General features: G+C 39.3%; 1 protein-coding gene and 1 pseudogene across 1 annotated transcript; both read left to right on the top strand.

The window, feature by feature from the left end:
* Window positions 1-33,513: 33,513 nt before the first annotated feature.
* On the top strand, window positions 33,514-103,942 carry C6H1orf87 (chromosome 6 C1orf87 homolog). Its single transcript, XM_038333501.1, is given in 13 exon segments — window positions 33,514-33,620; window positions 50,666-50,711; window positions 50,713-50,822; window positions 50,824-50,899; window positions 64,281-64,421; window positions 65,012-65,275; window positions 70,113-70,234; window positions 73,527-73,692; window positions 80,734-80,831; window positions 91,062-91,126; window positions 95,851-95,924; window positions 99,398-99,605; window positions 103,782-103,942. Coding segments are annotated over 13 exon segments (1,638 nt in total).
* LOC119816312 lies at window positions 41,548-42,119 on the top strand (annotated as a pseudogene).
* Window positions 103,943-126,371: the final 22,429 nt, after the last annotated feature.

Below are 126,371 nucleotides of genomic sequence, written 5' to 3' on the forward strand. Positions count from 1 at the left end.
GGTAGAAGCAGTGGGGTCAGAAGTTCAGGGTCACAGGTAGCTACATGGTGATTTAGGCCCAGTTTGGGTTACAGGAGGCCCTGTCTCAAATTAGTTAGCTAACTAATAAATAATAAATAATAAATAAATAAAAAATAATAAAAGTTTATTTCTTGACAGTAATTCACTATGTTAACAGAGTAACACATAAATCTATTTATTATCTAAAAAATGTTTCCTAAAATTCCCAACATTTAACTCTGATATGTTTAATTAGGTATAGAAGGAATATCCTCAACTAGGTGAAAAGTATCTATAAACACACCCTGGTTGGCAGCACTTAGTGAATGAGAAAAGATCAATTTTTTCTCCTATTATGAGACAACTGTCAATGGCATTTGTTTCGCCATCTCTGTTGTAAAGAAGAGATGTTTCACTAGCTCTTTCTTCTGGAGGTTGTACCAAGGACACAAGGAGACTTTGGGGTCCGACACAGTGGTGGTGATGGTTTCGTTCCAGATATGTCTATATATCAAAGCTTGCCTAGTATACACCTTAAAATGGTGTTATGTCTAACATTTGCCAACAACACACATTTGCTCCACTTGATGGTAAGCACTCTATGACCAACAGTCTGATATTCTTTATGCTGGAATTAACCTGAAAGTTGATGAGTAGAGACAGGTCTGGTGTTTCGGTGATGTCTGAACGTCCTCTACCACTGAACAGACCAATTACAAAAGGAAAAGTTTCCAGACAGTGCTTAACCAGCAACAGATGAACTACAGGCTCTCACCTCTCACCCAGAAACAAGAGAGAAAAGAACAAAAGATAAAACGTTTAGGATCCCACAGGCTTAAAAGTAACTTCGGAATAAACCAGGATTTCTGTTTTTGTATACAATGACAATACTTGCTAATTTTCAGTCCTTGCTCTGTCAAATGGAAATGATTCCTCCTACATAGTACTATGAATGTTTTCTAACTTAAGTGTATAGATTTATGAGTGTGCCACATTCAATAATTAGTGTGTAAATTCTTCTCTTTTCCTAAGTGTCTCTATTTTACATTTTTCTTCTCGGGAGGCAGAGGCAGGCGGATCTCTGTGAGTTCGAGACCAGCCTGGTCTACAAGAGCTAGTTCCAGGACAGGCTCCAAAGCCGCAGAGAAACCCTGTCTCGAAAAACCAAAAAAAAAAAAAAAAAAAAAAAAAAAAAAAAAAAAAAAAAAAAAAAAAAAACCTTTGAAAATATTTATGCAACCAGTCACCAAGCATTAACCAAGTGCCATGAAGTGAATTTCACAGAAGAATCCAACGTGACTTCTATGTCAAGATGGGACTGTCAATAAACAAATACTACGGAGCCATCTCACCACCCAAGATGGCTCTAGGAAGAACAAACCATTGCTTAACTGGCTCAAGAAAAACTTTTTAGTAAAGGAGCAAAAATCGGGTATTTAATATGGGTAAAAGCTAAGCAAGGTTATGTAGATTTGATTGCACAAGGTGGTATTTGCAATGGCAAAACCCAAAAGCTATCAGTACATACACAGCAGAATTAGTCTGCTTTGGTTATATAATTAAACACCCGAGTCAAGCTAACTTTATAAAGGACTTCATTCAGGTTACAGTCCTAGAAGTCCCTCATTGCAGACAATAAAAGTACATCCAGGAAGAAATTATATCTTCTAGCCTGAAGCCAGATAGATGCTGGGGAAGGGAATCTTGAAGCCCTTATAATAATTTTTCAAAAGCTTACTGCAGACTCAAATGCTCAACCAGAAAACCTGAAACCTTTGGAATAATGTATTTTTGAAATGAGCATAAGAAGTTATATATTGTATAGATCAAGGCGCATTCTTCTCCTGAGCTATGTAAGTGAATTTGACTTAGAGTCACAGGCAGCAAACTCCAATTCCATTGCCTTCTCATACATTTCTTTTCTTAAAACTGTAAGCACTATACTGGCTTGATTTCACATGCTTCTTGGATGGAGATACACCCATGATATCTGAATGTACTATATTCTGTTTTTTTAAGATATTTCATTCCAATATGCTGATCCTTAGAGTAGGAACATGCCAGTGCCAGTTACCCTAACCCAGACATCAACTGCATTTAAATGGGATGCTCAATGCACAGAGCCAGTTTTGTTAAATTTTGGTGGGAAAATGGCACACACTGGCGACTAGGAAAAGGAATCCAGGACTTGCAATGGCATAACTTTCTTCAAAGAACTTAATAAGAAGGAACTAAAAACTAAGTGAACTCTTATACACTTGAAGCTATACTAATGTGTTACTCAAAGTCAGTAATCATTATTATTGTTTTCATTAAAGAGATAAAGAAACTGAGGTTTGGGCTAGCAGTTAGTACAGATTCATGACTAGTCGCGATACTGAAAACCAGTGACTGGTGAGGGCTCAACATTAAAGAGGAAACCCCATCATTCCCTCTAAAAACCAGAGGACATTGCAAAAGACAGGACTAAAAGAATAAAATGCCTCAGAGACAAGACGAGGGCTTCAAAAACCAGGGGTTCTGTGTGTTGGTGAGTTGGTTTGGCCTAGGCACCTATAAACTCACAGCATCTGCTGTTAACTATACAAGACCTAAACAAGCCTGAGCCAGTAAATATTCAGTCTTTGATGGGGGAGGGGCTAAGGAGGCCTTGCCCAGCCCACAGGGGTGAACAACAGTCAAGAGAGTCAGGAGCTACTAGAGACAAGGGAGTCATTGCCTGTTTTGATGCCACCACTGAGGAGTCACTCGTGCTTAACACCTGTATGTTATTCATACATAGCTTTTCACCTGTATGTTATTGGGTTTGTTTGTTTTTTTTTCTTTTTTACTCTTTTACCGCTTTGAGGCTTGTCACCCAGCTTTCAAATAAATCACATGGCGAGTTATTATTACTTATGAATGCCAGGCCTTACGCAATGTTACATGGGATCCACACTCCCTGTGTGTTTTGCATCTTACATAATGTTTTTCTTTGATATTTTACTGTCTCTTTAAAGATTTTATTATTTCTAAAACTCTTTTTTCTATGACTGTCTATGTCCATATTTTTTATTTCTTAAGCCTACATACATTGTAAAACCCACTGAAACATAGAGTTTCGTCTTTTTTTCTTTCTGAGCCTCTTTTACTGCATATTGCTAGTCTTTTTGACCTTGTGAGAAAACTTTAAACTGCTAGACTACAGCTGGGTCCTCTAAGCTGCTCTAGCAGCAGGCTCCACCCACTTCTCAGGTTGTGAAAGCCAAGCCTAAAGCTCATGGCCATGTCTGAGGTGTGTGACAGGTACTACATTCAGCTCCCCAGTAATGGAATGCTGGTGCCCTGCACTGTGACAGATAACTTTTACTTAGTTTTTTATTTCTATTTAGCATGAAACAAAAAAAAAGCTGTTTAAGTGTTCTGTTATAAAACAGCACTTTGTAAAGGAACCACATTCTCTTTGGCTTTTTGTTTTGGTTTGGTTTTGGTTTTCAGCTTTCTCAGGTACTAGGGATAGTCAAGAGCCTTACATTGAGTACCAAACTGTTGGGCTTTATTTTTTATTATTTTTTATTCTTTTTCTCTTTGGGACCATGCCACCCAGCTCACACACACACACACACACACACACACACACACACACACACACACACAAATCACAATCACATAAAGACCTATTATTACTTGGGAAAGCCCAGCCTTAGCTTGACTGTTTCTAGACAGCTTTTCTTAATTTAAATTATACCATCTACCTTTTGCCTCTAGGCTTTGATCTTTTTTATTTCTGTATACCTTTCCTCTTACTCCATGGCTTGCTGTGTTGCTGAGTAGTTGGCCCCTGATGTTCTCTTCTCCTCCTATTCTCACTCATTCATCTTCTCTTCCTAGATTTCTCCTCCTTTTTATTCTATTTGTCTTCCAGCCCCACATATCCTTTCTCCTGCCTCACTATTGGCTGTTCAGCTCTTCATTAAACCAATCAGGTGTTTTATTTTTTTTATTTTTTTGTTGTTTGCTTACTCAGTTTATTTTTGTAAGATTTATTTTAATTGTGTGTGTGAGAGAGAGTTGTGAGTGTGTCCTATGTGTGTGCAGGTGTCTGTGGTGGCTAGAACAGGGTGGTGGATCTCCTGGCACCGGAGTTACAACTGCTTGATACGGGTTTGGGAACTGAATAGAGTCCTCTTCAAGAAAAGTGTGAGATTACAGCTATTAGCCCATTTCTTCAGCTGCTTCCTTGTCTTTAGTGGTAGTAAAAATAAGGCAAGAGTCTTGTGTATACCTCACTAGCATACTACAACTGAGGCATACACCTCACTTCTTGACTATTTTTTCTTCAATTACTGTAGGTAACATATATTGAAGAATGAAAGTACTACAAATTATAATCTCCAGTTTTACAAATTAGGATTTATTTTAAGTACTACCTGATGGAGATGTTAGTGTAGATCTAACTCAAATAATCCTTCCATTTGTTGGTTAGGCTTTTTTAGTATGAGGAATTCAATACTATTGTCCACTTAATTAGTATGGGTGTCACATGCTAGAAAGTAGCTTGAACTTCGATGACATGTTCATGGCCTGGAGTCCTAGCACTTTGAGTAAAGAGAGTTTTCCATATAGTTCACATTCCAGTGTCTGAATCACTTGTATTCAATCAGGTGTTTTAGACAGACAAAGTAACACAGCTTCACAGAGTTCTTAAACAAATGCAACATAAAGAGCGCAACACATCTTTGTATCATTAAAGAAAATGTTCCACAGCATAAACAAATGTAACATATCTTTAAATTATATTCTACTGCACCTATATACATAGAAGTGCCCCTGGTTATATTCAGCAGGTCTCAAGGAAAGAATAGGAGCAAAAATATACGGAAGTGAGATGGGGCCTTACTGGGTTGAAAACAGGTAGAAATTGGTGTGAAAGAAAGATAAGAGAGAATAGAGGAAAGAGACTGGACTGAATGGATCACATACATGTATAAAGTTGTCAAGGAATACATTTAAAGAATGAAAGATTGCCACAAAACCATGAGCCTTCTGAAAGTCATAATAATATTACCTGGATATCACATGACAATGCATCATATGTGGTTCAAATTTCTTCCTCACATTGACCAGTGTAGAGAGGTCAGGATGCATGTTAAAAATCACATGGGGGCACAGAGCCTTAGGTACTTTGTCCAATTTCTTGCTGAAACAAATTTAGGATGAAGGAGAAAGAAAAAATAATGGTATCTCCTGATCTGGCAATAACATTGGAGCAGGGCTCCACTGTGCAGCTTTTCTGTCCTAAGTACCATGATATAATACCAGCAGTATTCAGCTGGCAGGTGGGTTACTTCACAGTATTGAGTTCAGCTTTACTGTGCCTGGTACCTTGGCTAGGAGAGCTAGAAACTGGGCTCAGCTGGAATTTTTGACCAGAGCATCTCTGCACAGCCTTTCCAGAACAATGAACTAGTTAGCTCCTAACCTGTATTCCTGGGAACAAGATACAAACTGTACAATATCTACAACCTGGAAAAAAAATCAAAAATCATATTCTTGATGTGGAAGTCCCCTCTGTATGTTGTGAATACCATTGGTTAATTTAAAAAAAAAACTGTCTTGGCCTGTTGATAGGGCAGAGTAGAACTAGGTGGGGAAAACTATACTGAATGCTGGCAGAAAGGAGGTGGAGTTAGAGATGGAGCCGCTGCAGGAGACAGACATGCTGGAACCTTGCTGGTAGGCCACAAGCCTCATGGTAAAATATAAAATACTGAAAATGAATTAATACTACATGTAAGAGTTAGCTAGCAATACACTTACGTGAATGGCCAAGCGGTAATTTAAATAATATAGTTTCTGTGTGATTATTTCGGGAGTCTGGGCAGCTGGGAAACAAGCAAGCAGCCTCCCTACAACATATTCTATTGGTCATACAAACTCACACAAGAGAAAGCATAATCTTCACCCTGAAACCTCAGAGACTCACAATAAATGTTACAACTCTGATTTAAAACCAGGACTTTGACCCCAAATTCTTTTCCCTGGATAGGTCCTCTGAAGAGTCACACACATTTGTATGTCTGCAGAGCATTGAGGGTACCCAAGAAAGAGGTTGTTGGCAAACTCTAGCAAATCTTAAATCATACATTCAAAGGCAGACCACATAATGATGGCCCATTCTGTTGAACTACCATGGAAAGCTAGTCATCCGTATTTGTAGATAAACTTTCCCAGTTTTCAGTTATTGGTAAATGTTTCAAATTTTAATATATAATTTATTACCTCTAAATTCTAGACTTTATCACAGAATTTGAACTTTTCTGTTTCATCTTTATATCTAGAGAGAAAAGCAGGGCAGCTGTTTGCTACAGTGAGAACAAGAAGTGAAGTCAGTATAGTCTGTTAGTTCAAGTTGGGAGGCAGGCTCAGATTCCAATAGTAATTTTGTCCCTGTGCCTGCTACTAAGTTACTTGACACCTCTGAGTCTGTGTCCTCACCCACAGAGTAGGGATCATTATAATCATCCTGATAAGATAGGCTATAGGGACGAAATTGTACAAGGAACATAAGGAGTCTCAAAATGCATGGAACATGACAGGTGTTCAGTTAACCAGACTTGTCATTTTGGATTAGCCACTCCTACCAAAGTTGAATTTGTAGCAATAGCACAACTTAAAGCAGAAAAGGCCCAAGTCCTATTTAGATTCCACCTCTGGTTCTCAAATTTCATCTTTTCAGAGTCTCAGTTACCTCATCTGCAAAATAGGAATGAAACTTTCCGTCGCAACCTCAATGCTTGTGGGAATCAATCAACTTTATGCATAGAAGAGCTTCAATAATTTCTGCCAATATGTAAGGCACAAGCTATCATGGGCTGCTGGACATTCTATTTAACCATCAATATCTGACCAGAAAAGCAAATAGCACATCCACATGAAAGCTAGTCTATCAATCAGCAAACAGAGTGACTGAAAGTCAGAGTCTCTCGCAAAGCTGTTTCAAGCTGTGACTGCAGAGCACAGTTTATGTAAGCAGAGTCCTGGTCTGTGTCATGACAGAAGGACCAGCACTGTAACTACTGACTAGGGCAAGCCATTGCTTAGATGAGCCTGGGATTCCCATATAATTTCTTTGAAGCTTTCTTGAATTCCTCTTGAATAACACATAATCTAATATCCTTTTTAAAGATTATTGGGACGAACAATTGAATGACTTTGTGTGAGTTATCTGACACACTCCTTGAGTGATTGTTTGTTGAACATAGTGCTGTGTCATGTGAAAGCAAAGGCACTGAAGATGTTCTTCAAACTCAGGGACAGGCCAGGGATGAATGATGATGCTTGCCTACCATTCACAAAGTCCTGGTCCTGGCTATGCTCCATGGTAAGACAAAAACTTCCAGAAATACCAGAGAGAAGATGAAATAAGGAAGCTTAGAAGTGAAAGATCTCAGCTAAACAGAAATCTTGAAATCAGCATGGAATATACAAAACCCTATCTCAACAAGGAGAAACCACAGATGGACACACACACACAAAATTAATAAAAACAATGCTGCTTTACTACTGTGTATGTTTTGTATAGTTATGCAAGAACTAGAAATCAGAAAGATGCATACATACTCTCTATCTACTTATATCTGTGTGAGGGCAGGAGGAGAACCTCATGTGACTCTACAAGGCTCTCCACTTGCTTCCAAACAGAGGATTTTATAAAGGAAAGCCAGGAGAAACACTGAAATCTAATCAAACAGAGAAAGATACAAAGCACAGCAAGACACTGGATCAGAAACCAAGACGAAGAGGCCCATCACATACAGTAAGAGGCAACCAATGGGCATCCAAAGACAATGAAGCCCATGTTGAGTCAGTCATCACCCTTCATGTCTTGTCTTGTGTCTACTCTATTGAGAACATATATCACAGAGCTAAGCAGGACCACTGAATACAGAGAGAAGCAGGCATATAGGAGCTTGTAACAAGAAAGAGATGATACACTGTGGAATGAATGGGGGAGAAGACATTATAGAGTCCAGAGAAAGCATCACCAAATGTGGATCAGTCATTGCAATGTGTGTGGTTTTATGTTCATCCAGTGGCTTGCCCTAACGCAGACTTAAATAGAATATTTAGCTTTCTTGCAAACTAGAGATCATTTTCTTATTTATTCAATCTACAGAAAGGTTAATTATGCTTATGACTGTGGTTGGGAAACAATTCTTAGAAAACGCTTTGGTAACAACAGGTTGGCAGTATATGGAAACCATCTGCTTCCCACAAATGTTAAGGTAAACTTTCAAACTTGTGGGGTTGGCAGTTACAGACTGTAGAGTACTTTCGTGGAGTGAAAATACATGCTGTGTTGATGTCAACTTTCTGAATCTTCTTGACATCCAGCCTAAAAGATGAACCATGTTATAAGAAGAGTGGTCTCTGGGAATATCAAAATTGTGCACATATTAAGGCTAACAGAACAAGAACATCACACAAGGGAATACAGTATTTATACTGAATGTCTTCTAAGTAAATTAAGCTGCTCTGGTTTGCTCTTGCCCTGACCTACTAATGGGAACAGGATCATAGAGGGAGGATTTGTTTCTTATAAAAATATTCAGTTTATTCTACAAAGGAACATAAAATGCTGCTCCCCTGACCCCATGGTGTGAGTTGCTCTCAAGGGCTGAGATTGCCTTGGTACCAGCTGCTTCATCATAGACCTGTCCTCTCCTCCCTGGACTGCAAGGATCCTTATCTCCCTACCTCCTCTCTGAAGGGCAGAGAGAAATGGAAATGGCTAATGTTCTCCAAGCTTAGCAAATGCTGCAAGGGAAGCTAATCAATCACTTATACGCTTCTCAAAGAGACAAATTCTGTGAAAATCACCCAGCTGAAACTGAGAAGGAGCATTTTAAGTAGAGAGAAATTCAGAATTATGAATGGCAGTAAAGAGTGGACACAAATCATATTTGCTAATGGAAGTGAAAAATCTAATTAGTCCCTTGTGTTTCCAGCTTGCATAGCAACACCTTATTATGCTTAGACTCTGGGCCGCTTATGGCTATTACATATTGAGAAATGGTCACTAAGATACCTGTGCCACATCCAGTTCAGATTCAGCGACAGACCTGATTGGGGCCCTGAGTAATGAAGAGAAGACAGACATACGGACACACAGACTAAATGCTTTGACGGAGAAACCACAGCACCCCCGAAGCTTGGCATGTTTATTATGTGAGTTATTGCATGTGGATGAATAAGGAGGCAGGGTTTAGAGTACACAGATAAACAAGGGAGCAGGGTTTAGGGTATACACTGGATTGAGGGGAGAGATTTGGTTAGCCTTGGTAAGAGCAGTCTCTGCAGGAGAGCAGTCTTCATGCTGTAACTCTCTGAGGGAAGAAAGCTATGGTGGACATCCTCTGCACACAGTATCAACATCCACACACGTACCAGAAGGAAATGCTTTGCCATTTCATCTGGGCCTGAGGCAAGCGTCCTTGACATGGCCAAGCCAATGTTGCAGCAGACACTCACTCTGAGCTTCCTACACACAAGTTATGTAACTTGTATGAGCTACATACAAGTTAAAGTTTTAGGTACTCCTAGATCTATGTGTGACTAAGCTTTTCCTCTCAGCATCCTCATCTTATCTGAGCACTCTTGATGCTTCTAGTGAAGCCTCAACATGTAGGAAAACAACCATGATGTTCACATTATATGGATGAAGGTCATGTAGGGACAGCTATAAATAATGACTCATAGAGGAAATTTTGCTCAAGTCAGAACACAGGATCGGATTTGTTTGAATACGGATGCAGAGCATGATTCTATTTTTAGTTGTAAGCCTGCCCTTTAAGAGCTATACCTGACCTTGTGCTGGGCATTTAATATCTTAAATATTAGAGTTTTTATCACGGAAAACTCAACATGTAATTGTATTATGTTTCTTTATAGGAGAGAGAGTTATCAACCTAGGCATTTACCTGTTATTCCTTCCTTGTTAATCAAGTAAAATTTGCTATCCATTCTCACCATGACTGCGTGATCAGATAAAAGATCTTTTTCTCCAGTATAAGAGATAATTGACCAATATGTGAACCAAATATTTCCTCTGGCAGAATCTAGTTTGGGGATGGGTATGTGACTAATTTCTGGACAAAGGTCAGTGTATGGTGAACCTTTGGAGAAAAGAGACCTCTGGAAAAGGGAATTGTTCACTCTGATCTAGAGCTCTGTAAAGACAAACCTCACTTCCATTCATCAGGCTTGTGCCACCCAAATGCAGCACCTAGGTCTGCCGCAGCTATACAAGCATCATAGGAACAAAGCTCAGAACATCCCAGAGGAGTCAAGCTAGTTCATTGATTGGTCAGTTATACAAGAACCAGCTTCTCTTTGATGACAGAATTATGATATATAAGCCACTGTTTTACCTTTAAAATTCAGTAGTCAAAGTAATTTTGTGTGTTATAACCCAAGGTCAAATAAGTAATAACCCCAGAGACACCATTCTTGGTACAGAATAAAGTAGTGGCAAATAGAACTATGTCAAAGGGGAGCCCTGCTTCAAATTATCTAAGTCCTAGACTATGCCATAGTAACCAGTCCTCTACTTACCCTTTCAATTATGGGATAAACCCATTCTGCAGAAGATGATATCACTTAAAAATGCCGTAAGTTATCATACATAATACCTAACAAATGATGTTCCATAGCAAGTAAATCAAAACTAAGAGCCAGATTTTATAGTCATCACATAAGAAATCTACAGAACTATGATTAATGCAAACAAGAAAGAATGTGATCTGAATAATTTAACAGGTAAAAATCAAATGAAATTTCTACAACTCAAAATGTACTAATCTATATTAAAAATTTGAAATCTGGCATTATATAACTATTGTCTCAACACTGGGGCTGTTTTTGCAGGGGGCTTACTGTCAGTTCAAGGCCAATCAAGGCTAACAGTGGTTTCTAGACAAAACTCAGAAACAAAAAAAAATAGTAATTTGATGTGGAATAATAAAAATCTAGGAATAAGGTCAATAGAAAGTACTCAAACTAATTTTTAAAAGGCACTATTTGCAGCTGATTCTGGTACATTGTAATCTTCTCATATTTTCAATGGGTTTTTTGTTGCAGAATATTCCTTTACGTTGTATGAAGATGTATCACTGTGATTGGTTTAATAGAGAACTGAATGGTCAATAGCTAGGAAGAGATTAGCTTGGACTTCTGGGAAAAGACAAAACTTGGAGAAAAAGAAAGGCAGAGTTGCCAACCAGACACAGAGGAAGCCGGCCATGCAGAAAGAGAGGTAAAAGCCAGAAAGAATGTAATAGCACATAGATGAATAGAAGTGGGTTAATTCAAGTTATAAAAGCTAGTTAGAAACAAGCCTAAGCTAAAACTAAGCATTCATAATTAATAATAAATCTCTGTGTCATGAATTTAGGGTGGGCAGTCAAAAAAACTGGCTATAGAGTTACATTAGTATATTCAAGAAACTTCTAATCCTGATTATTAAATATTCTCTTTAAAATTATTTATTTTGTATCCTGTTGCTTTCTCCCCAGTGCTTTACTATTGGTGCCAAAGAATCTAACACATCCATATTATATTTCACAAAACATCACTGATTTTATTTTGCATGACAATATTCATTTAATTTTATCTACTTAAGTACCTTCGTCCACTACCTTCAATTTTACTATGTATTTTTCTCTTTTTTTTTCTAACAGGGAAAATTTATTTGGCTCAGTTAAAAATGGCAGTGGCATTTTATGGGTTGGTGTTCTCTGCTTTTTATGTGTTCTGGATTTCTGTCTCCATTTGCAGCAGAAAGAACTTCCCACACTTGTCTGGTATGTGTACATTTATAGGATGGAGTTAGAGATTGTGCTGTTTAGGAAGTGCCAGGTGTAGGTTTTCCTCTAGTTTTGGTACACTCACCATCCAAGGGCAGTTGACTAAATCTATAGTAACCGGTATGAATACCCTTTTACTGAGTAGGCCTTAAAAGTCCAAGAGGCAAGAGTGATTGTAAGAGACAGAGGCCCAGGGCATCTGCATCAAAACCTATATAATACAGAAGTTGCACTTGTGAAATCTTAAAACTGCGATTGCCTGAATCACACTTGCATCTGTACTTTTCTTCCTTTGAAACTCTAGTTTAATGAGTCATTGGGCATAAAGGATAGATCAGGATAATTCTTATCTCTCTTGCCTTTGGTGTTTTGTTGACTTCATTCTTCTCTTCTATAAACCAACTTCTTAAGACCTAGTATCCTTGTCAACAATCCTCCAGACCCAGCAGTCCCTCCTTTCTTGGTTCATATATATCCCACTGAATCTAATGGCCAGATGTTCATCATGGAGCCACCCCAGAGTCATTGAACAGGACTAGGATGAGAGGATTATCGTACCTGCTCAGGCCTGAACAAATTCTTCCCCATGGTCACATGATGGTACACAATCTTTATAGCCCTATCAGAAGTTATGATATGTGTTCTGGGGAGGGGCAATTCTTAAGAGTAGAGGGTTTAGATAAAAGTATGCTGGCGATCTGAAATTTGACCTTGGAATTCAGAACGTTTAGTGTCCTTATAGTTAAGATTCATGGATTTCTACAGACACTTCACTTGAGTCTAGCTGTGTCATTTGGTCTAAATATTCCTACATTCCATGCTTCATTCTCTTCATCTATTAAATAAGTCACTAAAAAATGGCTGTTGTAATCAAGTGGATGGAAACAGATGCTTATAAATATTATGTACTTAGTAGAAATTATCAATTATACTAGCCTTGAGATCATAGGCACAAAAAGGTTGCAGCTTGGCTTTGGTCACAGCTTTGAACTTGCCAAAGTAGGACTGTAACAAGTACAAGAGATTGGAGCCCTACCGACATCCTTTCAACTCTGGTAGCTCTGCATGTGAGTTGTCAAGGATGACACTGGGTCCTCAGAGAGATAAAAGCTTTCTTTTATCTGTGCTTAGGGACAATCTTATGATAAACATAATATCTTATGCTGCATGGTGCTTTTATTTTTCAAAGTGTTTCCCATCAATTACATCATTTGACTCTTAATATCCCTATGAGTCAGGAAAGGCATCATCACCACGAGTTGTTGTTCTTGTTATTGATTTTTTAAAATGTTCTGCTTGTTATGAGCAAATATAGTCATCTCCATTTTTAAACTGCTTCAAATATATTTTTCAGTGAATTCTGGTGCCTGGATTTCTCTGACAAGAGTGGTTTTGTCCAAATTGGAAATGACAAACTTCCTCGACAAATGCACAGCAAGATGGCTAGGCAGAAAGCCACTCAAGAGCGAGAGAGCTGGAAAATCCTTTTTTTCATGTAAACAAATAAATTACAAAATCTTCCTATCCTAATTCTAAGCTTTTGCAGCAGTTAAAGTCATAACGATAAAGGGCTCTGTGAACTAACTCTCTGCACAAGTTAGCATCTGTTCACATGGATCCCACACAGCTGCCAAATGAATACGCCTGCCATTGTAAACAGGACCAATGGAGGCCTGGGCCTCATGATATGTATCTTGGAACCTGTGGCAGTGCTCCAGCTGCGTGTAAACAAGGTCTTACCTCCTTTTCTCATTATGCAGAATAGATTCTGTGAGATTGGAAGGAAAGGATTTTGGTAGAGTTTCAAGTCCCAGGTTCTACCACTCAGCTGTGCCACCATCTCAACCTAGAAGGTTCCGTTCCGTCTCTGAGCCCCATTAGCTCTGCAGAGTTGAGAGACAGTGAATTCTAAGGAGAATACAGATGGGTGTGAACTTTACCCAAGTACACAGCTAATTTTATTCTGAAAGGAAAATAAGCAATTATGTGTATATATACCCTAAGGATGAAAATACATAGCTAATATACATTAATATAGTATATGCTTACATATAAGGAAGATATTTCTTAAAATAAAAACAAATGTATAATAATATGATAGGAGTCAAACATTATATACTGTGTCTTATTTAGATTTCTTGAATAAATCTCCCCTATTTAAAGTGAGAGCCACTCTCTAAAGGGAAGAGATAGGACCATTTTCTCATGTCACATAGGTTACTTAAGGGTCCGTGTATATAACACCCAGTAGCACAGCAGGCATCGTCTCTGTCTGAAGCATAATGAAAAGTAAAGGACTGCTCCTTCCTTGGGAAAGTACCTAGACAAGGCATTTGTGAAAACACACAAGAGGCTCTACCAAAGCTAGACTCAATGAACTTTTGCCAGGATGAGAAGGCAGAAGGCAGCAGATCTATTGAAGGTGAAAGAGACAAGCCTGGGCCTAATCCAGGCAACTGATTGCAAGAGATAAATTCCTCAACTGCTAATAGAACATAAGTAGCCTTCACATGTTGACAGTACTAATAGGACATAAGTAGTCGTCATATGTTGAAGGTACTAATAGAAGATAAGGGGGATGGAGAGATGGCTCAATGGTTGGAAGCACTGACTGCTCTTCCAGAGGACCCGGGTTCAATTCCCAGCACCCACTTGGCAGCTCACACTTGTCTGTAATTCCAGTTCCAGGGAATCTGATACCCTCACACCAATTCACATAAAATAAAGTTTTTTTGTTTTGTTTTGTGTTTTTAAAAAAGAACAGTATATGCTTTAAAAAAGAAGAAGAAGAAAAAGATAAGTGGTGGGCCAGGTGGTGGTGGTGCACGCCTTTAATCCCAGCACTGGAGGCAGAGGCAGGTGGATCTCTGTGAGTTCAAGGCCAGCCTGGTCTGTAGGGCAAGTTCCAGGACAGGCTCCAAAGCTATACAAAGAAACCCTGTCTCGAAACACCCCCGTAAAAAAAAAAAAAAAAAAAAAAAAAAAAAAAAAAAAAAAAAAAAAAAAAAAAGGAAGGAAGAAAGAAAGGAAAGAAGAAAGAAAAGAGAAGAGAAAAAAAGAAAAGAAAAGAAAAGAAAAGAAAAGAAAAGAAAAGAAAAGAAAAGAAAAGAAAAAGGAGACTCCATGTGTTGAAAATACTAACATAAGTAGCCCCATGGTCTGGAGGTACTAATATAACTAACTAATCAGCCTACGTGTTGACAGCAGAGCTTTCCCAGTAGTACCCTCCTTTTCTAAGATGATCACTATACACAGGCACAAAATCAAAGTAGAGAAGGCTCAGCTTCAGAGACAAACACTACTGAATGAGGCCAAATGAATGGACTCCACAACCTAATATGTGGGAAATCTGACTTTACCATCTGGCAGCCCATTAAACAGTGGTGTTTCTTGGCATGCCACTGAATATCCAGACCTCAGTTTCCCTACTGGTGTGTTGGGCCAGTCATAAACCAATTCTATCTTTCTTCCTTCTTTCCTTTCTAATTGGCATAGTAACATGGGTTTTATGATGATCTACTCATGGAAGCACACTATGTCCTTTGTTCAGATCTCTCTCTAATCTCCCCCCTTCCACGAGTTCCTGTACATTTCCCCAGTGGTTTCTTTTCTGTCTCATGTCAGTTTTTGAAATGTAGATTCTGCATATGAGAGAAATGTGATGTCTGCCTTTCTGAGTCAAGCTCATTTCATTTAACATGATGACCACCAGTTTGATCCATTTCCGTGGAAATAAGGTGATTTCATTCTTCTTTATGGCTGACTGAAACTCCATTGTGGACACATACCACATTTTCCCCATCTTCTTTCGGACCAAGAATACATGATTAAGGTTTTGTCGAGGGTTTGCTTTGCTGACACTTTCTGCCATGTGCTTCTAAGTGTTTATCATCAAGGCTGATTTTATCATCAGGCAATAACTATTTATGAAAGAAAATCCCTTGCATAATGATACCCTGTGGAAATAGAAATTGGAGCTTACTGACAAAAATCAAGTAGCAAAACGATTTCGCTCTTGGTTTACTCCAGCCTGGGCTGTGCTTTGCATGTGAAGTGAGCTCAGCTTCGCATGCAGCAGATTCTTCTTGTTTGGGTCGTGTTTCTAATCGAGGCACATATATTTTCCCTCGATTGCAGGAAAACAAATTGGCAGCAGCATATTGCTTTGATATTTCAACCATTTGCTCGATTTCCATCCCTCCAAAATATCTTAAACGGAAGCATGAAGCATGAGCAAGGCAAACCAGAGAGCTCAGTATTTATGAGCCTATTAGAGAATTATAAAGATTTGATCAGAAAATATGCCAATTGATACACGATAATGTTTTACAACCACAGTCGTCTTGGTCTATAAAATGTATTACAATTCTGAAGGGATTTCTACTGTCTGCAGACATTTCTGTTTTACTGCCACCAAGTGGTCTAGATTAGAACTGGCAATCTTGTAGCTGGTGTTTCCAGGAGAGAAAATAAGGGTGGTTTTAGTTTTAATGATAAGATGCAAATAGGCAATGTTGAGAAGAAACTCCCTTTCCTGCCAGGCTCATTCTCTCAACTTCACCCAAAAACCTCCCTCGCCCCCGCCACGAAACATAGGCACATACATGCAAATACATATGGATGCACACACATAAAAAGGACATAGTCCCAGATGAATATATTAGGTTGTCATATGAATGATCACCTATAACATCAAGTTGGCATTCTGTCTGTCTATTCAGTTTCTCTGGATTTCAGTTTGGGTAAAGGGTATTTGAATATTTTATGTTTGTTTTTGTCTGTCCTTTTTTGTTTGTCTGTTTGTTTTGTTTTCATTTTTGAGACAGCCTTATCTTGTTGTAGCCCAGGCTGGCTCCATAGTCTACATCCTCTTGCCTCAGTTTACCAATCTGTAAAGGATGCATACTGAAACTATAATAGCCCTCTTTGCTCTGATAACTCTTGTCCACCCACTCCTTAGATGGCATGTCCAATATTTTAACATCACAGCATAGTTAGGAGTAAAACTATATTCATAAAATATCTACATATTAAAGGTATAGCCCAAAGAACTCAAAATCTGGCTATGCAGATGAAAAGAATTAAGAAGTTAAGCTGATATAAGGCCACCAGGCAGATTCTGATCCAAGATGACTGGCGATCTCTAAGAAGGAAATGTTTGAACTAAGACACACCAGAACCATGAGCACAAAATGAAGAGGAGGTTATCTGTGCAATAGAGAGACCCAAAGAGAAATAAAATTTGCCCATGCCTTAAACTTGGGATTCCAGCTTCCAGAACTGTAACAAAAATCTTTGTTTAAACCACATAGTTTGAGGGGCATTGTTATGGCAGCCCTGTTAATATAAACATATTATATTATATGCAGTGTTTATTTAGAATTAAGTAACTTTTGTCTTTTTTGTTTGTTTGTTTGTTTGGTTGGTTGGTTGGTTGGTTGGTTTTAGGTTTTTTGAGACAGGGTTTTTCTGTAGCATTGGAGCCTGTCCTGGAAATAACTCTAACAGACCAGGCTGGCCTTGAACTCACCACGATTCACCTGCCTCTGTTTCCCTAGTCCTGGGATTAAAGGCATGTGCCACCACCTCCCAGCTGACTAATATCTTACTGAAGAGTTTGTGACAAGAAATTGTCTGAATTTCCAGTGCAAAGAAACAAAACCTGAAAGAAATTCAAAACTAAAGCTTCAATCTATGTGTTTATATTCGTCCTTGGATAAGAATGTTTATATTTATATATAATATATCACTTATTCAGTTAGATGTAGACATGCATAAATATACTAGCATATCCATATGCAGCACATATACAAACAGACATAAGAGTGAAGCCAAGTCAAATTAAAATTCAGCCTCCATCACGCAGAAGCAGGGTGGCACAGGTAAGATACTAACTTTCTTAAAAGAACATGACTTTATAAAAAAATAATCAGTCGTGATGGTACAGTGCAGCAATACATAAAACATTAAAGGGTAACCCTTTTTGTCGTCACTTGTTGCTCAGACCATGGAGAGGAAGCTCTCCTCATCTCCTATCCTTTTCCACCCCCTGTGTAGCCATAAGCCCTCACGTGGAAGGGCAGTGAATGCTAATCAGGAAATGCGGTCCGATGAGTAATACTGACTATCCAAGCGACACAAGCTATAACCACAATGGAGATAGACCTACCTTGGGCATGTCTGTGAGAGAGTTTCTAGTTTAGGTTATGTGGGGTAAGATGGCCAATCTTAAACGTAGGCTAGAGATACGAACTGAATAATAAACAAAAATAACAGAGGCCAGCATTCCTTTCTCTCTTTTCTGATGGCTGTGGCCATGCCATCGCGTCTGTCATACTCAAGAATGTCCTCAACTGAGAGTCAAAACCAAACCTTGCTCCTTGCATTATGTCAGGCATTTTGTCTCAGCAACACAAAAAGTGGTCTGTACCTCTGGCAAATATCAGGCCCTATCTGGATGAGGGGACAATGGCAATATCTCAAAGGAAACTTCCCCTTTCTGTATTACATTCTGCAGATGCTTGCATCTCTGAGCCAAGAAGCTCTTGGCTAAGCACACATACACGCATCTCAATGTCTGCTCTAAAGACGTGACCATCCCCCAGGAAAGACCTGTGTGTTAGGGAGACCAGAAGGATGCCAGATCTATTTTTATCAGAATTCCATTCTTAATATTTGCTGAACAGGGACCAAGACATCAGTGGCGTTGCAGACCAAAGTTTGATCTCTACAAAAACTACCTTGGCAGAGGCTTACTGGGTTAACAAGAAGTCTGGGTTGTTAAGTGGGGCTCCTGTCTGGAAGATGCCAAGGGCACTAAGCACCAACAAAAAAGAGATACCCAGTCACACGTGCTGAGCTCACAAAATAGAAAAGACCCATCCAGAAGCTGCATGGGTCTCCATAGACGCAATGGCCTTCATCCAACACAGCAATGCTGAGGGCCTTTTGATCAGTAATTGAAGTACTACAACAAATGGTTCACACTCCTGCAAGCTAGTTCATAGGAGCTAGGGATTCTAAATGGCCTGTAGTGCTCTGGACAGTCCATCCCAATGAAGAATGCCAGTGCTGTCTCAACTAAAATAGTCTTACCCAGACACCAGAGACAAACGGGCGCTTTATTTCCTTCTCTACCCATACTTTCTGAGGGGTGTCATATGGTACCTCAATTAGAATTGATAATCTGACAACAAAGACATTTCCTCTAACAAATCCCAAGCATCCCACTGGATACTCCTCCCATTTTCACCAACACATCACTGCTGTACCTTTGTGTATTTTCTTTTCCTCTCATGGGAGTATCAAGGAAACCACATGAGAATAGTACTGACTTGCCAGTCTCAGATGAGGAGGATCCAAAGGAGGATATTGGTTATCTGCCAAGAATGTTGTCCAGAGTGCTCAAAATACCAAACCCTTGGGAGATGACTACATTATTCCCTTCCTTAGAAACCTTACAGTATAGAAGCCACACTGGGCCTCATGCCAATGTAGAAGGGCATGCCATCCCTTCCCTTTTGCATGACATGTAATCACCTACTGTCTAGACAAGTATTGCATGTATTATTTTATTTCACAGTCCCCCACATATTTTGTATAATCGTACCTGAGCAATGTGTAGATTGGGGTGTCTTAAATCTAGATTTTAGATAAACACTAATTTTTATTCTACCTCAAATTTAGTCCTACTCACATAAAACTACTCTGTTCTTATCCTGCAGCAACTCGTCTCCATCCCTGGAGAGGAAAGTAATCCTCTCCTCAACCGCCCAACCGTTGCACCCATTTAAATTAGCAGATATATGTTAATACCAGGTTACAGCCATACTGGAATATCTCCTTCCACTTCTATATTTCCTTTACACATGTTGACAACTGACAGATAAATAGATTACATATATAGATCGACTGGTTAAATAGATGAAAAAGAGAGAGGGAGGCAGCCAAGCGTAGGGCATGAGAATAGTTTAGTTACATGGGAGTCTATTTCAGCTCAAATATGAACACCCTATCTTCTAAACATGCACTTGATGGTCAGTCTGCTTTACCTGCCTATTCTCTGCACATATACCTCTCTCCAAACAACTAATCTAATATTCTTATACCCTACCAGCACTGGGCTATGAGTGCGTGCACTCCTCTCTGAAAAATACAATAGGATTTTCCTCCCCTAACAAAAATCAAACTTAGACAGATTCTACTCCAGCATATTACCAATGTTTCCAGAAATAATCAGACAGAACTGATTTGGGGTGAATGAACAGCAAGGTAAAACTGAGTTTTCCTATGAACTTTTAAGATTCCCTCCCATTTATTATTCTATACTTATAAGTAATTGGGAATGCATAAATGCATAGCGTAGTATTGTAATAATAATATTATATATAGCCGGGCGGTGGTGGCGCACGCCTTTAATCCCAGCACTCAGGAGGCAGAGGCAGGCGGATCTCTGTGAGTTCGAGGCCAGCCTGGTCTACAAGAGCTAGGTCCAGGACAGGCTCTAAAAAAGCTACAGAGAAACCCTGTCTCGAAAAACCAAAAAAAAAAAAAGAAAAATAATATTATATATATAATAATTCTAATATATACATACAATATTTTATATAACAATTATACTCTAATTATTATAGTATTTTATTATTTTAATATTCATATGTATAATATGTCTTCTTATAATATATGTAAGCATTATGGGAAGGACATGCCCTATAGAAAATGACAATATGACATAATCTAGCAACAAAATTTTTCCTGAATCCTATAATAAGAAGTTTCAAATAATAATTATGATCCTTAAGGATCTTCACTCATGCGACCCACTGTCAGTCTTGGCAGTATGTTTCTGACCTGTACTATTGCTTTCTTTTACATAAACTTTTCTTGCTATTTTTGCAAATGTGTGTAAGTCCTTATGTTAATCATTTGAATAAGAGACCACAAACTTTGAAACTCAGCTCAATCACTGAGGGGATGGGAGAGAAGGGAGGGAGGGAGCGAGGGGGAAAGAAAGGGGGAAGCATATGAGCAAGAAAGTCAAATGTAAGATACGTGGCATGCACTAGATTCTCAAATTTAGTTAAGATGTTGTACAGCAGTGCCATTGACAAATAAAGAAACTGAGACATAAAGTCACAAGACAATTAGTTCATAGAATTAGATTCCTAGCTCATCTTTTCTGACTCCAGAGCCCAGGAAGATTTGATTAAAGCATGTAAACTCTACATTTTATCACATAAAAAATGAAAGCATTTTGAGGTAATATAACAAAATATCAAACATCAGAGGCTATGCGCATATAAACATGTGTCACATTATACACACATGCTTCATTCTGGGAGCACTGTGTTCCCCCTCATCATGGTGTAATTCAATATCTGAATGCTTATAGCTAAGGTAAGAAGCCTACAGCTGAATCCAAAGGAGGTTATCAGCTGTGTGTCAGCAAAGCCCACATCACATGCAACGCACACCACTTTCCACCCTCTAGAAATAATAACAGGCAGAGTACAGAACTGAGTGGGTATCTTTCTTTCAATATGTGCTGTAGGTAGATAAGCAGTAACATTTCCTTTATTTAAAAGTGATAAATGCAACAGATGGAAAAATTGCAATTAACGGTCTCTTAGAAATCTTCATGTCTCCATTCTGTTTGCAATTACATACTTGTTCTGAACCATGGTGAGTTTTATGTAAGTGGACTACAGTAGACCAAGGGGCTCATCTTTACACACTTAGCTCTTTCCGTCACATGGAAACCTACTTTCCAGACCCTCTCTTTTGCTGTTAGAGAGGTCTGACTCACTCTAACCACTGGGATGAAAGCAGAAATTGCATGAAATTCTTATGAAACAAACCATTTTCTTTAAGTTGGGTAGCTCTCCAACACATTTTTCTCTGTCTACAGACATCAAGGAAATGAGAAACTTGGACCAAATATTTCAACAACACTTCGAGGAAAACTGTCCTAGAGATATGTCTACATACTATGTAAATGCAAACATGGCTTCCATTTACTTCTTTTTCTATTATATTCAGTGTGTGTGTGTGTGTGTGTGTGTGTGTGTGTGTGTGTGTGTGTGTGTGATTCAGGGGACAACCTCTGGAAGTCAGTTCCCTCCTTGTTCTATATAGACCTGAGGGACTGAATTAAGGTTATCCAGCTGAGTAGCAAGGGCCAGTATGTGCTGAGCCATCTTGCCGGCCTGACTTTTACTTCTATAAGCACTGAGATGTAGGTAATATATGTTAGTGTATGCAATTTGTTTTTTTCCTAACTAACACTATAGAGAAATGATTTCATTCACATATGAAATATGCACAACTCTCTTCCCTAATGAAAACAAATGCATTCTAATCTGATACTCAAGATCGTCAACACCCTTTCCAATTGTCTCCCACATTTTTCAGATGAAAGTAGAGCGTTCCTTGATCATATCACAATTTATGGCTTTGTTATTCCCTTTGTTTGTATATTTTGTCTCCTCTTTATCTGTCAGTTATTACCTTTTAAAGGCAGTCTTTACATTAACTCAATAAAATCCTCCTTTGTATCATTATTTTGAAACAATTTTCTTGTCTATCAAATTTATTTATTTGTTTCTTGTAACTACCTCTTGCTTTATATTCTGTGGAATCATTTTTTATTTCTCTTGCTCCAGAAATGGAAACTGCAGTTTGATTCATCACTGTATCCTCAATGACTCACTATAATGCCTACCTAATATTATATTCACTATGTATTTGATAGATACTTCTCCACCAATAATTTTCATCATAAATATCAATTGATGCCACTTAGAAGTGCTATCAAGAAACATTCCTTCTCTGGACCATTTTCAGTTTCTCCCACAGAAGGTTATACTTATGGATGAGCTGTAGGAATATTAGGTCTTGAAAAGTCTTGAATATCCACACAGGTTCTTCCATAAGACCCTGAAGCAGTATTAGGAAATAGATTAATCTTCCCTGTTTTTCTTCAAGTGTTAATGAATGAAGTATGACACTGAGACTCCTAGCAGTAAGAAGCTGGGACTGACAACACAAGAACTATCACAGATGTTATAAGGTACACCCAGAACTATGATGTGCTCTGTTCATATGTCATAGGTTTACTTGATCTTCAATGATGAGTAATATGTTGGTGAGTATACAAAACACGCAGCAGAGTGTCTTTACTTGGTAAATATTTTACAGTAACATACCTTCTAAAATAAGAATGATGCAGTAACTGTCATTAGCCACTATTGTTAGGTTCCAATATTAACTACAAATGCCCCAGGACATGGCAGAGCCACATTTGTGTCTAAAGCTTTCAGTATCAGAGTCTGAGCTCTTATTGGTTCTAACATCTAGCTAGCCACTCTGAGGATCCAACACTACCAGACGCTTCTCCATAGCCTCCAATTTAAGACGACCACATTGTAGGAGGGATGATTCAACATATGAAGTGAAGGGGTATATTCAGTCTAAAGTACTAACTCTGAAAAGCAAGTACCTCTCCTAACACTTCAGAGCAGAGGACACTTTCTTGGGATTTTTTGTTCACCTTTTTTCTGACTCTTTTATTGCACTCTATAGTTTATAAACATAATGCTCTGAGGAGGAGGTATAGCTATCCACTTTAACAAACAATACTCAGAGTCATGGCTGTACCGTTTATTGTTGGCAAGACCTTGGGCAAGTTATCCAACCTCCTGCCAGGTTAATCTAAGTCAAGCTTTTAAACCTTAGAACCCTTGGCTAAAGGCTCGAGAAACAGTATTATTTATGATCCCATATTGTATATCTTCTGTTAATACAAGAGTTGGGCAGTTTTGACATTCTCCAAGCTTTGCTGGCCATACTGATTTTTGCTCTAATGGGACAAACTGAGAAGTTTTTGGTTTGGAGTCCTTTAAAGGAAAATGATGTAAACTCATGAACTAAGTTGGGTGATCTTCTGTCCTATTGTCTGAGAGATGAAAAACACCAAGGAATATCAGAGACAAGAATAGGTACAGCTCATTCACAGAGAAGAGCTGATCTGAACCAGAAAAGGGAAATTCTCCTCTAAGTCCCTGACTTGTACTCTAGGAGAACTCTCCATTGGCTAGAGTTGGTGTCAGTGGTCTGTTCACTACAATAGTGAGACATTTTGGTTAATCCATTCTGAGAACAGCTTCCTTGCCATCATAATGTTATTGGGAGCCTACCAGAGAAGTGGTGTGGGAGGTCTTTCTGTCTGTGTGTTGCTTTTATTGGTGAATGGATAAAGAACTGCCTTGGACCCATAGCAAGGCAGAACTTAGGTAGGCAAGGAAAGCTGGACTGAATGCTGGGAGAAAGAAGGGCAGAGTCAGAGAGAAGCTATGAAGCCACCAGAGTCAGAAGTGCCAAAACTTTGTTGGTAAGCCACTGCCATATGGCGATACACAGATGAATGAGTTAGCCAATAAGAAGCTAGAGCTAATGGGCTAAGCAGTGTTTTAAATAATATAGTTTCTGTGTGATTACTTGGGGCCAAGAAGCCGGGAACTATAAGCTCTCCCCTCCTTCCTACTACAGAGAAGACTACTCAGACACTGTGTATAGTCAATTGAAAGTGATATTAGTACTATTGCCTGGTATTACACTCACATATTTGGGACCCCCAGTACAGCCCCAAGCATTTAGAGTAAGAGCTTTTTTTAAAGGCAAAAACTACATTCTGCTGTCTCTCTAGGCAGCTGCAGGCTAGTGGGGGGTGTGGTGTGGTGTTCAAGCAAGCAATTTAACAGAAGCTAAGATAAGCAGTTAGTTGAAGGTGGGAGGAGTTTCTGAACAAGCAGACAGTTTAATAGAAATCAAGGTAAGTTAGCTGGAGCATCTTGACCTCACATTCCTAGAATAAAGTTGAGTAATTTTTCCATGGGATTCTCTGTCAAGAATACTAAATTCTAGTGAAATCTAAAGTAGCCTCAACAAGAATGCAAAAGGGAGAAACTTCTGCATTGTCTTATCCTGTCACAATAACAGGGAATATCATACAATACTGAAATTTAATGAGGTAATACATAAAAATATATTTTTATATTAAATATAATATACTTGTCCAGTAACTTACAGAAAGTAAACCTTGAATAAAGGCTCTATTTGGATACTTTGATTCTTTTTTTTTACATATGTTTATTTGTCAACATTATATTATATTACAAATCATATATCATGACCACTTTTTCATGAATCTAATATACATTTGTGGTCCTATGTTATGTGTCCATACTCTACATAGGATGAGTGAAATGAATAGGACACAGAATTTATCATTGATAAAAGCAACTGAATACTAAGGGTAGAAATAATTGTGCAGAAGGAAATAGAGAAAACAAGGAGGTACAAGGGGGGAACTAACCAAAACAAAGGGAATATAAAAAAGTCACTTGGAGACCTATTTTGCCAACAAATGTAAAGTGTACTTTGTATAACTAGGTGTAGTGGTGTGTTTGGAGGCCTTGATGGTGAGATGTTGCAGTTTAGCATGGCCTGGCAGCTCCTTCCAATTCCCTTCCAAGTGAGATATCCTGCTCTCTACCTGCTTTTATCTATAGAATGTCTCCAGGCCCAGAGGACTGACCTTATCTGAAAGCCACCTCTAAACCTGGATGCCTGATTTATCTCTGAGTGTGATCCTTGGCACTGTTTCCTTCTAGAAGTTTCCCCCCTGCTGCACGTATGGTAAGTAAATCTTGTGCTAGGAGCTTTGCTACAAAATGCTACTGCCACTAACCCAGCCTTATAATAGGAGCCACTTAATGCAAATTAGGTCCCCTCTTCCCCTCCCCCGCCCCGCTCTCCTATCCTTCATTTTTCTTATGCACCAGAATAAAGTTGAGCTGATTCACCAAAGCCATCTTCCAGAGGCTGTCTCCATCATATCCACAATTGTCTAAACCTTGTGCCCCATTTCTGCTCCCTCTACCCTCACAGACCAGCAGTCACGATCCTGAGGAAGGAGGAGCACAATGGTGTATGCCTTGAATCCAAGCAGTCATACCTGAAAGGCAGAGGCAGGTAAATCTCTGTGAGTTCAAGCCTGGTCAGCACATTGAGTTCTGGGCTAGGCAGGGCTCAACAGTGAGAACCTGTCTCTAATAATACTACTTTAATATTAAATAATTATTAGTATTCTATACTAATTATAAGTAATAACCATTAAATAATACTAATACTAGTTAGTATAAAAACTAGTAATTAGTAAAAAAATTATTAAATAATTACCAATTAATATTAATAAATATTAAATAAATAATTATTAGTATTCTATACTAATTATAAGTAATAACTATTAAATAATACTAATACTAGTTAGTATAAAATTAGTAATTAGTAATAAAATTATTAAATAATTACCAATTAATATTAATAAATATTAAATGATTACCATTTTAATGAATAGTAATTTCTAATTCAAAATAGTTTGAAGAGAGATAGACTTAATAGCTGAAGATAACTAAAGGGACAAGAGAAAAAAATGAAAATTTGTGAATCTGCACAATGGATTGTTGGGAAGTCTGAGACAGGAGTGAATGGGATAAGAATCAGTGGAAGGGAAGAGTGATCACAGTGTAGTCACGTGCTTGGATGAAACTGTCAAGGAAAACATTTAATAAAAATATTGTTTAAAAAATCAAAAGGGGCAGAGCCGGATGAATTACTAAAGAAGTGATTACAGAGTAGCTTCATTAAAAAGCGCTAGTTTACTGAAGAGTGGGTCAGTTGATAAGAGACACCCTAGCATAGCTTCCCCAGTGGAATCAAATCCGAGCTAATCTTGCAAGTCAGAAGCTGAGTCCTGAGGAAGCTTTGCTGTTTCTCAGGCAAACAAAGGGTCTGCAAAGGTTTGAAGGAATCCCTGGTGCCATGTGACTGGATATGCAAACAACTGGCTAGGAAGAGAAATACTAGACATAAAGGCTTAGGGGCCAAACAGGAAAGCCTTACTAAAGAACATTAAGGAGACAAATGTAATGGCAGCAACCTTGTGCACATACTAAATATTTTAAAATACCTTTTAAGATATTTTATCATCATATTAATGTATGTGATTATTATTATCTAAGAACAAACCAGATCACAAAAAAGTAAGGTAGCTGTGTGAAGTAGTACCAGTGCCATGCTAAGCACTAACTTGGCTCCTGGGCTTGTTAAAGATTGGCCTCTGTGTTCCTGAATTTGCCAATAGATGTACTAACCTAACCTTCAGTATCTCCCACTGTGACACTGTATAGACATAGGATAGTAACCGAGTAAAAGACAAAGTTACACCGAGATGAGAGTCTAAGCCACTATCAACTCGCGTCCTTGTAAAAAGGAGAAATGTGAATGCATATTCATACCACAAAAGGATACATCAGGACCGTCAAGTTTATCTGCAAGTCAAGAAATAAATGTCCAGGTGACCAGCAAGCTGTCTGTGACTATCAAAAAGGCCCTTTACACTCTGAAGGAGTCACCCCTGCCAAACTGCAGGCTGCCAGAGTTCAGGATGGACATATATCTTTCACTGAAGTTACTCATTTTGTGTCACTTTGGTACTACACAGCCAAAGTGTGTCCATCTCGTCTGTATGCTACAGCCTCCTTTCCGAACAGTGAAAGCTCTAAGAAGAGGAGAAGAGATAGCTGTTCTCTGTTCTCTTTTAGAAGCAGCCTGTGCTCCTTTGCCTGGCCAGCTGAATACTCCATTAGGTTCCTGGAGGAAAGAGAAAGAGAGAGAGGGAAGGTTGCAGGGCAAAAGGAGAAAAAAGAAAGGGACAGGGATGGAGGGAGGGAAGGAGGAAAGGAAGGAACGAAACAGGAAAGAATGAAATCCACATATTTTTTGTAAAACGGCTTAGCATTGATGTCTTCTCTGTGGGTCAGGGACTTCACTACAAAATGCCTCATTTTTATAGAGCTCGGATTAAACCTCTCAAAGAGCAGTTTTTATTACTTCCTGTTTATACACGCATTCCTCTTTGACTTATATGGACCAAAGCGAAGCACGGGACTGGATTCTTGTCTCTGCACCTTTGTTTGGTGGTAAATGGAAAGTCCTGACATTTGGAGAGGGGACCTTCTTTGATTCTCTTATTACAGCAATTCATCTTTCTTTGGGGGAAAGGAGAGAGCTGACATTGAATGGAGACATTTCTGTAGAATCTTTCTCTGGTGACTCATAATCTAAAGCTGCTGAATCCAGGGAAGGAAGCTTTAACCATAGCATTTAATCTTATGGAGACATTTACTGCAGAGCCTCTTGTTTTGGCTTGTTTAATATAAACCACAGGAGAGGTGTTTCTTGGTTCTATCATTTCATAAAACAGAGTGAGAGATGAAAGTCCCCAGTCCTGCTTCAGAATCACTGTATATTCTGCAATACTGCAAGAGATCTCAGCCTTGAAATACCATCAACAGGAACACTAACACTAACGACTGTAATGACAACTAAAATCCACAGAGGAACTGTGACGGAAGAGCTAATGATTCCTGCAGTCAGGCATACCTGGACTGTCTTTACAGGTCTGACTTCTTAGTTACATTCCCACAAGCAAGGTGTCTTTGCTAAGCTCAGCTTCCTCTCTATAAAAACTAGAGAATTAATGGTCTTTAGAATGTTGTTATTACTAATACCATGGAGTGTTGATGGTAAAGCTCTTAGCACATGATAAATATCCACACTGTTATTTGCATTATTACAAACAAATGCATAGTCTATTGAATGCCTGGAACTTATTTGGGGATATTTTCAAGTGCCGTGTATGCAACCCTGAAGCAGTTATTATTGTTTGTCTCCACTTTACAGACAAAATAATTAAATGGCATGCGCATGCTTATTGGTTCAGAAGTTGCAAAGCAAAACTTGGGTCTGAAAAACATACCAAGTTTCATCTTCCTGCCAGTGTTATTAGTTAAAGTTGGCCATTGTAAAACCTATAAAGTCAAAGGACATAATTCACAGTTCCTTCAAGTTTCACACCAGAGTTTACAGTGATACTGGAAATGTCATCTTAGTTAGGGTTTCTATCATTATGAAGAGACACCATGACCATGGCAACTCCTACAAAGAAAAACATTTAATTGGATGCCTTACAGTTTCAGAGATTTAGGCCATTATCACATGACAAGAAGCATGACAGCACGCAGGCAGACATGGTAATGGAGAAGGAGCTGAGATTTCTACTTCTTGATCCACAGGCAGCAAGAAATGAAATGTCTAGCCTGATCATATGAGACCTCAAAGCCCGCCCCCACAGTGACACACTTCCTCCAACAAGGTCACACCTACTTCAACAAGGCCACAACTCCTGATAATGCCACTTCCTATTGACCAAGCATTTGGACACAAGAGTCTATGTGGGCCACACCTATGCAAATCACCATACCATGCAGTTGATTAGCTGTGCCCCACATCTGAACTTTAAAGGGAATCTGCATTCTCAAGAGAATCAACGGAGATTTTAGGCATAACTATTAACAAAGGTCCATCTCAAAATATCTTCAGCAAATGGGACATTGCTCACACCTGTTTCTGACATCCCTAAATCCCGTTTCATGCCCAGCTGGACCCAGGCTCTGTGCTGACCTCTCATTTCCACGTGTTTCATTTTCAGCTCTGCTTCCCTCTGTTGACCAGCTTTCCTGACAGAGTATTTGAATACAAACATGCACCAAAAGTCTCAGCATCCATCCCCACTGCCTGATAGTCCCACCAGATGCCAGGCCTCCTTGGTTTCTAAAGTCTGTTGGTCAATAAATAGTCCGATCAGTTTTAAGAAGATGTACTGTTGAAGGAACAATTTAAATGACAGCTTCACAAAGATTATTTGGAATAGAAAATAGCCTCTCCAAGAAAGGGTTAGATGGAAAAGTTATCTAGGAGAATGGATATTTATACTGAGCAACTCAATCCAGAGAGTGCTCTATTCATTAGAGGTTTAATCGAGCAGAAATTGCTGAGTTTAAGCCTGGAGTGAGATGGGAATATGCAGGCTATGGGCCTCTAGGGCTGCTGAGATCTTTGAGACATGAATAGAGGAGAGGTCCTGTTAGAGCTAGGCCTTGGGAAGGCTGAGCAGAAACGTGAAATAGAGGACTGCACATGGGAGAGGGAGTTGCCTTTCTATTTTGCTCCCATGGCACTCTATATCATGAAATGTGCCTGTGCCTCCCAACCGCCAGAGAATAAGACCCTGAAATAAGCACATCTTTCTCTGCCTGCAACTGGCAGCAGAGGCCTCAGTAGAACCATAAGCATAGTCGACTAGGGGCTGAAGGCAGGTCCTTGAATGTTGGACCTGATGCAATATCATTTGGAGTCAACTTAAAGTGTCATTACCTACATTTACAGTCTTTAAACACAGGACAGAGAACTTAGAAATCTGAGTTGGATGAAAAAGTTATTTAGGTGGAGGGATACATTGGGTTACACTGAGTAAGTCAAACTCCGCTGGGTGTGTTATCCACTTGATCAGATGTTCTCAACCTGTGGGGTCAAACAACCCTTTCATGAGGATCATATATAAGATATCCTACATATTAAATATTTAGATTATGATTCATAACAGCAGCAAAATTACAGTTATGAAGTAGCAGTGACATAGTTTTATGGTTGGGGGACACCAGAACATCGAGGAACTATATTAATTAAAGGAGTCTCAAAATTGGGAAGGTTGAGAACCACTGCTTTAGAGGTTTGTTCAAACAGAAATTGCAGGGTTTAAGCTGGAATGGACCAATCTAGCTTGAGAACAAACTATGCAAGTCATGGGCTTCTAGACCTGAAGAGATGTTTGAGACATGATCAGAGAGGCCCTGTGATAGCTGAGTTCCTTTGCTTGCCTCTGCAGGGTCTTGGTGAGTTCACAATACCCAAACTTCAGTTACTTATTCTTTAAAATAAAAGTAAAATGTTCAGTTGCCAATTGTCAATAATGCAATATCTGGCTCAAATAAGGGATCTTGCATGTAGATGATATTCAAGGTTATTATTAAAATTTAGTTTATTTATTTTGTGACAGGATCTCATGTGTCCAGACTTAACCAGAACCAAGGGCCAAGAATGACTTTGGACTTCTGGCCCTCCTCTTCTTGGCTTATAGGCACTCACTATCACATCTTGTTTATGTAGTGTTGGGAAAAGAACCCAGGTCTTCATGCTGGGGATTAAACACAGACCCTCATGCAGGCTAGGCAAGTACTCTATCAGCTGAGTTACATCTCCAAGTGTTCTAAATGTATTTAATGTTAACAAATGTTTGTTCGTCCTTTTCATCTCTGTACAGCAGGAAACAATCCTGGAGCAAAGAAAAGGTTTACCCAAAGCCATGCTATCTGAAGCACGGGTTAATCTACAAATCCAACTTTATGCAAGTTTCAGAAAACAGAAACCTAAGCGGAAGGGCGGGGCAGCATTAGTTCAGAGGTGAGCAGGACAGACTTCTGGAAAGACTCCAGACCCTTTCAGCACAGACTTCAAAATATCCAGCTTCCTCCTGTCAGCAACCACAGCCTGGGACAACTGCTCCCTCCCCAACCGCTCCCTCCCCAACCCTCTGGATGACTGTGGCTCCTGGTGAAGAGAAATCTGCTTCCTGCCCAGCAACAGCCTCTGTGCGTCCTTAGCAACCGGAGAGCAAGGCCCCTGCTGAGAACCAGGTCCTGTGATTGGCTGGATTCTGAAGCTCCTTGCCAACATTCTGTGTTGCTTTTCAGACAGAAGCACTCGCACCTCTGAACTTCCTGGGTAGGAAGCTCCACGTTGGCGGTAAGAATGCCTGCCCCTCTTGTCCCTTCTGGGGATGGTCTCAAGGCTGATGTCCCACTGTGGGGCAAATAGGAAACCTGATATTCTCAAATCCCAGTTCTTTCTACACCCACAGCTTCAGAAAGCCTGAGGAGGGCTGAATGGCTCTCTTCTGGGCTTTAGTGCTGTACACATTAAGTAAACTGTACTCTAGGGAAGGACCCTGTCATAGTTATTAGAGCAGAACACTGGAGAGACCTCTACCCTCTCCTTCCCCCTCCAATCTGGAAAACATTTGTGAGAAAGCATTTGGGTCTCGGATTTCTCAATCATCGAAGCCAGTGTTTAAATTAGAGCAAGTTCTAGATGCCTCTTGAATTCTCTGGAAAGAAGTGATCAGCCGGGTTCACCTGTCACCAATCTGGCTTAAACATCCTGGGTTTATCTTCAAGCAGGTTTTTTTAATCTTTCTTTTTCTTTTAAATTTTTAATTTATTTTACATACTATCACAGTTCCCCTCCCTTCTTTCCTCCAGTTCCCTCCCCCCACCTCCTTTCTACCCCATCCCCACCCACCCCTCAGAAAGGGTTAGGATTCCCCATGGGGAGTCAACAAAGCCTGGAATCTCAAGTTGAGGCAGAACCAAGCTCCTCCCTCCTGTGTCAAGGTTGAGCCAGGCATTCCACCACCATAGGGAGTGGGTTCCAAAAAGTCAGCTACAGAGTCTGGCTGTTGTGGGTACAGATGGGAGCTAAGGACTCCTCTTTAAAGTAAAATGCTTCTTCAATCACTTTGTCTTCTGGATTCACCAAAAGTCTCTGAGCATAACAGGAATCACAGATGGCGAACAGGAGTATTCTAGCTGATCTTTGATTGGCGTGTTCTACTAAAGCCCAGCTTTCAACTCTGGCCTCAGGACAATCCCATACCAGGCCCTGTAGTGCAGAAAGATTGTAGTCATCTAAGGACTCAGTATGTGTACTTTGTAGTCCTTCTGGAACTGACAGCTCTAGCTACACCTACCTATTCCTCAGTGGTAAAGCAAGAAGGGTGGTGGTCATTAATAGAACCTCACAGCCTGACTGGGGGGACTACTTGCCCTATCAGCCTGAGCTCACTTCCTGGGAAACATGGTAGAAGAAAACTGATTGCATAAGGTTCTTTTCTGAATCAATCTCTCTCTCTCTCTCTCTCTCTCTCTCTCTCTCTCTCTCTCTCTCCCACACACACACACACACACACACACACACACACACACACAAACACACAGGCATACACCATGAATATAATTTTAAAAATGTAAAAAATGTAAAAGGTAATTTTATCAGGAGTAGTAAATGAGTTATAGGGGTGACAACCTTTTACCCAATCTTCATAGGCCCTGGTTATTTTGAGAATTAACAGGAAAGAAGCATATGCATTATGTAAAATAAGCTTACACATTTGCATTAAGTAATACAAGCTTTACATAGCACAGAAGCTGCCACCCCATCCCCAGTAAGGAAGTGAAACTTCTCGAGAAAGTGTTTGGAATAAATTGCTTACAGGTAGGGAATGGTCTAAATAGAGCAACTGAATTATCTGGGGAGGTTTGAAGAGAGTTGTTTTAACAAGGTTTCTCAGTCCAGCCTTCATCCTGACTTCTCAAAGGACAATGATGCTGCATCCTTCACATCAAAATTTCAACTTATGCATTTAGGGAACATCATGGATTGAATGATCTTTCTGTTGCACCTGACGTTTTCAAATATCTTTAACATGGTCACTGGAGTGGAGTAGTCTATATAATCCCTTCACAGGAAAAACACCAGTAGGTCCGATGTTATTGTTAATGAGGAATCCGTAACTATCTGGTGGGAAATAAAGAGGAAGAACCTATTTATTTTTCAGCCCTAAGGATCTGGCAAGATTGCGAAAAAGGCCATGTCTTCAGCTTCAAAGATCCGCCATAGATCAGAGCCAATGCCGGAGATCATGGTGAAAATCATTGGAAGTAAATATTTTCGATACCTTGTGGAAAAGCCAAAGACGTAAGTTTCCTCTCTGAAAAATGACTGTGTTTCTTGGATAATAATGAAATTGCTTTTTTTTTACTTAGAAATTTTAAAAGTGCCATCTGTGCAAAATTAAGTCATTAAGATGTAAAAGTAGAAATAAAACAGTGTTGATAACTCCATGAGCAATTTTTCTGATATCTTCATCTTTATAATTCCCCAATTCTCTTTAATTACTTGGGCTGATTTTCCAAATAGATGGGAAATATGAGCATTATGACACTTATAAATATTAATGGAATATTGCTGCTTCTCCTAGTCAAGTTTGTAATCTACTACATGCAGTAATTTTGTGTTGGGAGGGAGACAGGGAGGCAGACTATTAGTCAATTTGTTGCGAATTACAGGAGTGGGATTAATAATGAATCACAACCTGTAAGGTTTTCACTTACTCTTCTTGTATTTGTTCCTTCTCTAAGCAAACTTTTCAGAGCATTGCCGACATGTTTTTCTTCCCTTCCCTTACTGATCACTCATTTGAGGAGGGGCATTCAAACACCTCTAAAGTTAATTAGGTATTGGGCACAGAAGCGCATGGCAACCTCTTTCTTCTTGAGTTTTAGTGGTTTGCAAAAGAAAAGAATGCCAATTATACCTATTGTCTTTAGGCAAGTCGGTAGCTAGTTGCCTTTCCCTCCAAAGATGATTTCTTTCGTTCTTTCCACTATTGCATTATTGAATATAGCTACATGAATATTATGCATTAAACTCAAAAGACAATCACCAAAAGCATACTTAAAAATGAACAGCTAAAGTCCAACTCAAGAGAAACTGAGTCAGAATCTTTGAATGCAGATCACAGGACCTGTGTTGCCAAAATGAATTAGCAACATCCTACGCTTTTGCTTCACCAGTAGCTTTGTCACCCCAGAACAATTCCAACACGAATGCTGTCAGGAGAAAGGACTAGGAAGTGAGCATGTCAAAATGGGGTCCATGATTTTGAGATCTCTGCAGAGCAGAGAGACAAAAGTTTAATCCTAATTCCATTCCTTCTTGGTCTGTTGTGTTGACATTGCAAAAGCATGGTGCAAGGTCTTGCATTCTATTCTATAGCTATAAAGCTGGAATTTAAGGACACTTGTCTAGTAGGTCGTTGAGGGTATTGAGAAAAGTATATGCGCATTTTGCAGGGTCCAGGATATCTTATATACCTAATAAATGGTTCCGCTGTTGTTATTGAAGTGTATCTTTCCAAGGATGCAAAGTGTTTAATGAAAACCAAATACCTTTCTTTGAAATTCTTGCCATTGGTTTTATATTCAATGGCCAAGAAGTAGATCATTTTCTGTTTTATAGATAAAAAAAAAATTGTGATGAGATAAATGACCATTTTTGAGACCTTTTACCAATCCCCTGCTACTATGAGAAAATCAGAGAGAGTTAGTCACTGAGCACACATCCACCAGGAAGACAACGTCACTGCACTTCTAGTCTTCTCATCTTCCTAAGGTTGATTAACCTCATTTTAGCCAAAGACTCTTCTTTTAAAGATGTCAAGTATAACTTGTTTCTAAAAGGAAAGTGAGGAGGAACCCTTGATTAACTTAAATAATAAAGGAGTAAAGGGTACATTAAGTAAATTGTGAAGTAGAAACCATTGTTCTTGTCCCTGAAATATTAGAGGTGGTATTGTTCTATATTGAGGTGGGTTTTCTGCGAACTTAATTCTGTTGTTGCTGGACTGCCCCAAGATGATTAACATGCTTTGCTGGAATAATCTTCTGCAGTTCAAAAATAAACAGTTGTCAAAAGCCTGCTTATTGGTGAACTAAAGGAGACCAACAGCCATTATGTCCCCCAATTCCAAAATGTCTTAACCCAAGGTCACAACCTGAAAAGAGTATAAATTTGAGTTGAACTAATTAGTAAAAATCTGCATAAGAAGCTTAACAGAAATAGGAGGTGTCATCAAAACGAAAATCTGAATTTAATAAAAATCACAAAAGAATAATGAGAAGAAGTAGAAGCACATTTAGCTGAGATTTCCTATAGGGACACTGTTGAGAATGAAATATGAAGTCAAACTTGAAGACCAAGTTATTACTCTGTCAAAGTGCAAGAAATCACAGAATTTACTTTTTCACAAGTAGTGGATGCTGGAGGTCCAACACCTGCATCCCGCTGAGTTCCCTCTAGAGGTGCCAGAAAAGACTTTTCAGTATCCTCTCTGCACCCTTGCTTATCATCTGGCTCTCAGTACTATGTAGCTTTTCCACATCTGCACTTGTAATTCCCTATTTCCAAGGATGCCAATCAACTGGGTTATGAGCCCATTATATGTGTGTGTGTGTGTGTGTGTGTGTGTGTGTGTGTGTGTGTACACTCATTAGATCTGCAATAAACAGATTTTCAAATGAAGCCATATTCTGAGGTACAAGACTTGGGACTTAAAACACAGTAATCTTTGTAGCAACACAATTCGCCCATATCAACCAGCCACCTCTGCCACAAGTAAAATAACTGAGGGCACTGAGAGCAGCTAGTATAATTAAGATTGCAATAGATGTCCCCACTCCTCTTTCCTATAAATTCAAACTGTACTGATGTTATTAGGTACAAAATACTCAAGACCTACTTACTATAATTACTTTTCACTACGAAGATCAAACTAAGACCTTTGAAGAATGCGGCACATTTCCTGTGGTTTGTACTATCATCATTTTCTTTCGAGACTCCATCCAAACCTTCAGAATCAATGCTTTGCCTCTGACCTTCTTTTCCCCTAGTGGACTGTAGGAAGCCTTGCTCTCAAGGTATCCTGCATGGATTACTGCACCCATCTCACTTGGGAATTTGAACAGATCCCAAGCTCCCTCTGCAGGTGTACTAAGTCAGAATTGCATTTTAGATGGATTCCCAAGTGACTCCTACACGTTCTGGTGTGAGAATCCCCATTTTACACTGTGGCCATCAGGGTTTTTCTAAAATTCAAACCCACTGCACCTGGTAGCACCCACAACACCCCCAAAGATCATAATGTGTTGAAACTTCCTATATTTCTGTCTCATTTAACTATGAAATCCTATGTGTAAAACTGTATCCTTATCAGAAAATACAAAGTCCTGTACATGTTGAAAGCTGACTAAATGAATTAGAGCAATGCAGTTACCAAGAAAGATAAAGATTTGAAAGACAATGTTTAGTAACTTTAAAGGATTTCAGGCCTGAGATTCCAAGCTTTCAAATAGCATGCAGATGTTACTACTCAGGATTCCTGGATAGTCTTTGATAGCCCATTGGAAGGAACATATGCCTCTATCTAATTTCCAAAAACAGTAGATAAGGATGGGGAATGAAATTCAGAGGCTTGTGAACAATTCCTGGACAAATTAAGGCCAAACAGCCAAATATATATCATTATGAGAACAAAACATAAAGAGATGATCTCCAAGGATCAGCGCATGCTGACAAAAAGCAGATTCAACTGTGTAGTTCATCCCCTTACTGATGAGAATGTGCAGCCCACATGACGGGGATGAAACGATTTGCTATTGTCAGTTCTGATGCATCATCTTTCTCACAGTGGCCTGACACAAGGCGTACTACCGAGGCAAGTGATAGCCTGCTATTCATATGCTGTTGCTAACAGCACAATTCCACAAACCAGACAAATCAGAGAAAATCAGGTTAGTTTGGGCCCATTGTTCTGGAGGTCCAGGGATGAGGACTGTGTCTGAAGATGGCCTTTCCCTTGGCAGAGTCTTAAAATGGTGCAGACACACGAGGCAGTAAAAAAGAGTGTGTGCATGTTTATCTCATCTGTTTTCTCTCATTCTTTGTACATCCCAGGATTCTATCACAGGGTCCTGGTCTAGATTTTTATTTAGTCTAAATCATCTCAGAGAGTTCCCACTTGAAAAAGAATGGCTTGTTTAAATTTTCACCCTCTTAGTATCTCTCAATGGGGATTAAATTCCATCATGAGTTTTGGAGGGCACAGACCACATTAAAACTATAGTGCACATCAAAATAGCTGTTCTTAGGTGATGAAGTGGTTAACAACTTCACCTCCGGAAGTGGGGAGGTTTGTGTGTGACACTTTCTAACATACAATCAAGGAAAACACATAGGTACTCATTGTAGTAAAGAGGCAAGTGGCAAATTCCTGAGGAGCCTTGGCAGGAAAATATGCTAACGACCTTACCAACATGGTACATGCAAAGTCTACCCTTGGTGAGAGTTCACAGTCATGATTAGAAGGGCTAAATGCTTAGGTGTTAGCCTGTGTTTGTGGTGAGCATGCACTGAGACACACAGAGAGATGTCAATGCCCTCTGTACTCAGTACTCAGTGGAGGACTGTGCTAGATTCTAGATACAAGAAACCCCATCATGGTAAAGATAAAGGCCGCAGAGAGTTTTACAAAAGGCCTTTATGGCAGAGCTGTAGTAAGTAAAATATGGCTGGAGTAGAACATTAAGGGAAAATGGGTATTGAATTTAAGAATACAAGTCAAATGTGCATATTCTAAGAAACCTCTTTCAGTAAATAAAGTTGACCTCTAATTTCTTCCAGTGTCAAAGGCAAGTGACAAATCCCTTTGGTCTGTAGATAGGGTTACCAGCAGAGCAGTATTAGACTCCAGAAAAGCAGCCTGGAAAGTTTAATGGGAAGGATGGTAAACACTTGTAACAGTTTACCTCAGTATTATAGGTTCAGGTTTTCTCTGGTGTTTCTCACAGGCATCTCTTAGAGCACATAATTGTCACATTTAATCCTCTGAAGTCATTCACAATAATAAATTTTGCATGATTTTTCTCAAACTTGTTGGAGTGCCAACAGATTTAGCAATCAATGTGCTGCGTGAGATGCCATCGCCATCCTTTCCAGAGCTCTGAGTGAGCACCACCTGATGACTGCGCCTTGGGGATTTAGCAAGACACATAAAGTGCTAGTGGCAAGAGACACAGAGCCAGCAGTGACTACTCAGATGAGAACAGCACAAAAGGACTGCAAGGATACAAAGAGTATTCGCAGAAGGCCTCTCTGAGCAGGGACATTTGTCCAAGTCTTGGTGGAAACACACAGGCAGTGGCATACATGAGAAGGGTCCCAGGTTAGCTGGTAGTAAGAGGGCTGGAACTGACTGGCCAGAGTTCCAACAGTCACCATCCTATTAGATTCTCATTTAGTGAAAAGACATTTGCATCTTTTTTATTCCTCTGTTTCAGAAGAAGAGGTTGCAACTTTCCACAGGTCAAAGTTCAGATATCAGTCAACTGGCCTTCCTAGCAACTTCCACAAACATAGTACCACTAAGCTGTCTGCACAGAGCACAACAACAACAACAACAATAGGAAAACAACAAAATGTCTGAGATCAGAAAGGCCAGCAGCCTCGGATCTGGGGCTGTGTGACCCATGGTGTGACCTCTGTTTTATGTAGGATGAGAGACCACTGGAAAACTGAGAACAGTGGATAACATATCATGTTTACCCTTTCCAAAACATGGTGCTGGCCGAGTGGTGGATGAACAGAGAGTAACAGGGGAGAGAGAAACAATTTAGGGCCCTGTAATGATAATCTTGGGAAAGTGAAATTATAGCTTCTCAATAAACCCTGAATAAACTTCATTATGTAAATTATTGACATCAGTGAATGATATATGGATGGGTTGAAATATTAGAGGACTGGGAATAAAACTCAGTGGTGGAGAAGTTACGTAGTATATACCACACTCAGGGTTCAATTTCCAATACCGGGAAAGAGGGAAACATCAAGAGAGGAAGAGAATATGAAGGAAAATAAAGATCACACTATAACCCTCTACGATGTACTATTGGGGGCTGGGCACTCAGTGATTATGGCTCAGTGATTATGAGCATTTGCTGTTTCTGCAAAGGAGACAGGTTCCCATACAACAGTTCACAACTGTCTGTAACTCCATGGAATGGCACCCTCTGCTGACCTCCAAAGGCAGCAAGCACACAGGTGGTACACATATGTACATGCATGTCAAATATTCATACACACAGACTTAAAGTAAACAGATCTTTAAAAACAACTGAACACCAGGGCAAATACTGTCATGTCCATTCTCACACATTCAAATCGGTGAATACGCTAAAATCATTCTTTCTTGTGCCTTTTATACTCCCTTGAGCTACTTCTTTCTCTCCTGCAGAGGTTATAGCAGTTAACTTCTGCTTGCTATGACAAAACACATGACCAGAAACAACTAAAAGAAAGAAGGGCTGACGTTGACTCTGGTAGAAGGGCTGACGTTGACTCTGGTAGAAGGGCTGAGGTTGACTCTGGTAGAAGGGCTGACGTTGACTCTGGTAGAAGGGCTGAGGTTGACTCTGGTAGAAGGGCTGACGTTGACTCTGGTAGAAGGGCTGAGGTTGACTCTGGTAGAAGGGCTGAGGTTGACTCTGGTAGAAGGGCTGACGTTGACTCTGGTAGAAGGGCTGACGTTGACTCTGGTAGAAGGGTTGACTTTGGCTCTGGTGGAAGGTTTGCATTAGGAACAATGGGCAGCTTCTCACACTGCATCCACAGTTGGCACACAGAGCAGCAAGTGCTGGCACCTAGCTTGCTTTCTCTTTTCTCATCCCATAACTCCAGTCCAGGCAGTAATAGTGGGTCCCTCCTCAGCTCATCTAATCTTGAAACTCTCAGAGGCATACTCAGCAGCTGGCTCCTAGGCATTTCTAGATCCTACCAAGTTGCCGGTAGGAGCTCTCACCATGTTTTTTTTTGTTTTGTTTTGTTTTTTTGGCTTTTTTTGTTTTTTTTTTTTGATTCCTTGTGTTTGGTTTTGTTTTTATTTGAGTCATTATGAGAAGTGCAAAGATACATAAGCTACTGCTGTTGTGAACGCGGGCACACAGCATAAGGCACGGGCATAAAGCTTCAGTTTATGGCATCCTGTAGAACGCCAAGGAAAATGTTTACCTCCTGATCCCAGACATTGAGTGTATATGCTAAAAGTTTTCATTTTATCATTTATAATTACGTTTTTCAAAAAAGGAAGAGAGGAAGGAAGGAAGCAAGCAAGAAAACTTCAAATCAGACACCAAGCACTATTTGAGATGCCTGTGGTCCCCACCCTTCACAAAATAAGCCTCTTAACATACAGGGCTCCTTCAAGCTCATAAGGAAAATATGAGCAGTCCAGCTCCAAAGCTCAACAACAGACCAGACAGGCAATTCACAAAAGAAGAAATGAACAACCAGTATGATCTGGAAAATTCAGCCTGCAATGTATTATAAGAAATTCATATAGCAAAGAGATATTATTTTCACAAATAAAATTAAAAGCATTTTTAAAATTAAAACTATTCAGAGTTGACAGGCTTGGAGAAAGAATGTGTGTGTGTGTGTGTGTGTGTGTGTGTGTGTGTTTTACAAGTACTCCCTCGTCAAGCCTTTAAATGTCTATATACCTCCATATAAATAACCAAAGCCTGGGGTCAGACCCTGTCCTAGTTAGGGTTCTTATTTCTCTGATAAAACCATAAACAACTGGGAAAGCAAAGAATTTATTTCAGCATGCAGTTCTCAGGTCACACTCCGTCACCAAGAGAAATCCAGGCAGGAACTCAAACAGGGCAGGAACCTGGAGGTAGGAGCTGATGTGGAAGCCATGAAGGGTACTGCTTACTGGCTTGCTTTCCATGACTTGCTTAGTCTGCTTTCTTAGAGAAACAAGGACAACCGACCTAGGGTTGGCACTGCCAGCAGAGAGCTTAGCTCTCCCACATCCATCATCAATAAAAAATAAAAATGCAGCACGGTCAATCTAGTGGTGAGGCATTTTTTAAATTGTGGTTCCCTCTTCCAAATGACTCTAACTTGTATCAAGATGACCAGGACAGATCCTCATCACTAGAAAATAATAGTATATGTTATTAATAATACTATAATACTATATGCCTTTCCCAGGCATATTCAGAAGATGGCAGAGGGGCAGGGTTTAGTACTAGCTGGCCAAGACTATCTTTTGGCCTTCCTGACATCCCTTGTGCCAAGACAGGTGCTGTTGAGCTGGACAATGATGGTTATGCTCTGTGAGGACATCAACATTTCTGGAAATTTCTACAGAAATAAGTTAAAGTAGCTGGCCTTTCTCTGAAAGGAGATGCACACCATCCCTTCTCCAGGCCCCCACCACTTCTGAGCCTGGTGTCACATTTTTTGGTGCACTGTGAGAGACAAGCTGCCTCACAGGACCAAGTGAGGACAGACTGCCTTGAACACCTCAGTGGGATCTCTCGACCCTATGACAAGAAGAGAGTGTGACTGAAGCCAACTAAAAAGTTACTTACCTGGGGCATCAAGCTCATGAGGTCGGGTGGAAGCACCAGGTGGTTACAATCATTGCGGAGGAGAATCAGAAGGAAAAGGCCAAGATTCACTATTGGAAGAAGGAACAAGTCATGAGGTTACAGAAGCAGGAAGAAAAATAACGTAGAGAAGAAAATCAACAAGTTCACCAAGTTTCTCATAACCACTGGACTTCTGGAATGAGCCCAATAAAGACGGTGCCTCAAAAAACAAAAGAGCAAAAACCAAAAATCTATATCACTCTGGCATAAGTACTTTATGCTTCAATCATGTAGAAATAGTGCTGAACAAAATGGTTCAATTCATAGCCTTCCATAAATTTTAAGGCTGAACTCTAGTAGGGAACAGATTTGCATATTAACCCTCCACAATCAGAAAGCTTTAGTTATGATGAGACTGATTACAGAGATAAAGAATCAGACTAAGGAAACTGTGATGTGCAGCTCGGGATGGTGGGTCAGCATCTGCAAGGTCAGTACCAGCCTTAAATCCGAGAAGAACACAAGAAGAAAAGCCCTGAAATTTAATGGAACATTCTGTAGGCCAGGCCAGCCATAATGGAGGAAGTGGTGTTTAATACAGAAGCATAGGAAGACTGAGCCACCTTACAGGGAAAAACCTATAAACCTCTAAAGCTTCCAAGCAGAAGCAGATGGTGTAAGAACTGCTGACAGAGTCCACTTGGAAAGTTTCTTAGGCAAGAGAATAGCACAAATCTAAGAACCAAAGGAATGTATTTCACAAAACAGAGTATATAGATTAAGGAAATATTTGTGACAAAATAAATTTTAACAGTACATGATGGGTTAAACTCTTGTGTATTAATACAATGAGAACTATTAAATATTTAAAATACTACAGAATCAAAAGTATCAGTGTATAAGTTTGCCCATAGTATATTTTCAACCAGAAATGTGAATATGAGGTCCATAGGTTACAAAACACTATCACTTTTCTCGAGTCAGATGATTCATTTTTTGTGGAATATTTCTTTCTCTCTTATTTTCTCTCCTAACAAGGACTTATGTGAAATTCTTTCATGAGGTGTAGATGAAGGCTACTTCTTCATTTCCCGGCTGCCCAGACTTGAAATCATCGCACAGGATCTGTCTTAATTGCAACACTGCTTGGCCAATCACTTAAGCGTATTGCTAGCTAGCTCTTACATATTTTTTTTTAAAAATTGTTGGTTTTTTTTTGACCTACGTATTTTTATCCACTGCCCTGCCATTCCATCCCCTTTCTTTCTACCGTCTCCCATGGTCCCCACGCTCCCAATTTACTCAGGAAATCTATTTTTTTCCTTCATCCCATGTACATTAGCTCCAAGTATGTCTCTCTTAGGGTCATATTTGTTGTCTAGGATCACTGGAATTGTGAATTGTAGGCTGCTTTTATTTTGTATTTTTTTATTTTTATGCTTTATGTATAAAAGCCACTTATGAGTGAGTACATATGCTATGTCTTTTCTGGATAATAGAAATGAGATAATTACAGAATACCAAATAGACTGGATAAAAATCCGACAGTCAGTAACCTTTAAGTTACATGCCCACTGGGGCGTGGCCTCTTATGCTATTTATGCCAATGTAAAGCGTGCATCCAGGCTCTCTTTTCCAGCTTGAGGGATTCATTTGCTGTTCTCCGTTCACTCAGAGGATATTGATTTGTGAGTCTACCACTAAATAAATAACCATTATTCTCAATTCTGAGCTAGTGTGATTCTTTAAGCATCTTCTTTAGGTTGGGAAGGTTTCTTCTATTATTTTTGTTGAATATATTTTCTGTGCTTTTGAGGTTGAACTTCTCTTTCTTCTATCCTATTCTTGTTAGGTTGGTTGCTTTTCATGGTTTCCCATATTTATTGGATTATTTTGTGTTAAGCTTTTGTTAGATTTAATGTTTTTTTCTTTGACCAATGAGTATTTCCGCTATGTATCTTAAGTATTGATGTTCTCTCTTTGCATCTTTTGTATTCGCTGCATGCTTACATTTGTGGGTTCCTGATAGTTTTCTCATAATTTCTGTTTTCATATAATTCCCTCAGTTTGTGTTTCTTTATTGTCTCTATTTTGGTTTTCAAGTCTTGAATCATTTCTTTCCACCATTTGATTGCTTTTTCTTAGTTTTCTTTAAGGGATTTGCTGATTTCTTCCATTTTGTTGTCTTTTTCTTCATTTCTTGAGGAAATTTTTCATTTCCTCTTTAAGAACCTAAACATTCTTTTAAAGTTATTTTAGGTCATTTTCTTCTGCTTCATCTATATTTGGTTGTTCAAGTCTTGATGATTGTGGGCCCACTAGTTTTTGTTGGTGCCCTGTTGCTCTTTGTGGTATTGTGTTGCTCACCTTGTCTACCCATCTTTTCCTCTGACTGGTGTAGTTGGGGCTGTGTCTCTGGTGATCAGTATTCCAGGTGCCAGGGATCCAAGCTCAGATGGTTGCTCCTCATGGTGCAGTCAGGGCCATGGTTCCAGTCACCCCAGAGGTCACTAGGTGTTCCCAGACGTCACCTCAGAGCTCCCAGGGTTTCTCTGCTCTGCAATCCTGGGAGTCCATTTTCTCTGCTCCCAGGAGGTTGCCTTGCTTGGGGATTGTTCCTGCTGGAGGTCACCTGGCTTGAGCCAGATCCCCATTGAGATCCCTGATTGGGCCAGTCCCACAGAGGTCTCTGGCTCAGGCCTGCTCCCTCAGCTGTTTGCTCCCTTGGAGGTTGCTCCTGTGGAGGTTGCTGCCATCAGGCCTGGCTCCTGTTGATATTGCAGGCTCAGGCCTGCTCTGGCAGAGGTAGCTGTCTCAGCTCTGATATCTTAAATTATCTCATTTATTATTTTATATTGGACCATGAGGCTCATGGTTTACAGTATCAGCCTGCAGGTGTCTTTCTCCTCTGGTGGCATACATAACATCTCTCTGACTCTGCCTACTTTCTCTCAGCAATTCAGTTTAGTTTTTCTGCATAGCTCCATTCTCCCCTGATGTAGGCCCAAGCAGCTTCTTTTATTCATTAACCAATAAAACAGCAGCACAAACACAGAAGGACTTACACTACATCGAAAAGGCTAATTTATCCTTTGAACCTCCTCTATGGATCCATATTTTTTTAATTATTTAGATTTTTGTTTATATTTAAAAATGTCCCATCTCCTTCCCTCCTCCTCCCCCAGCCCTCAGCTCCTCCTCCCCCTTTCCCGCCCCTCTTCTCCCCCTTCCCTCCCCTTTCCCTCCACCCCCATACCTCCCCCCCCCTCCCTCTCAAGGCCAAGGAGCCATCAGGGTTCCCCACTCTATGCTAAGTCCAAGGTCCTCCCAACTCCCCCCAGGTCCAGGAAGGTGATCGACCAAGCTGAGAAGGCTCCCACAGAGCCCGTCCATGCAGAAGCTCAAAGTTTAATGTGTACTTCCCTCTACTTAATGAGTTCTTCAAGATAAACAGTCTGAATACAAGGCTAGATTTGATACATGTTTTATACTATCAGATTAAGGAATTAATTATATACACCCAACAATACAAACAGAGACAAGGCCCATGATGCAAGCAATCTATTACTACCAAATTGTATACTAATGAAGAGATATTCAGGAGAGCTGGACATTGAGATAGCACTAGCACCCATTACAATTTAAAAGTAAATCACAGCAAAGAGCAATTGCTGATTGGGTTAGTAACTAATTTTATACCCTCTGTGATCATACTAATTAAGAAAATCTGCGGTATTCTCCAAAATACTATAGTATAAATGTGTTGAAACACACGAACTTTGTTATTTCATTAATACCATAACTTAGTTCAATGTTATAAGAGTTGAACTACTTTGGGGATTGTAGCATCTCTGTCTCTGAAAAGTACAAACACAGGCTGAATGACCACTTTTGGTGATCTACAAAAACACAGATTAAAAGATAGAATAGACTTCACTCTAAGTTAGTTTTTTACTAAAATTTGTATCACATTTTAAGAACAAGAGATTTAAAACCCCAATTTAATTATTAATAGTTGAAAATTACAGATGTGAAATTGAGGCCTGCAAGCTTTCTGAGCCATATGGGCCTGAGTTAATGTCTCCTACTGATTAGAAAGGTAGCATTGTACAATTTTGCTTAATCTCTTTGATCATCTATTTTTACCATGGCAGTATATCTGCTTCGCAGACTATGAATTCAGCAATGAAGGTATGTGTGTGACTTTATGTGTGGTAATATATACATTATGGCATCACTAGTGATAGAGAAGGGATTTGATTTGGGCATGAGTACAGGAGTAAAATTAACATAACTTTAACAAATTTCTGGAAATTGAATCATTTGTTGCATTCTCGTAGCTTAAGAAAGGAAAGAAAAGTTTTAAACCCTCACAGATTTTTACAATAACATTTTTAACATACCTGGTATCACAGACTTATCCTCAGTTATGAATGGAGTTTGGAGATATCTCAGGTGTATTCCCTCCCTATTGCTATTTTACATTAATATCCTTCTAAAACAATGATGATGACCAGGACCTAGTTGTGCTGATGATATCCATATTCTTTAAATAAGAACATTTTACTAAAATTAAATTAGATCACAAGTCCCTCTACCATTACTGTCCAAACTGCCTACTCCAGAGGATAGTTGGCACATTGTTGGAAATTGGAGGCCATTGATTGGCTGTCAAGGCTGGCAGACTTTTAGGATGCATCTGGTGGCCTTTTGCTGAGCCCCTGGGTCCTTTATTTGAGATCTTATGTATCCAAAGGAAATGTGTGATCTGGTGGGTGGAGCTGCATGGGAGACCCAGCCAGGAACCTTCCAACTCAAAGGAAGCTGCTACCCACCCGGCAGTGTTTCTCTCTAACCCCAGAAATCTGTCTTTAGCAGTGGGTATCCCTAAAGGTCAGGTTTGTAGTCTTCAGTGTGGGAGCAGGAACAGTTGGACAGCTTCCCCTCCTTGACTTATCCTTCAGTAACACTGTAATTGTCCCTCATTGCTCTAGTATGGGATACCACTGAGCTCTTCACGGCACCCTAAGGACCAGAAGCTGAGGTCAGAAGTGCATGTGGGGAGACTAATTGCTGGCCTTCCAAGATACTGCTGGCAGTGTGCTTTTTTCTTTCTTTTAAAAAACAGCAACTTCTATTTTCAGTAAAGTAGGTAGCTAACGCACGGCCTAGCAGAAGAACTGTGAGTTTGTGAAAAACACACAACAAGAAATGTGTGTTGAGGAATTGTTTGTGCTAAGCAGAGACACATGTCGTTTCTCCAGCTGGAGAGTCTACTTCGTGATCATTTTTAAAGTGCTATGTTATTTTTTTTTAAAGACAGTTTTTACTTGAAACCAAACCTAACAGGTTATTTTTGGTTTCACATCTAGTGTAGTTGTTCTAAAAGTCAGACAATAGATTACAGAATTTCTTGGGCATTTCTGTCTTGAATCTGCCAAGAGAAGGATTTTATAGGTTGTGTAAAGCAAAGATGATTGTAAGTTCTTTGCCTTCATCTAGGCTTGTTATGTCTGCTCTACAGCCTTCAAAGTTCTGCACTTCCTGCTTTGGCTGTCTGCTCCTTTATTTTTCAGATCCTTACAAACATCCCAAATATCCATGGTTCTCTCTATGGCTCCACTGCCTGCAGGATGTAAGCTGGGCATTCCAGTAGATAGTTTAATCCGAATAAACCATTGAACATCCATGTGGTCATTTAAAGTCTCTGAACCTTAATTTCATCGTCTGAAAATGAGGAGAATCTGTTTTCTATGGAATTAATTTGAGAGCAGATAAACTAAGATACAGGAAGAGCTACAGGGTCACCATCATGGAAGTAAACAATCAGTAATATAATTATTTTACTTGTTGCCACAGATCATAGTTGTGCCTCTTTCCTCTGAACACCAAATAGCACTAATTCTTTGTAATGCTCATTAGACATGCATACATCCAGTAGATATATTTGTAAGTTTTACACCGAATTCCCTAGGCATTTCAGAGAACTACAGCTGCACCGACATAAAAGCACATGTTCTCTGTCTGCCATTTACTGGATTTTCACAAGTATCCTTCTGTCACGCAGCAAATTTCCTAGTCAAGAAAGGGGAAGATACCAGTATCCCAAAAGTCCCACACACTCCCTCTGTACTCTATATTAACTCCCACAGGCAGCCATTAGCCTGACATCTAGAATCAAGTCTAGATCAGTTCTAAACTAGAAGAGTCCAAACTTAATAGTATATTATTTTTAATGACAATTTAAATACTATGACTAACGAAACCCATGTATTTTTTTTTCTCACTATAAGAACTATTTGTCAAATCTGCACTCTCTCTTTCTAGCCTTCCACCTCTCACCATTATCTTTGGGCTTTCCAAGTCTGGCAAAGGCCTAGTCTTTGGTGAACCCCACTGCTTTCTCCACATCTCCATGAGGGATACAGAGGACCTGGAGGAGAGAGCATCCATACTCCCAACCTGATGTTTCCAAAGTCCATGTTCTCCATCTTAACTGGCTGACTACTTGTCCTCATTTCCCATCCAGCTACCGGGTCTCTTTTCCACTCTTCAAACCAGATAATTCAAATCATTTCTCCTCATTTCAGCCTTCCTATTACATACTTTTCAGCGAGACCTGACAAGCCTTGTTATCAGGGAAAAAAAACCCAAGCTGTTAGTAGCTATCTATCAACCTTTTGGCACCAAACAAAAACTTGACTGCACATGTCCCCTGATTGCATCTTCCCTGGTTTCCTTTCTGCTCTGGGCCCCTCCGTCACAACGTCATACTTTATCAGATTCACTGCTCTTCTCTAGTGACACCTTCTCCTTCTCCTTAGTATTGCAGCGTGTGAAAATCTTTGCCATCTTTAAATACAACGGCGGAAATAAGTTGTCTGAAAGGCCAGATATGTGCCTGTCGCCTCCACCCTCCCCTCATGTAGACTTCTTCACACCGTTCTTTGTACTCTCTGTCTGTGCTTCCTCATTGCTGTCTTCCCTTCACCCACTCAACTCTAGAGTCCACTTCCACTAGCTCATTTAACCCCACCCCCTATACCCTTTGCTAAGATTCCTGACAGTGTCCATATGGCTAAGCTAGAGTCACTTTGCAGAATGTAGTAGCATTTGAAGATGTTGTCTGAGTCCCTTTCTGGAAACATACTCTCTGTTTTGCTGCTGAATTTATGCCTCTGGGTTTTCCCCTGACTCCCTGGGAATTTCTTTGCACTCATCTTTTAGGAATCTTCTCCATTCTTTGACATAAATGCCAATCTCAGTTCTCTCTAAATTCTTTTTCATTTCATGCACCATTACAAAAAGATAGCTGCAAAATCTACACGGTTATTCAAAGAACTGACCATAGCTTAACTTGGAACAGATCATTAAACACTAAAGCATGTTTTGTGCAGACATAAGTCATATTTTTAAAGCAATCTTCTTCACTTTTACTAAACAACTACAGTTTATAGAATGCTTTCTTGACACCAAGCATAACTACTTTGAAAATAATCATTTCTGATGATAGCAAGTTTTCTCATATAGAAAACATAAAAACAACATAGCATGACAGACTGTGACTTCATACAGCTGACGACAGCCCGGTTTCTTACCCAGAGATACTGGCTAACTTCTGGCAGACTTTTTAGACTTGTTGTCCTTTCATATGTGTACAATACATTTTTATAGATGAAATGGTATTTCCATTCCTTTATAATGGACATTTGGTAATTAAAATTATTCACAACTTTTTCTAATGGTTTCATGTATTCAGTAATAAATAGAAGTATTCATTATATCCACTATATTACTAAATAAGATTTTAAGGTCTTTTGTATTTTTTCATTAGTATATATATATATATATATATATATATATATATTAGACTGTGTCTGTGTATTAGAAAGTTTTAGCTCTTTAACCTTGGATGCTCTACAAGACTCTACTTTAAGACCTGTATCTGTTTCTGAGTCATTGGCATATTATTTATTTTTTAACTTTTAATTATTACAATTATTTACATATTTGTGTCTGTGGTGGGCAGACATGTACTATAATAGAGACAAAAGGACAACTTGAGAGAATCAGTTTTCTTCTACCAATCTGGGCCCTGGGAGATTGAACTTAGGTTATCAGAGGTCAACCATTTTGCCAGTTCTCCAATTTATTGTAAAGAAATTTTCTACATTTAAGTGATAATCTTGCTATTTTATTCACCAAACCCTACTTATTAAACAAGGCTGTATTTTTGTTAAGTTTGCTATGTATAAATAATTCCTTTAGTTTTTACTCTTTTTTTCTAATTAACATTACAATGAGCTGAAGAATTATCGAGAGAAAAATAAGTCTTTGGGTAAAACTGAGGAGAGAAAGAGCCGGCCTGGGCCCTGGCAAAAGATTCTGATTTTCTTCCATTTTTAGGTTGCAAAGGCTATAGAAACACCTATTTTGGTTTATAGAGAGCAATGTATAATGGTTACTGTTCAATTTTGACTCTGTTCATTTCTACAGTAAGTGTTCTGGAGCAGAATAAACAGATTATTTAGAAGTTGAGTAGATAGAAAAAAATAGTCTGAGAAGACAGAGAATAGCATGGTTTCTCTCTGGTGCGCGATGTTAAATAGACAGCCACGCTAACCACCACATCCCACAGGCTGCTACTGCTGTTCACGCTTCCAGACTAACACCTTCTGTTTTCTCATGCCAGCGTGTGCATGATGAGGTGTTCCTTATGACTGACAAGGTGCAAACTCTCTTCACCAGCAATCAAAATGAAAAATTGAAGACAGAACCTCAAACCACACTCCAGAAAATCCCGGGCTGATTATGCAAGGCAGGTGAGCAGAGACCTGCCAGGACCCTCCGACCCTTCTGATCAGAAAATCATTTCTAACCCTGCTGAGAAGGAAGACAGCAAGCACTCAGCAGCAGTCAGAAACCAGAGAACAACCAAAATTCTTAACAAAAGTACCCAGTAAACAGATCCTCGATGGCAGGGTGAGTAACAAGAAAGAGCCAAGCTCTTCTTGGCAATTCATTAGGAAGATACAGAGAAAAACAAATGCACACAAACATATATAAATAGAGATTAGTACATTTTTATAGAATAGAAATTATAAATGATACTTTTCAATTTAAAATAAATTTCAAGGGGATGTTAATATTACATCTGTCTATACTGAACTGAGTTGGTCAACCTAACTTGTCTGTGAAAAAACTCAACTGATACTGATAATTCAATACAGTAAATAAGTGTCACCAGCCATGTGTCTTGGCTTGCTTTTCATTGCCGTGGAAAAATGCCATCATCAACATCAACTTAGGGAGGAGAGAGGGCTTGCTTTACCTTATAGTTTATAACCCTTCATGAAGAGAAGTCAGGGCTAGAGCTGAAGATGAGAACCTGGGGTCTGGAACCAAAGCAATGGCTGCTGAGGAGTGGTGCTTACTGGCTTTCTCTCTGTGGCTTGCTCAGTCTGCTTTCTTATCTAACCCAGGATCACCTGACCAAGGGTAGCACCATCCAAACTAGGCAGGGCACTCCTACATCAGTCATTAATCAACAAAATGCCTCACAGACTTGCCTACAGGCCAGTCTGAAAGAAGAATCTTCTCAATTGAAGTTCCCTCTTCCTGGATGACTCTAAAGTATGTGAAGTTGGCTAGAATGTAACCAGTACACCATGTAAGGTTCCAGTCTGTTGGAATAGGAAAGTCTGTCTGCTTTCACATTACAAGAATAGATTAGTAATTTTCAAAATCCCACACAGCCATGTTTAATTATAAAAAAATTCCCCAAACTGTCTTGATGGAAGTACGTATCGCTGGACTCTGTTACTAGCCATCCAAACAATCCATAAAATCTGTCTTGAGAAGGATAAATCTAAATGATTAGTAATTTGAAATTTAAAGCCAAATATAGCACCAATTGAAAACTGGATCCAAATCAAGACAAAACTAATGATTCATTGATAACAAAATGCCATTTCCAAAAATTACTGAAATTTCAATTAAATGGATACATAGAGTGGGCGTTTTGCAATGCTGCCAAGCATTAAGTGACAGCCAGATATTTTAGTAGAATACTGATTAAAGTCTGCATAAAACTCAAACAGAAATATTTTTAGCTTATAATTTTAATAGGCCTTTAAAAACCACTGGGATGCTAGCTAGTTTTCCTCCATGTGAGGAAATGAATGCCTATGGATTCCAATCCTCTGTGCATAAGAACCAGACAAAAGACTGTACATTTGGAGTGCTTGTCAGCCCACCACTGGATTTCAGAATGCATTCCGAAGGTTCCAGCTGAGCACCAAAGTCCATTTATGAAAGCAACTTGGCCAGGAAGGTAGTATAACTGAGGCTGAAACCCAGACCTTCTGACCTCCATTCAGTATATTCCATTGACTTTTCCAAGATGTGGCCTCGAAGTTATGGTCTGCGTAGGGCAGGGAAGAATGAGTTAGCAAAACTAAAATAATACTGTAAGAACATCTGAAAGTCTATGAGTTTTCCTCTAATTTTGATTCTTGATGGAGGAGTGTCTATGTGTTAATTTTATTGCTTAATAAAGAAACTGCCTCGGCCCTTTAATAGGACAGAAAATTAGGTAAGCGGAGTAAACAGAACAGAATGTTGGGTAGAAGGCAGTGAGGCAGACGCTTCAGGAGTCGCCATAGGCAGTCACCATGCTTCTCCTCTCCAAGACAGACGCAGGTTAAGATCTTCCTGGTAAGCCAACCCTCGTGGTGCTACACAGATTACTAAATATGGGTTAAAGCAAGATATGAGAATTAAGCAATAAGAGGCTGAAACTAATGGGCCATGAAGTGTTTAAAAGAATACAGTTTCCGTGTAATTATTTTGGGTAAATCTAGCCAGGTGGCGGGACGCAGCCCGGCCGCTCCATCTACAGATTCTAGTATTGATTGATTTATTTTGTCACTCCCCAAAATGACTTTGGTAATAAGACTATGGTTTTAAAAAAAGACACTTTATTATAAACAGGTACTTTCAGGTATATCTTTTATGTGCTTTTTGTGTGTTGTGTTACCTCCTGCAGGTGCCACTGTTGTTTCTATTACTATAATAGATGACAACCTGAGACCCCGAAGTTGAAGCGACTCAAAAGTGGACAAATAATACGCCTGATCCACTTTAGCCACTGCTTTCTGCCTCCCCCCTGCTCTTCCTATTCTTCCTGGTTCCTGCCCCTCCATCCTCAGCTCCTCTTCTCTTCGGCTCTATATCCTCTTGCTCCTTCTCTTCTCCTCCATCTCTTTTTGTGGACCAGTTCCAATGTATCTCAAGCTGTTTTTAAACTCTATATGTAGCTAAGGACTAATTTCAACACTTTAGACTCCTATCCTTCCCTCTTAAGTGCTCAGATTGTGGGCATGTGCCACCATGCCTGGTTTCTTTGGTGCTGAGGGTGGAAATCAGACATTGTGCATGCTAGATATAAACACTATACTAATTGAGCTATACCCTCAGCCTTCTATTTTATTTAAATTTTAATTGATTTTTCTAATCATGAAGTATTACATAATTGCTAGAAAGCAACATAATACAAATAATTAGAAAATAAAACCTAAAATAGAAAAGTAGTCGCTTTCATTTTCTTTTTCTTTAATGGTTCCACATTATTTATTAAGTTAGGTATATACATTGAGACAGCCACCATAGTGTGGGCGCATGTCTTTGCTTATGTCACATTAAGAAAATAACTTTGGGGGCTGTATTTCAACTACAATAACACCATTCTGGAAGAAAAAAAAAGATACCTTCAAATCAATGCTGCATATGCAAGAAAGGGCTCACAACTAGTTTGCAAGATTCCCTGTTTGTTGACCCCTTGATTCAAGGAGTATTCTCACCCCAAGAACAAGAAGAGCAGCAAGAGTCCCAGGGTTTTTATGCGACACTTCATAGACAGAACATATCTGATGTACCAAAGAACCAAACATCCCTCTGGATGGCGAGGGCCAACCACAGCTGGCTCCAGGTCCCCCCACAACTCAGCAGCACTGAGATTCCAGCAACATTCACACTTAGCAGCCCAGCACTGGCAGAGCTGGCACCTCGGGGAAATTACAGTAATGCACCTGAATGACAGTGACACAAGTGACAAGAAAAAAAAAGTGGTTGACGACTTTCAACAGCTGCTGACCACCATCAGGTTCCATTCTGAGCCTGACTTCCCATCTCAGAAACACACAAAGTGCAAGGATATTGTCACACAAATACATATGTCGCAGGATCCAACATCCATGATGGGACATGCAAGTGACAACGTTTTCCAAATACCTTTTCCCCATAATAAAATAATCTTAATTAAAACCTAATTTTAAGGAAGTGTCAGAGTCATAGTTGTATGCTATCAAAATTCAAAGGCTTTCTTCAAGAATCATGCATGTCAGTCCTGACTTACTGATGGAAACTTCAGTTCAATGACTTCAGAGTCAGAAGAACTGTTGCCACTTCTGTCACTCTAAGCGTCCCTGGGTGAGAGCTGGCAACCTTTCTGCAGGTAGTACAAAACCTCCTGACAGAGGTCAGAAGGAGGCCAAAGTAGGGTGAGGAGGATTTTATAGGCCTGGATAGGAAATCATTGTGGTATTGAACCCCAGTGAGTGATCTAACTCTACAGTCTCCATCTCTTGCCTTCAACATCTTGAATAACAAACTTCCATTGCCCTTTCAAGCACTTTTTTTCAAGACTGGATTCACCTCAGACTGGTGATGGTGCCTGTCTTCCAAGTAGTCTGTTTTTCCATAGAGTTTCCTCATGACTGAGTTCTTGGTCTGGAACAGGGCTTTCCTCTTGCCCAGCAACATATACAAGGTAGAAGATGAAAGCCAGTTCTGGTGGCTTTCATTTTCCTCTATCCTCTATATGTTGACACAGAGTGAGAATCATTTGTATATACTCTTTGCTCTCCTGTTCAATTAATTTCACATCAAAGATTCTTCCATTAGCACGAAAAAAGTGTGTCTTGTTCCATAACTGTAAGAGCTTTTTCCTCACATTTAAAGCTAGCAGCCATGATTTGCTGTATGTCAAATCTTTACATATATTAACGAACTTCTATCCCAAATCACCCAGGGATGCCAGAAACACTTACTTCTTTAGTTCCTGGAGAAGGGCACTGACAGATGAGGTCAGTTGCCTTGGCAGTATCATAAGGCTGAGAAGTGTCAACCGGATGATGCAAGCTCAGATTCTAGGCCCTGTTGTTCCCAGACTGAGTCTACTCCTTTGCTTGAACACAAACAAAGCCCTCATAGCAACAAGCTAATTCTAAATTTTGATGTTCATCCCATGCGTTCAGCTCCTCTCTGACATGGAGTATTGCATTTATCACTACCACCTGGAAGAAGCTTGCTATATCAGGCACGTCAGCTCATGAACTTCTGCGATTCAGATTCTTTACTGGTTCTGTGATACCAAAGGGAAATGACTTCCTCTCTCCACTTAGAATTCATAATGGGTTTGTCAGAGGCTCAGTGTGGGACACCAGTTACCAAATACAGCAAGGCCTCCTGGGAGGTGTGGGGACTGACTAATTGGTTCTGTCTGCCAGGCAGGCATGTAATGCTGGCTTGCCAGATGGCAACCACAGTTGCCTGGTACAGAAACCCTCATTACCACCTTGACTAAGTGGTAAATGGAATCCTGCTGTAGTTATAGAAGCACACCAATCAAAACAACTTCTAGATCTTTATCACTCACACACAGATAAAAATAAGCCTGGGATGGAGCCCACAATCTGGACAGATTAATTTGCTCCAAAAGAGAAGTTACTGATAAAGACCGATACTGCAGGAAGGAGGGCAAACAAACAGAAAATAGCAGATGATGGTCAAAGGGTAGCCTTAATAAGAGGTAAGGCTTAACATGTTATAAGAACATAACACTTTATATGCTTAGGAATAGTAAGACACCTAGAAATCAACAGGACAAATCTTAACCTCACATATGAATGAGACTCAGAGATCTTAAAGGTCTTCTAAGTTGAGAATTGGATTATTATGGAACTAATCTTTTTCTTCCTACAGATAAACCTTTGAAAATGTTTCAAGCACACACACGAGAGAGAGAGAGAGAGAGAGAGAGAGAGAGAGAGAGAGAGAGAGAGAGAGATTCTCAGAAACATCACTTCTGATTTCACTACTAAAAATTTGTTTAAAGAATGTGTGACTAACATAAAAGGCAGTAACATGATTTTAAAATATGAATTAGAGTGCTTATAGCATCTGGCAGTATGAAAATAAAAGCGTGAGCGCTTTCATTTTAATAGCTACCACAGCCAGTTTGTAACAGTGCTCTTCAAAGCCCCGTTGCAAAGTTGGCATTCAGTTATACAGTAGAACTCTATAATTTCACCTTCATTGTAGAGGTGAATAGACAGATAAAAGGGGGCATCCGCTTCCATGTGTATTTGTAGCTCAATTCTTCATGTTCAAAGCAGAGTGCCCAATCTTGTTCATCTTCCTCTGACCTGATTTCAAATGGGCTCTGCTGCACTCCTTCAGTTGCACTGGCAAGAATCTAGACACGCTTTTGTCTTCTCACTCCAAAATCTGATGTCCAGTCCCTGAGTTCCTTACATTATTCCTTTTCAGTGTCTCTTTCCTTCGTTTTTTCTGTTAAGAATCTAGTTAGAGACCCATCCTGTCTTACTATACAGATTTTAAAGATCATCACACCACTGGATGTTTTAGGTTGCAAACTCCCCCTTTGTACTGGCCAGCTATGACAACAAATGTTGCCGTGTAACACCTAATGTGTGTGTGGTTTATGACAATTACCATGTGCACTCACATCTCTAGGTGTGAACTAAGTCAAACTTAATTGATCCCAGTTGGAATTGGCTGGGCTGTCTCCAAAGTATAAACTTGTTTCAGGCCTTTTTTTCTCTCTTATATTTTGTCTTTATTGGGGTTTTTTGTGCTATGTATTTTTCTTACTGTAATATGTATAATGTATAATATATATGAAATATATATATTCTTAAAACTATACACACCCATATATATACATATATATATATATATATACATTTATGCACAGATAACATCAACTAACTTTTAAAAAGAGGTCCTGTGTTTGAAAGAGCAAGGAGAGATACATGAGTGGGTTTGGAAGGAGGAAAGGGAAAGTGGAAATGATATAGTTACATTATAATCTCAAAAAATAAAAGTACTAAAAATGGTTATATATATATGATAGGAATATTAATAAAATAGTGTGTGTGTGTGTATGTGTGTGTGTGCTTGCCACAACTTTTAGTAAGAACTTCAAAACCTATCATCTTTAGCTTCTTCTCCAAACATTAAAATTCATTGGTAATCGCTATCTCTCAGATATAAAACTCAAACTTCTTCTACCAATTCTCTCCATTTTCTTTTGCTAAAATAAATTTTACCCCATAAACAAAATTCTCTTATCCTTCCATAATTTGCTTATGCTGTTCATTTTTTTAAAAATAATTTATATTTTGGGAACTTCATACATGATATACTTCATTCTGAGCCAATCTCACTCTCCTTCCATCTTTCTCCATGTCTCCACCCTCTCAAGTTCATGATCTCATTCCTAATTACACACTCTCCTTCACAATAGTCTCAAAAACATTAAGAATAGCCCTAGCCAAGGAGAGTGCTACAAAATACCAAAGAGATTTAATGAACTTTAAATCTTTAAAGAAAGAGATTGAAGAAGACACTCAGAAATAAAAATACCCACCATGGGATGGGTTGGTAGAATTGGTGTTATAAGAGTGATCATTCTATCAAAGCAATTTATAATATCAATGCACTTTCAATCAATATTCCCATAACATTCTTCACAGAAATAGAAAAATCATCCCAAAATTCATCTAGAGCTACAAAATACCTGGAACAGTCAAAGAAATTTGAAGTAAAAAGAGCAATTCTGAAGGTACCAGAAGTCCAGATTTCAGGATATATTAAAAGCTGTAGGAATAAAAACAGCAGGGTAGTAACACAGGAAAAAGATAGGTAGACAAGTGAGGAAAATAAAAGACAAACATAAGTGCACATAAATACAACCATTTGATATCTGACACAGATGTCAAAAATGCACACTGAGAAAAGAGAGCATCGTCAATAAATAGAACTTAAAAAATTGAACATCCATAAGAATGGAATTAGACCCATATAGAGCAATATTTAAGATTTGTTTGACTTTCCACATTTCTAATAACCCCAAGAAAACTTAAGTGTGTGTGAAATTCTTAAGCATAATTTTTAACAATTCTTACAGGCAAATGTAATAAAACTAGCATTGACTGAAGTTATTGCAGACTGTTTTGCCATCTAAAAGCAGGATTTTGTGATTGCCCTTGGATAAAGCACAGACCCTGGCAAGTCCTAAAGGAAATTCATGACCTCCCTTTGGTCTCCCTCTGCAGCTTTATCTTTTGCCTGTTCCAAAAGTTAAATGAGACTGTGAACAGATCTCTCCTGCTTGCTAGTACACTGTGTATTCCTTTAGCATGTTCTATATTCACTTCCATTTTTCTGTCATCTTTCTGCCCTTTCCATTCCTACCCAGTTGTTAGCCTATAAAATCTAACTTCTTTTTCAAGAGTAGACTTAGGTGCCATTGCCTTTTGACCTGGTCTCCTAAGTCCTTGTTAGGTGGCTCTATGAGCTTTCCTAATAGGACTTTTTCTGCCCTCTGTTATTACTGGTGTGGTTCTTTACTGTGCATCTCACTCTTTGAAAGTTATGAGAGAAGCAACTGGTTCTGCTCTGTTCATTCTAGGGCCTATCACAGTGCCTGACAGAGACTAAGGAAACATATATATGTATGTATGTATGTATGTATGTATGTATGTATATATATATATATGTGTGTGTGTGTGTATGTATATATGTGTTTAAGTACATGCATACATCTGTGTGTGTTCTGTACACCTCTGCTTTATAGCTGTGAAAAGCAGCTGATACCATCTACCCATAGCATTGATATAAGAGTAAAATTGATTGATGTAAGTCCCCAATCTGGTACCTTGTTCAGAATATGTCACAGACAAATGACTCTCCTTTATGTGAATACTCTGTAATTGATATTCTTGTACACTCTGAAGATACTCTTGATTTTTGTCTTAAAATAATTCATAATTACAAAGCACCTGTAGGTTGCTGTCATAATTATGTTTATTTGCTACCACTGTCAGTTGACTGAAAACAATAAGTTGCCACAGTTCCTTTGATAATATCTCCAATTGCCTAGAACTGAAACTAACTGAAGTTCTGGATTTTTAGCAGATTTAGTTGAAATCAAGTATAGTCCAGACTACAAATTAATTAATGTAAATAGTTTGGAACAAATAATTGCTTTCTCTAAGGGAGAAGAAGACATGTTGTCCTGTTGCGGGATAATCTTTTTGTACACAGTGAAGATGTGTCTTAGCCAAGGCACCTTCTGGTTGATTTAATAAAGAGCTGAGTGGCCAGTAGCTAGGTGGGAGAGGATAGGTAGGATGTCTGAGGAGAGAAAGGAAGAAAAAAAAGGGAATCTATGCCCTCAGATTATGCCAGTGTGATGCAGCAATATGGTGGTACAAAGAAGTAACTGAGCCATGTGGTCAAACATTGATTAATAAAATCAGACTAATTTAGTTTTAAGAGCTAGTTGGTAAAAAAAAAAATACCTATAGTAAAGGCCAAGCTTCCATAATTATTATTAAGTCTCCATGTCATTATTAGGAAGCTGGCATTCCCACAAAGGAAAGTCTGACTGTATTTGGGAAAGCTTGTTATATATGGTGCCCAATGTCTGGCATGTAAATCCACATAAGGCCTGCAACTGCTAAAAATAAACATTCTGAACATGGAGTCAGACATGGCTTCTGGGTAACCTTGAACTCTCAGGCAGGCCTGGTGTTTGCAGCATACTGAGGAGCAGCACCTTTAATGTAGCCGAACACTCGAGTAGCCTGTGCACTACTGGGTCAAGAGACTAGTTAAAAATAGCATGGCCTTATAAACTCCCCAGGGCTGGCACAGATAGACAAGGCTCCCAGTCTGTCGGAGACCAAGGGCATGAGGCTTGATGTGTATCCACTAGAGTTGGGGGAGGCTTGGTGTGTATCCTCTAGAGTTGGGGTAGAGTCAGCCGCTAGCAACATGTGGTAAGTGGACTTGTGCTGCAGTTGGTGTGAGAATATAAAGTTTTATTCAGGTAGTCTAAAAAAACACTGCAGATGCACACACACACACATACACACATACATGAACACACACACACACAAAGAGCCAGGTCCAAACTGAGAAAAGCTCTGAGAGATAAGGTGTATTTAAAAATATGTGTAGTTGCTAAAGAAAGAAAAGAAAATGGGTGTATACAGTCATAAAAGGAATAGTTTTTAAAATAATAAAATAAAGTCTTTAAAGAGAGAGTAAAGTTTAATTTATTAATTAATTAATTAGCAAGCCACATAAGGATAGGAAATACACAGGGTGCCTAGATCCTGTATGTTGCTTCAGTCACTTTAAAATTTTTTAATGTTATTGCTTCTCAGCCTTTTGGCTAAATCAAGTGTAAATTTCTGAATGCTAATGAGCAGAGGAAAATGTTTCTGAAAGACATTTGATTGTATAAAAAAAACTGCTATACTGAAGCAACCTATATATCCCCTTGTTCACCACTGCAAAGGGCGAACTCACCAGGACAATGAAGGAGAGCTTACGCTGGTGCTAAGGACAAGGGAGATCTGGTGAGATGCCCAACCCTGTAACTACCCAGGTCCAGAACTAGGGTTATATGTTGGCCCACCCCAATATTCACTCCATCTGTGATTTGCTGGAGGATGTGAAGGGACTGATATGTGCAGATCCAAAGCTTCTGGATTTCCACAATCCAAGGCAATAGTAGAATAACTAAGAGGAATTCCCGTGAAGGCCCAGCACTGATATTGTGACAGAGATCAGAGGCCTTAGAACCAGACCAATGACTCTATTCAATGAACACTTGCAAATAAAGATATGTGGGTGAAAGTGTTTTCTGTGTTACTCAATGTGTCATACTACAGTTTCTATGATGAGATTGGATTTTTCCTTCTCTCTCTCTCTCTCTTTCTGTCTTTCTCTCTGTCTCTGTCCCTCTCTCTCTCTCTCTCTCTCTCTCTCTCTCTCTCTTCTTATTTTATTTTATTTTGTTGGGGAGTTGCAAGGGCAGAAGGTGGTTTCAAAGGGATGACAAAATGAATAGGATGGAGATGCATGATGTGAAAGACACAAAAGAATAAATGAGAAGAAAAACATTAAAAAATAATGTCTTAACTTCAGAATGGAAGTCAGAAAATATGTTGCATTGGGGGTGAAGATTTACTTTTGTTTCCATAGGAAACAAAAAGTTATAGGTTTATTCAAAATTAATAAAAATAGAATTTGGTTGTATGAGACCTCCTGAAAATCTCGGCTACAGACATGAAGGAAAAGAACAAGAAAAACTACAAGATAGGTGACATATAAGCTGATCTCTTGACGTGGGGACATTTCTGAGAATGGAGGAGACATGATGAATCTTACTGTTTACAGAATCCTCATACCTTATTATTATATGTCATTCTTTCAACAGACATCTCTAGAGATTTATATTATAGTTTGGTTATGCATTTCAAACAGACTTATAAAGTGACAGATGCCTTTTACCTGCTCAAACATAAAACAAAATAATCATCTTCAGCTGATTTGTGAACACCTCAATTCCATACTTGTGTTAATATAAAAGTTTGTGTGTTTTCCAGAAAAAAAAAGACAAGACACCAATGAAGATAAGTAACGCAGGTGATCCAAACTCTCAAAATGACTCTGTTGCAGATTCCTCAAAATTCTACATCCAAACAACCTCAAAGCTGCTGAGATGGTCCAGTCTCATAACCTACTCCATCCAGAACCTCAGATAAGATCTATACCTTCCCATCACACAGAGACTAAAGAGAAAAACTAATACAGCTAGGTCTCCCAGGCCTTGACCATTATTCTGATCTTCTCAGGACCTCCTAAAGGTGCTGTCACCACCAGACAATAGCAAGCAGTCTAGAAACATGATGTCCATATTCCCAAGAGGTGGGGTGGAAGCTTTTGGACCATTCAGTAAAATATGGATGTTTGTCATTGTTTAGGATGGAGGTTGGTTGCAAATTTTTATTGGTCATGATCAGGAAAAAATTAAGCAAATGAGGCTAGATTCAGGAATCTTGTTCTAAAAAAAAATCGTTGGATATAGAGATGATAGGCTAAAATAATAGATTATTGAATCATTTTTAAACTAAAAAGTAACTACTGATCTCAACTATTTTACATTTGCATGAAATTTTATATATTGATACAAATTAAGGTGTTTTTTGTTCCTTTTCTTGCTTAAGGTATTGTACCTATGCACATCATTGTAAATGTAATATCAACTTCTAGTTCTTAAAGGCTATTATTAAAAACTGCTTAGGATAATTAAGAAATGTAGGTTAATAGTTAGTCATCTGTAACAATCAGACTTATAGCCATGTTAGGTATGTTTTCAGATAAAACAGGGATATATTTTTAAATTGAGTCTTCAAATACATCAGAGACCCATAGAATATGACATTTAAAATACTTTCATGACAGTGAGACACATCTGCTTCTGAAGTAAATGCATTTACTTCAAATTTACTTCGAAAAAATGATGGTGGACATCAAAGATCCTTTATGTGGAGTTTTCTTTCTTGTGGCAAAGTTAGTCACTGGGCAAAGAAACTGCCTTTGCCTCAACTGCTGATTGTATGCTGTCCAAATTGGACAAGAAAAAATACAAAACAACATTGTTGAAGGTCACTGCCAAATATTGCCAAAACAAGGTAGGATAGTGCTTCAAAAATTCTCACTTAACAAAAAAAATTGTCAGATAGTCTAGACCTATAGGTTGAAGATGGATACCCCCAAGTTGCAGAGGAAACTTGGGTGACTGTGCAGGAACCAAAATGTCTTTATCATTCCTATAGTTTTGGAAGTTATTTGCTATTAACTTTCTATTTACTCAGGTAATATTATATCCTTATTCACTCCTTGGTGGGGTTGAAGAATAGATAGTCATATCATTTTCTTTATTACTAAATTTTAAAAAGAATCTCACAAAAGAGATGTACCATTTATAAAGGTTGAGAAACATAAAAGCTGAAGTTGTTTTATCTAGAAAATGTTTTAAGGTCTAAAAGGATATTTTATGTTGGTAGCAGAACTTATGATAAGAAGTGGTTTAAGTATAAAACTTTAAATTCTTCAAGATATGATAAATAATAATTTTCTCTAAATTTTCCAAATACAGATGGACTGGACACTGTGAAAATAATTCTTACCAGACAATTGTTCTTATTTTCTATAGTTTTTATTGTGTTGGAGTTAAAACCTTTCTTTTTGTTTAGACAAAAAGGAGAAATGTTATGGGATAATCTTTTCATAACACTGTGAAGATGTATTTTTGCCAAGGCATCTTCTGATTAGTTTAATAAAGAACTGAATGGCTAGTAGTTAGGCAGTAGAGGCTAAGCAAGATTTTCTGGGAGAGAGAGGAAGAGGAGAAGGAATCTAGGTACACAGATTAGACCAGCAAGATGTGGAACAAGTCAGACATATGGTACTAGCTAGTCAATAATTAAAAGTATGAAAGTTACATAAAGGCAGCAGCTAGTTAGTTTATGGAACATATTTTCTAGGTAAGTCATTTACTGTCCTCGAGATCTAGCTCTCTCTAGGCAGATTAATCAATCTCCCCTAGACAACAAGGCCCCATCAGCTAATATGATAAACCAACATAAATACAGAAAAAGTATAAAGAATTAATAATTCACCATATTCTATGGCACAAGAAGATGATGTTTTAACCTTGACCCTAAATCCATTATTATTTTGTTATAAACTTTAATAATACTTTTAGAGAGTAACATTTTTAGTTTCTTTCATTCTGGGCAAAGTTTATAATTAACTTTACCACCCTTTATAAACATTCTAATTAAAACATCCTACAAAGACTGATATTTCTGATAAAAACACACATTTGCCTATAAACACCTCATGTTCTACCTAATTTCTCTGTGTGCTGTCAAAGACACCTGTCTTTCCCAGATAAGACAGTAGGATATTGTTAACATTTTTGTTCAAAATGTGTTAATTGTCTACTGATGACATTGGTGTAGAGCGTGCCTTCTTCACTGGAAATTCAGGACCTCAATATTTGCATGGACTGAAGTTTCTTTAGAACCGCAATTTGCTGAAAGGAGCTGCTTGGGTCACTCCTGTTCCCCCTCTTTATTTTCTTTTTCTTTCTGCTTTTCTGCTCTTTGCTTATATTTGTCTTTGTCTCTTTAAGACTTCCCATCAGGAAAATGTCTGCTGCAGCTCTGTACCAACTGGAGACCAGTCTCTATCCTATATGCACTGTCTCCCCAGAAGAAAATCTAGAGACGTGTCTTTGGAACATATAACCAAGGACAGAACTGGCCAGCCTGAGGTGTGTATACTGAACTATTGGCTTGTTTTATACAGCTGTGTGGATGATGAGTATTTTCATTAGAAATATTAATTAGAAAGTCTGAGGATGGACTGACAGATGTCCTAATCCCCATGCTCAGCAGATTGATAGAAATGAATCTTCCTTGGGGACTTTACAGGCAAACCCATAGACCTCAACTTCCCTCACTCCAAATTTCCCACAAGCGCTCCTGCAGTCCTGTTAACTCAATCTGGATTCAGCTTTCATCTTTTGTTTTATTCTTGGCACTGTGCTTGTCAATCTGGCAAGTCTTTAAAATGTATTGTTCTAAATTTTTATTCAAGATGAAATGTTTTTATGTTCATTGGGCAAGACAATGAGAGGTGTTCAAGTGCCTGTGCACGTATTCTCAGAAGGGTTGTTTCCTTCCTTCCTAAGGAACAGATCTGGGACCCCGTAAACTAATGAAAGTACCATCTTGTCTTGTCCTAGACCAGCCCTACAGGTACAATCTGTGACACCTACCCCAGTGATTTCTGCTTCCTCCTCAGGCTTTTACCAGTCTTGTCTCAGAGCTCTGCTCGCATTTCTGCCCTTTGTTGTGTTAGGAAATTGTTCAAAGGCCAAGTATGACGACAAGAGAAGATGCTTTTCTCCTCACTTTGGTCAGAAAAGAACTCAAGTCATACCCATTGAGCTCCAGTCTGTGGGACAAACTTCTGAAAGAGTTGAAGACTCTGGATTCCATCTCTTCAGGGTTTCTTCTCCAGTCACAGCTGAGCCGCCTCTTCCTAAGGCTTGAAGTCCCTCTACAGTTACCAACAGTCAAGCTACTCTGCCAAAGATTTTCTAGAAAGGATTCTCCTGAAATGGTATGGCTAGCATGTGATCTGAGTAGTGTGTTCCTTTTATGTCTCTGCCTTTAACCCAACAGGGTAATAAAATAAGAAGCCAGCTTCATCTTTGACCATAGTCTTTTATATGGACTTTTAAACTTATTTATATTCATGAATGGGAGTCTTCATCAGAAAACACCAGAATAGAAAATAAAGGTAGAGATCTGTTATGTTCAATTTCTCTTGAAAGAGCTCTTGTCTCACCTTTCACCATCTGTTCTAAACATATGAAGCCTGTACTGATTCAAGACAATGGGTCCGGTGGTGAGCTGAGTTGGTCTTCAAGCCTCAAGGTAAAAGTAGAGGGCTTAACTAAGACTTCTTTTGTATTGTAACAGTCTCTTAGAGGTCAGAAGTGAAATATAATTTGAAATATAATTTATCACTACCATTTTGGAAACTGGAGTCCAAGGAATGAATGGCAGACATGGAGTTGAGACATGAGTTCACCACAGTGGCTTTGGATATGGCCTATATTTGGGCATTGAGCACAAACTCACTTGTGTATGATTGCAAAATGGTTGAAATATAGATAAATCACAGTGTTACAGTAAAATATCTTGAAATGGAAATGACAGCAATGAGAAAACCATGTGTAAGTATCATGGACCGCAGGGTCTTAGACAGACTAGACCTCAGAAAGGAAGCGCAGGGTGCTGACCCAAATGCCAGCAGCTGCAATTCTGGGACACATGACTGTTCTACTCAAGGTCCCTGGTACCTCAGTGATCTTTTCTAAAAATATCAGACTTCACTGGTACCATATCATGATTTAATGATATGACAAATGAAAAACACTGATGTTTTTATCTAGTACTTAGATGCTGAAATAAATTTCTTTCCTCTCAGCTGTTGTAATTGAACTTTTTTTTAATCCTTACAAGAATTATTTAGTGGTATGCTGACAATATATGACACAAACCACATGGAACTTGAGTTTAATACAACTTTATGGCTTAAGACCTACCTCATATGAGACTTTCCCCAACTCTCTTCTTAGCTGTTTCTCTTTTCTCTGGAGGTTTTAATATCCACAGTCTCTGGGTGGCCTCTGTCTTAGGAGTGGAAAACAGTGACCATCCTTCAATCCCTTACTATATTGGAAAGCAATCTTGACTTTTTATCACCTAGCTCAATAAATTATTGTCTCTAGAATATACAAATGCATGTAAACTTATAAACACATTCCTGCTATGTGCGAGGGGAAAAGAGGCTAAACACTGTTATTCAGCAATAACAACCCCAAGTCCTTAGTGGTTTAAAACAACAAATGTCATTGGTTGATGTTTTTAAACATGGTCTGATGCAACCCAGGCTGGCAACTGAAGGCACCCGTGTAGCTGAAAGTGCCCCCGAGTTTCCGATCCTCCTACCTCCACCTTATAAGAGCTATGATTATAGGCATTTGCCACCATGCCAGGTTTTATTTGATGGAGGAGCTGTGTTTCTTTAGGCACTTTACCAATGGAGGTACATTGCCAAGTCCTGGTAGTTGTTAGTTTTCAAATCTACATTACAAAAATAAGAACTAATACTGTTTGAGCTGCTAGACCCATCCTGATGAAACAGCTACTTAGGAATACTTTCGCTTGTGATCCTGAAGGGCAAAAGTGAGACGTCCAAGGATCTCATGCTAGAAGCTTAATTATTAACCCAAAAATGGTTCTCTTTATTTCTTTTCATAGTGCCTTAGCCAGAACTAGCTGCAAAGCTCTACCATGGTTCTGTAAACTTCATCCCCCTGACAATTTCTTGCCAAAGAAATGTTTTTGTTACCTCAGATATACAGAGAAATAAAATAGGTATACAAATCAAACATTTACTGATTATGGATCACAAAGAGCTTTCAAAAATAATTCCTTGAAATACCTAAAATTTCAATGTTTATAAAAGATGAAAGCAAGCTTCTATACTAATGAGATAAATGTGTTTATTTACTTATTTCTTTTTAGATTTTTTTATTTATTTTGTATGTGTACATATTTTGCCTGAATGCATGTATGTATGCCATGCCTGTTGGCCATAGAGGTCAGAAGAAAGCATCCGATGTCATAAAATTGGAGTTCCAGATGGCTGTGAACCAGCATGTGGTTACTGAGAACCAAATTCAAGTCTTCTGTAAGAGTAACAAGTCCTATTAGCCACTCAATCATCTCTTCAACCCCTTATTTATTTTTTAATTTAAAATATAATTATATCACTTCTTCCTCTTTTTGCTTCCCTCCAATCTCCACTCAAACTGATTGCCTCTTTTTCTTTTATTATGATTATTATTTCACATATAAATATGCATAAATACAACTTCTGAACCAGGTTTTGTTGCTTGTGTCTATACAATTAATTTCAGGGTTGACCACTTTGCATTGGATAACCAATTAGACATCTCATTGTTAAAAGAGGGTAATTCTTCCTCTCTTAACAGTCACTAACTGCCTGTAGCTCTTTGTCTAGCAGTGGGATCCTGTGAGATTCCCCTATTCTGTGTTAACATGTCTATTGGTTTTGTCATTGATCAGGTATTATTTAAGCAGACATATTATTTAATACTCATGAATGAAGTTTTCCTGTCATTTCTAGGAGACAACAATCTCACAGCAGACATCATAATTCTCTCACTCTTAAAATCTTTCTGCCCCCTCTTGGGTGATGTTCCCTGAGTCTTATATGAGTTGTGTTGTAGATATATCCATGGGGACTGGCATCTCCATTATCAGTTAATCTCTGCATTATGGTTACTAGCAGTTTCCTCTAGTGCTCTCCATTTATTGCCAAGAGAATTTTCTTTGATATGGAAGGAAAGCTAAATTTATCTGTGGTTATAGGGTATGGTTTATAATACATTTAGGAATTATTCTGCTCTATTAACTGATAGCTCTACAGTTCTAAGATCCATAACCTCACTAGTCTTGAGTAGCTAGATTTCTAGTGCTAGGCATGATTTCCTTTCTGTTCAGTAGACCTTAAATCCAATTAAATAACTGTTAGTTATCATCAAGATATGAATGTTGCCATTGCATCTTGTAGAATATCTTGCCATTCTGGTCACTGCAGGTATGATACATATACATTTTAGCTGCATAGGAATATTGATTGCTTCCCTCCCTTGATGACTTGCTTGGAGCTTTCTTATACTGTAAAAGCTAGACTGCAGGGAGGAAGATTTTCACTCAGACCCAGCATGTATTTCCCAAGTCCTATGTTTGCAGTGTGCAGTCTTCGGGCATAGGGACTTATTTTCAGCCTGTGAAAAGCAACTAAAGGCAACAGCAATAGACTATACTGTTCAGGGAGTCACATGAACTATCCAGACCAACAAACCCAAACTGAGGCTTTGCATGCTTGATTCTGTGATTTTTGCTTTTGATCGTCTTCGGCTCTTTTGAAAACACTGTCAGACCAAGTGGCATAACTTCATTTAAGGTGTATAACACATGTATATTTTCATGTATTAGTTATAACTTTTAGGTAAATATAAAACAATACCATTTCTTAGGCTTTGTCAAGCTTCCTTATTTGTAAATGCTATTATTTTTTATATGTTATTTATATAAAATTTATATATTATTTATAAAGAACTAATTCTAGAGCTGAAGAGATGGCTCAGGAGGCAAAGCACTTGCCACACAAGAAAGGAAGACCTGAAGAATGAGAGTTCAGAAATCTAGCACGCACATTCATGCTAGAGAGGAGTGGCATCCCACCTCTCATTCTAGCCCATAGGAGAGGAGGACAGGATTCCTGGAGCAAACCACTTAGCTAGTCTAACCAAATCATCAAGCTCTGGGTTCAAGTGAGAGAATCTGCCTCAATACATAAGGCAAAGAATAATGAAGGGAGACACCCAACATCACCCTCAGCCTTCCACAAGTAGACACACGTGCCCATATATATATATATATATATATATATATATATATATATGCATGTGTGTATATGTGAACACCACAACATTCATATACACAACCAAAGAATTCAGTCTCAAAGGAATATTTGTTACTGCAGGATGTAAAGCATCTTCAACATTTTTTAGATGTTATTTGATTGAAATTGAACAATATTTTGATATTTATAGTCACCAGTGCTAAGAACACCTCATCATGTGCTTCAAAGTTGCAGAGGCCTGTTTCAAGCTATTTCTGAAGTTGAAAATCCTATCCTAATCCCAAGCCAAACTTCATCGAATCCATTTTCACGAAACTCAAGTTAGGAACTCAAGCATCAGCTTTGAACACCAAACATTCTGACAAAATATAATCCTAAAATACGCTAATTGGATATATTCTGAGGAATGATTGTGTAAAAATATCGAGGCTCTGTTGTCTGTAATTAAGCCCACTATTTCTGTATGAACAGCAAACTCTACATACAGTCAGAACCCTGTAGTTCCAAACGCACAGCAGTCTAGAGTACAAGCCCAAGGTTGCATGACATGATGCAAGTGCAGTGTGTGTGTACATATGTTGTGTGCTCTGACCAAGGCTGCAGTGAAGTAAACATGCATGAGAGTGGCCAGAAATGCCTTGCAAGTTAGGTTTTGAGTGAATATACAGTTATTGCACATCCAAAAACTTCTAGTGTGTTAGAAGGTTGCTGCCCAGGGTTTTAGAAGTTGGGTTATACCCAACCACCAAGTAACAATGAGAAGGCACTGTTTTGTTGTCCAGATAAGACTATCTAATCTAAGCCACTAATAATTATGGGCCTGAATGTTTTACATAGGATTTTAAAAATATATCAGTGGTAAACATTTTCCAAGTACCTTGGCTCTCTTTCCCTTTAAGTAAATATGTTCTATCTAATATTTGATTTTCAGGTGAATTATGGAGAACTACTCTGGTTTTTAAAAGGGGCAAGTTCGGACCATTTGCAGAAAAATGGAACTGCTATACACCCTAGCCCAAGGAAAACTCCAAATCAAAGGCACCACAGACAAAGGTATGTTCTTCCTTTGTGTAGGCATATTGTCTCTCCATATCTCAGGCCATACTGCTATAGTAGATTGAAGTGCTGTTGCCAGTTAGTTTTGAAAGTTCAAAGTTTAAGATGAAAGATGCTTAGGTTTTGGTTTTCAGATGTCATTTCCTTTCTTGTCCTTACACAGTAGGAAAAAGTAGAAAGAAATCCTGTAACCTCTCCTATAACGGCAATAATCCCTTTCCTGAGGACTCCGACCTCATGACCAAAGGCTCCAGAGTTTGAATTTGTGAACCTAACATTTAGTCCATTGCCCTAGACTTCTAGATAGAGCTTTAAGGATAGGAGAGGCATATTTACTTGAGTAACTTACCCAGTTCACAAACGCTCTCTCTCTCTCCCTCCCTCCCTCCCTCCCTCCCTCCCTCCCTCCCTCCCTCTCTCTCTCTCTCTCTCTCTCTCTCTCTCTCTCTCTCTCTCTCTCTCCCTCTCTCCTCCTTCCTCTCCTCCTTTCCCCATCCCTCCCCATATCTCCTGACTCTAATTTCTCTCCCTCTCAGCATAGAAAGTAATTTGACTTTAACTTCATTTACTTCTTAATATCAAAATATCTGCCTTTTTGTTTCTGTTTGAAAAAGAAAAATCTCATTACAAAATAAGAAAGACTCATGTAGGGTGTAGAACTCACCTATAAAGTATAAGGCTAAAAGTAGGTTTTATTAGCGAAGTCCTAGATTATCTGTTTTGGCAAAGGATTTGAAATATAAAAATAAGTAATGTTTCTCTTTAGATGCAAGCAAAAGAAATGTCAGAACATTTTTTAATCAAAGTGTATGTGAGAGATATATTAGACATGAAGCAGAATGGAGTGTGAAATGTTTGTGTTTCCCAAGAATGGTGAGGGGGTTCAGTTGTCAGGAACATGAGCTTCTTTGCCAAAAACCTGGGTTTAACTTCTTTACTACAGAATAACTATGTGACCATAGAATTTGCCACCTCTGCTGGGCTTTCAGTGTCCAGTGGGAAACAGAGACTCAAATGAACTTCCTTTCATTGATTTTTAATCAATGAAATAAATAGTAATAAATAGTAATAAAGCCATCCAAGATCAGTAAATATCATGTTTTCCCTTTTCTGAATATCATTTACCTTAAATTTAAAAGTGTTTGTATGTGTGCTTGTGTGTGTGCATGTGTGTGTGCATGAGCGTGTGCATGTACATATTTATTCTTGTGTGAATATAGGCAAAAAACTAAAAGGATACCATGAAAGAGGAGGAGAGCTAAAGGGGTAGGGAAAAAAGAACAATGGAATTCATGTGCCTGAAGGCAGATTTTGGGTGGTGGACACTCTTGGTGAATCAAGGGAACCAGTCAGAGGTATGCAGAGAATCATGGGACATGAGTAACAGGATAGCTGAGAACAAAGTATAATGAGATATGTTGCAAAACTGTCATAATTAAAAGTTTTGTGTTCCACTCTACCACAGAAGGTAAATTTTAAAAGAAAGTAACAGAGGCAGAAGGATAACTCTGAATTCCACATCAGACTTTTCTACACAGTAAGTTGAAGACAGGCAGAGGTATGAAGTGAAATTCTGTTATAAAACAACTAAAAGTAAAATAAAATAACATAAAATAAATGGATAAGCACAAAGTCCTTTAGAACAGTGCCTGATACATATTAGTTTTTATTATTTCTCCTTTCAGATGGAAATGAGGCTACTTCATAATTAGAAGCTGTAGCACTGGGGATGAATGTCCCTGGACCAGGCAGTAAAGTTGATTCTGTTCTAGAAATTTTGGCAAGTCCCACTGGAGTTGTCACATGTACCAGGAAAATTACAGTTTACCCTTTGGGTTCTTAGTCTCATTAATAAAATAATTTAGGAAGGAACTCAAAATAAAACTCAAAGACAATTTTTTAGAAATAAAACCCAAGGCAGACAAGATGTAAACCTTGGCAGCTGCCCCACCAGACAACAGAGATGAAGAGGAGGAGGAGAGGAGCCATGACACTATGACACCTGAGCTGAGCCAGCAAAGAGGTCTGACATATGACAGGCAGGCAGCCACATAGCGGGGAAGAGCTTTGGAGAAAATGGAACCCCAAAGGGTTATGAAAATCATACTTAGGATAGAAATAGAAAGAAGAAAGTCAGAATTGTGGAAAGAGTTACGGAAGTGAATATGGCTTTGTCTCAGTAACTGACTACACAGAGAGTGACAAAGCACATTGTCTCATTAAGGGGATTTTTTCCACCTCTTTAGTATGGCTTATTGTGACCTTGACTTTCTTAGAGGTGGTCCCTCTAAAGTGATTGACCTGCCCAACTGGATTAACTCTAAAGGGAGAAGATATGGTATGTCTCTATCCACAGGTAGATCCCACTCTTTGCTACAATACTACCCTCCTATAGTTCACCCCTTAAGTGTGATTCATAAATTTTGCAAAGTTTCATTGCAAAGTACACTCTGCTGAAAATAGTAAATCCCCAAATAGAACAGGCCTATTCTTTTTCTTATGTGATCATAATGTACAGAAAATTATATTAGTACATGGATACTCCAGCTAAGGGTGGCTCAGGAAACAGCTATGTTACTAGGAGCCATGAGTCATATAAAATATAAGTAAGCAACAACCAGCCTTCATGTACTATAGACAATGAAATTATGGTCCTGGGAGGTTACTGACCATCCATTTAGTGCCTGGCTACTGGTACCATTCATCTGTTATTTAAAGACGCAATAGCCAGATGTGACTGTCTTAATAATTATAGATTTGCATGTAAGACTATAAGTAAATGTTATTCCCAAAACACTAGGTCTTCCCAACACAAAGAGGAAGGTTAGAATGCTTGCAATACATCTTCCCTATAGAGGGTTTCCTGTGTAAATCACCCATTACAATAAGGTAGCATCTGTTTGGCTTTGCTTGTGGCAATCAGTAGTTTGGACAGCTATTAGTAATTAACTGAATTTAAAAGCAGAATGATTAAGTGGGTTAAGAATATCATTTACTATTTGTTGCCATTTTCCTCTCAAATGAGAAAAGAGAGCTGGAAAAGAAGATTAGGTGCCTAGGTCTATGTAGTAGCCCAGTTGGTTTGTTTCCCCCTGATAAGAAATTGTAGAGCTCATTTCTGTGAAAAAAAATGTGTTAATCTATGAAAACTGCACATACAGCCCATGTCCATGCTACTAACATTTATGTGGATCCCAGGAAAAGCTGAACCAAGAAACACAACATGAAAAAACAGAGACTTTTAGCAAACCAACATTTTTAACAGTCTTTGATTTGCCTCTCTAAGCAGCACACCCCCTCAAGGTTCTGGCTTACTGTCTGAAGTGAACAAGAGCTTGCTGGAGATTTTGAAGATGGCACTAAGAACATGCCAAGGCAGAGTCAACATAGACAACCTCAACCTGAACTTTCGCAAAGAAGATCAGTCATTCTCTGGCTGTCTTCCCCTGCCCAAGGTAACCAAAATTAGATTTTAGATTTGTCAAGAGCCAACAGAAGTACTAAATAATATTGAGTTTATATTAACAATAAGGTACAGCTATGATTTGTATTCTCCCTTGAATTACATCACACCACTGTTTTGTTGTGTGTGTGCTTGAGAAGAGAAAAACAAAATAGAGAAGAGATTTTTAAAATGTGCAGAATTGGTCCAGCAATTACTTAAATTGTGTATATTTAATGTTAATAATAGAAAAGATGATAATATCCAAATAATACTTCACAATGGAAACAAGTACTTTTCAAGGCCAAACTCATTTCTCACATCCTCTCGCAGCTTCTACGGGGGCCAGCATGTGGCATCTCATGCCTTGGGAGCATCATATTTTAGGGTTGATGTAATTTATGGTGCACAGAGCTCAGCATGCTGATTTGAGACAGTAATTACCAGTGCAGATGTGTTTCATGGAAGAGGACCCAGAACTGTATTAATTCATGAATCTTCCGTAGCCAAATAAACTGATCACTCAAAGCTATGTTGGATAGAGGTGGAATGATGATTGTTGCTATTGCCATAACTGCACTGATAATAATACCTCGGCTTCACACTGCTTATTTCTTACTAGGTGCTAATCACTGTGCTAAGTGCTTAACTGACATGATCTCATGTAACATCAACCAAGTTAACTCCTTACACAATATCATGAAATATATTGACTATCGTGAAACATGTTGTTACTGGTGTTATCACTTCATAAGTGAAATAAATTCTGAATTTTAAAAAAGACAATTGAACTAATTCCTGGGTCACAAGTAACAGGGGGCAAAGTCAAGAAAAGGTTGGAAACTGGTGAGCAAAGAGAATTTAATAAATAGTTGATATCCAGTAGATCTTACTGACAACAATATTCAAAAGCTAGAAATTGGAACATTAGGAAAGGTTGGAAATTACAGGGAGAAAGGTTCTATCAAACACATTGTCACATATCCTTCCTTCTGACCATGCAGGGGTTAAAACTGAGGAAGTCGAAGTAGTTTCTGATATTTACTAAGAAAGCAAAGATACAACACAGTAGAGGTGGGTTCTCATTCCCAAACAAAAGCTACCATTCTCTGAGACTGCATTTATGCAGTTGGCATGCAAAGCAAGGGTTATGCTAATGTCTGTGTGTGCATGTACCTGTGTATATGCATACTGTACATACAAACATGTTTCAGTAGAAAGAGAATAATGCAGGGCAGTCTGAACTTCACGAGTTGCCTGTTTTGTATTCATGAGAAGACTAAGAATAAACTAAGAAGCAACAGTTCTTTATTAGATTGGAAACCACGTAATGCCACCGGTGAAGCCTTTTGTTCTCAGACTTATGCATAGACTATAACAAAAATAACTTGAAAATTAAAACACATTCACTTAATCTATTTTGGTCTCAGATTTACATCTGGAAAATGTAGGTTCCAAATAACATCACCTTTGACTATTGTAGAGATTAAATATGTGAAAGTATTTGTATACAACCTCATACACAAGGCCCTAAATAAATTCTATAATACACACACACATACACACACACACACACACACACACACACACACATCAGTTTTCTGAGGTTTTTGGCCTGTGGTCAGATGATACAACATTAAACTTTGGCTATCAACTGTCTTTAAATGTTCTTGTCTACAGCTGGCCCTGAAAGCTTAACTTTGTGGTTCAAATCCAAGGAAATGGGATGTATTTTCCTTAAAGCTGGTCTGTCTTTCATGAGCCATCTGGCATCTCTTAAGACATCTGGAACTCACTCAAAGACTAATACAGTTCTGGGAGGCATGTTAAATAGAATTCGGTTTCCTCAGAATGTGAAGCAAATTAAGGCCCAAGGGATATTTGATACAAGAAGCAATGGGGTACAGCCACACCACAACTTCCTTTCTCCTGGACCCTAGGTTAAAAGCAGAATGTAAAGACCATGCTTGTACTAGAAGCATTGAAGTCTTGGAACTGTAAGTCTTAACTTTCTTAAAGTGCAGAAGAAAGAACTTTCTTAAGTAGTCCATGACAGCTATACACTACTCCTTACCAGAAGAACAAACAAAATAAGGATAAAGTGGGAATAAAGGACCCAAAGTCATCTCAGTTCAAAGTGTTTGCAGACCGCTTGTAGCTCCCAAGAAATTGTCAAACATTGTCTAAACATTGTCAAAAATAATCTACAGATCTTGTCACCCACTTCAATTGAATTTTGACCAGTGACCAAAAAAAAAACCCTATAAACAAATTTGGTATCAGTCATCTTTATCCTTCATCTTGCTCTCTTGCACATCTTCAGTATAATGATGATTTGACAAGATTGCAAAGGCAATGTGAATCCACTTGTATTCCTTTATTAACTGTTCCACTGTCTGAGCTCCTCTTCTTGTTGCTGTAGAAAATACCTAGCAGAATCAAAGAAGGAAGGGCTTATTTTGGCTCACAGTTAGAGGGTACAGACCATCGTGGCAGGTAAGTTAAAGCATTAAGAGCTTTCAGCTGAATATACTTTAAAAATACAGCAGAGGAATCAGAATTTAGTTATATAAGGAAAAAATAAGCTTCCATAGTGAGAACTTTGGTTTTTATTTTATTTCTCTATTTTGTTCCTAATTTCCAATGTTGCTAAGTCACTTTAGGTTGAGTCTCTATTCTAACCTTATATCTAATATGCTCTGCCTCCCCCACTCAAGTTTGTTTTTGCAGCTCACTTTCCTCTTTAGATAGTCAAGGATCCCACTCAGGGAATTGTGCTACCCACAATGAGGAGGTCTTCCCACCTAATTTAGCAGTTAGCCCCTGAGCCCCATCCCTCAGGTTATTCTAGATCTCGGTGACAATTGAGATTAGCTGTCACACCCACCCACTGGGGACTCTGGACCCCCCCCAACCCTGAATTTCCTGTGATCCCCCCCTCCCGCCTGCCAGAGTAAACAGCTTGTTTTCCTATGCTTGCAGCTGCTCTGAGCAAACAACTTGTTTTGCAGCTGCTCTGAGCATGTGACCCTCAGGAGTTCCTGATGGGAGTGGGTGGTTTCTGGTGGGCTTGCAGCTGAGAGTTAGCACATGGCCACTAGTCAAGGAGACCCTATATAAGCTGCCCTGGAACATAATAAAGAGGAGAATTCTTGCGTTACCCCCCCCCCTGTGTGTATGTGTGTGTGTGTGTGTGTGTGTGTGTGTGTGTGTGTGTGTATGTGTGTGTGTTTCAATCTTGAGCCCCTTGCCTGACTCGCAAACCTTACCATAGCACGTGGCACATAGAGCAGACATTGCGCTATACCTGTTCATTTCCTGAACAAGGAATACATTCACCAGGACTGTCCAAACTTGAGCATGTAGTCTCAGTTTAACACGTTTGAAGAACTTCTAAAAGTCCCCTTTGAATGTGTGCTAACATGTCAGATTCCCTAGCCACCTTCTACAGTTTCTCCGTCATTCTTTTCATATTTCATTGTTTCTATATTTCTGTCTTAAAACAGTCCAAATATTTCAACTACTTCTGGATTGTTTTCTGCCTTCAATGCAATAGTCATATTTCTGATCAATATTATTTAATTGACTTTCAGTTTTGGATGCATTAATTACTGTGTGTGCTAGGCACTAATAACAATAATTTGATTTTTTTTGTTCACCAGAAAGTTAAGAAAAGGCAAATGCCATTAAAATTCTGTGACAAAGAAAGTTAGGGGGAGCCCTTAACTTGAACACAGAACTAGACACCTGTGTAGCTTATCTAAAAGTGGTCCAGAGAGACTCTTGTCAAGATACAGGTTTGACCAAGAACAAAGAAAGAGAAGATAAAATGACAATCTGGATCAAATGAACAGTGTTAATCATCTCCAGAATATGGACTAAAGGAGACCATGGCCAGTTAAAGAAATAGCTTCCAGTCAACTATGGAATAAAAAGTATGAATAAAAAGACCCTGTGTATGAAGGGTCTTTCCGAGGAGTTTATATTTTATCCTATAAAATCCTTGTAACCACCAAAGCATTTTGAATGTTTAAGTGACATGATGACATTTGAACTTTCAGGAACATTTGGAGAATTTTTCAAACAAGTGAAACTGAAAGGAAAGAGAGCCTTGTAGGAAGCTGCTCCAGTAAAGCAGAAAGCAATCCTGATGCTTTAAGTAAGGCACTAACAGGCAGGATGGAGACAGTAGGAAAGATAAAGCAGGTTTGGGTGTGTCATTGAATGTGAGCTGAAACTAAATCCAATTCATCAACTTGTTTGATGATAAAACTATTAACTAAAATAAGAAACTAAACGGGAGTGATGTGAAGGAGTAGAGTATGGGCTGATGGACCGAATTTTGAACTTGTTGTAAGACTGAAATTATATAATGATTTGAGACTCTTCAAGATGGATGGGACAGCATAGGAGCACTGTAGACCACTCCAGAACATATGGGAGAGTGAGGCTGTAAGCAGACAGAAGAAGGTACTCCTTATGGAGTCGGTAGGCAAGAAAAGCCAGTGGAAAAGATTAGCATCAAAGGAGATATGGGAGCATTAAAGACAGCAAGAGAGTTGCAGGAGAGTTTGTAGGAACTAACTGGAAACCCATAGAAGTTCCTTGTAACTGATAATGATGGTTGAGCCAAGTAATAATGTAAAACACAAAACATAGGAAAACAGGAGCATGTAACAAGTATCCAAGCTCTTGAGACATTATTAGCATAAATAGTCCCTTAGTCTGTCACTTGCTAAACAATGTAGTTTATTTACTTACATGAAATAAATGTCTTTACTTCTTTACTTCTTCTTGTTGTTGTTGTTGTTTTTCAAGACAGGGTTTCTCAGTGTTAACTGCTTTAGCCATTCTGGAACTGGCTCTTGTAGATCAGGCTGTCCTTGAACTCACAGAGATCTGCCTGCCTCTGCCTCCCGAGAACAGAGATTAAAGGAGTTTGCTACCACTACCCAGCTAAAAGTATTTACTTCTGATTGAAACCATTTCCTTATTGAGATAAAATTATTAAGCATTTCTTACAAAGAGTCATCAGTTTTAATATTTATGTTTTAAAGTTATGCTTTACTGGTAATCCTGTGTAACACTGTCTTAATTAACTTTTCTGGTAGATGTTTTCATTGCTCCTCATGACTGTCAGTCAGTTTTTAGCAGCCATCAATCAGCCTGTGTCTAGGTACAATGATGTACTCTTTCTAATCTGCTATTCATTTTAGCCTACAGCAAAACTGAACATTGACAGAGTGATCTATTTTGAGAATAGACTTTCAATATAGGTGTTCAAAAACACATCAGTATGCTATAATCATGTAAAAATGGCAAAATGTGCGATCGATTTCTGTATCTCTGCTTTTTTGCTAACTTCTCCCCAAACCCATTCCATTTGCATTCATCTTTGACTTGAATCCTTTATTTTCCAAGACTGCTAAGCAATAGTGGTAATAAAATAAATGAATAAAGGACCATCTCACCTTGGAAAAGACACTACCTCACAAGGAAGCACAGAAGGGCGATAGAATTGCTGCCCTGTCAGGAAGAGGCATGAAACTACAGCAGAATGGGCAACACCAAGATACTTACCATTCTACATAGCACTAGAGTTTCATTTTGTTTTGTTTTGTTTTGTTTTTCATTTGTTATGTATATCTCCTTGTCCTCTCCAGCATTCTCCTCAACTCCTTATGCTTTGGGTAAACTCTGTCTGTTTGTTGTTTTGTTTAAATATTTCAAAATAATCTGTTATATAGTTACTTCTTAAAGTCCCTCTGACTTTAATTCCTCTACACCTAGAATGTAGAAAGCAAGTTTGAAAACCTCAGAAAAATAAAGATAAGCATTTTGCCTCTGCTTGCCTACTATGTGCTGAGGGTGAAGCCAAGACCTTGCCTAAGCAAAGAAAATGTTACAGAACTAAGCCCTTCTCACTGTTTTAAGATGCAAACTCCATTACTATTTGGCTATGCTGATAGTAACAGATCAGTAGACAATTGCTACTGAAAAGAAGATACCATACCTTGTAGGGCTTCCCAGGGAGGTACCATTGTGGTATAGGACAAAGGGGGAAGATGGGCAAGAGCCTTTACTATGTTTCTTGCATAATGAATGAGCAAAGAAAAGTAAGCAAGCTCAAGATTAGCTGCCTTGTACAACTCCCTTGAATGCTGGAATTTGAAGTTTGTCCCTGGTTTCCTGGTTCAGGATGAAAATTCAAATGGTAGTGGAACCCTGCAGGTACTTATGAAGGCCTTTGTCTAATTGGATCGCTCACATTCAGCTGGGTTTTCTACACTCTGGTAATTAGCTAACCTAAGAAGGGCAAGATTGCAATGGTTAGTGTTAATTGTGAGTTTGATAGAATCTACAGTTTGGGAGATCTGCTTTTTGCCAGGTCTGTGAGGATTATCTCGGTTATGTTAATTGATGAAGGAAGATTCTCCTTAACTTAAAGGAAGACCCTTCTCAAGGCTAGCAATTCTAGGCCGTAGAAAATGGAGAAGAAAGCTAAGCCCTAGCATGCATGCGTTTCTTGCTCTTTGCTCTGACTACGCAATCTGGCCAGCTGCTGTGTGTTCCTGTTGCCTTGCTGCCACCATGATGGACTGAACCTGGAACTGAATCAGTTGAAACTCATCACTCCTTAAATTGCTTTGGTCAGGGCAATGTCTCACAACAGGACAAGAAACCGAGAAAATGTCGTTAACCATGACTACAACACAATTGCTTTTACAGACAAAAGTAAATGATACAAAATTTATCAGTATGAGGAAGAGAAGAGTCCTTCCTAGGCCTTAACCACACAGGAGTTGACAAAAATATAAGATCAGTAACAGAATGCCTAGTGGCTTCTGAAAAATATACTACACCTATCTGCCAACTGAATATAAGTGTGGTACCCATAAGGACGGAGTTGAAAAAGCACATGCTGACCTCAATGACAGAATATACTCTTGAGCAATAAATAGCTCCTTGCAGAATCATATGGGCTATAATAGTGGGAAGAAATCCAAACACTCATTTCATTTTACTAAAGCTTCAAATCCTTTCTTATTTCTAGGTCAGAGCTATATGTGGCAAGCATGGATTGTATCTAACCTTGACCCTGCTGGAAACATTGCTTCACCACCAAGATTTGGGTTACCAAGGTGAAATAAAGTAAGTTGACTTTTGAAGGTTTTGCCCCACCAAAATGAAAATATGGTAAAGTCCTAACTCTCAATATGATGATTCTGGTGACTGAGGTCTTGGAAGTTCACTAAATTTAGATGAAGTTGGAGCACCCTAGGAGAAATAGTAACTTTCCAAGAAAAAGCCAGGAAAGCATCCTTCTCTCTACCTTAGAAAGACACACCAAGAAGGCGATAGTCAGAACTAAAACTTTTTGTCATCTCAGACCCATTAGAAAAAGACACTGTCTGATGGTAGCTACTTTGGCATTTGTGCTGTGCTAACTGTGGAACAATGGAAACTCCTTAACCCTACTGCATTCTATTGCCAAGCACAGACATCTGCCTTTAGAGAACGAGTTTCATGCGACAACCAACCAATTTGAATCACTTGCCAGCTAGGCTAAAGAACATTTTAGTAAGACCAAAGGAGGCTGGCAAGATGGCTCAGTTGGTAAAGGCCTTTACTGCCAAGCTTGATGACAGAATCCCACATTGCAGAATGAGAGAACCTGCTCTCAATGTCCCATCGGACCTTCACACATGTGAATGCACATATACACTAAAGAAAGAGGTGTAATTTTTTAGATATTTAAGACAAAGAGTTCTCAGTAGTCATAGAAACACAAATGAGGAGACCTCTCCTTTCAGCCCTTAGGAACCTTTATGGTCTATGTTTACCATTCCTTCTGAAACAGCTAAATAGTAGGACCAGACAGATGAAATAGTGTTTTAGAGGTTGAGGACCAAGCATTGTCATCGAACTGTGATGAAGGCAGGAAAGCAATGATATTGGCTTGCTGCAGAGGAAAGAGAAAAAAATAACAGGCTAGAACCTTCAAATGGTTGGAATGAGATAGAGCTGGAGGTTAGGAAGAGCAAGGAGGATATAGCGATATAGCGTACCTTACCAGGTTCGTAGTAGGCACAGGACATATATCCCCACAGACATCCCCTGAAGATTTTAAAGAGTTGTCTTCAAGGCTTTTTATAGGTACCAGCTTATAAATGCAATTAGGAAACTGCTCATAACACTGGAAAAGAAAATAGAGAAAACATCTTAGGGCACACATAATCTTAGGGCTACACTAATTACTTTATGCAGAATTCTAATCCTCCATTTTTACCCCCTTTATCTGCTTTGCTTTTGTTTGCTCTACAAACCTGCCAACTTCTTTTTTAAAATGTTTCCTATAAATATATATTCTATACCGAGCATAAAAATCCCTTAACTTCCAATAAGTGAAATAACAGTGGTTTAGCATGCTATATTCATTGCCATATTGTGATAAATAGTAAATTACGGTACCATAAGGCAAGTAGATTCTTTATTCAGGTTTGTATACCAAATGTCTAAAGCAGTAGATATTACGATGATAAATGTTTCTGCGTTTGAATCAAATTTGGAGAGAAGTTATCTCAAAATAGCTCACGGTCAAACTGAAGAGAGCCTTTCCCCACCATCTCAGCGAAATCGGGTACACAGTATCAAATGCTCTAATAGCACCTAGTCATGCTATCCCCTAGTCAAGTTCTCTTTAGAACCCTGATTTAGTTGTGTGGTTTCTTAATTTATGTCTCTACAATGATCACCCAACAGCAAGAAACATAGCTGCTTTCCTCACATTCAATGGTCATTACATCTAACCTACAGGGTGGTTAGATAACATAGTGTATGTTCGCTGAGCTTGATGATTCATTTATTTAACAAACATTTGCCAAGAACCAGCAATATACTAGACAGTGGGAGTACAGCTATGCAGAAAACAAAGCCTGTTCCTCATGAAGATATATTCTACTTGGATGAGAAATAATTTAAAATATATGGCATAGCCAGACAGTGGTGGTGCACACCTTTAATCGCAGCACTTGGAAGGCAGAGACAGGCAGATCTCTGTGAGTTTGGGGCTAGACTGATCTATAGAATAAATTCAAGGATAGCCAGGACTTCACAGAGAAACCCTGACTCAAAATAAAAGAAAACACATGGCATAACCCAAAGTCATAGGGGCAATTAGAAAAAATAAAGCAGGTTAATGTTTTTCAAAGAGCATTAATAAGTGAATATCTTTGAGTCCAACCCAGTGGATGAATTCTTATGGGCCAGTTTTGCACATGAGCATTTCCTTAGAGATGGCTAAGCTACTAAAACAGATAAATGAGTTAGGAGAAGACTAGAAATCTAAAGGAAGTTTTCTAAAGAAAAAATTTAAGCACCAGAGTTTACATTATACATAGGATATAGTAAAGACTCCATTGTTATTGTTGATTAACAACTAATTCAGAACCAGTATTGCAGGGATCTGGAGTATAAGAGCAGACAGTTGCTTTCTTTGACCTTAAAATATTCTAGATTTCAAAACCATGAAAATCAAAAAAATATGTTTACAAGAGATAAACATATTTCATCTTTAAACAGTCATTGGCTAAAGCTTCATCTGTGAATTAAACCCATTCCATTATGTGCTTTGTATGTATCCTTAAGAGATTAAAGATGCAATTTAGACACACATTTTAGGAGCTGAATGCTCGAATCATTATCTTAGTACATATTGTCCATTAATCTGCGTTCAATTGGAAAGCCATTTGGAATGTGGCTGTCTGCTAATTAGCAGGATTCTAGTGCTGAGCTGCTTCCTGATTAAATGTCCTTTAGAATCAATAAAACATCAGGAGGGATTGTGGTGATGTGGGTTTAGCCCCATCTAGCCAAATAAAATGAGTTGTGTTCCCTTTTTAAACTAGCATGTTGTAAGCTAACAAGAGGGACAATTTTGCCAGTCCTGAAACAAAAATATGTTCTGTTGATGTTGTTGTTTCTTAGATAATTTTTTAAAATCTGAGCTTTCATTTTTATCTTCCCATTTTCCTAACAATTAGCAGAGACATTAGTGAATGACTGCCAGGATAAGGCGATTGTGAGAAAGACTTGATTACGATTTCTAATCTCCACTCTGAATCACCCTTATGTAAAATGAGCTCAGGTTGTGTTGGTTGGAAATTATTATCCCTATTCTTGGCCACGGAGATGGAAGTCAGAATTCACATTTAATGTTTCTATGTGACTTTGTAATAAATGGTAATTAAGGAGGGCAGAGCAAGAACAGGAGGCAATCTAATACTTGAAAATTATATTGGCAAAATTAAATGCTTCAAACCAGTTTAGAACACACGTGCACAAGCCAAATTGTGTTGGGGGAAGAGATAAATAAGCCTCTGCTATGGAGGCTTCCTGAATGGCGTAGACCAATTGACACAGCCACGAGGAGGACGTAGCATACACATCTGGCCTGTTATAGAAAATAGAGTTAGGTTGGAAAGGACTTTTTGCAAATCCTGGGAATGAGCAGAGAATTTTAGGCAATAAAGGAAGCATGAGGTGTCTCATTCAGCAGTTGCTGTTTAACGGGAACAGGGAAAGCGTTTCACAAAGGACTATTGGAGATGTGCTGTGTTCACCCATTGGCTGGGTGGTAGACAGCAAACCCAGCTTGCTAGTGTGCATTCTCATAATGATGACAGTGCCGATAAAGTTGTCACTGCTTATAAAGAACATTTGTAGAACTTAAACAATTCCAAGCAATATTTCAAGTGTTCCGTTAAATATTAACCTTTTTGATTCCTGCAACAGCTCCATAAGGTAGGTGCTATTCTAGTTTTCAAACGATGAAATGGAAAACCTCCATGTCCCTGATGAATGAATTCATCAGGAAAGCTGAGTTGTTGCAGGTTTGCCAGCTCCAGTCTTCAACTATAATCATGTAATGTAGTTACTTTCCTGTAAGTCCTACAGTTCTGAGAAGTTTGTGTGTGACTGGGCAACAGGCTTTGGATAAACTGGGGACTGAAGTTCACCCTTCGGTTTGGTACTGGACCCAGTTTGGAACTGGAGGAGTCTGTCTGGAAAAATTTCCCTCCACTGGTACCTAAACCTTGGATTTCCATCCCAGGATCTGTAGCTTCTGTCCTGGCAGACTTTTCTAGTCTATACATGCGTCTATAGTACAGCTGCACGAGCCACAGGTTCCATTTTCTCGCAATCCTGGAGGCTGGAAATTCAGTTTTCTCACTGTAACCTCGCATGATAGAGAGGATGAAGGGTCTGTTACTAGAAAATCAGTCCAATTCCTGATGATTTTGCCCCAGGACTTAAACTTTCCAAAGACTCCACCGAATAATGCATCATGTGCGAAGATTTCAATCAAGAGATACATAAATACAAATATATAAGATAACCCTAGGAAACATTTGTACCTTGCTTGTCAGATGTCTCTTCTGACAGGCATATTTTGTGCCTGTCAGTAAGAGTTAAGAATTCCAGGACGATTGAACCTCTCCTATCCAGGAGCACCATTTCTACCTGGCAGTCTGGACAGAGCTGCCTCCTCTGTGCCCTCCTGGCTGAGCATCGTTGGATCTGCAGCAACTAACTTGGTGAGCAATGACAAGCAGAAGCAACCCAGCAGTAAAGGAAGTACAATCCTTGCAACTCTAGCTTACCACACCCTGGTGCTAAGACCAAAGAGAACAGATTGGAGAATGAAGAAAGATGGCTGACTTGGGTGGATACCCAGAGTTCTTTTTGACTATATGAAGTTTCCAGGGGAACTCTTCCCAGAGTTAGCTTTATTGAGATTATAAAGGGTGCACTGTAAAATAGCTCATGTTTTGATTTTTCCGTGTTGAGGCTTAATGTCTTTTTAAACATCAAAGGTTATTATATAAAACGGCATCTGCTTTATAGTCCCTAAATAAATCGACCAAAAGTAAGACAAAGCCCACTGACATTACTAAAATGTATGGACACTCCTTTGATGTGTCAGAATCAAGAATGAATTGTCACCAGTTATAACCTAGCCGAATGTGAGGCAATCCGCAAGCTACCTGACCAGGGCTTTCTACGAAGTGTGCCAGGCACTGCTGCCTCCCACTTGGTTGAGAGACCACAGACAAATCTTCCCACACTAGAAACATGAGGTGGTACTGCTGACAGCGCTATCCCCCAATCCTGCCTAAGCACAGATGTGTGGCTGCTTCCCCACAGAGCCCTCATCATCAGCTATTCAGAGAACACATCTTTGAAACAACGGGAAAGATTTGGGCTGAGCAAGGTAGGAAGCGGAAAGCCTAATCTTAGGGTTTGCCTCTGGCAGTGCTATCCCTGAAAGTTAAGTTGTGTCATTTAGTGCAGAGACAGATGGTAGTTGTGTATACTAAGGATATTATGGATCATGACATATGATATCCATATCTTGTATCCAACAAGTATGGTGAGGGATCTAAGAAAGAAGAATTTGAGATGCCAAGCATACACAGGAATTGTCACCTGTCCCTTGTCTGCAGGCCTATGGGTACAGTGAGCAGACCCATGGAAACCAGGACAAACTTTCATTTAATGGTGAATACAGAAAAAAATCAACATATAAAGTCTACTTTAAAGGAGTACTGTTAATCTAAAAGAAACGTTTTTAAAAAGAAAGTTTAAAAAATACTTTAAAGTAAAATAAGCATGACAAAACATGGGAAACGAAGTTTAATCCTACGTTCTCTAAATTTCAATAACACTTTGAATATATTTCTGCTCTAAAAAATAAATTATTTCTGCTCTAAAACCTAGAAAAGTTTGAGAAATTATTGTGGTTCTCTCAAAGATGCAAAAGTCATGCATCCTGTTGATATGAATCATAAAACAATAAAGAGATAAGAATAGTGATACAAACCAATGATTAAAAATGAAGATTAAAATGTATTGAAGATGATAGGATAAAATCATGAAAAGCTTGGAGAAGAATGGGTGATTTCAGGGAACCCTAGTGACAATTAAAGTCACTAAGAATCAATAAAAATAAATAAACAAAAGGAACACAGTAGAAAAATCTAATATGTTATGTCAAACTTAAAGGAATTCTACAGAATTTATACCTGCAAAAAAACAAACAAAAAAACAAACAAAAACAAACTGGGGGGGGGGGGGAGACAGAGCATATTAGATATAAGGTTAGAATAGAGACTCAACCTAAAGTGACTTAGCATCATTGAAAATTAGCAACAAAATAGAGAAATAAAATAAAAACCAAAGTTCTCACTGTGGTAGCTCATTTCTGCTCAATTCTGATTCCTCTGCTGTATTTTTTAAGTATATTCAGCTGAAAGCATTAGAGACTAATGCCACCAAAATCAGGTGACTTCATTAGCTTGGCCTCCGGCTAAAGCCTTTATACCTGAGTCACGATGTGACAGATGCCATGTGGCAGAATTACACACAAAAGATGATATTGCATGGCAGGATGGAAAGCCATTAATTTGGAAGACCAGTATTGTTAATTTTGCAACAACTAATTGTAAGGAAATTTACCAGAATCCCTTGAGAACTACATTAATCTCTTCCTAGGGTAGCAGTCCTAGTGCCCTAATAACTTTCCTTTAGACTAGACCTTGCAAGGATCTTAATGCTTTAATATTGTCAATCTGCGGAATGAAGGTCTTGTATATACATGGTGACCCACGCAAACCACACTCAAGGGATAGCACCAACTAAAGAAAGTTTACAGAGCTTGTGAGAAAGAGCCCCATGGATACAAGTTGAAAACTCAATACGATCTAAGCTAAATTATGAAAAAAAAATATGTTCTTGTATTTGTGTATTACAATGAGAAATTTGTATTATAAAGACAAATAAAATTTGTCCAAGATCTTTACTGAAAAATAAAGGGGAAATTAATTATTAATGAATAAAAATCAGACTAACCACAGACTTCTACACCAGTAAATGTTAGTAGACACTGAAAGAATGCCCATAATTACAAAGTGGAAAATATGGCTGTGAAGCCAAGTTGTGTGACTTGCCCACTCGTGGATCTTGAATCAGATGTAAAGCATATGGTAATGGCTCATCTCTTTAACCTGTGTCTCAGGGTGAGTAGTTTACAATAATGAATAAAAGGTACCAAGAACACTCTCTGAAATCTATATTAAGTAAAAAAAACAATTTGAAACTTGTTGGTGCTTGAGAAAGAACCTCTTGTAGCACAGGCTGGTCTAGAACTTGCTATGTATCGGTGGATGACCTTGAATTCCTGATCATTTATCCCTACCTCCCAAGTGTCATCATAAGTACACAACACTATGCTCCCCAGAGAGTGAACTCAGGACTTCATGCCTGCTAAGCAAGTGCTCTCCCCACTTAGCTACACTCCCAGTCTAGAATTTGAATGTGAAGCTGAGTCTTCCTGAATCTAGAATCAGGGTCCCAGTCTTTGTTCCCTAGCTGGAATGAGAAAGCTTGGTACATACTTTTGTTATTATAATAATTACTAGTACCTGTTATTACAACAGGAACCTATTTTTACATTTAAGTTGAATACTTTTATGAAGGTCTAAAAATGAGATATAGAAACGAGAAGTATTTTGTAGAATAATCATAAGAAATGTATAATCACACAAGTCCCTTGTGCCTTCATGTCAGACAATGCCCAAGCTGAAGCTGTAGGACTATTTGCTACCTTCTCTTCCCCCTATTCTCAGCATATAATCACGAAAAAGTGGAAAACTTTTTATTAGTATTTTATCTAGGGCCTTGCCTCCTATATTTTTTCTGTTTATGCACTCATTACTCTTCAGTGTGTGTGTGTGTCTGTGTGTGTGTGAGTTGTGTGTATGTAATCACGCGCATGCCTGTAGAATTCAGAGGAACATTTTCAGAATCAATTGTTTCCTTCCACGGTGGGTTCTAGGGATCAAGTGCACGTTATTTGGCTTCTATAGTAATAGAATGGAATAGTCCTACAGCTTCAGCTTGGGCATTCTTTATTCCCTGGCCATCCTCTCTTACTTGGTATCCGATAACATGGCCTGACATTTCCAGACATCTCTGAAAAATAAATGGAATATGCAATCTGTGACTATCAGTAGATCTAGGCTCTTGGTTGTGTTTTATTGTAAAAAGTTTGGAAGGTGGTCTAAGAATATGTCTGCTCTTCCAAGTAGTGTCTAAAATGAAGCAGTGAAGAAAGCTGCAGTCTGTTTCCAGGGCTGAGCTAATACCTGATGCTTGTATGATTATTGCCCCATGAGAGCTTTCTCTCCTCCAGCTTCTCTTTGCCATCCTAGGCCTGCTGCATCTGATATAGTCACCTGGTTTTCTGGTTGAATTATTGTACTCAGGATTTACCTCTTTCTCACATGGAGCTCTGGAGGCCACATGTTCAAATCTCCTATCAGAATCCACATGCTGATCAAAGCCTGCTTCTGATATGCAATCCATGTATAGGAAAAGGTTTATGAGATATTAAGTAAAACAAGCTGGTTTCATTGTTAACGTATCACTTCTATTTAAAGAGAATAAAATTATATGATATTAGAACTTCTTGAGAAAACCTAAGACACATTTTTGCCAACTTCCTCTCCATCTCAGTTGGTCTGCTGATGGGTGAACTAGAAACTAATCTTCTCTCCATTTAATGTTTGCTGGGAGCAGACACTGTCTCTCCCCAACATGAGCAAATGTCAATGTCTTCATTTTTCCTCATTACTAGTTCTTTGAGAACTTCATATAATGCATTTTGATCATATTCATTTCATGCCCCAGTTATCCTAGATTTATTTCCCCATCCCATCCACCCAACTTTCGTGGTATGGACTCTAATTTGTGCTGCCTGCATACTCTTGAATATGTAACCTTCCCTAGGCTCTCACTCTTAGAACAACTGGCTCTCCCTCTCCAGAAATGATCAGCTTCCAACAGCTACCTCATTAGGGGGTGGGACTTCATGCCTCTGCTCCCTTTCAAGCTAGGATGTGGTCTGGGTTGGACTTGTGCAAGCCGTGTGCATGCTGTCACAATGGCTGTGGATTTGTACCTGCAACAGCTTTGTTGGACCTACAAAACAGTTTCTGTTTAGTCAATCACTGCCTTGCCATCTCTCTAACCCTTCTCAGTGACATGTGGTAGGAGGGTGTGACACAGGTTTGTCATTTAGGGCTGTATGTCTGGAAGTCTATGTACCTTGACCAGGTGTGAGTCTCTGTGTTAATAATGTGAAGCAACTCACAATATTAGGGGGAAATAAAAATCACAAAGGACCAGAAACAATTTAATGACAGAGATAAAAAACAAAGACAGAGGAGGGACAGAAGAGAGGAGAAGGAATAAAGTAATTCATATACAGGTGGATCACCATCTTAACTGAGCAGAATATGGATATTTGACTATAGTCCTAACCACACTAAACCCAAAAGGAAGCTAGGCACCTATTACTGCCAGAGAAGCATGTTTATATAATATATAAATGAGTTCTAGGCAAGCAATTATAAATGATTTACACTACCAAAATTTTAATGGATTATTTTATGCTTTAGATAACTGATTTTTCAGTTGCAACATACATTTCTTTCAATACAATTCTTCCTGGGAAGTCATTAAATGTTAAGTCCAGCACATGTAATTATCCTACTTCTGTGTTTGTTGTGTGTTGCAATCCTTTTGACACTCATGGCAACAAAAAGGGACATTTCTGATAACCACCCGAAATGAAGATTCCATGACTGATTTAATTTATCTCACTGATAAGTAAAGGTGTAAGATTGTGAGGTGGAAAAGAGGGAAGAATAGCGCTGAAACTGAAAGATCATGGCCTTATTCATTTTCCTATGTAACAATGCAAAAATAATAGCTAGTCATGTTTTTACTGCCGTTATAACGGTAACTGATTTTTATGGCTAGAGGTGACTGTGACATTAGCCAGATTTTCTCATAGTTCCTGGTCTCTGGATGCCCTGAGTTTGAAAACAGACCCCAATCTCCAGTCTGCTGGCTTTGTTGTAATTCATTCATTTGTTTCAGGGTGCTGAATTTCTAACCTATGGTCCATTATTATGTGCTTGTTTGGTTTTTAGACAGGGTACTACTGTACAGTTTAGGCTGGCCTCAACCCCCTAATCCTCCTGCTTTAGCCACATCCCCTACCCCTGATATTCTGGGGCTGATGGCCTAGGTCCCACACTCATCTGTCTCTTCCTGTAACTCTGAGGGCATCTGGTTCCCTGTGCCAATGCCCTTTCTGGTAGATAAACATACCTCAAGTTATTTGTTTCCTACACTGAATCAAAATCCCTTTCAATATTGCTGCCAATCAGTAAAACTCTGCTTGGCTGCACATGCTCCCGAGGTAGAGGAGGCATTGCTACTCATCACTCAATCCTGTCTCCTCTTCTTACACAGGTGGCAGAATTTTGTTAAGTGGCTGAACAGGGCTTCTTCTGATCTGTTGTGTGATTCGCCTGTAGGTGAGTACTGTTCTTTCTTATTCGTCAGCAAGCGTAGCTGGGTTTTATTTCATTCTTCCCAAAAATATTCAGTGAAGAAAAGACAGGACTGAAAATTTCCTTAAAAACCATTCTTTTAGGTTTTTGGATAAGGAAAAGTGTGAGTCTTCTAGCTCCATATTTTACTTTCTGTGGTAACCCTTTGATATGAATATACCACACTTACACAGGAAGTTAGTATTATTGGCTTAAATTTCAGATGCAGTCCTTGAATCTTGCAATCCTTCAGGTTAGCATCTATTTGAGTAACAAATCACCAAATATCATATACAAATACAGTTATCAAATATATGTGTGTGTGTGCCTAGATATATGTTTAGTGCAGCAACTTTTATAAATGTCTTTAAATTAGAAGCATAGAAAAGATCCTTCAGGGAACATTTAATTAAATTATACTACAACTGGCTGATTAAATTGTTGAGTTTTAAAACAACACAACTGGGCTGCCACATAATGATTTCCATGACATATTATTAAGTGAGATTTTAAAGACGAATATGGCAAAATATTTAGCAATTAGCAAGTTTAAATATGACAGGTGAAAAACATATGCATTTGTACTAATCTGTTGCTATGATTTCTCTACTTAAACACCCAGTAACTACTGTGCATCACAGTGCAAGGTACCAAGTGTGTATGGTGGGGTTTGCTAGAGGATGAATATATCAGTCTCTATCCAAGTGGCCAGGGGAAACATGGAAACAGGTATAGGGCATTGGCATTAGTCATACAAGACTCAGAGACTGAAAAAGTTGAAAAAAGTATGCTGAATGTACTTATGATCCCAGCCTCGATAACAAATTTTTATGATCCTGGAAGTTTAAAAGGTAGAAAAGGTTTCAATCATAGTTCTGAAGCCTGCAAATATTAAATCGAAGTATCATTGAGGGCCATAATCCCTCCGAAGTCTCTTGGAAAGTGCCTCTGGTTGCTTCTTAGTACTTTGAGTAAGAGGTTGAAGCCTCCATTAGTCTGCCCACATGTTCCCTTGGCCTTCTTCTGTTCCCTCTGTGTCTCTGTGTCCAAAGACCTTCTCCTTCCTCTTAAAAAGATCTCAGCTGTTCTCAAGTTGATTATATCTATAAACATTGTTTTCAGATAAGACAAACTCACAAGTGCCAGTGGGTAGGAACTGAACATGTAACTTGGCGGACAGAGAAATAACTCAATACTTTGCTTTGATGCAATACAGACCTTAGTGACTAAGAAACATTTCCAACTCTTGGGGCTGGAGAAAACATTCTACAGATCAGCACACTTCATCAAAAATCTAGAAGGCAGTATTCTTACTCATCTGGTCAGGTATCTCTAATGAAAGTCAGGGAGTTAGAGAAAGCATTCCCCAGGACATCCTGGGATCCTGGGTCTTCAGTACCCCATAGTTTGGAAGGTTGGCATACTTATGTTGCAAACAGAATCCCATGGTATAATGCTAAGACCTCAAAATGCTTTCCTGTGCCTGTGAATTCGCCTATAACTCCTGCTGAGAATGATGAAGCATGTAAACAGCTCAGCCCTTCTTCAGCACCAGGGAGATGCTTGCACCATCCTCCACAGGACTTTTCCTCTGCCTCCATGCATCCCAGCACCTCTCTGACCAGATTTCCTTAACTTTTACGTAAGGTCATCAGTCAGACTGTGTTGGTACATACCCAAACATCCTCAATTTCATAATCACTTTTTTAGTCCCTATCTCAAAATACAGCCACACCCAAGCTACCCAGCATTATAGTATCATTACAAAAGGGCTACAGAAACACAATCCATCCTGTAGCACATGCCACAGATGAAGTCCTGGTTTTACAGATAAGTAATAACTTTCTATTAGAGTATTCACTTTACTGCATTCTGACTTATTTATTTCATCATCATAAAAATGAAGAGAAAGAGGGAGAATAAGAAAGTGCATGTGCTAAGGAGATGGATTCTAGGAGGTGTGTAGAGTGACTTGAGCCTGATAAGCGGAACAGATAATATCAGTCACTTTAGAGCAACCAGATAGACAGGGAAGGATGGCCATTGTTTTTCTGTGTTATGGACTCATGGTTACTAAAAATTAATGTGATGAGAATTTTCCATTTCTAGATCACTGAATCTCTGATGAAGTTTGATGTGCAACTTGAAACCAAGAAAGACAGTGGTTAAGATATTGTAAGAGGCTTAGATTAACTGGAACAAGCTCAGAGTTGGAACTGCTTATCAGTCCTACCAAACCAGAGGGCACTGGATTGAGTTGAGTGGTCCTACATAGCAAAATGTAGTTTCTATCTCCAAAGGGGGTAAAGGAAGAGGAGAATCCCCAGGGAATGAGAGAGGGCTGTAAGCTAAACAGCCAGAAGTTAGCATCAGTGCTAAGGTTCAGCCAGGAGATCTTATAACTCTTAGCACATGCTTTGTCTTCGCTTTGTCTTGGGCTACACCAACTCTCTCCTTGCAACTATTGGTGTATACACTAAGCACTGCTGCCAAAGCCTTTGCCTTCCATGTAATTTTCCAAGTGCTTTTCCCCCAGGCATTTGCATGTTTTGTTCCCTTGGTTTTTTTTTTTTTTCTCTACTGAGTATTCATTCTATTTAATTGTGACTTCTTAGGAGGCCTTGGGCAAATTCCTTGGTGCCACCTGTGGTTCTTACCTGTGAATTTATGTCTGATTGTTATGGCACATATCAGGAACTGACATTTTTGTGTGTCTGATTCCTAGCTTCACAACTAGAATGTATACTGCATAAGAAGAAAGCTTGTCTTGTTCACTGTTGCTGTGTCCTTCCCAAGACAATGCCAGCTTCTGGTAAACACTTGACCAGTGTGTCCTCCGTGAATGAACGAGTTGGAAGTAGGCTTACAGCCACCTCTGATATTAGCAGACCACTGGAATTTTCATCTTCTTAGTTAGGTCATCTGTGGAATAGAGATAATTTCCACCTCACAGAATTATTCTAGATTATGTGGGAAATTCCTGCCATTGGCAAACTTTTGATATATGTAAGTTTGCTGGTCACATAAGCTTCATTTATTAGAACTCATCAATCCAGAAGCTTTTACTTGAATCAAATGCCCTCAGCTTTGTTCTATTTTTGAATCACCTAGAGAACACATTTAAAAAGTATTCTCCTTGCCTGAAATCGGGATTTAATAGGTCTTGTGAGTCATTTGCACACTGGTTATTTTTAAAGTTCCCCAGGTTGGGCTAAGATACAGCAGAACCAGAGAGTTCTGATTCCAACAGTCAGTGAGCAAACAGAAAGGATGGCTGTATGAACATCACACTCTCCTGGCAGCCTTATAAATCCTGGTCCTTCCCATGCTTGGAAACTTCTAGAAGCCAGGGGGGTTTATTTCCTCAGTGCAAATCTTCCACTGGATGACTAGACAGATGTTTCTCATTTGCCCTTCCTGCTGTATTAAGAAGAAGAAAAAGATCTCCAGCACAGGTCTTTTAAACAATATTTACATATGCAAGTGATTACCTTTGTATGCGCCATCAGATATGACAAGGGAAAGGGGTAAATTAAAAGAAACTAAGCAGACTTTTCATATATTCTCCTAAGGGAACTTTGAAAGGCTCAGACAGCAAGGAATAGCTAGAAAGAGATAAGTCTATGTTCTAGGTCTTATTCTAAAAAGTGTCATGCATTAACTGATGCTCAGAAAAATGCTTGGTATGCTGGATGGTAAATCCTTTCATGTGGGGAAATGAGATTTGCCTAATGTTAAACATCTTCCATTGTGGAGTATTTTACATACATGATTTTAACCTCATGGTATTACTGCAAGTTCCTGGAATTTCACAGGTGAAAAAAAACTGGTCCAAAAGTTTACAGTTGGTAAAAGAAAAATACAGGGTTAATGGTTAGGTTTGTCTGACTGTTAGTCAACACCCCTGACTCTGTGCCATACAGGGCTGCTAGAGGCCCTTTAGCTGTCCATCTCTGCTTCAGGGTAAGCTGAATGTTTCTTCTTGCAATAAAGAACAAATTCTTTTCTTTTACAAATGTGATGCAGTGAGAATTTAAATTATCACGGGAACCTATTGAATTTCACTCAACACTCCGGGATAGTCACAGGGATTTAGAGTCCATAAAATTCTCCCTAGGCTGGGGAGGATTGAGCCGAAGATTGGTTGTTCTGCAACTAAAGCAAGCTGGCCTTATCCATGAAGGCAGCAGCCAGCCGACAGCCTGTGAATGGGATGTATACACACAGATGATGGGAAAGGGAGTGCAGAGCTTACGTTCTAAAGGACAGAGTCACAGGAAGAGACTGTCAGTCTTATTAAGCTAAACAGGCCTTTCTGGTTCAGGGCTTTCCACAGGTTGTACTCTGGCTGGTGTACACCTTTGCTTCACAGGCACCATCACAGTGCCTTTGTCCAAATGACTCCTGCTCATGCCTCCAGTCATCAGTTTGCTTCTACTGCTTCTAAATAAACTGAAATGTTTTCCTATGTCCATATATTTCCTTTCTGTGGTATGTATAATAATTGTGTCTAAATAGTTTGTCTGAGAAACTATGTGGAAATTCACAGGTAGAAACTTGCCTTTTATCCACCAAGGGTCTCCCTGTTGCCTAGCACAATGCAAACTACCCAGCAGAGCCACAGAGCTGCATTTTCTCATGCATATGTATATGTTAAATGTGCATGCCAAATTCAACCCTCCTCTCTCTCCCTTTGTTTTTCCTGCTAGGAAAGAATGAAAAGAAAACCCTAGGGGACTTGGTCAAAGTCCCTGCGAGACCCCAAAGCAAAATGGAACATGTGGTATGCATCTGGGCATGTGGAGCTCTTGGGAGGGCCTTGAGAATCCTGACTGCATCCTCCCACCTCTTGCTGGGCTGGAAGCCCAACCTCCCCTATGGGTTCTTTATTCCTACCCTACACCTTGCCATCAGATTCTCTTTAGGACCTGCCTCACATGGGAAGGAGAGGCAGATTAAAATATGATATGGTTTAGTTCCCATCCTGGTTAGTATGTGGAAGACTCTTGCCCTTGCTCAGTGATGGGCTTACCATGTGCCCCAAGCAATTGTTTTTGTCACATGTGTACAGGTGAGCTCCCAAAGCGTATGGCCACCAATTATCATCAGTCTAAAAGGTGGTCAGAAGACCATTTTAATAGCTTAACGCCGGCTTTCCAGAACCTGAGAGTGTCCTTTCCCTAAGGGATCACTTCTTAAAATTTAAGAATTTCTCTAAGTTTAAAAGAAAAAAGAAAAACAAAAAAATAAGAAAATAATTGTCTAGCAAATGGTTGAAAATCCATCTTAATATTCTCAGCAGTTAGCGAGGAAACTTTGAAGAATTCAAAAGCAGCATGAGTTTTTCAATTGTTGTTGTTTTGAGATGTCCAGATTAGAACATGATTTGTCTTGAAGTGATGTGAGGCCTCTTCATGCACTTCACACATGGAAATATTTTAGAAAACAGTATCCATTTTGGCAAGCATCTTGCCATGCAAAAAACAACCACAAATGCTTTTCTCCTTGAGCGTTAAATCTGTTGTGAATAAGATTATAAAAAAAAAATACATTTTGCTCTTTTATTTTGCCTCCTGTTGAAGGGGCTTTTTTGCTTTTCCGTAATAATTGACTCTGCTCGCATCCTTGTATAATAAGTCTCCATTGCCTCATTTTGAAAAAGGAGGTGAAGCAGAGGGTTAATAAAACAGCTTTCCTATGGTACCAGAGAAAATATCCATCCCATATGTCCATTCATTGATTCATTCATTGACATATTCATTCAACAAGCATGTTTTGAGAACCTCTGTTAGGCACTACCTAGATCTTTTAGATTTTTCAATAACTATCTCATATGACCTTGAAAATACATCCATCACTACCTCTAGGGCAATAGATACTTAGACAAATATAATACTGAATCATGAATGCCTGGACAGGCAAATGGGTGATGAATAATAAACTCTTACCATCCTGGTCTATAAAGGAACACAGTACAAGAAACAGGATATGAGATGTATCTTGCAAGTTTCATAGGAGCTCAATTATTTCAGGTGAAAGCATCAAAAAGGGCTTCTATCACCAAGGGAATGACATAAAGAGATAAAGACAAAAGGCATCTTTAGTTGTCAGGCTTTGTGTGCCTGGAGAAAAAGATGCCAATGTAAGACTGAAAAGGATAAGCAGAGAGTAAGCAAAAAGAACATTAATGTCCACTGGACCAGGCAAGAATTTGGACTTCTCCTGGCACAGAAAAGTCATATAAGCTATGTTAGTTACTTGCTCCTTCACTGGGCCGGCTTGGGTTCACACAGTCTCTAATTTCCCCTTGTCTTTAATTATCAGAGAGTGGGAAAGTACCCAAAGAAATTAAAAATAAATAAATAAATAAAACTGAACTCTTTTGGTGAAATAAATCCATGTATGCAAGTATAGTAAACAAATTACTCTAAAACTTCTGCCATTCCTAAAGTTGCCCAAATCTCTAAAAAGGCATAAGAATCACTATTTTGTTTAGCTATGTGAAAGTTTTCTTTGTCCCAAAGTTAATTTTATCAAAACAGAATTATTTTATATTCATCCTGAAAATTTACCAGTTTCCTGTCAACTGTGTCAGCGCAATTTCACACAGTGTTCTAGTATTTCAAACAAAAAAATTCTTCACATTCCCCAGGAGCAACTTCATCCATGTCTGTTACCCAACTCACAGGCGAACTTGTTACAGCCGTTCCTCTCCGGAGTGTGGGGTGCACACCACTTCCACTTGATAAGTTTGACATGGGGAAGCAAAGCTTCAGCTATTTGAAGGTTAGGGGAACTCAGATGGTACAAATCAGAGGTATTGTTTTATGCTGAACATTTTAGACTGTGATGAACGGAACAAACTCTATAGCTTAATTAACTGAAAAGAAAACCAGAAAATTGTACTGTGTTAAATATGGACAGAAGTATAACATGAACTAAACCAAGGAGGCAAACATAAGCAAGCTTTCTTATCTTTACTGCGAGCTTCATGTTCCCTGTCCCCCCTTTCTGTTGGACAATAGGTACACTAACTGTTTTGCATTGGATGCCCAGCCTCAGGCCATGCAATATATATGCTGTTTCTTCCTATAACCACGTGGATTAGACAGGCAGGAGGTGAGTTTCCTGAAAGCCCGGATCAGGCCACAGACATTCACAGAAGCTGCCAGGATGTCTTACTTACTTGGCACCACGGGGTCTCATTTGTCTATTTCATCACACTTTTTTGTTCTGTCGTAGACATGAGATTAGGATACTGAGGTGAGCTAGGCATCACTCCTATGTCCTGCTTATAGTTTTGAGTCTAGTATGAGGCCTACACAATTTTAAAAGTCTCTTGTCCATTCTGAGCTTCTATCTCCTTTGTTAAATTATACTCAGAGAGAAACTTTAGCTATTCTTGAAACTTGGCCCACAGGCCAAAGGTGACACTGTTATTGTGCCAATCACTCGTTCACCACAAACCACTGCAGAAGTAGTGACTTTTCTCAGAAGCTCAGTCCATGTATGTAGTGATGGGAGCAGCAGACTGCATTCCTGCCCGAGGCTCCCGTGGTGCCCGACTAGCTTTACCCGAAATAATTACACGGAAACTGTATTCTTTTAAACACTGCCTAGCCCATTAGTTTCAGCCTCTTACTGAAAGAGTTACTTACTGAAAGTTACTAACATCTTGACTAACCCATATCTAATAATCTATGTAACACCACGAGTGGTGTCTTACCGGGAAAGATTCAGCATGTCTGACCTGGTGGCTGGCTCCATTGCGTCTGGCTCAGAGAGGAGAGGCATGGCATCTGACTTAGCCATCTACCTCACTTCCTTCTTCCTGTTCTGTCTACTCCACCCACCTATATTCTAACCTATGAGGCCAAGCAGTTTCTTTATTAATTAACCAATGAAATGATTAGATAGAAGACACACCTACATCACGTGTAGATTCCTCTAGCACCCTTAGAAAAGGACATCGGATCTGTCAATCAGGTCCCAAGTCCTTTGCCTGTTTCAAAGCAGAAAACTGGACAAAAGTGATGATGTCACCTTTCTTAAAGAAAGAAAAACTCACCATGTTTGCATTCAGCAAAAACTTGGCAGAGAGAGCCTTGTGCTGCCGAATACATGAGACTCTCCCTTGCTTTCCAAAGGCAGAACTTGCAATAAATCTTTCTACTTGTGTGGCCTCGTCTTTGACCAACAGTCTGGAGCTCCGGGTAGTAAATGTGTGCCAGTGAGATGCTTATGTTGTTTTGGTAGAAAACTCCAGAAGAGAATCTACGGCCAGAAAACCCTACCACTATGTTATCAGTCCCACAAGAACCAGTGAACTCCTTTAAGAAAAGGCCAGTCTCTCAGCCTGATTTGAGTCCAGCCATGATGAAGGAGGCTGAACAACCTGAGCTGTGGATAGACAGGTTCAGAAAGCTGGAAAATGCCCTCTACTTATGTGACCTGAGCAACACAGGTAAAGTATGGATTCTAAAGTCCACTAGTCTATCTAACACATATCCTACACATAAATGCCTGGCTTACTTCCATTGTAGAAGTAAAAAGAACATTTTATCTGGAAAACAGGTCCCTGGCACAATCAGAAAACAAATCAAAGAAGAATTCCCCATGAGGTGACTGAAAATGACATCGTGTTTCTTGTCCCTACCTCCACTCTTCCACCAGTTTAACACAGGCTTCATTCTCACCATTCCCCTAAATTATTCTGCTTTCAACAGAAACTCCAAACTACTTAGCAAGTCGAAACCTAGTGTCTATGGATCTGAGTTGTCTCCTCTACCATTTTTACTCTTAGCATTCTTCGCAGAGTCATAATAGGTCACTTGCCTTTCCCCGGATATGCCTTACTTTCCCATTTGTCTGAGTCCTGTGTCTGCCCAAAGTCCTTCCCAGCAATATTATTTAAACTAGAATCCAATCACTCTTCTCTGGGACTTGAAATGGATCTAGGGCAGACTTCATCGGGCTTTGTCAGCCTTTACCATTATATTGATATCATGTATTTTTTTACCTAAAGGTTATTGCTCCCTCACTAGTAGACAGCATTGTTTTTCTACTGCCTGAAACTAGCATAATTTTTTCAAACATTTTTTCTTTAATTTGGAGGAAATAAAAGACTGTATGTCTATAAATAACTAAGTACAACATGCAAGGTGACATACGCTCTTAGAGTGTGCCGTGTGGGCATTCAGAGAAAGAAGACTCCTTTTGTGAGATTCAGCAAAGGCTTTATTAATGTTAAAATGATCGCAAATGGTTTAGTGCAGGCATGCCCTGTAAAAGCACTTATATGAAATAGCAATGTCTTCATTCTCTTTGTGTTTTTTCTGTTTTGAATTTCTAATACAATTTTAGATCTCCTGAAATATTAAATAATATGCTAAATTTTTTCAATAATTATGTGAAAGGAAGGAAGAAAAAGAAATTTAGAAAGAGCTGAGAGCTTTACATACAAGATTAATCATTGATTAATAAAATATGTATTGAAAATCTTCTAATGACCCCAGCACTGTGTTAGAGTCTAGACCAGGAAGAAAACCAAAGAGACTGAGTCACAGCTTCTGTCCTCAAGGACAGACTTCTAGGTAAGATTCAGAGACTTGAGGTAGTTAACAGCATTACAAAGGAAAAGTAAAGAGATAATATATAATAAAGTTTCTTGGTTAAAGAAAGAATTGAGAATTAAGTAGTCCAAAGGAAAGACATCAGGTGATTAGTTACTATTATATATGAGAAAGAGTTCTAATATACTATGTGTTTCAAATAATCTTTTAAAAAAGAATTCTGGATAATTCTCTCAAGAAGTGCTAAGTATTTGAGATAAATATGCCTACTCTGATTAAATTTTACAAAGTTTTATTTTTTAGCAGAACATCGCAGGGTACTCCATAAATATATATCAATTGAAATTGATAATATAAAAAGGAAAGAGACAAGCTATGAAAGGAAGGCTGGCATATAGTATGAGCTGAAGTACCAGAGACAGTACTGGGGAGGCATAGCTAGACCTGCAACATGATATAAGGAATACTTTGGTGACGTTAACAGGTTATGCTGTGTTGAAACCATCTTCTGCAAATGTTAGGATGTGAGCTGACTTGCAGCAGGGAAAAAGGATGAACAAGACAGGCCTGGAGGTTTCCATTAGGTTATTAGACACATGGTGATGTTGAGCTTCTACCTGAATCCTGAGAGCTAAGATGAAGCCTCCTCCTTTACCAGAATCCATCAAAAGATCAACCAGAGAAGGTCAGCAAGAAAGCTGAGGTATATCAGTTAGTGAAGATTTCTCTGGGACAGAAGGGAGAATAAAAGGTTATTGAAGCAACCCTGAGCAGAGCTACACACTGAGTAGAAAGAAAAGGCATTTCTAAATAAAATGTCAAGTCATGATAATGGATAATGGATGCTGGATCCTAAACTTAGTTGCTAAGAAACTCCCCAAAGATCTGGACCTTTCTCATAGGAATAAAACAGTCTAAGAAAAAAAAATGTAGCTTTGCTGACTTTGGGGACAGATGCTGATGGCTGTGAGATGCCTTTTGCATGCCCCTTCACTGTTTATGCCTGTTTTCTCCGTTTCTATGAAGTTTGCTAGTTGCTCAAGAGCCAAAAAATGTATCAGCCAGATCTGGAAACATCTACTACTGTCTTTAATGGGAAAGCGGATTAACTAAGGTCACGCCGTTGGTTCATTAGCCACAGTACTTCACAGACCGTGGAGGCCTTTTCTAGATGCGGAGCTGACAACACCTGCTCTGCCCACAGATGACTCACTGTTTTTTATTATGTGCAAGGGGCTAAGTAGGCCAGCACATTCCCTATCCAGCATCCAGGCAGATCATCCATCATCAAATCAGTGTTTCTGGGAACCCACTGAGCTGATTCTCTAATGGGGCTTGTGAAGAAAATAGCCTTGAAGAGAAGAAACAAGGAATGACAAGTATTCTAAAGAAAGAGCAAATGGTATACTAAGAATTCACTTAGTGGACCAAAGGCCAAATAGAAAATAATAAAGTCAAAGAGGCAGAATGCTGTCAAGGACATTCTTTCCCCGGGCCTGGATAGTTCATGCTTTTCATTTCTAAATTTTCAAACTGGCCAGAAGCTGAAGGGTTAGTGCCCTTCTTTCCAGGAGAAGAACTCAAGCTCAAAGTGATAACATGGTGGCCAGTAGGAATCTAATTCATAAATTCAAACCTAGGTCTTCTCAATGTCCCACTACAGCTACTTCTCAAGACATACTAGAAGGAGAATGAGGTGTTGCTTATTTTTGATCCGGAGATGCAGAGTCAAGCCCAGACTCTATTAGGCAATGTTCCCCACCATTAAGACTGTTCAGAGCCACCTGCCCAAGGATGGTGTCACCCACAACGAGGTGGGTCTTCCTACTTCAATTAACAATTCAGAAAATTGCAAAGGCATGACTGTGTGCTAACTTGATTTAGGTAATTCCTAACTAAGACTCTTCCAAGGTGATCCTAGGTTTGTTAAGTGGAAAGTTAAAACTTACCAGGACATGAGGAGTACACCTTCAATCCTTAAAGATATTGAAAAGCTTTTGTTTTGTGATGGGGGGGGGGACTTTATGGCATAGATTTCACAGTTCAAAGAACACAAGTAGTAGATCATATGACCCGTATTGAATATTGTACCTTCATTTCATGTGATATAGTAGTTTACTTTGGGCACCCTTAAACAAATGATTGAACAACTCTAGGACTCAGTTTCTCCTTTTATGAAATGGGTCATGGTTAAAGTCAAATAAATCAATATTGTAAAATGCTTGGAGTTTGAGGCATGGGCTATTTTGTGGGAAAAAATAGTCATTGTTGTATTTATTGTTCTACTTCAGTTAATCTTTTGCATAGCTTATCTTCCTCATGCTTTGGAGAGCTTCCCCAGGCAACAGAATTATTTCCCTGCATCTTAAGTGCAGCAACCAACATATCTAAGCTTCCATTTCGGGCTTATGAATCAGTTTGTGATCATCAGTTATACTGTGGCCTGCACTCACAGTCCTCTCTGTGGCTACCACCAAACCTTCATGCAGAAACCATGCTAACGTTGTCATCATTGAGTTCTATCACACAGGTTAGTGGGAGAGAGTCACAGGAAATGTGTGTCAAGAAGGAGCACTTTAATGCCTACATGTTTCAGAACATCCACAGGTACTTGGATAAGAAAAAGAAATCATAATATTTATGAACACTTGTAACAGGGACCCCACTTCTGTGAAAATTTGCCCTAAAATGTATGGATTTAAAGAATGAGCTCAAATTCTTTAGAACATATGTGTGGTGTTACTGGACCCATCTGCTTTATTCTACCCTGAAGTCACTCCATAAGATCTATAAGTCATATCCAAGACTCTAAATGTCTTAGGCTAATTTAAAGAATCTTTTTTAATCGATTTTTATTGAGCTCTATAATTTCTCTGCTCCCTTCCCTGCTTCTCCCTTCCCCTTCAACTCTTTCTCAAGATCCTCATGCTCCCAATTCACTCAGGAGATCTTAAAGTCTTAAAACATTAGTGTTTAACATCTACCTACAACTCATTCAAGCTAACCTATATCTTTCCTTAATTCTTCTTTCCTCATTAAAATAAAACAATCTACCAATGTCGTCACAGGAGTTCTGGAAAAGGAAAGAGCCAGACGCCTCATCCACAACTACAATCTCATTTACAACTTGTCCCTGAGTCCTCAGAGAATTGACCTGGCCTTGCGGAGGTTCCGTTCTGGAGAAAACGTACTCTTGGAGCCAGCACTGCGGTACTTGAAGGAGCTGTGAAAAAAAGCATGCACTCTGAGAACAGATGTTTCTTTCATCTTCCCGTTACCTGAACTTGTGCTTTTCCTCAGTCTGCATGCTGGGATAGAGGCGCTGTCTAAGCTGAGATAGATATAGTTTTTCTACCGACTTTTGCCTTGGATTTACCTATCAGGAGGAGCTGTTAACAATGATCAGAGAAATCTGGTTTTCTCTTCTGATCTAACAAGAGTCCAATCACTTAACTTGCTCGTCTGTTCTTATAGAGCTTATTATCAATGTGTTTGATGCTTTTTTTCTACATTGCCAACAAACTGCTTTTGTAAACAACATGAGTTCATGTGTCAAAAAGCATGCAGGATGGTGTTAACTCTCCAGAATATCTAATGGAGAGTCAATTCAATAGATATTTTTGTTGGGTGTTTGGAGACAGGGTCTAAATATATAGTCCAGACTGGCCTTCAACCTGTTGTCTTACTGTCTGATATTCCTTTGGGCTCCAATACATAATTTCCCATATAGGCGAATAGGTTCATATGCTAGTCACTATTCTAGGAAGGATTTCCACTACAAGAAAAATAAAACTATTGACACTGAACAGTAAGCAGGACAATAATTTTAAGTTAGAGTTTTCTATATAAGTCCAGCACCTTTTCCAGGGCAATATGACCAGTGTCTTCAGGGATATTTCCCAAAATCCTTGAGAGAAGTATTAAGAAAGAATGCCTGGACTTAGACTTTGGGACATATTCTGCTCTCTCGGGGCAGGAAAACCTGGTAGAGTTTCCATCAGCCACAGAGTCCTATCTTGAATATGCTCTTCAGCTCTTCCCTTCTTAAGCACAACAGAGATAGACACAGGTTCACTGAAGACTTCAGAGATAAGCCATCCCCGGGAACATCACCATTGCAAATAGTTTGGTTGCTAACCTTGAATGGTATAGGAGATAAGATGAATAAGTTAGACCACGTCAGGGAAGCATCAAACAAAATGACCTCTGAGCATGCCACGCTGTCCATTTTCTAGTGAGGTATCTCATGATAATATCGCATGAACAAACTTCCAAGAACAAAATAACCTAGATCCATTAAAATAAACTCTTTACTATCTTAACTTTTGGAACTCCTAGACCTGCCTTATTAAGTCAAGAGAGTAAAGACGGGAACAGCTTTCTCACTATGCCAACTTGCCAACTGAAGAAAATGAGGGTTTTAGGTCTAATGGTTCCTTACAACTGCTAAGTACCAGGAAGTTGACACTTCATTTCCCCAACTTTGATATTTCAATAAGATGTCTCAGAGGTCCATTTCACAGACAAGCAAATATGCTTAGAGTAAAGAGTAAGAAAGCGCCAGGCTGTGCTAATCACTTGCCAGACAGAGGTGGCTTCCATGGGGAGCTCTGGATCCTAGTAAACCCTTTATCTCTGGGCAGGTGGACAGGAAAGGCAGCTGGGATAGAGGAAGCCCCCTATCTGATTTGAGATTAGATTAAACTCAATCATAATTGCCAACAGCACAAGTTTTGCTGTTGCTCAGAATGTTCTGTCCCCATCCAGCAGAGTTCTTAATCTGTTGCCTTAGGAAAAACTGAGGTACATGGATGGGGCTCATTTTCCATAGACTGCAGTGTAACAGGTGTTCCCAGAATTGTGTGCCTACAGGCGGAATGTAACCAGTTCTCCAACAGTATTGGCTGGATGAATGCTTCTATACAGAGCGAAACCATGGCCAGCTCATAACCCACAGTTTCCACCCTCACCATCCAGATTACACCAAGACTAAAAGAGGAACAGGCTCTAAAAACAGCAAAAAGCCATTCAAATCACAGTAGATTTGGCAGTGGCTTGATCTCCCCTAACTTCAGTTTCTTCATCAACAAGAAGGAAGTAATTGAATCTTTTAAGAGTGTGATAAACACTGGAAACAATGCCATGTTTACAGCTCTTCACATACAGGAAACGTAAACTCTCGGGGAATCTAAAAAAAAAAACCTGAACAAATGGTCTGTGTCGTTTAACAGAGGGGAGTCAGGCCATTGCCATACTAAAACAAATTTTGATTTTGTTCTTCTAGTAATAGTAAATAACAATTGCTTTTGAATCACCTCCTGTCTAGTGTTCTTCACGGCTCTATCCCCAAGTCGTGTGTGTGTCTGTGTGTGTGTTTGTGTTTGTGTTTATGTTTATGTGTCTGTGTGTTGTTTTAAAACAAATAGAGACATGAAGTAGTGTGGGAGGAGGGGGGAGGGTGGATCTGCAAACTGTTACAGGAAGAAATGGGAGTAAATATGGTCAAAATATGTTGTAATTAAATTTTCCAAGAATTAATAAAGTGTGTGTATGTGTGTGTATTCTATTTTCCAAGTACTGAAAGCTTCAAAAGATGAAGAAAGGAGAAGACAAAGGCATCATCTCACCAAGGGCAGACTCTCTCATACCATATAGCCTTGAGCAATTCACTAAGTAACAGAAAAACAGCATTTCATTCATATTAAATGAGGTACTGCACCAACAGCTTAGCACTATATCTTCCACACCTCAGAGAAGTACCACAGAGGAAGTGATAGCGTGTTTTGTTTTTATACAATATTTTCCTTTACCTTCAAGCAATGGACCTAATCATTAGTCTTTTCCAGATACTGAAATTAATTAGCAGTTAACTCATTCATAGGGGTCCTTTCTGGTCAGCAGAAACTATATTTTACATTACTCTCCTGCCTGTGATTGTTCTTCTTAGTACATAAAAGAGGTTGGCATTACTATGTCCATCCCACAGTTGAGAAACTGAGGCTCAAGGTTTTACTATAGTCACATAGTTCTAATAGCCCCAGTGAGAGATACCGAGTCAGGACTGGAAACTGTTGCGTAAATTCCGTGTCCAGCAAAGCTGTGCGGGCCACAGTGGCAGCAAACAACATACGGAACACTCCAGAATGAATGACCTGAGCCTCCAGCAAGTCTGGCAGCAAATCCAAGCTCGGGCTGAGCTTTTTCATCCCTGTCACCAGCACCAAGCCCAGATCCTTCACTGAGTGGGCCACTGGTAAGCAACCTAGCGAATGAAGCTCACACCTGACCGTTAGCAAACCCCACCTGCTTTCCCCCAGCTCCATCAGCCCTCTGAACCAGAAACAAAGAGCATGCTCCCGTCACCTGGGGGTGGGATGCTCAGAGAAGCCAAAGCACAACAGAAGCAATAGTCCAGTCCAGAGTTTGCTAAGTGCTTTCTAACTCTTCTGAGGAATTTCCAATGACCCTTAAAAGCAACAGTAAGGAGGGGTGACATTCTAATTGGGATCAGAAAATGGACAGCTTTGGTTCCGTCTAGAGAACTGTGACGCTCTGGCAACAAGTGCATGCTTTCTTCTCCCCCTCTCTTCACCCCCTGTCTTTATGAGCCTTTCAGCTACAGTTCCAATGCTCCTTAGCAACAAAGGCCTGCTTCCCAGAGCTGGGTGCCTCAGGAATGCCAGCCCTTCCCCTCATTAGCATTGAGGGGCCTCATCTGCCTGCACAGTTGGCCAAGAACCATGCAAAAGGCAAAGTGGTTTGGGGGAGGCCCAGCGTTTACCACGGCTTGTTGGAAAGTGGGAAGCCGCCATAAAAGTTTCCAAACAAAAGGCATCAATATTATTTGTGGAGCCATCAGGCTGCCTGGGACCCAATATGGCTCTGGCTTGGCCACATGCTCCCTCCGCAGGTTCTGAGCAGAGACTCGCGGTCTTCCCACAACACATCTTGGCCTCAGATACCTGTGCATGACAGTGTTCCCCTCCCCCTTCTCCTCTGCTTTGTCATTCTTTCAGACTCAGTTTTTCCAAATTGGACAATGGGTAGACTCCAACTGGTAGTGACGTTGCCCAGACGAGGGCAGTTGACACAGGGTAAATGGTCAGATGGTAGGACAATCACCAGCAGATGGTGCTTTCAGGAATGGAGTCCAGGCAAATTCACAGGCAGATTGAGCTCTGAAAAGGGGCATGGGAGATTTATCCTGCGAAGAGCAATTGGCACTTGGTACCCAGCCCTAAAGCACACACGCCGATATCCCACACAGTTTTCTGTTCTCGCTCAAGGGAGATTCACACCAAGATTCTGCCTCGTCAGGATTCCAAAGTACTGGCTACTTAAGCAGTCCCCAGAAGACTGCAGCTGAAGCTCACTTTCTGCTCTTTCTTTCACAGAGCTAGCGCTAAGGAGAAAATCTTTGAGCTTCCCTGTACCAGGCCACCTTCTGAGATGTGACTCTTTACTACTTATCTATCCTTTGGGACAAGTCTAATCTGTTCTTCCAAAAGTCATCTCTAAACTCCCTGTGGACAAAGAGATTGAAGATTGGCGACCATGGATAGACTGTTCCTGACCTTTATTGGCAGAAGGAAAGAAAAAAGCAGGAGGGGAAAAGGGAAATGAGGGTCTTGTTTCTCTCTTACAGTACTGACTCAAGTTCAGGGGGATCAAAATATGCAGGGAGCTAGAGAAATTCTTATATGAATAGAATTTATATAAATATAAATATAAATAAAGGCATTATATAAATAAAATAAATTATACAAATAAATTATAATGCCTTTATATAAATAAAGGCATTAAGTTACAAAAGGTTCTTTTCTTTTTAAATTTTCTAAATTTTGAGAATTTTATATATGGATGCTGTATTTACATCCTTTCTACGGACCCTTCTTTTTCCCCTCTAACTCTTCCCATGTTCCCCATTCCCTTTCAAATCTGTAACCTCTATTATTATTACTAAGGAGGCATGCATATAAAGACATGCACAGACACACACACACACACACACACACACACACACACACACACCTAACCTACTGATTCAATTTAGTATTGCTTCTATGACATGTAATTATTGTTGACCATTTGGGAATGGATAAGCTCTCAGGAGGCTGGTTTCTTGAGAAAACATATTCTCCCTCTCTTAGCAGCCATTGACTGCTTGTAGCTATTCACTGAGTGGTTGGACCTTGAAAACTCTCTTATCCATGCTGATGGGCATGGTCATTATTCAGGTCTTGTTTAAGCAACCATTCATATGTTGAGATTTTGTGCATGCAACTTCTCTGCCATATCTAGAAGATATTGTCCTTTTTAAAGAGTTCCTTTTATTCATTTTTTTGGTGCACATGACCTGTCCATTGGAGAAAGTAGTGATATTGAAATCACCTACTATTAATGGGTTAAGATTAATCTAAATATTAAATCCAATAGCATGATTTTAATGAAGTTAGTTGCACCCGAATTTGGTGCATATACCTTTAGATAGTGACATCTTCTTAGCTAAATATTTTCTCAATTAGGATGAAGTGTCCTCCTTATATACTCTGGTTAGTATGATTGGAAGTCTAATTTGTCATATATTAGGATAGCAATGCTTGCTTGCCCTCTGGTTCCATTTGAATGGAGTACTTTTGTCCATGTTTTTATTCAAAGGCCATGTATGTCTTTAAAACTGAGATGTATTTCTCATTGAAAAAATAGATGTATTCTTTTCTTGACCCATTTAGTCAGCTTGTATCTTTTGATTAGAGAATTAAGACCCATCAGCAACAGGCAAATCCTTCCTGGTACTGAACATCTAGCCAACTACCTATGGTTAGTGATGTCATGGATCTTAGAGGAGAACCTGTAACTACCATTTTACTAAACCAGCATAATTTCCAACTACATGCTAAATGCATATCCAAACACAGAGAGAAAAGTATAGTTAGTCCTTTGCCTTCATCAAAGAAATTTCTCTACAACCAATCAAAACGCAGAGGTGTGGAGTTCAGTCCCAGTGGATACATTTAAAGCACAAAAGACACACTTAAGTCCCAGGGATCATTGGGGAAGACCGAGCAGAAAGATTGTAAAAAGCCCTAAGATCAGTGAGTTTGTTGTGAGATTGTGTCTCCTAAGAATGTCAGAGCTACACCCATAAGGTTTTACCAACATGACTGCCCAAGCCCAGGCTAACAAGAACAGTAACAGTAGACATGTTTAAGTGGCTGGAGGAAAGCCCAGGAAGCTTCAACCCTATACAAAGAACTATAGGTAAGTAAAGCATACTACGGGGGGGGGGGGGGGGGGGGGAGGGGGGATAGTCTTCAGGAAAGAGCTAACCAATTGGCTACCCAATACCAAATTATCAACAATGAAAACATAAAAATAATATTATACACACTGAGAAAGTTGTAATGATGCATTTATGAATATATGTGTGTTTCAACTAGTGATGAAAATGAGACCATGAGTTTGAAAAAAGAGCAAGGAAGGGGAGTGTGGGAGGGTGTAGAGGGAGGAAAAGAAGGGGGAAATGATGTAATTGTATTATAATTTTGATGTTTTTATTTTTATGTATGTGTATCTGTGTCATCCGTGTAAATATATGTACTCTGCATACATGTCCGTGGAGGTTCAAAGATGGTCTAAGAGTTTTCTGGAGCTACAGAGAGTCATGAGTTGTCTAGTGTGTGTTCCCCGAAGGAACAGTTAACACTTTTAACCAAGCCATCTTTCTAGTTCTTTGATAGGCCTTCTTTAACTACATACTGCACGTTGGGAGATTTAAGCAGAACTGTGTTGTTTTAGTCTGGAGGCTACAAGTCCCCAACTGAGGAATGGCAGGGCTAGTTCTTTCTGAGGCTTAGAAGGGGTTTGTTCTATGTCATTTCCCTAGCTCTGCCTAGTTCGCTGACATTTGGCATTCCTTGAATTTCAAGAGCATGACCTTGGTCTCTGACCTTATTTTCCCCTGATATTTTCCTTGTTTTTATGCCTATCTCTGTGCCGAAGCATCCCGTTTTATAAGCACACTGTCACATTAAATAAATGTCTAGAGGTTAGGACTTCAGCAGTTCTTTTCTGCTGCACATGACTGAGAGTATGACAGGAACATAATTGATTGTACAGGTGAGTTAAACCTTTTCTTAGACTTACCCTGGGAAAGGGGGCAAAATAGGAGGAAGGAATGTCTCCATTGGAATTGAGCAATAGGCATTTCCTGAGGGAAAAGGCACTTACACTCAGCTGAAGTTCTGAGCAGGATCTTGATCTTCCCAGGAAAAAGAAAAGTGTGTATAAAAAAGATACACTAGCAAGCCAGATGGCACATGCCTTTAATCCCAGCATTCGGGAGGCAGAGGCAGGTGGATCAGGCCAGCCTGATCTATAAGACCTAGTTCCAGGACAGGCTCCAACACTACAGAAAACCCTGTCTCAAAAAACAAACAAACAGAGACCAAATAATGCTAGTGAAGTTGTATTATTGGGAGAGATTCTATAACCTCTACTTTACTAAACCAACATAATCCCTAACAACAATCTATAAACACTTGTCTTATATTCACAGATAAGTGTAACCTTCACCCTTATCAAGCAAACTTCTCTTTGTAACAGACTTACACCACCACAATCACAACCAATCAAAACACAGCTGAGCTCAGTTCCATTGGATACATCTTCAAAGCATTCTCGCATCTAAGGTTCAGTGACTACCAGGCAAGAGGAGGCAGGAATGTAAGACCAGGAGTTCTCTGTGAGACTGTGTCTCCTAGTAACATCACAAATTACACCCACAAAACCTCACCAATATGACTGTCCCAAAGTCAGCTGAACAAGGATGGCACCAATAGGCATGCCAAAGTACAAGAAGTCTCAACCCTACAAAAAGAACTATAAGCAGCTGAGGAACACTGGGAGCAGGGCCTCCCCAGGGAATCATATGTCAACTGGCTGTTCAGTGACAAATGGTCAGGCCTGAAAAACGACATACAAGTAACATCACATGGTTGATCAAGTTACATTTAGGAATATATATGTATAAACAAACATGAATGCAATAACAATTAGTAAAAAAAAAAAAGAAAGAGAGACCATGAATTTGAAGGAGAGCAGAAAGGTTTGTATGGGAGAGTTTGGAGAGAAGGAAGGAAAAGAACTGCAGTAATTATATTAATCTCATAAGTAATAAATAGCAAATATTCCCTCCCTTCTGATGTCTTTCAAGACACATTGTCTACTTTCCCTAACACATAAACACTGTAGGTTGCATATCTTCCTAACATATAAACACTGTAGGTTGCATATTTTCTGCTGTGCCCCAGAAATGAACTGTGGAATCTGTTTTTCACTGAGAGTACTAGTCTCCAGAGAATACTGACTTGGGGTGTTAATAGCCCCTGGTAAATTATTTGGCTTCAGACATTTAGAAACTTGGAAATGGAAATCAAAATCCTCTCTTGTAAAAACAATACTGACAAGAGTTGATGGTGTGACTCTTGTATGGGTTGGTGAGCAGTTCCACTGGACCATCTGATGCCCAAGCCCCAAAAGGCAAGATCTCTGGGTCCCTCTTGGAAATATTATACTACTTTTCAGAACAACTATTATCCAAATTTTGTTTCCTTCCCGTGGCAGATGATGTAAACCGAGATTGCGCTTGCATTTCCCAGCTGCCCAGATCCAAATAATCACATAAAAACTATATTAATTACAACACTGTTTGGTCAATGATCTAGGCATATTCCTAGCTAGCTATTATATCTTAAACTGGCCAATTTCTATTAATCTATACATTGCCATGAGACTGTGGCTTACTGGTAAGGTTATGCTGTCTTTCTCCTTTGGTAGCTACATGGCATCTCCCTGATTCCACTTTCTGTCCTCTTTTATCTCTGCTTGGATTTCTCATCTTGTTATATTCTACCCTGCCATAGGCCAAAGCAACTTCTTCATTAACCAATGGTAATAAAACATATTCACAGCATATAGAGGGCAATCCACATCAGGATGATACTTCCTTCCCTCGTTGATATCAGATTTGGCCTGTGACTAGTGGCTTTTACCTCAGGGAGAGAAATATCAACTCCATTCTGTTTACCCCAGTCTCATAGTATCTATCAGTAAAATATATCTCATTATCTAAGGCACAGAGGAATTAAAATAAAATCAAACAAGCAAAAAAAAAAAAAAAACTTTCTCAACTTTTATTTTACTAAAGCATAGTCCGCTGAAGTAGTTTTTATTTTCAAATGACACCTTAACCATCTCTAAGAACTTTGCAAGGTACTATTGGAAATGCTATTCAAAGTGATATTCCAACACCCCTAGTCTCCCAAGTGGCCTATACATATTGATTCAATTGTGCTAAGATGTCAAGGTCCAAAGTAGGGCTGAACATTGGGTGATACTAAATAAACATTGAGTAAGGTCATCACAACTACTGCAAGGATTCTTTGTGGATGTTTTAGAAGGAAGCCCTTGTCACTGTTGTCCATCTGTCTGTCCATCCATTCCTTCATCAGTGTAGGAAACATAATCTGTTTCATGTTGGGACCCTTTCACACGGTAACAAGGAAGCAGAAGTTCCAGGTTTTGGTGAAAATGGACACTGATCCCGTTGACTGGAGTAGTATGTTATGTTAATGACATATGACAGAATGCCAGGGCGAACAACTATCATGCAGGGAAACAGTGCTCCGTATGGTAACAGGAGCATGACTGCTGTCAGAAACGGTTTCCTAGATGAAGACCAAATCAAAGCTAAACAAAGGGAAGCAACTGACCAGAGCGGGTTAAATGAAGCCCATGGAGAGCAGAAATGAATGTTCTGTGCAGAGTAAGTAAGACGATCAAAATTTCTGAGTCAGGAATCCACTCTCTACTGTGAATTGTTTGCAAGCACAAATCATGGCCCGGGTGAAAGACAAGGATACAAACAAAGCCAGGGGAAGTAGGGTCAGACCCCAACAAACCCTGAATATTCTCTAAGATGGCACATAAAGGGCACAGGCTATCCTGGGGCTTGATTAATGTTTTGATTGCCACTTGAGGTAACAGGTCTGACATGCAAAAACAAAGACAATGAAAAGCTTATTTCAAGTAATTTCATTGACCTCGAGAAATCAATGTCATTGCATTTTATATTCTTCTTCTGGAAAGGCCATTTTAAAGTGCCTGCTTTGTAAAGCTACCATAAAGATTGGATATAAGACATGCAAAGTAACACACACAGTGGCTAGTGCTAAACAAGTCTCCTAATGGTAGCTATGTGTTTTGCAATGCTCATGTTTTGTAAGAATTCAGTTACAAAGAGCAGTGTCTTTCATAGGAAGGGCATGAAGGATAGTTCCAACAGCAGAAATAGCAGCAAGGGAATGGTTGACGTACACAGAGTAAATAATTTATGTGTTTTGGAGCATTTTTCAAAGCTCCATTATTATTCCTTCTCCCTGTTTCATAGAGATTCTTGTAGTCACAGTTCATTTGTTAATTCTGTGGCCCCATTGTGTATTTAACAATATTTCATCCGCTCAATACAAAAGAGTCACTCCAAGTGTTTCCAAATTCACAAATAAATAATTTCTGTCAGAAATATTGAGTCTTTCCATCTGCCCAACCCATTTTCCATCTGTTCCTATGAGCTCATAGCAGGACAGAGCTGGGTCATGAGGCCCTGTTGATTAGTCCTGATGGAGGGAGATGGATTCTCCCAGATGGTTTTCACATTAGTAATAAAGATTGTCCACTGTTATTGGTTACTGTGTAATGAGAGCGGATGGAAAAAAATACTTACTAGACAGAAGGAAGGATAAAAGAGTCACAATGCCTTGGATTCCACATGAACCTGACAACCTTCTAGACCTTATTTCCATAGTATGTTCATCATGGCACAATTGCAGAAAACCAACAAGTACATAAGATGCCTACTTGACAGAAGAAAACACTGAGGATCTGACTAGGGTTACACAATTTATATATGAGAGAACTAAGACTATTTGTCAAACATACACATTCTTACCAGAATACCAACTGGTCAAGTGCTTTTTACATGGGAGCCATTGACTCAAAAATTTTGTGTCTTTGGATAACTGTATCGTGTAGTGGTGGAAGACTATCATATGAAATAAGAATAATTCCTGGTCAGGACTTGACTTTGGAGAGGTTGTGGAGTAAGGGGTACACTCATCCATTGCTGGTGGGAATGCACACTTGTGCAACCACTTTGGAAAGCAGTGTGGCGGTTTCTCAGGAAATTCGGGATCAACCTACCCCAGGACCCAGTAATTCCACTCTTGGGAAAGTAACCAAGAGATGCCCAATCATACTACAAAAGCATTTGCTCAACTGTGTTCATAGCAGCATTATTTGTAATAGCCAGATCCTGGAAACAACCTAGATGCCCTTAAGTGGAAGAATGGATGAAGAAACTGTGGAATATATACATGTTAGAATACTACTCAGCGGTAAAAAACAATGACATCTTGAATTTTGCATGCAAATGGATGGAAATAGAAAACACTATTCTGAGTGAGGTAACCCAGACCCAAAAAGATGAACATGGGATGTACTCACTCATAATCGGTTTCTAGCCATAATTAAAGGACATCGAGCCTATAATTCGGGATCCCTGAGAAGATAATAAGGTGAACCCAAAGAAAACCATATAGTAATCCTCCTGGATATTGGAAGTAGACACGATCGCTTGGCAAAAATTGGAAACTTGAAGGTGGGGTGAGACGGGGACAAGGGAAGATGGGGAGAGAAAAGCGTGAAGGGGAGAATGGGGGGAGCTCAGAGGAATGGGATGCTTGGGATACAGGAAGGGTGGATATGGGAGCAGGGAAGCATATATCTTAATTAAGGGAGCCATCTGAGGGTTGTCAAGAGACTTGACTCTAGAGGGGTTCCCGGGTTTCCAGGGAGATGCCCCCAGCTAGTTCCTTGGGCAGCTGAGGAGAGGGAGCCTGAAAAGGCCAGTTCCTATAGCCATACTGATGAATTTCTTGCATATCACCATAGAACCTCCACCTGGCAATAGATGAAGAAAATGACTGAGCCCCACATTGGAGCACTGGACTGAGCTCCCAAGGTCCTGATGAGGAGCAGAAGGAGGGAGAACATGAGAAAGAAAGTCAGGACCGTGAGGGGTGCGTTCACCCATGGAGACGGTGGGACAGAACTAACGGGAGATCACCAACTCCATTTGGAATGGGACTGATGGAACATGCGACCAAACCGGACTCTCTGAATGTGGCCGACGGTGGGGGCTGACTGAGAAGCCAAGGACAATGGTGCTGGGCTTTGATTCTTCTGCATGGACAGGCTCTGTGGGACCTTCTCAACTTGGTCGATCACCTTCCTGGACCTGGGGGGAGTTGGGAGGACCTTGGTCTTAACATAGAGTAGGGAACCCTGATGGCTCCTTGGCCTGGAGAGGGAGGGAGGGGGGTATGGGTGGAGGGGAGGGGAGGGAAGAGAGAGGAGGAGGGGAGGAGATGGAAATTTTTAAATATAAAAAAATAAACCATAAAAAAATTTTGTGTCTTTGGATAACTGTATCGTGTAGTGGTGGAAGACTATCATATGAAATAAGAATAATTCCTTGTCAAGACTTGACTCTGCCCTGAAGCTAGACAGGGGGGAGAGAATCACTTTTGTGACGTCATAAAATCGGTAGTTTCTGATTTTAAAAACAATAAAAAGAGTAGACTCTGAACTGGGAAAATTGAACTTATATTCTGGGTTTTCAATATATTACCACAATGTCAAGGGCAAAGCACTTCACTGTCTGAGACCTGCTTCAGTTGGAATGAGATATTAAGGTTATATTGATTTTGCAAGACGTTTTCCCGAGATCGGGAAAGGCTGGCTATGAAAATACTAACCTGACAGCCGCATTGTGTCCACTAATGCAATAGTAGCATTGGCTGTTATGGGGACAACAATCTGTTTTCTCATTAGACTTGAGGCCTGCTCACCAGCAGAGAACTCAGACCTGGTACTTCTGTGGAAATCATAGGCCCTAGGGAGGAAAATACTACTGTCATCTTCTAAGTGGTAACATAATCCAACTACTTTCTAAATACGTATGTTTATAACCATATCTATGCATCTCTCAATGTTGGTGAGAGAAACTTCCTTTTGCAGTAGGCAGCAATCAAGGTAGGGATGCATTGTGCTGGGAATAAGAGATTGTGATCCTATTTATTAAGCAATAAAAGGAATCTATATTAGCATTCCCTATCCCAAGCTCAAGCAATATCACAGAAGAGGGAGAGGAAAGTACCATGAAATGGTACCTTCTGAACAAAACATAGGAATTGCGATGCATCAAAGCAGTAGAAACTCTTGTGTTTCTGACTTAGTGAGCCAGGCTCAAGAAGAGATGAGGTTAGGATAATGGAGTCTTCAGGCTCTAAATCTAATGACTCTTAACAGCAAAATCTAGCAAGAGAACGAGGTGGAGGACACAATAGAATAATTAACAGCATTAGCCTTACAGACAAACAACCTGGTCCAGAGTCAAACTTTCCAGGTCCTCCGTGTTATTGATTCGTGATCAAGAACATGGAACCATAAGATGTTACATGCTAGCAATGAAATGGATTAAGGAAACATAAACACATGAAGACCTGTTCATTCTCTCAGTCTAAAGTTCTCTCTCCTCGCCTCCCCTCCCATCTCCCTTCATCTCTCCTCTTCTCTTTGCTTTCATCCTCTACTTTGTCCTCCTTCTTTCTCCCACCTCTGTAAATGTGTGTGAATGAAATCATGGCAAGAAAAAGTACTTAGGAAATATCAACTATTTTCAATATTAAATGGGATCAAACATGCATATGTAAGTGGTTATTCATAATTAAGACCTCAGACTTTGGAGCCAGCGAACTTTGGTTCAAACCCCACCTCTGCCAATTACTGTGCGACCTTAGAGAAGTCATTTAATATCACTGATCCTCAGTTTCTTCACCACCAGAAAGATCACAGTAATATTACCTCTCCATACTTCTACTTTGAAAATTTAATACATTCAAATTCATAACATACAGAGAAACCAGTGCCTAGCTCAAGGCAAGTCTTACGTATTGTACCTGCGCCCATTATAACTAACCACATTTTACCCTTCCAGTTCTTTCTAGGGAAGTAAACCAAATTCACTTTGCTAAGAAAGGGCCAAATTTATTTTCCCAGACACTGATTGCCTTCTTGCCAAACTTGGATTTAAGGATTTGGAGCTAACAGCTCCCTCTGCTGCCCAGAACTGAAACAACACGATTGCCTCTGACAGCTTTATTAATATTCTGTCCTTCGTGGCCTGCCAGTTTTGCATCCTGAAAATATCTTCCTAGACTGATGAAATTGCTCGGAGGTACTAATATCATCAGAGATGCACTTTTCTAAATAGCTGACTCATGCTGTTTTTCAACCAAAAAGAACTCCCTCTCTAGAGTGGAGTTAGAATTGGACTAGCTGCCTTTACTTCACATACATCAAGAAAGCTCAGGAGGCTCAGTAACAAAGGGAGTCCCCTCTGGATCTGGCAAAAAGCTAGAGTTGAAACACTAGAACGGATGGTTCCCATCCCCAAATCATTTCCACTTTGCAGTGTGTTATGTAGCCGTGTTGAAGGTGAAAGGGTTGGTCTTGGAGAGTGAAGAGAGTGAAGACAGGGGAAGGAGGAAGACAGGAGGAGTAGGAAGGGACACAGAGAATGTACTGGAAGGAGAGGGACTTCTCTGGTGTCCAGGACTCCATTTTGAAAACTCTTTTCAGATTCGTGGGTTGGCAAACAGACTTTCTACCCAAGGGAGCCTCATAGACTGAAAAAAAAATGGCTCCATTTCCTGAGAAAGGAAGTAGAATTCATTGAAAGCTTATGATGCCAGAGTACAGGGGTGCCGTAGTAGGCAAGATAATCTCCCTGGTTCCTCAGCAACTGTGACTGAGCTTTAATATGCATTGTACATTTAAGGGAGAAATTAGATAAAGGTACCCACACAAAGAAGTAATAAATGATCAAGGTGATGGATATATTGAAGTCTCCTGATTCAGTCACTATACAATTATGTAGATAAATTTTTAAAATTTGCATCTTACCTAGAAAGATAGATAGATAGATAGATAGATAGATAGATAGATAGATAGATAGATAGGTAGATAGATAATCACAGTGTCTATCAAAAAATTCCAAAATAACTTCTTCCTATGCTGTCAGATAGTTTGGAAGTAATCTCTCATACCTTCCTCACGATATCTAGATACAGAAGGAAGAAGTGAGACTTTAGAGTTTCAGACCTCCTACCACACTATCTCCAAAGACTGAGACTCCATTTGGGGAAACAGAAAATGGTGGCCTGAAATGGAAAGGAGACCATCAAAAGTTGTCAGGTGGTGCCTCAAGAAAATGGGACCATCTGAGCTGCACTGTTGCCATAGAGGTTGTCAAGGACCTTCCCTCCCTTTCCAGGAGGAAACTTAGGTCATCCTAAAAGGACTCTCCATCATCTGGGGTTCCCTGGACCAAAAAAAAAAACCTTCAAAGTTCTGCAGTCTACTGAAAAAGTCAAACAAACATTCAAGAAAAACATCAATTCTATGCATGTCTTTCTAGTATATAGAAGAGGAAATTGCACAGACAATACATATTTTTCATCAAAGCCAAAACATTACAAGGAAATGTGCATGCTAATGTGTCTTATGACAAAACTCTCAAAATCCTTAACAAAATATTATCAAGTCTAATCCAACAGTGTATATTACCAACTGAGACTGTACTAGGGATGCAAGGCTGGTTCACCCTCAAAAGTCAACCAATGACAATAAAGTAAAGAAGAGAAGCCAAAACAAAAGTGGTGGAGTCTAACACTGGAGTTCTTCTAATGAGAAGATAAAGGACCAGATGTCCTCAGTGTCATAAAGTAGAAATAATCTTGACTCCACTGCTGTGGACCACAGAACTTGGTGGACTGTCACTCTTGTGGGAAGCCATAGAAGTTCTTCAGTATAGGAAGGCAGTAGCACAGGTCCTCTGCTCACAGGTCTCACTTATGTTCTTATACTTACATTCTTACTCCACTCCAGTCACATGACACCTTGGTCACGATCACCAAAGTCATAATTTATTAATAGTCTTAGTTGTGACTGTTGAAAAGTAGCACCAACATGTAAGTGTTCCTCTTTTTTGTCTCCGGGTAAATTTCATTAATTTCATCCCTGGAAAATCCCACACCTTCACACCTTGTGCTAAACACAGAGAGAGAGATGGGGGAGGGAGAAAGGGATGGAGAGAGGAGAGGGAGAGACAGACAGAGACTATCTTCTTTTTCTAAGTTCAGAATTCTTTCATGAGGTAATTTAAACTCACTGGTATCTCTATGACAATCATCAACTGCAAACTATTCTTAGTCTAAGAAATTTCAAAGTGAAGTAGAAATTGGTGGAGAAACTTCCCTGTGTATTTCTTCTTATATTGTACCTTTTAAGTGGGCTTGAATTGTCTTTAAGAATTTTTTTTTTATTTTTCGAGATAGGGTTCTCTGTGTAACAGTCTTAAGTGTCTTGAAACTAACTCTTGCAGACTAGGCTGGCCTCGAACTCACAGAGATCTGCCCACCTCTGCCTCCTGAATGCTGGGATTAAAAGCATGTGCTACCACCACCCAGTCAAGATTTATTAGTAAATACTAAAATATTTAATGTTCTACCTCATCTGTCTAATTTACATACAAGGTAGTAGATATCAATAGATGGGGTAAGATTCTGCCACTCACCCAGTTGTATATGACAGAAGAAATGGACTTAGGGTACACAGAGTTATTATGACATCCAGCATCAAAGGAATGGTGTCACTGGTGGCTTTAAGCAACTATGTAAACAATCACCTGTTAATAACAACCATTTCATGAGATTTTATTATGCCCATCCTCATCATCTACATTACTCATATTTTTCTGCTGCTATAAAAATATTTGAGAGAAACAATTTAACTGAGAAAGTATATTTGTCTTAGATCTCTGCATTTTCGATGCATTATGGTGCAGAAGGGTGACAGGGCAAAGCAGCTCACACCATGGCAGTCAGGAAGCAGAGATGAATAATGGCTGTGCCAATGGATTCCACTATCTTCTCTTTTTGTTTTGGTGGATATTCCAGCTTAGAGAATGTGCTACCCACGCTCACTCTGACATTTTTGCTCATCCTCTCAGAAAACATGCTCATGTATAAAGAAATGTTCTAGGCATTTCTTTGATCTAATCAACTGGTCAATCAAGATTAACTATCACAATCTCTCTTAATTCAGACAAGCATCTCTTTGAGTACAATCAATCCCATTTCATTAAAATATGAACGGCTGGAAAGATGACTCAACTGTTAAACATGTTCTTGCAGAGGATCTAAGTTCACTTCCTAGCACCTGTGGCAGATGGCTCACAACCACTTATAACTCCAGCTCTAAGGAATCCAACACCCTCCTCTTCCCTCCATATACCCAAACACAGTGTACACATGGTCACGGGTTTAAACATGTTTTGTTAAACAAGTAAATAAAAGATTAAGTTGAGACAGGTCATTTAACATAACCAACGTGATAAATAAGGAGTCACTGGTAGAGTAAGGATGCAAACTTGGTCTTGTAGACAAGCTCTGGGCTTATAACAGGAGGCTTTCCTGCATCTTGGAAATTAAAGATCCTGAAAGAAATGTATTCCTAATGTCATGGAAGTGGTGTGTAGTGAGAATGTGAATGTGTATTAGGAATCTCTAGATGAACAGGACTGGTACATATTTAAAATGAGATGTGTTAGACCCGATAAAACAACAATGGCTGTCTTCACACTATGGATGTTGAGAACCCAAGAGTTGCTCACTCTGGTGATCTGGATGGCTCAGCAGTCTCAGTCTGGCACTGAAGGTCTAGAGAATCTAGAGAGCTACTGGTCTCCCATCCACATGGGAAGACTGAAGAAGATGGGTTCTGATGTCAGAAAAGGAATGTCACACCATTGGCAGCAGCAACAGTGATGGCAGAAGAGCGTACATGAACTAACAAAGAGACTGGTGCTGAACCCTCCCGCAAGACATGAAGACAAAGGAGCAGAAAGGGGAGAAATCATTTTTCTTTTTATATGGACCACCACCAGAAGAGACCATGTACATTTTGAGTGAGTCTTCTCATTTCAAATAACCTGACCAAGAAAATGTCTCATAGGTGTGTCTGTCGGCCTGTCTGTTGAGTCCAGATCCAGTAAAGTTGACACCTAAGATGAATCATCACAGGTCCACTCTTTGCCATCCTTATAACCAATCCTACTTCCTTATGCTGTGCTTAACTTCCAAAATGAAAATAATAAAAAATAATCTCAGAATTCGACCCAAGGTGATATAGCTATGCCATGCAAAACTGCAAATTAACCATTTTCCCTGAGGATAGGCAGCAAAGTCCCTTAAAGACTACTTAGTCTTTCAGTGTCCCACAATATAAATATGATAGCATAGACACATTATCTGATTACCAATGTTTTATTACATGATAAAGAAACAAAGGAAAGAACACACAAATATCTCCTTAATATATGTGTAGATATGCACAAACATGTTCTTAACAAAATAGGATGGGAACACTCCTGGTAATTGCCGTCCTCATTTCTGTGCCTAGCTGTGTGTTCTTGGCTAGTATTGACAACTGCCTTCCTTTACTCTCTACTCGCTTTTTCCTCCACTCTCAACAAGTCCCTCAGCACATGGTGGCTCTTTACTCAGAGGAGTGACCTAAACTTTCATTGATGAAGTATTTGAGCAATTTATCATTTCATCTGCATTAGGTTATTGTAGTTTCAATAAGACCCCATTGATCTTAATCATAGGACATGGTAACACCAAGTTATGGCCCTAAAGGATCTACTGCACACTTGAAGTACTCCTCTTTCTTACCTCCATTATAGAGGAGCAGTGCAATTTCTACCCAAATAGTCTGGATCAATTACCCTTCCTAGCGCTTTTATTCCTTTCTTAACCTGTTGAATCAAGGTTATGGGGAGTCCAAAACTGGCTAGGGGAAGTCTGAGTTTCCAGTTCAATGAATGTGTATTGTGACCTTCTAGCAGAAGTATTTCCTATTCTGGAAATAAAACTTCTGGCCAAAAGAGCATAAAGCTGTGAAAATAGGAAGCAATTTTTTTTCTAATGGATCTTGGAATAATGGAGAGTGATATCATTCCCATTTTTACTTTCTAATTCCCAGACCCAAAATCCTGGCCACGGAAGATACAGTGTCATATATTGGATGCTGACTTGGAGCTCATAAAGCCTTTTAGACAAACCTCTCTGAATCCTTCAATCTATTACCACCTAATTGGTACTGTAATGCATCTTTCAAAGGCCATTCCACTGTTCTAGCAAGCCAGCTACTTCAGGGTGGCGGGGGACATAGAAAGACCTGTGGATTCCATAAACATGAGCTCACTACCACACTTCTTTGGCTATGAAGTGAGTTCCTCAGTCAGAAATGATATTATGGTGAATAGGACATTTTGTAAGTCCATGGATGGCTTTGTAAAAGGAATTATGTGACAGAAAGACAAACCAATAAGCAGGCAAAGTGTTTATTCTAGTAAGAATAAGTGTTGCCCTTTAATGGATGGAACTGGTACAATGTAGCCTATATACCACCATGTTCCTGGCATGACCATTCCCAGGGAATTATGCCATATCAAGGACTCTGATGCTGGCATGTTTGACACTCAGCAGCAGCTATATGTAGGTAAGCTTTGGGGAGTGGAAGTCCATGGTGTTGAGCCAAGCATAACCTCCATTTCTGACATTATGACTATTTATTTATAGGCCTATTGAACAATGACAGGAATAGCTATAAAAAGAAGCTGATACTAACTGCAGAAAGGGTAGTCCTATATGCTTGATTATTGAGATCCTTCTCTGCTAACGTCATCCTTTGATGAGCACGTGATACAAGTATCTTCATGTCCTGGCCCATTTGGAGATACTTAGACACATAGTTCTTTCATAATATCTTTTTAATCAATTTTCTAACCATGTTCTTTTCAAGCCACTGATCTTCCAGTCAAACTATAGGCTATAGCATACATCAGTATATAGTTACATGTGTGGCCATTTATCCTTTCAACCAAGCTATAAAACTATTTGAAATGGTCAAAATTCTACCACTGTGAAGATCCGCCTTTGCATCAGTGTCCTTCAGAGTTGACCAATAAAGGAGGCTGTAATGTTGTGGCAGTACTCTCATGGGTGGTGCTTCTGTAGTATACAGGTCCACACCTAAAAGAGGTCCCGGTCTTCTCTTCCTGAGCTAATCAACCATGATGCCATGGGTGCATGCTTGGAGACAGAAGGCATTGTAAAATTAAAAGGAATCATAGGCCTTTGGACAAGTTCTTCATGCTACTTGCTATGTCTTCAGAATCCACTTGGAGGTGATTATATACATGCATATACATATGCATGTATATAAACTTTATATATATAATATGCATATATATGCATCTTCCATTTCATGATGAACTGCTACTGTGCACTCACATTATGACTTGGTGTGTCAGATAACATCTCATGATGTTAGCTCAGGTTGCATGGTAACTTAATGACCTGATAGCAAACATTCAGTTTCCATAAAAGGCCCAAAGTTAAAAAAAAAAACTGTCTCACAAGGGAGTATGAATGTCTGCAGGTGACAGAAGACCCTGTTCCCAAAATCCAAAGGGCCTCCATTGTGACTCCCCTGCAGAGGCCCAACAATGCCTTCAAATAGCATGCCTACCTGCCATTAACACTCTATGTACCATCTGGTGTTCTGGGTCACATGTAACTCAAGTGGTGGAACAGCCTGTACAGGATCCTTAGCCTATTAAGAGCTCTCTTCTGCTCTGAGCCTCACTCAAAACCTAGCAGTTTTCCCTGTCACTGGGTCTTTAGAACAGAAAACATGCCCATATGAGGAATGTACTACCTCCAAAATTCAAATAGGTCCACTAAACATTGTGTTCCTTTCATGCTGACAGGAGATGCCAGGTGCCTACCAGGCTTTTCCTTTTAGACAACCAATCGGTTGCCAAATCATGACACAGAGACTTATTATTAGTTTTCGATGCTCAGACTGCTTAGGCACATTCCTGAATAGCTATTTTTACTTAAATTAATCTGTTTCTCTTTATCTACCCTTTGCCTCAGGACTTCAAAGATCTACAGAATATGACATTAAAAATGTTTTAAGAACTTAGACCTTTTTTTTTGACAATGAGACATGTCTGCCTCTGGCAGCACCAATTACTTCAGAGAGGTTGATGGGCATTGAAGAAACTCACTATGGAATTTGTCCTCAATGTGACAAGGCTAGTCATGTGAGCAAGAAACTACTCTTGCCTGAATTACTTGTTGGTATGCTGTTTAAACTGGACATGCAGGACCCACATAAATGTAACTGCTAATCTTTCCAAAAGATGGGATGTTCCTTTAGGGTCCCTGCTTCACAGAAGAAACTGCCAGACATTCTGCAGGACACAGAAGAAAGCAACTGATGAACTTTGCCATTACAAGGCAAAACAGATCTTCAAATTTTCTGTTTTATGGGAAAAAATCTGTTTGATACTATGGGCCTGTAGGCTGAAGATGGATACCCAAACATTACAAAAGAATTTTGGGTGACTGTCCAGACTGCAAGAAATCTCTGCCAATTCTAGAACTTTGGAAATTGCTTACAATGTACTTCCTGTTTACTTAGCTAATACTATATCCTTCTGGGGTCTTTGAAAAGTTGAAGATTATATATCTAACTGAAATGTATCTCTGTATATCTAGAAAACCTAACTAACATAACTAAAAGTTTGAGACTATTAACCCATATTTCTTAATTTTACATTACATTTTTAAATGAGATGATTACAAACAAAATACCTTAAAAAAGAGTAGAAACATATATATATATAATGTAAAAATTCAACATTAAATTTGTAGCAATAGACAAAGATCAATACCAATGCAAAGTATTCATTTCTATATCACGTATATCTCACTTTCACTGCTTCTCTATATCTGACTGGCTGGTGTCTGCCTGGCTTCAGGCCCCAAGCATCTCCCTCATTCTCTTCTCCTCTCATTCTTCTCTTCTCTTCTCTTCTCTTCTCTTCTCTTCTCTTCTCTTCTCTTCTCTTCTCTTCTCTTCTCCTCTCCTCTCCTCTCCTCTCCTCTCCTCTCCTCTCTTCTCTTCTCTTCTCTTCTCTTCTCTTCCCTTCTGTCTCAAACCTAGTTTTTCCTTCTATTTATTCTCTCTACCCACCAACCCAACCTGTCATTTCTCTGGCATAGCTATTGGCCATTCAGCTCTTTATCAGACCATTCAGGTGCCTTAGGCAGGCAGGGTGAAACAGATGCAACACACCTTTACCTAATTAAACACATGCAGCATAAAAAAGTAACACGCCTTTACACAGTTAAAGTACTATTCTGCAGCATAGACAAATGTAACACAACTTTGCCTAGTTAAAATAATATTCTACAACACAGGTGTAATAATTTATCTTTCATCTTAGAAAAGATATCTCTGCAGGCCACCAAGATAATTCCAAATGCTAGATATAGAACAGTAACATTTAATATTTTCCCTGCTAGGTTGGGCCTTTTTTGGTTCTATCTTTCCTTGCT

The sequence above is a fragment of the Arvicola amphibius genome, chromosome 6 (genome assembly GCF_903992535.2).
Source record: "Arvicola amphibius chromosome 6, mArvAmp1.2, whole genome shotgun sequence".
Taxonomy (NCBI): domain Eukaryota; kingdom Metazoa; phylum Chordata; class Mammalia; order Rodentia; family Cricetidae; genus Arvicola; species Arvicola amphibius.